This window comes from Musca vetustissima, unplaced genomic scaffold, assembly GCF_032173495.1.
Source record: "Musca vetustissima isolate MV318-11 ecotype Yass unplaced genomic scaffold, APGP_CSIRO_Mvet_v1 utg18749, whole genome shotgun sequence".
Lineage (NCBI taxonomy): Eukaryota > Metazoa > Arthropoda > Insecta > Diptera > Muscidae > Musca > Musca vetustissima.
In genome coordinates, this window is record NW_026882420.1 from 200,258 (window position 1) to 344,436 (window position 144,179).

The 144,179-nt window shown below is 33.4% G+C and overlaps 2 protein-coding genes across 2 annotated transcripts; one reads left to right on the top strand and one right to left on the bottom strand.

The window, feature by feature from the left end:
• The first annotated feature begins 63,500 nt into the window (after positions 1 to 63,500).
• LOC133328780 (uncharacterized) lies at positions 63,501 to 97,687 on the top strand. The gene is made up of 5 exons (XM_061537325.1): positions 63,501 to 63,535; positions 80,007 to 80,303; positions 80,462 to 80,837; positions 89,358 to 89,537; positions 96,819 to 97,687. The coding sequence occupies exons 1-5, from the start codon at positions 63,530 to 63,532 to the stop codon at positions 97,685 to 97,687; spliced, it is 1,728 nt and encodes a 575-aa protein (XP_061393309.1). The 5' UTR covers positions 63,501 to 63,529.
• A 7,731-nt stretch (positions 97,688 to 105,418) lies between these two features.
• Positions 105,419 to 109,455, bottom strand: LOC133328781 (tyrosine-protein phosphatase non-receptor type 23). Its single transcript, XM_061537326.1, has 4 exons — positions 109,346 to 109,455; positions 106,463 to 106,645; positions 106,112 to 106,388; positions 105,419 to 106,047 (listed from the first exon to the last, which is right to left on the bottom strand). The coding sequence occupies exons 1-4, from the start codon at positions 109,453 to 109,455 to the stop codon at positions 105,424 to 105,426; spliced, it is 1,194 nt and encodes a 397-aa protein (XP_061393310.1). The 3' UTR covers positions 105,419 to 105,423.
• Positions 109,456 to 144,179: the final 34,724 nt, after the last annotated feature.

Consider the following 144,179-nt stretch of genomic DNA (forward strand, 5'->3'; position numbering starts at 1 on the left):
TATTTTAAGAGTAGGGAGACTGGGGCACCTTCGGCAATCGCGTTTTCGATATGAAGCTCTCGCCGTACATCACTAGTTTCGATACATAGGTATCGAATATCGAAATAAATAACTGACACAAAGTTTGAAATTTCTAGCTAATAACCTTATTTAGTCCTGATTTATATTACGGGAAATTTACTTGCGGCAATTTTTATCGTTCTCTTTTGAACTTGCTTCATTCGTCTATACAAGGCAATTCGATTTCAAAAATATTTTTTTGACAATGTTATGGATTGGAATTTTAAATTACTGATACTTCAAACAAAATTCACAAAACGAATTGCCAGAAAATTGCCGGTACGAGCAATTTTTTTCAATTTCTATTCCCCTTGCCCCTCTCTCCGTCAAACAAAAACTTGCCGCAATTAAACTCGCCTAATATAAATTGGGACTTAGATACATGGGTTTTTTGTATTTTTATAGATGTTTCTGTAATATTTCAATTCCACTTCGTAAGTATTTCGTGTATACAACTTTTTAAATTTTTAAGACAATATTATTCAATAGTTGTTAACTACGATGTGTATTATTATAGAAATATTTAAATATATTATGGTTTTACAAAACTGCTCGAAAAAATGAAAAAAAACTATAAAAAGTACAATCGGGGTACATTCGGCATTTTAAAGTGGGCACATTCGGCCATATACAGATTGTGCAATATTATTTCCTTAAAATGTTTTTGAGTTTGTCTTTAAAACTAATCCTTTGATATGGTTCGAAATTGCATATATAAGATCAAACGAGCTTGTATTGACGAAAATGCCATAGAAAACCTCTATTTCTGATGGAGTGTGCGACCTTGAGATGTAAACTCGCCTAATATAAATTGGGACTTAGATACATGGGTTTTTTGTATTTTTATAGATGTTTCTGTAATATTTCAATTCCACTTCGTAAGTATTTCGTGTATACAACTTTTTAAATTTTTAAGACAATATTATTCAATAGTTGTTAACTACGATGTGTATTATTATAGAAATATTTAAATATATTATGGTTTTACAAAACTGCTCGAAAAAATGAAAAAAAACTATAAAAAGTACAATCGGGGTACATTCGGCATTTTAAAGTGGGCACATTCGGCCATATACAGATTGTGCAATATTATTTCCTTAAAATGTTTTTGAGTTTGTCTTTAAAACTAATCCTTTGATATGGTTCGAAATTGCATATATAAGATCAAACGAGCTTGTATTGACGAAAATGCCATAGAAAACCTCTATTTCTGATGGAGTGTGCGACCTTGAGATGTAAACGTCCGCCGCTAGAAAACAAAGTCCTATAATTCAAACATTGTGTGGCGTATTAAAACAAAATAGAGCCTTTAGAGGATCAGAATTTCAACTAGACTGATAGCGATGACAATTACCCGGCTATGACTATGGTGCCGAATGTGCCCCATCAAATGCCGAAGCTACCCCGGGTTGGGGCACATTCGGCGAATTTGACTTTTTTACAAAACTGTAAATTTTCTTTTTGGTATTATTTTTTATAATTAAGTGTCAGAGGACAATAATCAGCCATAAAGTTGTTATATATGTTGAATAAGTAGTGAAATATAGAGCTCTAAAAAAAGTGCTGGGGCACCTTGCCCCAGTCTCCCCTACTATCAATGGTAAATTTCAAAAAAGTTAATAGCCTTCAGTTTTTCTGTTTTGAGATATAAGCGACTTCCAATGTGCATTACTTTAGGCATCATTGCTAAAATTGCTCTATTATAATTTTTTGGAATATCTCGATAATTATCAAAAAAAAAATTTAATTTGTTGCACAGTGTTATTTTTCAATAATATAATGTAATATTTGTTGTAATACCTAAATATTCTTTTCTATATTAAAATGTTCAATTATTTTAATTATGTGAATCAGTCCTAAAGAAGATAATAAATATATATATATATATATCTTTTATTCTACTCTATGTTTTTTTATTTATTTTAATTCCAATTTTAATTTCAATTTTAATAGCTGTCAACTGTTAACCGCAACATGTCTCTTGAGTTTGTTTTTTATTTCAGTATTTCGTGCATTCCCTCGTTTGCTTTGACCAATTTTAAACGCCACTCGAATGTAAAATTAGCCACAGAAGTACGCACCAAATAAGGAATCATTAAAATATTATTTTAAAATTGTATAGGCAACAAAAGCTAAGTTGAAGGTTCAGTCAGTTCAGTGCCGTTGCCGGCTTATTTGGTTTACATAAATTCCAAAAGCCGGTAGATGTTTGTTTATATTTAATTTTGGTTAATAATAAATGGTGAAGTAATGCACAATCATCCACGCTCTACAGACAACCGGATAATGATTTTATTGTAATTGCTTATAATTTTATATAATCAAAGTCAAGAAAGATTATATGATTGCAATCGCTATATGATTGCAGATTTATATGAAAAATGTGTGGGCTATTTTGTGGTTATAACTTACAAGGCATGTACTGTTACCTCATTGCCAAAAGATATCCTTGATATTTCTGTATTGTTCCAAGTAATGTCGAAATTTGGGTTTTATATTCAGTGTAATAATTACAAGAAAATACATTTTATAAATTATTTGTTGGTTCCATAGCATATCAAATCATAAGGCTAAATATATAAACACGAATTCTCAACAGCAATTAAATTTTCTTCTCAGAAACTTATTTTATGCACATTTTTTTCCTTACATTTGTACAAAAATCCCCTAAGCAAGCAGGGTGTATGTGTGTATTTTCGAGACGATTATTTGTTCATCTACTTGATTTTGCATATTTAATTGGATATTTAGTAAGTCACGTTTTCAAAATCCATTTAATTCAATTTACATTTTTCTTTATTAACCCTTTGAGCCCCGAATTTTTTTCCGTAATCATAGAACAATTTTCTGTTCACAGATTTAATGCAACTATCCTAGATAGGATATGGACAAAATTTTACATCGCTACATCCTTGCATTCGAGAGATACAGTACATTCTTTCTGAAAAATAAAAGCCCAATATCAAGAAACCCAAATGAAAAATCGACGAAAAAATCCTTTTAAATTATTCTCTATATTACGTTTTACAAGAATCAAAAATAATTCTGAAGGCAGAATTCGTACATTTCGAATACGAAGCGATTTAAATAATTTGGACTGTATACACAAATTAGTACTGTACACATTTTTGCCCTCTTCTCTATATTGAGAAGCTCATAACTTTAACAAAAATTTGAATTTTTTAGATTTTTCTTTTGCTATGTGTCGTCCATAATTAGGTCTTGACGTATGAAATCCAAAGAAAGTATATCTACTAGCTACATATTTAATATAAGCTCTAAAACATTTTGTTGCCTGTGGGCAACATTGGGCCACAAAGGGTTAAATTGTTATTAAAAATGAATTGTTGTTCGTTAGTCTCGCTAAAACTCGAGAACGGCTGAACGGATTCTTCTTATCTTAGTCTTGAAATGTTCGTGGAGCTTCGGGGAAGGTTTAAAAGGTGAGAAAAAATCATAAAACCGCGAAAAATTTGCAAAAAAATATTATGAACCATATTTGCATTTCCACGAATTTAGTATCAAGCTATTATGATTGGACCACTTCGTTTTTGTTTATTGGAGATATTTTGGGCGAAATTGGTAGCGTATCTATCTTTTAAGCTATTTTTGGTCAATTTTTGGAAATTTTCAAAATAGTTATGTACAGTGAGTGTAATAAGTATTTTGCCTCAATATTAATTTGACAAAATTCTAATATATACGCCTAAAACCAGCATACTAAAGATGTAAAATGAATTATGTATGATGGGATATGTTTGTGGACATATTTAGATCTTATTTCTGCAAGAATCACTGCGAAAAACCTATTGGACTCGAAGATATCGACCAAAATCTATACAAACCCAAAAATGATTATCACAAAAAAGTATTTTGCTTTTTATTATTATTTTTGAAAAAAATCATTATATAACACACGCTTTGTCTTTTTATAGTTATCATTGCGGGTAACCACATACTAATATCTTAGAATCTGACCTCCTTATTGCTATTTTCATCGCATATATAGTTTCCTAGATCAATATTAATGGACCATAAAGTTTTCAAAGTCTGAAAAATGGGGTTTCGCGATATTTTTTTGAATAATTTGTTTGTCGGATTTTGGTTTTAATGGTTTTTGGGCCCTGTCCTCGCGATATATTTTGCAAAACCTCCTTTTTATTATTCTAAACTTATTTGGGATGTTTTGAAGCCGTGACGACCATATCTAACACTCTCATTTTGAGATTAGGACTAGAAATTGCCATATCTTAAATGAAAAATTGCTGGAGATTGTATTGAACGTAAATATAAGAAAATATTCGCGAAAAAATGCCGTGGTTTATTGGAATCGTCGCCAAATCGCTTTTAGTATGTTGTTACCCGCAATGGTAACTATAAAAAGACAAAGCGTGTGTCATATAATGATTTTTTTTTTCAAATATAATAAAAAGCAAAATACTTTTTTGTGATAATCATTTTTGGGTTGGTATAGATTTTGGCCGATATCTTTGAGACCAATAGGTTTTTCGCATTGATTCTTGCATAAATAAGATCTAAATATGTCCACAAACATATCCCATCATACATAATTTATTTTACATCTTTAGTATGCTAGTTTTAGGCGTATATATTAGAATTTTGTCAAATTTGTATTGAGGCAAAATACTTATTACACTCACGTATGTATGTATTTATTTTTTTTTTTCATTTGGATTGACATTGGATTGAAAATATTTGATATGAGAATACAAAAATAATAAAGAATTCACGCATTTTTTGGGACAAATGCAAGAATGGAAAATCAGAAGACATCCGGAATCGAGGTTGTGTCCATTCAGATTGTTTTGTTTGAAAATGACAATAATTTCGGGAAGAAGTTTTTTTATTACAGGAATCCTTTATACCAAATTATAGACAACTTTATGAGATAATTCAGTCAACGTCTTTTTAATATCGAAAATGGAATGGGACCAAAATGTAGGAGCTATATCAAAGCATGGACCTAACATCCCGTAATGACATATTGCAGCTACTACAATGGGAAATTTTGGTAGGAGGATTTGACACCACATGAGAAAATGCCGAACAAAGGGGAATACCATATATGGGAGCTAACTGGAAACTTGGACCAATATTGATAATTTTTGCTAAGGAGATTTACACCCGATTTGATTGAAATATGCGACTAAATTCCGCAAAATATCGAATATTGCGGGCATGTGGTCTTTATGCCTTTCTGGAACCTATGCTAAATTCGTACAAACTTTGGGTCTTTAGAGCACAATTGACATGAAATCGGAAGAAAATGTATATAGGAGTTATATATAAATCTGAACCGATGTTCACGAAACTTAGCACATAGCATTCTAGACTCAGTTCAGTATGCTATGACAAATTTCATACAAATCGAAAGATATATAGGGGGTTTGGTGCATCATTTACATAAAATCGGACGAAACTATATATGACAGGTATGTCTAAATCTCGAAACTTAGTGCATCATTATTCTAGACTCAATTCAGTACGCTATGACGTTATTTAAATATATTTTCCATGAATTCAATTATTACAAAATTGATATTGTAGAAGGGAAAACAACGTTCGCCAGTTCTACAATCACAGCACATATAACTAAAGACAAAAATCTAAAATATTCGCGCACATTTTCCAATTATAAATGAATTTATATTCTATAAAACCATAAACATAAAATAGTAGATACTCAGTACTGTAATGTTACTTATGTGAATGTCATACAAACTATGTGTTTTAGACCTAACCCAACTGAAACATGAAATTCTATATTGCATTGAACTGAAATGTGTGGTATAGCTTCCAATTTAACGATCAAAATCGGTATATGGCGAAATATATTAAATGTTTGTCTATTCCCACAATTTTCATGGACATCTCTTACCCAGAAAAATTGTTTATGCAAGTATGAATAAAAAACAAGTGAAAAAGCGTTAAGTTCGGCCGGGCCGAACTTTGGATACCCTCCACCATAAATGTACTGGCAGGTACTTGAAATGACCCTTATATGGGAGCTACCAGAAAAAATGGACTTATATTTATAATTTTTAGTGGAGATATTTGGTACCCAATAAGAACCCAATGTACTAAATGTCAGCGAATTCGGTTGAAAACGCGCTCAAGAACCGCAAAAATACCGAATTCGGTTGAAAAACGCGCTCAATAACCCCAAAATACCGGGAACCCCAAAATTGGGGGTACCCTTATATGGGGGGCTACCAGAGAAATGGACCTATATTCATAATTTTTTGTGGAGTGATTTGGAACCTATTTAGAACTCAAAGTACTAAATTACAGCGAATTCGGCGGAAAAATACGATCAAAGTCCCCAAAATACTGACAATTAGGAGGTACCGTTATATGGGGGCTACCAGAAAAAGTGGACCTATATTTATAATTTTTTTGTGGCGACATCCAGTAACCAATAATAACCCAGCGAATTCGGTTGAAAAACGCGCTCAAGAACCCCAAAATACCGAAAATTTTGGGGTACCCTTATATGGGAGCTATGCCTAAACGTGGACCTACATATTCCATCTTCGAACTTGACCTGCCTGCAGAAAAAAGACAACCCTATGCAAAAATTCAGCACCCTATCTAAATTCCTTCCGAAGATAGCGTGATTACAACAGACGGACAGACAGACGGACGGACAGACGGACGGACATGGCTAGATCGTCTTAGAATTTTACCCTGATCAAGAATATATATATACTTTATAGGGTCGGAAATTAATATTTCGGTGATTTACAAACGGAATGACAAATTTAATATACCGTCCATACTATGGTGGAGGGTATAACAAAAGGAAAAACAAATCTCAAATACTGAAAATTATTTCTTAACAAGTTAAACAGCGTTAAGTTCGGCCGGACCGAACTTTGGATACCCTCCACCATAGATATACTGACAGGTAATGGAAATGAACATATAGGGAACATACCAAAAAGTGGACCTATACTGACATTTCTAAAAACGGATTATGTAATCCATAATGTAAACCATAATACAAATTTCAGAATTTTTTAATGGATAATTATACCCTCAGCCTTATGGCGAACGAGAGTGTATACACTTTAACATGGTGAAAATGTGCCTCATCGAAATATTGCTTCTAGACCCCATGTTTCTTTGGACCATATCCGTTTAGAAAAATTTAATTTCATACCATCTCAAAATGCAGAAATTTGGGGGTACCCTTATATGGGAGCTACCAGAAAAATTGACTCAAATTTATAATTTTTAGTGGAGATATTTGGTACCCAATAAGAACCCAATTTACCAAATTTCAGCGAATTCGGTTGAAAAACGCGCTCAAGAACCCCAAAATACCGAAAATTGGGGGTACTCTTATATGGGGGGCTACCTGAAAAAATTGACCTATATTCATAATTTTTAGGGGAGTGATTTGGAACCTATTTAGAACTCAAAGTACTAAATTACAGCTAATTCGGTGGAAAAATACGACCAAAACCCCGAAAATACTGAAAATTAGGAGGTACCGTTATATGGGGGCTACCAGAAAAAGTGGACCTATATTTATAATTTTTTGTGGCGACATCTAGTATCCAATAATAACCCAATGTACCAAATTTCAGCGAGTTCGGTTGAAAAACGCGCTCACGAACCCCAAAATACCGAAAAGTTGGGGGTACTCTTATATGGGAGCTATGCCTAAACGTGGACCGATATACCGATATATATTCGAACTTGACGTGCCTGCAGACAAAAGACAACCCTATGTAAAATTTCAACACCCTATCTAAATTCCTTCGAAAGATAGATACCGTCTGTCCGTCTGTTGTAATCAGACGGACAGACGGACGGACATGGCTAGATCGTCTTAGAATTTTATCCTGATCAAGAATATATATACTTTATAGGGTCGAAAATGAATATTTCGGTGAGTTACAAACGGAATGACAAAAAAATTAATATACCCTCCATACCATGGTGGAGGGTATAACAATATTGTTAAGGCAAGACAATGTTTGCCGGGCCCGCTAGTTATCATTATAAAATAATGTTATTCAAACTATTATTTTGTTTGATGAGTCTGTATTTATAGAAAAAATGTTAAACTTTTGGATAAGGTCGTGAAATAATTATACCCTTCCTCATAAGATGAAGTGCATATTAAATTTGTCATTTCGTACATGAATAAATAATAAAAACATAAAGTTATAAAATTACATCCCTTCAATATCCCGAAATACTACGCTTTGTACTGAAAAGTGAATCACTTTTCTGAGAGTACCAAAATGTCAACGCTTAAATACAATTCATATTACAATTAGAAAACCTGCAAGGGAAGTTCAAAAGTCGGACGGGACCGACTATATGATACCAGAGATGGCCGGTCAGAAACAGTGACGTAAATGACATACATTTCCGACGTATAATACATACGTCAGAAACGTCGGAAACCTACCCAAATCTATTTGGTTTTTGACAAAATAGCTATTTCCATTAATCAATTTAGAAATTACGCATGCTTTACTCAAATTAATATAAAATTTCAAAATTTTCTTCTCAAAAAAATTTAAAAATTTACATCAGTCTAAATTAAACTATCTAAATTAAACTATTCTCAAATCGATAAAATATTATAACGACAAAATAAACAATATTTTAATTCTATAACAGTTTTTAACAAAAATTCTTATAAATGTTGTTAATAAACAACACCAAAAAATTCAAAGTTAACTTATCGACAAATATTCTTCAATATTGAACATGCCTTGTTTGGTTCAAAATTTGTATGTATGTTGTTTTCAAAATGTTCCAAATTAAAAGCTTTTTGAAAGTTTATCGACAGTTTGTCTACATTTTTACAGAATAACATGTTCGTTACAGCAAACGATTTTATGTGTAGACAAAGTTGTCGATTGTCGGATCGTTATAAGTTACTGAATCGACCTACAGTTCTAGTAAGGAATAGTAAGATATATGTAAAAATAATATATATTCTTGAAAATAACTGTATATACTGATAATATTAAAATAAATGACGTTTACTACATTTATTACATTTTATACAGGTATATGACGTTTTCGACGTTTACACCTTTTTGACAGTCGAAAACCTAAAAATTCGTCAAACGGACCATCCCTGTATGATACCCTTCACCACTTTAAGTACATACAAGAGATGTTCATAGTATCTTTTGTGAGGATCATTGAATTGAACTAAACCAACGCATACACATACCATTCTAGAACCTATGAAAAATGGCATGTAAATCGGGCAGACTTGAGTTCTTTGGTGTACCGTTTGTATAAAATCGAGTAATATTATGTATGGGATATATATGTAAATCTAGACGTATTTGAGCAACTATTTGATATGCTGCAGTACTGTGCGCTGTCCAACATTTATCTCGATCTGAGAAATGCTAATTATTTGGTCCACAATTTGCATAAACTCAGACGAAAAACCAATACATGTCATTCTTTCATTTCTATAGCTTTCGTCCATAGGTCAACTTGTACCAAATTTCATCCAATTCGAAACATAAATGCGACCTGTACTTTTCTCACAAAAATACATGGACGGACGGACATGCATAAATCGACTCAGAAATTGATTCTATGCATATTCTCAAAAGGAACAATGGATCTATCTCGATTCCTTTTGCCTGTTGTGACCATATGCACAACGACATAATACCCTTTACTATTCAAATAATTTTCATTCAATTTGGATTTCAGAATCTTATTGAAATTAGTTCAAATCTCTACGTAGTGCTAGATCTACCTCCCTTATTGCCGTTACATTGTCAATAATACAAAGGAAATAAAATATAAAGTACATTTTGCATATACATAAGTTCCGTTCCAGAACCTAAAAGAATCTACTAATTTTACAAGTTTTACAACATTTTACTCGAAACCCGTTCCTGAACCCACAAAACTGGGAAAACATTGAATCATATTTAAGATAGCAGAAAACAAAATGGCTTTCTCTTTGTAAACTTTTTACTCGAAAAATTTGGGCGAGTAAAAATGGTAACCAAAAATGCTAACTTCTGATTGGCTGTTGTTTTGATTTTGAAGTAAAGACATCTAATTTTGAAATATTTACTAGATTTCCGTTACCGAACTTTTCGATTTTTTTTTGTACTCTGAGAGAGATTTTGACATTATTCACTTTTACTAGATTTACTATTAAAAAAGAACTAAAACAGACCAATAGTTTCCATATAAGCAATTAAAATATGAATATCTCTACGGATTATAAATTCATTATTATCGTAAAGAAAACTCCAAACACGTATTATATTCAGTACACAAATTAAACAAAGTGGTGTAATACCAGCTTTCAATACTCTTAGCGATTCTCAGGTAATACTACTACTAAAACTACAACAACAAAAACATTGTAATTCCCCGCTACAAAGCTGAATGCATGCTTATCGCATTGTTATCAACATCTCGCTTCTTATTAACATCTTCGACAATAATAAATTCCGTTTCGTATAAAAAATATAAGTAAACAATTTGATAATTATGAGAATTTATATTTTAATTTTTCCTTCCTTCCACCCAAATCATGATAAGAAAATTTCAAATGTTTTCCATACAATATTCTGGAAATTGTAATTCCTGGTTGTTTTAGATATTATCGTGGTACGACGATTGCGGATATTTGTAGTTAATTGTTTGGCTTAATTAAACAAAGACATTAACCACTGGGGTTTAAAAATGTGAGGTTAAAATAAACATTTATACATTGACAAGGATTAACAAACATAAACGAATCATTTTAAATGGACAAATCATGCATATTAATTTGGTATTTTTATTTCAACATTATTTGAATTGTTTAAAGAAATTAATATTTCATTAAAAATAAGCCAATTCAAAGTACCATTAGTTCAATAGAAGTTAATAAGATTTGTTATTCCCACGTGCTGTGGGTCAATATCGAGTATAAAAATTGAGCATTTCGATTGGCCATTAAACATTTGTACGATAAAAAATAAAAGAAAACTAATTCTAATCAAAGTTTGAATTTTTACCGGCAAGGAAACTGAGGCGTTTCTGACTGTATGTTAATCTAAGTCACTTTAAAAATGTGAAATAGGTAAATACTACATACTCATGCACCGTTTCAGATATCTTTTATATAGGTTGGTAATGTCAGCCATTTTGAATGGTCAGTTCGTTTTTAAGGTTAGCCATGTTTTAGTGCGGACTTCCAATTAATTCGGCAAAAGCTGTCAAAAAAATTCTATTAAATAGTTGTGTGTAAAAATGTGGGGTTTGCCAAGTTTGCTCCGAGTAGGGGAGACGGGGCACCTTCGGCATTTTTTGTTTAGAGCTCTATATCTCAGTACTTATTCAACAGATATAAAAACTTTATGGCTGATTATTGTCGTCTGATACTTAATTATTAAATCTAGTACCAAAAACATATAATAAATTAGTATTAGTTAAACATGTTTACAGTTTTGTTAAAAAAAGCCATAGTCATAACCTGGTTATTATCACCGCTATCAGTCTGGTTGGTTTCATCAATAAAATAACGATTGTTTTTAGAATGTAATGTAAGACAAACGCTAAAACATTTTAGGGAAATAATATTGCACTATCTGTATATGGCCGAATGTGCCCCACTTCAAAATGCCGAATCTACCCCGAAGCTACTTTTTATAGTCTTTCTCGTTTTGTCTACTAATCTTCTAAAAACATGATATTTTTAATTATTTTTATAAGAATTCACCTTGTAATTAACGTCTTTTTAATAATACTGCCTTAAAATATGAAAACTGTTATACATGAATTAATTACGAAATGAAATGGAAATATTACATAAACATCTGGAAAATACTAAAAACCGTGCATCTAAATAAGTTTATTAGCTAGAGATTTCAAACTTTGCGACAGTTATTTATTTTGATATTCGATGCTTATGTACCGAAACTAGTGATGAACAGTGAGAGCTTCATATCGAAGGTGCCCCAGTCTCCCCCACTTCGTATTGTAGAAAATTTAATCAGGGATCATGATAACGTACCAGCTCACACATCGGTACTTGAGTTGTTTATTTTGAAAGTGTCATCAGTCCATTTTGTCTTATATTAAGATATTTTTAGGTTTGGGTTTGAATTTTCTCAAAAATATTAAGTGGTATTAATATTTTTGTGGCTTTGTGGCCTTAAACTTGGTAGAATATATTACGTAATATGTTTTGTAAAATTTTCGAGAAAACTAAAATTTGTATCAAATCCTAACATGCACTTAAATCACTTTCAAAATAAACGACTCACTTGTTCGTGAGATTTTGACCTCTTCTTCTTCCCAAAACTGCTGACAGCTGTGAAGGAAAGCGATTTGCTACAATTGAGAAGATAAAAGAAGAATCGAAAATACCCTAGAATAAGTGTATTATATCGGTGTGTGATATTATTATCAATTCTTAGAAGAACACACTATTAATAGTTGTAACCCACATTCTCTTAAGGAATCTGAACAAGGCGTAGATATGTGTTTTCACCAGGAAGATGACGATAGGACCGTATTAGGAGCTCATCTTCCAAAATAAATTTATAATGACTATCAAGTCGTCGTAGGCAGGAAACTGAAATAGAAAGACCATATGGCGCAACGGCTCGACAGATGGCACAAATTCTGGTTTTCTGTATAAGAGCTCTAAATGGGATTCCAATCACACTCGATCTATAAAATCGATATTAGACCAATTTCAATACGCGTCGGTAGTATGGTGGAAAGCAATGGACAAAAATGCAGGGGAGACGGGGCAGCTTCGTCACTTTTTGTTAAGAGCTCTATATCTCAGAACTTATTCCACATATATAAAAATTTTATGGGTGGTTATTGTCCCTTGATATCTATAAAATTAGTACCAAAAATATATGATAAATTAGTATTAGTTTAATGTTTTTACAGGTGTGTAAAAAAGTCAAATTCGCCTAAGGTGTCTCTTTAAAATGCCGAATCTACCCAAAGGTGATTTCTATAGTTTTTATTTTTTTTTTTATCAATCTTCTGAAAACATTTAATTTTTAATTATTTTTGTAAGAATATATATTGTAATTAACGAGAACTATAATTAATGCACAAGTATTACATGCTATGAATAACAAAGCGGCCGCCGCAGCTTTAAGGCTTAAAGCAATGAAAGAGTGGATGAATATCGGACGCAATATACCGCACAAATACTGAACACCTGAAACAAGAGTAGTCACATCATATGAAATACTGATACCTTCCTCTTGTGACTGCTGTTGCATGTACTTGTATGGACCCTGGCTAGCAAAAAGGGCAACACTGGAAGTTTTCATTGAAGAACCGGCAACTAAAATATCGCTTTCACTCATGTCAAAATATTATTAATATCATGACAGATAATAAACAAGCTATAAAATCGAAAATAGTAAAATACAAACTGTGCTGAAATATATAAAATCCATAACCAATTTCTCGCGACACGGCATTGTATGAATGGTATGGGTAACTAGTAGGGTTGCCAGATTCCGACCCACAAAAGGCTGGGCATTTCAGGAAATTAAGATGGAAATTAAGACATACCCTCCATTCAAAATACGAAAGTAAAATCAATCGGGACTTTTGTTTGTGGGTTATGTCATGATAAATATTTGGTAGGAAGATTTGACCCAAAACAAAAACTACAGTACCAAATATTGCCAAATCGATTGAAATTTTGGGAGGTGGCTTAAGTTATGATGGTTTTTCTACAAATTGAACCGATATATATTATTTTCAGTACCAAATTTAAACTACTTCAAATATAAACGCCTCAAATTATTTCAGTGACCTATAAATAACAATTTAGGTGGACAAATTTAATTTTAGCTTTTAATTTAATTTTAATTAACTGGACAAGCACCAAAACAGGTGGACAATTCAGCCAGGATGGTAAACCTAATGCCGAGTTACACAGGAATAATATAATTAATAGGTAATTTTATGTCAAATCTGTTCCTTAGAATTGACAAGGGGACTGGAAAGAATTTTATGACGAGCCCCAAATGAAGAAAAAGCTAATTTTAAAGCATAACAAAAAGGAAATCAGGCCCTCTCACAGGAATTTCAACCTGAAGTCACAATAGGTGTAGAGCGTTTGGGAACATTTCTTTTCCCGCTGTTTAGCTTTTGCAAGCCTTTGGCAAAGAATACACAATTTCTATAAGCTTGGGGAGTACAGTATAAGTCCAGCTCATGCATTCCACTCTAATATACACATACAAATATTAAATAATATTTGATTGTACTTGGCAATGAGATGATAATTATATATTTTTATTTCTAATAATATCAGCAGACAAAAAGTTATTAATTTTTTTTTTTTTTTTTGCAATAAAGATGTGATTAAATATTTTGCTTTGTTGTCGTTGCGGAAAAACCAGATGTGCTATAATTTGTAAAACGGTAATGAATGAATAGTTGTAAGAGGAGGAGAGTATGCACTCTGACTCATAACATTTAATAAACGATTTCGTCAAATGCAAATACAAAAAAAAAATATATTATAAAAAATCATATTATCATATGAAGTACTGCACTCAATGCAATACTACTATTGGGACATATTAACGTTAAAATAATCTCAAGAATATGAGGTTTGTTCAAAAAGTTGCGAGAATTTTTAATGTTTGGATTTGGATTTTGAATTGTTGTGATGGGGTTTTGTTAGAGAACAACACATCAAAATTTTGCCAATTAGAACCAAATATACCAAATTACATCCAATTCTGTTGGAAAACATATCATTACTCTCCAAAATACCGACATTTTGGAATGATAACAATAAATATTGCAATCAGTATTGTGATTTCACCAGAGAGACATAGAATTTTATTCTGATCATGAATATATAGAATTTATGGGGTCTCCAGTGAATATTTCGAGGCGTTGAAATTGGAACTATTTAGTTAAGATACAATTTGGCACGCCTCACTAAATTATCGATATGTCAGTTGTTTCAAATCGCCACATCGCCGTTGGTGCAAATTCATTAAAAAACCACAGAAGGTTCTCTATTTCGATTCTTTATTCAATTCCCCCGTTTTGATAAGGTGGCAAATAATTTATTCGAACCTCTTTGACTCGTGTTAGCTGAATATTTTTATTTCCAATTCATGTAGTTCGGATGAATGAAATAAGGTGGACAGGAATATCAATCTGCCCACAAATTATTCATAGAATTATTTATAAAAAAAGCAAATGAATTAATTTTCGATCCCAATAAATGTACTTTCATCATTGCCAATATGAAGGTGTATTGTAAATAGGCAAAACTATCCAATGCCTTCGTTGGGTAGGTGTTGATTTACCCTTCAGACGAATGTCTATATACCGGACGAAGGTCATTCGCGGTTATATTGCTACATGGTTTTGTTATTAGGAATTTTATTTTTTATGTTGTTAGTCTAGTTTCAAAATTGCCTCGCGTATTTCTGTTGGTTTTGTCCACATTTTCTAACTATATTGGATGTAATCGGTATATAGGCACTTCCGCAGTCACTTACACGACTTTCAGAGACAAAATCAAACTTTAAATGTTAAATAAATCAAAAACAATTACACTTTTTACAAATCTTCTTTAATACTTTCTTGTAGAATTTTAGGATTACTATCAGTGGTAAAAAATTTTAAAGCCTCCGGTTTTTAACTTCTGAGATAATAGCCATAAAAGAGCGGTCACTCACAGAGTAAAATTAACTGAAATGAAATAGATGATGAGCTTGGACGACATACGCTTTTCGGAGACCAATTGCCTATTCCATTGGTAAAATCCGAAAAATATGGACAGACCACCTCAAAATCAAGTTAGTTTTTATGACGTCATCATTTTTATTTCCTCCACCATAAAGTTCTGTGTAAGTTGAGTTGTCATTCTGTTTGCAACGCTGGGTGAACGTGAAAAGGCAATAAGTACTCATAGAGATTTCAATACCGACATGTCCAATAAGTAAAAATACATTAATTTGATAAAAAATCTACAATTAGATTATTTCATTTGTTTTTATTGTTTTGTAGTGATGAGTAAAGGCGCTAAGTCTATTTATCACATGTCTCTCCTGTAAAATTGTAAAATAGGGACTTATTGTGTATTCTGGGTTTTGTCAATTATTTATATCGGACCCCCTTAGTATATTCGTCATATAATAGTATTTCAGTATTTTGAGCATTTAAGACTTTTTTGTTCCAAGCCTCAAGCATTTTTTTCGTCACGTGCTTAGTTTCGATCTTTACTATTTTGATTCTATAAATGCGCATTTCATTCAAATGACGTGATTCTCACGTGACTGTGCTATTCTACAATTCGATTTGATGCTTCTAGAAAGTGACAATTCTATTTTAAAAACATTTCACATTTCATTCTTTTATTAAATGAAAACAAATAACAAAAATACCTAAATAGGCATAATGTCAAAGAGGCTAGCTGCAAATGACAATGTATTTTGTAAATTATAATTCAATTGGCTATTCCACATAAAGTTTTCATTGGGACTTAGTCTGGTTTGAATTTCATTCATATATATTATAGAAAAACACAAAACTAAATAAATCAAGAAATTCATTCTCATTTTCATATTTATGAATGAACGACGTGATGTTAATTGAGTTAGTCGATAATGCGTGAACTACAAACGACAGAACCTGATGTTGTTGTTGTTGAAATAGCTGGGTAATGGAAGGTACGTGATTGATCGGTAAAAGAGGGAAAATTACAATAACGCTTAAAGATTTTACAATAGCACTGGTCAGTTTTTGTTATTCGTGATGTTGTACATACATGTAAATATTTAGGAACATATGTACCTATTTACAATAGTTTTTATACGTCATAATAATAGCTGTGTGACACTATTTATCGTGGGAATTTTATGAATTGAAGTCCGGTATAAATGGGAACTATTGGGAAAGAATAGTTCCCATTTATACTATCCGGTATAAATGCGAACTATTCTTTTGGCAACTATCATACATACAATTCTGGATGGATTGTGTAATTCCTTATATATGGTTTAATATAAAAATATGGGCAATATAAAATTAAATATTCGCGGGGAGCAGAAAAAATCTAAACTTCCTGACTAGAAAATTGTTAAAAAATGCCTAACATCCGACTTAAAAATAAAATATCGAAAAATGAGAAATATAGACAAGAATATCGTAAAATGTGTCATTCAGGCATCAAAATGATTCTAAGCAATTTTTACCTAATTTGTATTTTTCATTAAATATGTGTTTTAATATAGACTTAAAACCCAATAGGCCTTGGACCAATTTGGAGTCATATATGCGAAATGAGGTAGTCTGCGGGGAAGAAGAATGAACATTTACACATAATTCATAACTTAACAAATGTTAGAAATTAATACTATTTTTTATATAATGATCATATATGTTATGACTTGAATAGTCCGTAAATATAATGCTACAATTTATCTATATGACAAATTGTAGTTCTATATCGAGTAATTTCAAAGATTTGGAGCAAACTAAAACATATTTCCGGACTTCTGCCTCATTAACTGTAAATTGTAACTTACTTTATGTTATATTACCTAATGCGGTGAAGGGTGTATCATATTCAATATAGGAGTTGGATCTGAATATATGGGGTCGATCTGAAATGTTTACCTTGAAATCCTGAAATTTCAGAACCTATATGTCAGGAAGTAAGAACTTCCAGAAGAGCCATCATTGAACGGGAAATATTGGTCTTTTTGGCGGAAATATGTGACAAAGTCATCATCATCAAATTAGGTCTATACACTCACAGAGAAACGTCCCAAAATTTGGAATCGATTCGATTATTAGGTTTTAATTTATCGTGCCCGCCAATCGCAAAAACGCTGTTTGGAGAAAAATCCGTTTAAAGATTGAAAAGCCCTCTTGCCGTCACGTGACGCTAACACAATAAATCGGCTATATTTTCAAAAATTGTTAAGATTTTCACTTGATATTTTATAGGAACATTCTTAATTTAATATTACTTCGAATTAAATCAAAATACAAAATTAAATTTTTTGAAACCGGGAAGGGGGGGTGCGCTTAAGTACAAAATAAAGAGTAGTGGAGGAACGCCAGAATGTCATAAATGTTCCTATAATATCATTGAAAACTACACTTTGTGTGCGATTTTTCATATCCAAGACGAAAGTAACGTTTGTGGTTTACATATTATCCAATTTAAATAAAAAAGTTTGTGTGCCGCAGTGTCAAATGCTTTACTAAAATCAGTGTAAAATACGTCTGTTGCTTTCTGGAAAAACCATGCATGACATGTTAATTCCATTAGATTAGTCAAAGTAGAAATTATTCGCGAAACAAAATGAATAATCCTACGTGATACTAAGAATTCTAAAAAAATTGAGATGACACTAATTTTGCTATTCCCCCTGCTGCTGGATTTATGTAAGGGTGTAATAAAAGTTTTGAAGACACTAATTTAAAAATAGCAGCCAGCCGGATTATATGATATTAAAATTTTACTATTTGGTACACCCATCAGGTCCTGGAGAACAATGATATTCAAATTTTACTTTTGGTCAATTTTGGTGCAAATGGATATGCAGTTTTATGTGAAAACAAAATAAAATATTTATTTTGTTGACCAGGTGAAATTCTAAGACGATATAGCCATGTCCGCGTCCACGTCCGTCTGTTGTAATCACCCTATATAGTCAAAAGTAGTAATTTATTAATAAAACATCAAGATTTTAAAATTAAACTTACGATTTTGTAGAAAAAAATCTCTTACTTTGCTATTACCCCTAGGATGTTTGGTATTGAGGTTTTATGAGGGCTGACATACATCTGCGCAGAAAATGATCGCTGTAAGTACATGTTTTGACATATCCCCCATATAAAGGTCCCCCGCACAATTTTCTTGGCAAAAAAAAAACTTCTCCCGAAAAATATGAATCAATGTCTGTAAATACATACAGAGGTGCTGCTTTATTTTTTATCATGTTAAAGTTTCTGGAGCCTTTTAAAGAAATTTTGAATATACACGACATGGTGTAGGATATTATAGTTTCCGTCTGTTATATAACATAGCACTCCTATTTCCGTCTGTTGCATAGCATAGCACTCTTTGGGTTCCGCATAACCATGCAAAATATCGGTACACCTCCCATTATTTTAGTCCGGGCATAGATTATACAGCGCGAAAAACGACAAAAAAAGTATCAGTATTAAATGCAAGTAATATTGTAACCTTTCCAAAGGTATGTAGATGTGACACATCATTGAATGTGCATTTTAGTTTGAATATTATATTGACTATAGTCAGCCAACACTGTATATATATATATATATATATATATATATTTTTTTTTGTGGGTTCGTATCCAAAGAGCATGCATGTAAACACTAAACTGAAAAAAACTGCCCAAAATCGCCAATATGTTAATTGAGTTGTGTAATCATCAACAAAGAAGTAAAAGAAACATGCCAATAAACTGTAAACAAACTGAAAAAAGGCAAAAAAAATCGACTCTGCGCGACAATACTTACCGGATTGAAAATAAACAATAACGACAAAAGAACTGGCAAATGTGCGGAGAATTGCGCCATGGTTTCGAGTGATAGCAGCCAAAGTAGTTGATGGGGTCGATCGGTCGGTCGGCCAGTCAGCTGTAGTGAAGATATTAATTATGTATGAAGCCGTTTGTTTAATGCTGCTAACTAGAAACACAAACACACATGCACACTAACCCAAAACAGTTACTGGATGCAATTCGTCCGGTAATAGCGATTCTCTCGTCGATGATGATCTCTACCTTTGCCGGTTTATGGCAATTTTGTTTTTGTAATTTTTCAATTGGCACTTGATTACTTTCGTTCTTGTTGTTCTTTGTTTGTTATTCCTATTTATTAAATTTATACTTGCTTACTAACTCTGGCCAAAAACTGGACAGAGGTGTCTGGGTAGTTATTATTTTTTATGCTTTTTTCTCTTGAAATTCTTGTTAATTAAAAATGTCTCGAGTGACGTTCGGGTTGTTAAAGTTTTAATAACTTGATTTAGCTCGGAATGTTTTTTAATGTTTTTCAATAGCACAAACAATATTTGCTTTTTTATTGTTTAAACATTTGTTGTTCACTTCGGTTAGTGGCGGTGGCAGCTGTCGCTTTCTGTCAGCGGCAAAACCCGCTTCTCATCTGTTTGACAATTAATCGACTGGCGTTTGGTTTCGTTTAGTCTCGTTTTATATTTTCGAATTCTTTCTTGGTTTGATTCCTGCGATGATTCGATGTCTGCGACGATAACAACACCAACTACAAGTTCGGCTCGTCGACAACAAAAACAAAACAACGACAGGTCACAACAATAGCAATGCAAAAGTGCGATTATCGACCGAAAGAGGTATCAAGTCCGTATCGTCAAATATTCAATTCTCGAAAAACAGAAGCAACAGCAACGACGACAACAACAACACATAATCCAAATTAAGAAATTGCACTTTGCTACTTAAATTGAGTTAAAGTTTTCACGAAAATCAAACACCGCAACGGATTCGAATCAATGTATTTAATAATTTTAATTTGATTTGTTTGTCATTTAATTTTTATTTGGTGATATTTGGCGGTTGTTTTTTGTCGCTTTTTTTAATTAACAGACCGGACACCAACACCAAGCAAGCACCACACACTGCCCGTTACAAATAATAAGACGAATCGTCGCCGACAGTCGGTGTCTTGTGAGCATGGCTTTTGAGCTCAAATATCAAAGTGAGGTTTAGGAGAAACGCTTTTGTTTGTTTTTGTTTAAAAACAAAATAACAACAACAACGACAAAACATTACTCGCGGTGCTTTTTAGTATGGAAGGGGGGTCTGGTTTAAAGAGAACGGAGAGTCATTTAGTCACTCTTTAATTATAATGCATTGTATGCCAGTGTTGCCAGTATTTGTGGTTTCTACCGAAAACCTGGTATGTTAGTGGAGGGTTCATCAAAGTTTAATTTTTCTGGAAATGAGATTGGATGAACAGTTGCGGGGAATGGACTGCTCGACCGAAACATGATTAATGTTTTTATCGTATACATCATATCAGGTTAATCTTCCACTCTAAAAGTGATAAAAAGTGAAATGGGATTTTAAGTTTTTATACCCTCAGCCGTATGGCTAATGAGGTGAAAATCTGCTTCATAGAAATATTGGTTTAAGACACCATGTTTCTTTGGACAAATTCCGTTTCAGAAAATTTGGAGTCGATTTAAAAATGTTCGTCCGATAACTCTCGAAGGGAATAATCGATTTGATCCACAATTTTCACATCTTAATATTTCTTCCAAACTTAGTTAAAGTTTGAAGATGGGGAATATCGGTCCAATCCTTCTGGTACCTCCCGCAAAAAATGGTCAAAATTGTTGCAAAAAATTGATTTTATAATATCATGCAAACGGAATATCCAATTTGAACCAAACTTTGTACAACCTATTATCTTAACCAAGCCTAGATCAAGTAGGAAACTGGGACCCATTGGCCCACTCTGGTACCTCCCCCACAAAGGGTCAACATTTTCAATACAGTTGATATCGCATATAAGAAGCTCAAAAACAGCTGAAGATTTCGTTCTTATATGCGTTTTTATCTTTTATGGAATTATCGGTTATAAGAAAGTTGTTTCTTATAAGCGTACATACGCATATAAGAAATCTTTCTTATATGAATATATTCTCTTAATGTAAAATGTTTAAATGAAAAATTAGAAAAGCATGTTAAAACAAGTAAGGAAAGTCGGACTGGGACGACTATATGATACCCTTCACCACTTTGGGGATATTCTACATACTTATTTTTACAGAAGGAACATTGACATGAAATTGAACGAACTTAAAAATGCGATCTTTATCTATAGGTAAACCGACTAACATCAATCCTTACACATGCCATTCTGCAATATATTCCATACTTTATAAATAGATTTTAAGCAAACTTTATGCACGCTATTTGGTACGCTTCACGGTTTAAAATGTAATATCAATCAGGCATCCATTGATTATTTGGTTTACAATCAACATGAATAGGTCGAAATTATATATAGAAACTATGCTATATCAAAATCTGAACCGATTTCAAGGAAACGTGCCCGAGATTAATTTATATTAATTTCAGTAATTTTTTCCAATCGGCCTAACCATGGGTCTTTAGTATACCATTTACTTAAAATCGGACGAAAGTATATAGAGGAGCTATATATATCTGAAGCAATTTGAAGAAAACTTGACACACGAAAGGTTATAGTAACTTCAGTACATTGTACAAAACTGTGTGCCGGTCGGCCAAAATGTGGGTCTTTAGTACACAGTTTACTTTAAATCCGACGAAAATATATGTGGGAGCTATATCTAAATCTGAACCGATTCTTACGAAACCTAGCACACACCTAGCACCTAATTCAGTATCTAAATCTGAACCGATTTTCTCGAAACTTGGCACACATCATTCTGAACCTTATTCAGTACTCTGTGCCAAATTTCGTGCAAATCGGAAGATATAGAGGGACTTTTGTGCCCCATTTACCTTAAATCGGACGAAACTATATATGGGAGCTATATCTAAATCTGAACCGATTTTCATCGAAACTTGGCACACATCATTCTGGACCTTATTCAGTACTCTGTGCCAAATTTCGTGCAAATCGGAAGATATAGAGGGACTTTGGTGCCCCATTTACCTTAAATCGGACGAAACTATACATGGGAAATTACAAAATTCTTTTAAAATTCCATTAAAAAATTTTTGAAAATTTTTTTTGCGAGCACATTTATGATTTTTGGTACATAGGTTAAGAAAAATATGCTGATTCGAAATCTGTTCGCGTTCACAAATTCGGATGCTGCGCACAAAAGTTATAGCGGTTTTAAATCTTGTATTTCAAATATATATTAAATGGATTCCTATTCGTTGTAATTCGCGAATTTCTTCACAAATGCTTAAACACCATTGTTTTCTTTGCATACTAGTCAAATCACACTGAAATACGGTTTAATAGTCGCGACAAACAAATAGAAACATGAAGATATCGGAAAATAAAATAAATTAATTTTTGAATTAAAACAAATTTTTTTGGAATTTTCGATTTTTTTACTATGGTTAAGAGGATACGGGTTTGCCTTAATCTTCTAAAATATACGACGCTTTCTTCTGCAAATTCTTTTAGATGATTGTTAAATATCGGCAGATTCATCTGATAAGAGTTTCGACGTCATTAATGGCTAAATATATTGCATTTACAATACATAAAAATGATCAATATTGAAAAGCTTGCAATTCGCGAATTAATTGAAATCAGTTGATGCGCATGCGATTTTCGTATAAACCGAATCAATGTCTTTCAATAATTATTAATTTTTCAATGTTTAATTTAGCGGTCAAAGTGTGCCACTCGATGCACTTTACTATGCAAAAACCCTAAAAATGGCTAAAAATCACGCAACGTGCATACGATTTTTATGCGCATCCGATTTTATATCTCCTATGAAAATACGCAAAAGGACACCTATTTTAAAAGGATCGGTTAAGAACCGCGGATGTGCCTCCACAATCAATTTTGGATAAAATACGCATATTATTCGCGTATCGATGTATTTTTGACCTATTTCCACGCAGATTCGCGAATTTGACAATACAAGCATAAATGCATGTAAAATTAATTCGAAGAAAACCGCGATTATTTACGCGAATTTGTCAAAATAAGTTTTTGCAGTTTTTCCCACATTCAAGGTACCTAAATCCGCCGTTTTATGGGCGGAATTGAACATGGATGGGCTCATTAGATCCGGCACGTAAAAAAACTAAAATCACGCGGGGTTCCACGGAATTTGAATGGACTTTCTTAATTTTAGACTAAAAAAATATGTTTTTTATAAAAATTTACGCACTAAATTTTCGTCTTTGGAACCCAATTGCAAAGAAGCTACAGTGAGCACATTCATGAGATATACACTAAACGAAGCAGAATCACGAGTTCTACGATCCTATAATTAGTTTATTCTATTGTCTGGATGCGCATCATAATTATAAGAAAAATTCAAAAAACACCGAAAATCCGGCTTCAAAATGTCAGCATCCATTTTGGGTGGATGCAGTGATTATATCGAAAAATCATACATTAGAACCATATTGTCCATGGGGTATTCTGCAACTTAGTCACTGATCACATGTGTGTGCGTTGTGTAGTTTAGCCACAAATCGGGAACGAACACAAAAAAACTCGTTGGCTTCAACACATTTTCACCCATTTTTTTACATTACCACCATCACAGCTTCCACGCAACTTATTATTTATTACCAATATTTCAAGATTTTGACAAGAACACTTCATTTTATAGAATTGAATTTAAATTATATGCAATATGTTCATATTTCGCGAGTTATAACCTTGCAAACCTCAACTTCAAGGAATTTAAAAGATTTTTGTAATTTCCCATATAGGAGCTATATCTAATTCTGAACCGATATTTCCCAATTTCAATAGGGTTCGTCCTTGGGCCAAATAAGTGAGCTGTGCCAAATTTCATCCAAATCGGATCTTAAATGCGACCTGTACTTTGTTCAAAAAAATACATGGACGGACAGACGGACGGACAGATGGACTCAGAAAGTGATTCTATGCATATTCTCAAAAGGAACCATGTGTCTATCTCGTTTCCTTTTGCCTGTTACAAACACAATGACATAATACCCTGTACCACAGTGTGGGCTGGTAAATCAATACCAATGCTTGTTAAGGTTCGTAACTTTACACATATATAATTCAAGATTTAATATAGAAGAAAAAAAATTTACAAAAAATTTTTGTTATTGTTTTTTGTAATTAAAGAAAAGTCCTTATTTTTGATGGCGGGCATGATAACTCCTCACTGGAACATCGGAATCCGAAAATTTCAACGGTGTTAGAAAGAGTACATGTCTGGCTCTCGTATGAACTAGGATTATTGACTTCTCTCTATAATTAACAAAATAGCGGACATTTGAAAAAATATTTTTGGAAAATCGCCGATTTTTTACCAAAACCCAAGTTAAAAAATGAGGAAGATTTTCACGGATTGGCTTTATCCTAGTTCACTGAGAAACGTGTAAAAATTTGGAATCGATTGGGTTATTAGTTTTTGAGTTATCGTGACCGCCATTCGCAAAAAAATGTTTAGAGAAAAACGCGTTTAAAGTTTGAGAAGCCCTTCAGCCGTCACTTGATGCTGACACAATAAATCATTATTGTGCATTATCTTCAAGAGTTCTTGAAATTTTCATTTGAAATTTTGTAGAGACATTCTTTAATTAGTGTAGATTCGAATTATATCAACAAAATTTTTAACCCCGAGAATGGGGGGGTCCCCTTAAATGAATTTCTATTTATTGTAATTCGGGAATTTCTTCACAAATGGTTAAACACATTTTTTTCTTTGCATACTTGACAAATCACATTGAAATACGGTTTAATAGTCGCGAAAAACAAATAGAAGAACGAAGATATCTGAAAATAAAATAATATTTTAATTATAACAAAATGTTTTTTGGATTTTCGATTTTTAGTATAGTTAAGGGTAATCTTCTATAGGGTTTTGCCGTAATCTTCTAAAATATGCGACGCTTTCTTCGTCAAATTCTTTTAGATGATTGTTAAATATCGGTATATTCATCTGATAACAGTTTCGACTTAAAAAATTACCAAATATATTGCAATTACTGTATATGAAAATGATCAATATTAAAATGCATACAGTTCGCGTATTCATTGAAATCAGATGATGCGCATGCGGATTTCGTATAAATCGAATCAATCTCTTCCAATAATTATAGATTTTTCGATGTTTCATTTAGCTGCCGCTTTATGCGCATCAGATTTCAGAAATCTCCAATGAATAATTGGTTAAGAACCTCGGATGTGCCACCACAATCATTTTTGGATAAAATAGGTATATTATTCGCCTATCGATATATTTTTGACCTATTTTCAAACAGGTTCGCGAATATGATAATACAAGCATGAATGTAGGTAAAATCTATTCGAAGAGAAATGCGATTATATACGCGAATTAGTCGAAATAAGCAGTTTTTCCTACATTTAAGTTACCTATATCCGCAGTTTTATTGGACGGTATTGAACATGGCTGTGCTCATTAGATTCGACACGTAAAAAAACTAAAATCACTCGGGTTTCAACGGCATTAGAGCGGACCTTCTTAAATTTAGACTCAAAAAATAGGGTTTTTTTTATAAAAATTTACGCACCAAATTTTCGTCTTTGGAATCCAATTCAAAGAAGCTACGGCGAGCACATTCATGCGATATACACTAAACGAAGCAAAATCACGAGTTCTACAATTCTATAAACAGTTTAGCCCATTATCTGGTTGCGCGTCCTGATTATAGGAAAATTTTAAAAAAACACCGAAAATTTGGCTTCAAAATGTCAGCTTCCGTTTTGGATGGATGTAATGATTATATCGAAAAATCATACATTAGAACCATATTGTCCATGTGGTATTCTGCAACATAGCCACTGATCACATATGCGTGCACAAAAAAACACGTTGGCTTCAACCCTTTTTACCCATTTGTCTACATTACCACCATCACAGCTTCCACCCAACTTATTATTTATTACCAATATTTTAACATTGTGACAAGAACACTTCATTTTTTAGATATAACTTTAAATTATATGCAATATATTCATATTTCGCGAGTTATAAGCATGCAAACATCAGTTTCAAAGGTTTTTTAAAGATTTTTGTAATTTCCCACATGTTTCCATACATATAAATAATATTCTTTCAAATGTTAATAAAGTAATTTCCGAATTGAACCAAACTTTGCACAATCAATTATGGTTAAAGGAGCCTACATCAAGTTCTCCCCCAGAAAGTGTCAGTATTTTCTAAACTTGTAGATTTTATTTAATTGAAGCAAATTCAATAACCGAAGACCTCCGTAAACCATAGGCTGAAGGCACCACCGACTGGAACTTCTTTAATTGTCATAATTAAAGATTATCAGAATTGGTCCACGTTATTACATATCGCATATTCCATTTAAAAATTAATATCGCTGGCTTAACTAGCACAGGCAATAAGACCCTTTTTACCATTTTTTTGGGAGAGACAAAAAACAATCAAACTTTTTTTAATAAAAATGTTTTTAATAAATCTGTGAATGCAATTGGTTTTTGTAGTGTATTTGAATGTTATTTGCCTAAAGCAAATTGAAAAATATGTATTTGCGGAGATACACGCCTTGTTGGGACTTAGAGCCTTTTCCGTTTCTAGGACTTAGGTATTCTTCTTACAACGTGTCACTTACTATATTTCTTAATTACTGCAATAAATGTGCACTTTTGTTAATTTTTTTCATGCTAATTTTATTTAAAAGAGTAACGGAATTATAATTTATTCAAACATATGAATAAAAACATGTAAAAACGTCGGTAAACTTGGCTGGGCCGAACTTTTTATACTCCCCGCCATGAGGTGCACAGTCAAATACGGACTTTTATATTGGTGTTACGCCATGGTACCTCCAACAGAAAATGAAATATCAAACTACAGCCTATTGGACATTTGAGCTAGGACCTTGTACATACCGAAATCCTCAAATTGTCAAAAACTGACAGTACAGTTATATGGGGGATATACTAAATCGCGGACAGATATCGATTATGTTTTGTAGGAAGATTCGACACCCAATGAGAACCCGGAATTTCAAATTAGAACCAATTCGATTGAAAAAGTACCCTAAATACCAAATTAGAGTCAATTCGGCTGAAAATTGTGCCCAAAATCCTCAAAATAAATAGTGAACTTAGAGCTTTTACATAATTTTAATCCAGCAAAGTGTGTTGAATTGGGCTTAGCGCTTTTACTCGTCAATACAAAAAAAAAAAAAAACAAAATGAGATAACTGTATTTTTATCGATGTATTTTGCCTTATTATACATAACTGTATTAAAATCTCAATTTCTAGAAAAATTGACATGTTGCCTTTACAATTTAAGCCAGCGATATGTACATGATTTAAACATCCCGACGACTTAATTAAAATGTGGATACCCACTTGTTCGACCAGCTTCCAGTACTCATTATGTATCCACTAGTATAATAGGGTATACCTAAGTAAATACGCTGTGTTGAGGTACCCGGTTCGTCGATTGTGCCGACTGCGCCTTACCATGTGATACTTAACCCTACGATAAACAACCGGGTACATTTGTACATTTTTGGATTAAAAATAATGTAAAAATTCCAATAATGGAAATATTGGGATCAAATTTTGGGGCATTATTCTTTAGGTGTTTCTTACCTATAATTGATAAAAAATTATATATATTTCTCATAAATATAATATTTATAAACTAATACTAATTTATTATATGCTCTTGGTACTAGTTTTTATAATTATCAGAGAACAAGAATCAGGCATAATTTGTTTACATCTGTTGAATAATTATTGAGATATAGAGCTCTAAACAAAAAGTGCCGAATCTGCATTCATGATTTTTAATTTTTTTTTTTTTTTTTTTTTTTTTGAGAATCCAAAATATTTTGTTTAGAAAATATATATTTTTTAAACAAGAAATTTCCGTGTAGTACAACAACACTTGCTGTTACCTTATTTTATTATACCATAAGAAATATTATAGCAATGTGCATTATTTTAAAAACGAAATTTGAGTAATAAAAATATATTAATTGAATAATAATTTTTAGTCATTCCACAAATTGTACCATTAAAATTCCCTCGAAATTAGATGAATATTCTGGCAACCCTTGTTTACATGCAATCTCACATTTCTTTATGAGTATTTTTTTTTCTTTTTGGTGAGTAATAAAGTTCAGCTTTGTACGAAAACATTTTAAACTTGCATTGAAAAGAGAGTATTGAAAGCTCTTTTAATATCATTTATTGTTTAGTTATCATTTGTTGACTTATATTTGTTGATATTAACTCTTCTGTCAGTGACGTCGATAAGAGAAAAGGGGGGCTTGAGCGGGTTTCTATCCACTGTGACCCATAAAAAATAACGAGGGGTCAAGATCACTCATTCTCGGCTGAATTTTAGAAATTTTAACAATTTTGGGTAGAAAAGTGAAATACATATACCCTATTTTTTGAAAATAAACACTATTGTATCGAGTACCTCAACACAGCGTATATGTCTGTAATTTGTACGAATTATAAGAAAATTTTAAATATTGTATGTTTATCGGGCATAAATAAATAACAAGCATAAGAAATGACATGTAGGGGAGACTGGGGCACCTTCGGCATTTGGGGCATCTTCGGCAATCGCGTTTTCGATATGAAGCTCTCACCGTACATCACTAGTTTCGATACATAGGTATCGAATATCGAAATAAATAACTGACACAAAGTTTGAAATTTCTAGCTAATAAGCTTATTTAGATACATGGGTTTTTGTATTTTTATAGATGTTTCTGTAATATTTCAATTCCATTTCATAAGTATTTCGTGTATAAAACTTTTTAAATTTTTAAGACAATATTATTAAAAAGTGATTAACTACGATGTGTATTATTATAGAAATATTTAAAAATATAATGGTTTTACAAAACTGATCGAAAAAAATGAAAAAAACTATAAAAAGTACATTCGGGGTACATTCGGCATTTTAAAGTGGGGCACATTCGGCCATATACAGATAGTGCAATATTATTTTCTTAAAATGTTTTTGAGTTTGTTTTTAAAAATAATCCTTTAATATGGTTTGAAATTGCATATATAAGATCAAACGTGATTGTATTGACAAAAATGCGATAGAAAACCCCTATTTCTGATGGTATGTGCGACCTAGAGATGTAAACGTCCGCCGCTAGAAAATAAAGCCCTATAATTCAAACATTGTGTGGCGTATTAAAACCAAATAGAGTCTTTAGAGAATCAGAATTTCAACCAGACTGATAGCGATGACAATTACCCGGCTATGACTATGGTGCCGAATGTGCCCCATCAAATGCCGAAGCTACCCCGGGTTGGAGCACATTCGGCGAATTTGACTTTTTTTACAAAACTGTAAAATTTTTTAACTAATACTATTTTTTAATATTTTTTTTTTGTACTATTTTTTATAACTAATTGTCAGAGGACAATAATCAGCCATAAAGTTGTTATATATGTTGAATAAGTACTGAGATATAGAGCACTAAAAAAAAGTGCCGAAGGTGCCGCAGTCACCCCTAAAAGCAATATGGCTTCTAAAACAACATGTAAACCCGTTGATAAGTTTAGCGAACCGAAATTTGTATACATACGCAAATCACATTCAAAGTGTAAAGAAGAGCATAGGTTGAGGATAAAATAGTAAAAGTCGCTCAATACTCGTATTTAGATTTTCTCTTATACGTGCCAAAGTTTTCGTATTGTGTTGTTTTTCATTTTAATTATACCCAGCCCGTCCCCCGGGTCAATTGTATCGCATATTCAGATTTAGCAAAAAGTACTTTTTGTAAGTGCTTATTTTCAAATATGGGAGGGTGCGGAAAGGGCAACCACCAAGTCCTAAAAGTATTTCTGTCGCACCCACTTACAAATTGGAAAGATCCTATTGAATTCTTCGCCACAAATATGTGATGATGACTTTATATCGAGAATGAAAGATACTTCAAAATAAAACATGTTAAGAGCAAACAAGCTTCAGATATATTCAAAGAACAAACGTATACAGTTAATGTGACCATTGAGACAATTTTATTGTGTGAAAGGGAAGACATTGCCTTGAGGGGAAGTAAAGCCCACTGAATACTGTCGCTAGACCTAAACTTAGAAAATGTTCGGAGAGTACACCAAAAATGCAACATACCTGAGACCCAGAATACAGAACGAGTTAATATAACCAATTGGAGAATACATCCAGAAGTCTATTGTTGAAGAAGTTAAAAAAGTGTTGTATTCTTTTCGGTTTTAGCGGATCAAACTATATATGTAAAATTTTTTGACAAGGTATCTAAAAAATTCAAAGAATGTTTCCTTTGCTACGTTGATTTAGAAAGATTGACAGGAGAAGAAATTTCGACCGTCATAATAAACTCAGTAATCAGGTTGGCTTTGGATCCAAAATTTTTATATGTTCATGGACACGACAAAAACTAATTTGTTATAAACATAGTGATAGTTGCATGAAGAATAGGTACAATGTTATTGTTTTTGGTACCGGAGAGAATAGTTTGTTATAACCGGTATGCGTTATAAATGCGTTCGATATATATGTATATATAGTATAGCCTAATTTAAAATATGTTTCTTAGGCCATTATACAATTCTACACCAATTTGGGATTTCCTTTTATTCTCATACTGAGGAATTTGCACTTTGCAGTTTTATTTATTCATTTAAAGAAAACATATAAAGAAATTGTAGCTATTTTTGAAGTGACCATGATAACAACAATGTTTGCATTCAACGTCGTATAATGAAGCATGGTGATGCAACGGTATCGATGCCATTAATAAATCTCACATTTATGTCTAGCCGAAGAAAATTTTCAATGTGATTAAATGTGAAAGTGAGAAAAAATTATTCATAAACAAGTAGAACAGATTTAGATTTGAGCGAACTTTCGATACCCTTCCCTTGTGGAAACTTAAGACGTTTAAAATACGTAAGTCATATCAAGTGATACCTTATTGACTTTTGATCCAACTTTGGATTTACAGTGGCGAGCAAAAGTGTACGTATATTGGAAAATTCCTCCCTTCAATTGCTAAAAAGTATTTAATGAATGGGATCGCAATATAAATGTCTCACGGTTGGTTACTTATTTTGAAATATTAAATTTTTAATACAAAAAAATTAAAATATTATATGCATACCGACATATATTGACTTTCGCACGCCACTGTATCTATTCAAACTAAACCTTAATTTGAAAAGTCCAACGCCACTATTAGAAATTGCTGGCTTTAGTCTTCAGAAGAATCTTGTGCCCATTTGTTATTTATCGGAACGTTTGTTTTGGGTGAAGAACTTTTCGTAAACGTTTGCTGTTACAAACATGTCAACTTGTTGTACAATTTGTTGCTACTATCTTAGCTATAAACCGTTAAAATAATTACTAGCTTTCAAATGTAAAGCATATCTTAAGGCGTTTACACATTTAGTGAACGTTGTTTTGTGTAATATAGATATGTAACTTCATTAAAAAAAACTCCGCCATAAGATCGAATTATTCACCAGAGATCTCAAAATTTGACAGCTATTTTGTCTGTCAATATTTAATTCAGAACTGAAGGCTGTCTCTCGTAAGGAGTTATGGAGTTAATCCAAACTTTGCACATTGTAATATTTCAAACCTTAAAATTGTGTAATATTATATGGGGAATGGCAAACAAGAATGTGTGGCGCGATTTCTGATCTTGTGTCATTACAGTAGCGGATAGTGTCATCTATAAAATGTTAATAAATTAATTTATCTGATAAATTAAAAAAAAATGATCTGTACCACATACATATCCTAAGATAATTGGAAATTTAGGATGCAACCGATAAGTTCAAGAGTTCCCAAGATAAAACTTTTTTTTTAATGGAATGTTTGGGAGATCCGCAACATCATCCACTTTTGGCTATAAAAATAGCTTACCATCTATTCTCAGACTTACAGAACCTGACCAGTAAGGAAAGTAGTAAAGTCGGACGGGGCCGACTATATGATACCCTTCACCACTTTGGGTATATTCAACGGATGAATCCTAACAGACCTCGCATTTTTGAAGGACCATTAACATGAAAATGGTCAGATATAGAGTTGCTTCCTACAATGTCCGATTGGATAAACATGAGTAGTTTGGTGCACCACTTATTAAAAATCGGGCGAATATATATATATATATATATATATCTAAACCGATTTCATCAAAACTTGTCACAGGTTCAGTTATACTAATTTCAGTATGTTTTGTGCATATTGCCACATTTTGAGGTATTGCTACATTATGTACTTAAAATCGGGAGAAAATATATATATATGGGAGCTCTATGCAAATCTGAACCGATTTCAAAACTTTCCACACACTAGGTTATATTAAAATTTTTACGATATGCAAAATTATGTTATGTTATAGTAACTTCAGTACGTTGTGCAAAATTTTGTGCCCACTTTGGTGATGCATTCGGACGCACCTTGGTGATGCATTTATATTCAGCTTCTAGTTTATACCAACGTTGTGCAATAGGACAATATATATATGTAGAAGCTATATCAAAATCTGAACCGATTTCAACAAGAGATGCCATAGATTAACTTATACAAACTACAGCTGATTGTAAAAAATTGTGTGGCAATCGGACAAACATTGGAGCTTTAGTGTACAATTTACATTAAATCGGAAGAACAAATATATATATATAGCTCCTATCTAAATCTGAACTGATTTTCACGAAACTTAGCACACACCATTCTAAACCTAATTCATTACACTGTGCCGAATTTCGTGCAAATCGAAAAATATATAGAGTCTTTAATGCACCATTTACCTTAAATCGGAAGAAAATATATGGGAGCTGTATCTAAATCTGAACCGATTGTCTCGAAACTTAACACACATTATTCTACACCTAATTCATTACACTGTGCCAAATTTCGTTAAAAACCGATTTTCAGAAAACTTAACACATATCATTCTAGACCTCATTCATTACGTTGTGCCAAATTTCGTGTAAATGGAACGATATATAGGGACTTTGGTGCATCATTTACATGAAATCGGACGAAATTATATATGGGAGCTACATCTAAATCTGAACCGATTTGTCCCAATTTCAATAGGGTTCGTCCCTGGGCCAAATAAGTGACCTGTTTAGCTCAGAGGGTCTCCGCCAATGGGAGTCAGTACGCCTAATGCGTCGAGCAGTGGACCGTAGGAAGGCGGTGTACGTTAGCTGTGTGCCGGAAAGTAAAACAAATAAAAGAAAAACACAACAGTTTTTGAAATAATATTCAATAGTTTATAGATACGTTGGTTGTATGGTGTAACAATATTACCTTTTAGCAACGATATGCCTGTGCGCAACAATATGCGTGCTGTCTGTCCGAATGACAGTGTGGTACTCCTTGATGCTTAAAGGAGGCGCAAAACAATTGATGTAATTACTCGTTAAAATGTCAAAGGCGCTAACTCAAGGTTGTAATAAACCGTAGCGTATACATTTTAACGAACAATTAAATACCAAACGTGGGGATTTTTATACAATTCTGGGGGGTAGTTTTTATACAATTCTTAATTAAGCAGACCTATGCCAAATTTCATCCAATTCGTCCATGCTGAACATGTGTTCCTTTTGCCTATTACAAACATATGCACAAAGACATAATACCCTGTACCACAGTGTGGTGAAGGGTATAAATACAAAATTTCATCAAGATCGGTCAATCCGATTCCGAAGAGTATTTTTTACAAACACTGTGACAAATGAATTTTATAATTATTATTTATAGGTATATTTACGAAAATAACTAAAAACCAGTGAGCGGAGCAGTATAGTCGGACGGGGCCGACCATACGATACCCTACACAACTACCACGAACTCTAACTTTCTGAGGATGTTTATTCCGAGTCTGAGTAATATTTCGTGATATTTGCCCCCGCTTGTCCGATTAGAGGTTAACAACACCTCTTCCTTACTTTTTTCGAATATTCACTACAGTCCTTCTAATTACTTGTCCAGATTACCTTCACGGTGGGTGTGTTGTGATTTTCGGATTATACTCTACTCGAAAACACACAAAATTATGTTTTCGGTCCATTTCATCCCAAAATTTTAATCTGATCATCACCGGAAATTGTAGGCGTTGTTCTTGACCATAACTGGAACTTCATGAACAATTTCAAAGCCATCAGCGCGATATTTCTCCCTCTAATGTGGTAATGGGTTACTAAATAATATCTGAATACATAAGCACCTGTAAATATTTGACTGTAACTCCCACATCTGAGTAGATACATCACTATATATGGTATCAATTTAAAGGCCAACCACTCCTCTTGGATATGCTATCAACTTATCGGGTCTATGTCCTCCAGGAGTAAATATATATGCCATAGAATACAAATTTTGTAATTTTTCACACAAAAGTCAGGGTCCATTTGACCCGCTAAATATTGATCGATCTTTATCAAAACATGCATGCTTTTCTGGCCCGATCCCCTTCTCCATGCAAAAATTCGCGGTGTTTGGGCCATAATTGCGGCCTCTGGAGCGACCAGAAAAACCGACAAAAAATTAGTATTTGGTCCATTTCATCCTAAATATTAACCGATCTTTTCCCAAAACAATAGGGGTCTTCATTGGCCAGAACCCATCCTTCATGCAAAATTTCGTGAAGATTGGTCCATAACTGCGGCCTGTATCGTGTTTACAAATTATAATGGACAGACCCTACACGGACACACATTGTCTAGATCGACTCAGCTAGTCGAGATATGACGATCGGTATACTTAAAGGTGGGCCTAGGACCAATATTTCGCGGCGTTACAAACATTTGGGGCTGCACAAAGCTATAATACCCTGACAACATAGTTGTGTAGGGTATAAAAATGTGTGCTACAATCTTATTATACTCTACACAACTATATTGTAAGTTCATTATAGCTTTGTGTTGCCTCAAGAGACAGCAACGCAGCCAAATATTGGTCCTACACCCACATTTTAGTATACGAGTTTTAATATCTTGATCTGGACATGTGTATCCGTCCGTCGGTCCATTATAACTTGGCCACATTTATGCCGGTTCTGATCAAAGAAGACTCCTATTGTTAATGATCGGTTGATATTTACGCGATGAAACATTATTTTTTGTTTCGGTCAATGTGTGAAAAATTACAAAATTTTTATTCTATAGCGTATATTTACTTATTACACCTATAGACCCGAGATGTTGATATTATGTCCAAAAGGAGTGGCTGACTTTTAAATTTATACCAATTTTGTTGATTTATATACTCGGATTTGGGTGTTATATGTAAATATTTACCCAAACTTTTTTGTGTAAAAATGACAATATTTGAATCTTATGAAGTCATTTTTTACTCCGGAAAAACATGATTCGAAAAAGATTCCTCTGCGGAATCTCTGATAGGTCTGGAAGTGAAAATATAGCGAAATATTACCCGGATTAATTGTGTAGGGTATCATATGATAGACCCGTCCGACTATAGTGCTCCGCTCATTGGTTTAATTTTCTTTTGTTCCATGATTAAAATAAAATAGGACATAAAGCTAACATCAGGTCGGAATGCTAACTAACTATGGGCATGTGATGCAAACCAGCCAGGATGGAGTCAAGTGCTGAAATTATGCTATGATTCGGATGGGGTAGCTCGGTCTGAAGATGTTACAACAAATGACGAAATATTAAGATCAGTGTCGAAGCTGAGAATATTTGGATTGGTGTTATACTTACAGTGGGTAAACTTGAAACTGGTTGTTAATAATTTTAACTAAGCATTTGTTGATTTTTATTTGTTAACATTTATTTTCCTTCAATAATTTTTATATAATTTTAAAAACTATAATCTTCCCTACCTTACCGGGTATTGTCATACATTCCCCATTAATAAATAGTTGTTTTTATAAAAACAACAAACTGGGATTCAGCTTGACTCTTTTGCAAAAACAAATTTATTTTAAATATTATTCATTGCAACTTGATGAATAGCACAGAAGGATCTAGGATTGTATTTTCAATTTGTAATCTGTAATTCCATTTCAGTAAATAAACCTCACTAATATTCGGATATTTATGAAGGTCTCTTTTTTACGCTAACAACAGGGCATATCTTGTTTCAATTTGCAAATGCAATAACATAATACCCTATTCCACATTGAGATAGAGGTTATACATATCTCCATGAATTCCTTTGCATCAATCAACCGAGATAAATTAAATTATTATTTAACACAATCTTATTTACTATATTCAAATTTTCTAATATTGGATTTTCCTTTAATATTAAATGCTAATACTCATACAAAAATATCTTAAATATGTACGAGTATTTTGACTTGCAGCCATTTTATTTTAATTTATTTACACTTCAGTTACAGTTTACATCTGCATTGGAGTAAGTCACTTAATCCTCTGCTCTAAAAATGCCTGTAAAAAAGTTTATTGATTTACTATTTCTTGTTGTTCAACTTGTCAGCTCATCGAATACTTCAAGTTAATTGAGGTGTAGAGAGTAGGAAACTTGACATTTTTAACTTGTTCTTTTTTTCGTGAATACTCTTCAAAGTTACTTGAGTGGAAAGCAATACTGTTGACAATATCAGAAATCCAAAATGACAGAGGAGATTCGATAAATGGAGATTCAACTTTTTTACGAGCATTAGAACGAAGAAGTTTAAAGTTCTACATAATTAAATTTAGGTACATATTGCAGAGCATTTCAATATACAGGGTTATCCATTTCGTGGTTTCAAAAAAAAAATAAATAAACGTAAATTAATAAAATTAACACATATAAAATATGTTAAACGTTGATATGAAACACTACATAATTTCTATTACCTTCACGACAACAATTTTTAACAAATATTAGATCATAACTTGACGAATTTTGGTTTATTGGTATAAACAACCACACGGTCTTTCGCGTAGATTCATAAAAAGGACAAATGGCGTCAAATCACATGGTCATGCTGGCCCAATGATATCACAACAACGAAAAAACATATTCGCTCAAGTTGTGTGACATATAGTACCGTCTTTTTGAAACACATATTCTCCATGTCATATTCTTCAATAGCAGGCAAAAATAGTCATATGCTGATCATAACGCTTACGTCCCGGGTACTCCCAATTTTTGTGACTCCGATATTCGCGGGATTTCCCTGTATTATTTCGCGGGATATCCCGCATTTCTAAATACATATACACTTGTTACCAAAATTAGGTGTAGTTGTTATATGTTAAATATAAATACAAAATTAAAAATTTCAATGATAAAGGCATAAGCAGAAAGGATCCGTCATCTAGTTGAATGTGAGAGAATATTTTCAATTCCTGAAATTTTTTGCAACAAAATAAGAAACAGAGTCAAGAATCAAGGGATCTGTTGAATACACTGCTAGTTTTAAGGCACTCTCCCATTTTTGGATTCAAAAAATTTAATTTAGTTTATTTTTTTATTTAATTTGAAATTCAAGAATGCCTCTATAAAATTTCAAGTGAAAATCTCAACAAATTTTGTAGATATAGCCGATTTATTGTAGTAGAATCAAATGACGGTAAAAGTAATTCTCAAACTTTAAACGTGTTTTTCTAGAAGCAAAAAATTGGCTATTTTCCAAAAAAAATTAAAGGGTCGCCATTTTATTAATTTTTCAGCGAAGTCTATAATCCAAGTTCATACAAGGTTTCCCATATTCGACGGATCCATGTTTTTTTTTTAATCAAAGAAAAAAATAAAAATTAGGCGGTTGGCAATGTTAATCATTTAATTTGTTTCAAGTAGATTTGTTTACATCAATTTTTGAATATGATATCTCTCAAATGGCCGACTCTGGCGTTGATGACGTATTGTGCCCTTTTTGCTGCATTTTCCATCGTTTTTGCCAACATTTCGGCCGGAATAGCGGCTATTTCTTCACGAATGCTGTCCTTGAGCTCTTCTACGATCCTTGGCTTGTTAACGTAAACCTTTGACTTCAAATATCCCCCACAAGAAGAAGTCAGGCGGCGTCAAATCGGGCGAACGCGGTGGCTAGTCCAAATCACCACTTTTCGACATCAAACGGCCCGGAAACAAATTCTTCAGAAAATCAATTGTTATGCGACTTGTGTGCGGTGGAGCGCCGTCTTGTTGAAACCAGAACTGCCTCATACGCTTTCGACGAATAATTGGCATCACAAAATTGGTCATCATGTCGCGATAACGCTCCTGATTGATGGTAACAGCATGGCCATTTTCATTTTGGAAAAAAACGGCCCAATGATCGTTTTCGCACTAACGCCGCACCAAACTGACTTTTTCGTCATGAAGAGGCTTGAATCTCCTGAGGATTTTCAGTGGCGTAAAAACGGCAATTTTGCTTATTTACGGTCCCATTCAATGTGAAATGGGCTTCATCGGACATGATAATTTTTTTTTCCAAAATTGCTCGTCATCTTCGGCCATTTCGATGACTCTTTGGGCCCATTCCAATCGACGACGCTTGTCCGCAGGCAACATTCTTTGCGTCAATTGAACTTAGTACGGGAACAAATGCAAATCAATGCGAATAATCCGTTGTAAAGTGGGCCGAGCCCTGCCCAACTGCTGAGAACGGCGTTTTTGGGATGTTCTTGGGGACCTCTCAACACTGGCTCGTACGGCAGCGATATTCTCAGCCGATCGCCTTGGTCGACTTTTATATGGCCTCTTCGGATTATAAAGAGCCTTACCAGTCGAACTTTTTTCGTATAAACCCTTAATGGTGTTCATAGAAGGCACACTTCTCACATTTTTTAATGTTTTAAAAGCACGTTGAGTTTTCACAATTGACTTCTTCTGTTGAATGTAAATTTCAACTATTTCAGACGCTCGCGTGGCGCCTCAAACGCGGTATGTCATTAAGCGATGTGACATCTCTGTCAAAAGTTATGGCGTTGCCAGATGGGTCCGTCGAATATGGGCAACCCTGTACAATAGCCAGACATGTACTCTTTTCAGATTCCGATGTTCCAGAGAGGAGTTATCATGCCCCCCATCAAAAATAAGGACTTTTCATTAATCGCAAAAAAGAAAAACAACATTTCCGGACTGGAAAAGCTTAGGCTATGGTATGCCGGATCACCTGCCGTTAGATCAAGAGCCTATCAACCTGGGAAAGATCACCTCTCATGCACAAGACTCTACCACATCCGAAAAAAGAAATTTCGCCATTTTAAGGATATAGTCTATATGACGGATAAAATCGAACCTCTCCTGGAAAAGTACCCCCAAGTATTTCAGCTTATCAGAGACCAAAGCCTGATCCAAACCTATCTTCAGAATCGGTTGAATCCTTCCAATATTAGGATAAACAACGCCTGACCTAACAAGAAAGACCACAGCGCTACATTTCCCAATATTTAACTTAAAACGCCATCTATCAAAGTACCGATGGTGTACATCGATGTACTCGATAGCGCGGCTATTAATCGCCATAGCTAGTTGACCAGAAAATGCCAGGGCGAGGTGCCGGAATTTCGAATGAAAAAATATTGTATAACATCGGATCGAGCAAAGAACCCTGAGGTACACCAGCGAAAATCGAGCGTTGGCTAGAGAACCGATTACCCACCCTCAATCTAAAAACACACCTTCTAAGGAAATTAGCAATCATTATACAAGTTTGACTGTCATTTTATATGACTGTTATAATTTATATAACATTTCATTACGCCAGTATGAATGGAAAGCCTGAAAATATCTAACGATACAGCTATAGTACCGTATTTCCTATCGTCGTATAGGCATAGACCGTAGAAATACCCGGCCTAAAACCGAACTGACAGTCTCGCAGAATTTTCTATCCCTAACAGTTCTTCTAAAATTGGCTAGAATAAAGGATTCAAATAAAAAGGGAAATAGGCCTGTTGCTACCACTCTTTGAGGGATCGCTTCGGTATGTGAAGGCCTAGGTATGTATCCTCAATTCCGACAGTGATAAAAAAGAGCAAATTCAACAGACCTGGTATCGACAAATCCACCCTCCTCCCAGGACGGACGGCCACAAAAACAGACATGTATATATACCTTATGGGCTCTCCGTCGAAAGGTGCTGCAAAGCGAAATTGGAAGTAAAAAAGTATTCCAACTTGTTTTGTTGCTGTTGATTTTAATTAAAGAATATTTTTACTACGAAAATCGTCCGAACATTTCGCAAATCGTTCAGAAGCAACGTCGTTGACTATAAAGTTTTTACGTCGCACAGTGGGAAAAAATGCAGATCTAGCGCGCAGAAAATCAAAGTAGATGTTTTACTGTATGTTTATCGATATTTTGGATAAGAATAGATTTAGATGGACAATTTTAAGTATTTTATGAAAAAATTTGGCAATTTTTTTTTATTAACCCTCTAAGCGCCGATTTTTTTTAGAAAAAGCTTAAATTTTTAGGTGAAAATTACTATTTTGAGGCAATTGAAATATTTTATAATAAGCAATATTTTTCGTTATAACTAATAGTACTCCTAGAATGGAAGCTTCTTTTAAAAATTGAAACATTTGGAGGGTAAAAAGTGGGTTAAGGCCAAACACTATTGTTATTATATATATCTTTATTATTGTAAATATTACATATCTAAAACATTAAACTATATATATTTTACAAAATTTAGGCGTTACTTATTAGATACTAATCACATTCAGAATCCGAGTTTTGATCTGAATTAGTTGGTAGCATTGGATCCTCCAGTAGTTTAAGGACTTCTTCAGATAGTGGCTCACTATATGATGGCTAAGAGATGTACTACGAGACAAACATGATATTTTTGGATCAGAAGAAAATAGCAACCTATTAAAAAGATCCCTCATTGTTTCCTCACGACTAATTTTTCTGGTGTACAGTTCCCTGTAGTTCCGAAAGTCCTTATTTCTGGATTCCATGGCTTCTTCAGACAACATTCCTATGGGCAAAGCTGCACATTTGATTATATCAGCTCCATGCACTAATATTTTGTGTATGCTTGAAGGCATATAGAACCAAGAATATAATTCCACGAAAAGAATAAATATTTCCTCAGTAAGTCTATTTAATATATATTCTTTTACATCAGAACCATGTTTAGATTTTATCCAAACTTCAAAGAGCTCTCTGTACAAAATTGACATTTTTCCACTTCACTTGTTTAAGATCTAAAATAAATCGCTATTCACTTGTTTAATGAATGAACATTTGTTAAATGCGGATTTTTCATTCATAGGTAGAAAAATCTATAAATAATATGTATTTTTGCATTCATTCGTAACTGATACCTGTATCCGACCCTAACGAAATTCGCATGACAAAGTCATAAAGTCATCCGAAGTCATGTCAGTCATTGGAAACCCCATAACAGGTATAATAAAAGTCCATAAACTCCACCTCCACGAAAATCATAAATATAGGTAAAACAGTGTATATATGAATGTTACACCAATGATATTTTTCCATGGTTCATAAAGTGGACCCTTTACCTGCGGTATTTTAAAAGACTCTTACAACCGATTTCGTTGTAATTTTAATTTTCATTTAGAAAGACATTTGGAATAAATGTATATTCAGTGCATGAGTTTAAAATCAACGTTTGGAGCAGCTTACTTAAATCCCTCATTTTCATACTCACACCCAGTACTCTTGAACCTTAGGATGGACATTTTGAACTTGTTTTTTTTCTTATCTGCTATGCTGTGATCTATTCCAAGTCATATTTGATGAATTATATCAAAAAAATTCACAAATTTTTAATTTTATTTGAACAAAACCTTAAAAAAGCTTCCTACACAAAATTGGCATTTTTTCAAAAAATTGTCATAAATCCGAGAATCGCAGGAAGTCGCAGAAAAAAATTTAGAATGATGTTCTAGACAGACACACAAGAAAAATAAAACAAAAATCAAAGCTGAACTCGACTGCACTCCATACTAAACCCCTATTTTAATTGAAGGAATTAAAAAAAACGGGCCTTACATATATTTAGCCCGAAACACCTAAATTAAAATAACTTATGGGTTATATAACTATACCATTTAATTAAATACCAATACTATATATCAAAAATGGACAAAATTTTATAATAATATATTCACAGAATGCACACGACCATCGCAATTTTATAGCAAAAAAATGCCATTTTTAACATTGGAAAAATTTTCTGTTTTAAATGTACCGTTATTCCGTTCTAGCTTATTAATTCGGATTATTTTATACGGACTTAAGTACTCTCAACACTCTACTTTAAAACTGCATTAATGTTTTAAAGTTTCCTTCAACTTCATTTTTTGATTTTCTGCGCGCTAGATCGGTATTTTTTCCCACTGTGCGTCGGTCCCATTTTTGTGTCTTAGTGAATTTGAAGAATGTAAAATATTCTCGAAAAAGTGTTCCAGTTGTATCTATTTATAAGCATATTTTAATGCAACATTAGTATCTCCTCTAACTGTTAATTCGTTTATCTATTTGTTACTCTTCCTATATTGCCACTCTTTAACCCAAAACCTAATTACAAAACCATATAAGTCATTAAGTTAGTTGTGGTATTTCTATATAAAACTTCACTTCAAAAAAATAAATAAAATGAAAATAAAAAAAGAAATTATTTTGTATTTCAATGGAAGTAAATAGGAAATCCTAGTTGCCATAATGTTCATGAATTATGAAACAGCCACCACCATTTGCACTGTGACATAATAAACTGTTTTTTGTTTTTTTTTCGTTTTCAGGATTTAGATAAAATAAAATGTATACAACAAAGATTTTGACAGACTAAAACTAACAAACACACACACTCACACACACTCACACACATAGAGACGAACAGCGGATATTTGTTCCTCGTTTCGAGCGCTTTGGAAGTTGTTCGTCGATAACAACATCAAACAACTCCACTTTAGAGTCAGACGTTCGATGCATGCAAAGGATTGACTGTGAACGTAAACTGGTTGCCGCAATGACTTCCGACAAAAAATTTATTTATCGTTTGCTTCCGATTTTGGGCGACATCTCAAAATAATCGGCATTGCAGCAGATGCAGGCTTTGAAAGGAGCAAGTCAAGAGGTTTCCGTTACAACTGGAACGGACAATGGGACGCCTATGTTGTTATGGTTTGGTATTATGGCCGAAAGACCGAAAATTTCGGAAAAAAGTTTCAAATTTAAAAAACTAGTTAACAAACGATGCTTTATTTTAATTAGAGGCAGTGTGCCTCTCTGTGTGTGGACGCCACACATAGTTAACCGATTTCCAGATACAATGCGAATTGGAAATTGGGAAAACCATTGCCAAGCGGGCAAGCAATTGGCAGTTTCTTACGCTAAGTTTGGCAAATTTGTTGCTTGCATGCCGTCACTGGTGGCTTTCTTTCTTCTTTCTTTTACCCACAAACTTTCAAATATTTATTTTTTACTAGCTTAATATTTGATCCGGTCAAAAGTGCAGCAGGTTTTCGCAACAGCCAATGAAGTTTAAGTTCAACAGTGACTGTTGTGCCGCCTGTTGCATAATAACCGCCAGTGAAGCCCCCACATCCCCCTCCTTTCTCCGGCAGCATTGAAAAGGTGTCTAAATTTTATAGATTGTATTGTAAAGTGGTTTTCCTTCATCTCCGAGTTGTGTGGTGGCTAAGAAAGATTGTAGATGTGTGAATTATTTGAGCTGATCTTAATAAGGAAGACTTTTCTGTTGTTGTGCTCGTTCGGAAGTTTGTCTTTGAAAACAGAAACAATTTTTTATCGTTATGTTGTTATAAAGTTTAGTTGTAAAAATTAGGTGTATACATACATACGTTCATATGTATGTATGTACGGACAATAAATTGTATGTGCTCCATAAATTAGAAACAAGAAACACACACACACACACTCTGGGGTATAGTTATGTCATTGCCATGAGTTCAACTTGGTCATTGTAATGCAATGCCCGCGCAAGTCACACTCCAGATATTTTATTGTTATATATCAACAAAATTTCAAAAAGCTTTTTATTTTTTACAATTTATATATATTATATTAATATGCCTTGATATACCCTTAAGCTGGCGGTATATAACAAATTAACAAAATTTGTCGAAAAATACACAAAACAATTAAAAACCAGTAAGAAAATCAGAAAAGTTGGACGGGACCATTGACATGGAATAGGACGAAATTAAATATGTTATATGTACCTGTAAATGAAACTTAGCACACGTCATTTGGCATGCATCGGCACAATTCATCACCATTGCATCTCAATCGGACACCCGATTTTTATTTAGTGCACAATTCGCATGGATCATTTGCACATTTATATTAGCATTGCAGACATTTCATTTATTTTGGAACGAAAATTTATTAATTTGAAATTCGTTAGCATAATGGTATTTCCGTTTTCAGATTCTCAATTAAACACAAATATATTCAGATATTGTGTGTCAAATAAGTTCGAATTAATTATTTGTTGCCTGGTAAGAACGAACATGTGTATATGAAGTCCCATTGATTTCTTGGGGAATTAGAAACAAATTATTTATATGGGATATTACAAAAATGTTTAAAATTCCTTGAAGCTGAGGTTTGCAAGCTTACAACTTGCGAAATATGAACATATAATTTAAGGGGACCCCCCCCCCATTCTCGGGTTAATTTTTTTATTTAATTCGAATCTACACTAATTCAAGAATGTCCCTACAAAATTTCAAGTGAAAATCTCAAAAACTCTTGAAAATATAGCCGATTTATTGTGTCAGCATCAAGTGACGGCTAAAGGGCTCCTCCAACTTTAAACGCGTTTTTCTCTTTTGCGAATGGCGGGCACGATAACTCAAAAAATAATAACCCAATCGATTCTAAATTTTTACACGTTTCTCTGTGAGTGTATAGCTATTGTATGAACTAGGATAAAGCCAATCGGTAAAGATCTTCCTTATTTTTTAACTTGGTTTTTGGTCAAAAATCGGCGATTTTCCAAAATTTTAGAGCGAAGTCAATAAGCCTAGTTCATACGAGAGCCAGACATGTACTCTTTCTAACACCGTTGGAATTTTTGGATTCCGATGTTCCAGTTATTATGCCCGCCATCAAAAATAAGGACTTTTCTTTTATCACAAAAAACAACAACAAACATTTTTTGTAAATTATTTTTCTTCCTTTTTAAATCTTCAAATATATATGTGCAAAGTTACAAACCTTAACAAGCATTGGCATTGATTCATCAGCCCATTGAAAATCTTGAAAAATTAAAGTCGAGAATGGGTGGGGTCCCCTAAATCCATTTCTATTAAATGAAGTGTTCTTGTCAAAATCTGAAATATTGGTAAGAAATAAAAAGTTGCGTGGAAGCTGTAATGGTGGTAATGTACAAAAATGGGTTAAAATGTGTTGAAGCCAACATGTTTTTTTTTGTGTACTTTCCCGATTTGTGGCTAAACTACACAACGTACGCACATGTGACACGTGACTAAGTTGAAGAATACCTCATGAACAATCTATTTATAATGTATGATTTTCGATATTATCACTGCATCCTCCGAAAACGTAGGCTGAAATTTTGAAGCCGAATATTCAATGCTTTTTTTTTTTTTTTTTGAAAAATTTTTCTTATAATTAGGACCCGCCACCAGATAATGGACTAAATTGATCATAGCATTGTAGAACTCATTTTTTTGCTTCGTTTAGTGTATATTCCTGAATGTGCTCACCGTAGCTTCTTTGCAATTGGATTTTTTATAAAAAAAACTTATCTTTTGACTCTAAATTTGAAAATTTTCACCCAAATGCCGTAGAACCCCGCGTTTTTTAGTTTTTTTACGTGCCTGGTCATGTTCAATTCCGCCTAATAAAACGGCGGATATAGGTACCTTGAATGTATGAAAAACTGCAAAAACTTCTTTTAGCAAATTCGCGTATATAATCGCGTTTTTCTTCGGATTGATTTTACATACATTCAAGTTTGTATTATCATACTCGTAAATTTTATCCAAAATTGATTGCGGCAACACATCCGCGGTTCTTAGCCAATTCTTTTAAATCGGAAATTAAATCGGTTGGGCATAAAATTCTTATGCACGTTGCGTCATTTTTAGCCATTTTTAGGGTTTTTACATAGTAAAGTGCACCGAGCGGCACACTTTGGCCGCTAAATGAAACATCGAAAAATTCATAATTATTGGAAGAGATAGATTCGGCCGCATGCGCAACAACTGATTTCAACGAATACGCGAATTGCATGTTTTTTAATGTTGATCATTTTTTGTAAGTGCAATATATTTAGTCATTTTTAAAGTCGTATGAATCTACCGACATTTAACAATCATCTAAAAGAGTTTGTAGAATAAAGCGACGTTTTAGAAGATTACGACAAAATCGCATTCCCTTACGTTTTGTTTTAATTAAAAAATTAGTTTATTTTTAGATATCGTCATGCTTCTTTTTGCATTTCCCGACTATTAAACCGTATTTCAATGTGATTTGACAAGTATGCAAAGAAAACAAATGTGTTAAACCATTTATGAAGAAATTCGCGAATGACAACAAATATGAATTAATTTATATTTGAAAAACAATATTTAAAACCGCTATAACTTTTGTGTGCAGCATCCGAATTTTTGATTGCGAACATATTTCGAATCAGCAAATTTTCCTTAACCCTTTATGGTCCAATGTTGCCCACAGGCAACAAAATGTTTATGAGCTTGTATTTAATATGTAGCTTCATACGTAGATTTCATACGTCAAGACCTGATTATGGACGGCACATATCAAAAGAAAAATCTAAAAAAATCAAATTTGTTGTAAAGTTATGAGCTTTTTAATATATAGAAGAGGGCAAAATGTGTACAGTACTAATTTGCGTATACAGTCCAAATTATTTAAATCGCTTCGTATTCGAATTGTACGAATTCTGTCATCAGAATTATTTATGATTCTTGTAACAATGAATAAAGAGAATAATTTAAAGCAATTTTTCCGTCGATTTTGCATTTGGTCATCTTGATATTGGACTTTTATTTTTTAGAAAGTTTGTACTGTATCTCCCGAATACAAGGATGTAGCGATGTCAAAATTTGTCCATATCCTATCTAGGATAGTTGCATTAAATCTATGAACAGAAAATTCTTCTATGTCAACGGAAAAAAATTCGGGCCACAAAGGGTTAAACTATGCACCAAAAATCATGAATGTGCTCGCAAAAATTTTTTTTTCAATTTTTTTATGGAATCTTAAAAGAATTTTGCAATTTCCCATATATGATTCAAAACAGAATTATATTTCATAATATTTACCAAATATGTAGAGGATTTAAATATGGTTAGGGACTTACTTAGCCCCCATATCATGGTTCCACCCCCATTTTAGATCATTTAGGAGCCCTAGGCGCATTTTCCAATCAAAATAGATTTTTTCCAATCCGGTTTCTTGATGGGATAAAAAAGTATTCGCAGAACATTTTAATTATATGTCCACATTTTGACATTGTCTCCAAATAATGGTCACATTTTATGCATTTTCATGGCTTTAGGTCGATGTTTTGGCATAGTCCCGACCCATTTCTGTATATTGAATGGCTTAGCCAAATAGTCCCACCTATCAGGATGTAATTTCCTATTTTTTCCTCAGAGGAAAAAGCTTATTCAACAGATATAAAAACTTTATGGCTGGTTATTGTACTCTGATACTTAATTGTAAGAGCTAGTACCAAAAACATATAAAAAATTAGTATAAATGCGATTTATGCATGTCCATCCGTCTGTCCATGTTAACTTGTAAACGAAGTATTGATCGCATTTATGATCCGATTTGAATAAAATTTGGCACAGGTCACAGGGCATTTGGTCCAAGGACGAACGCTGTTGAAAATCGGTTCAGATTTGGATATAGCTCCCATATATTTTTTCGTCCGATTTTATCTAAATAGTGCACCAAACTCTTAATATTTGTTCGATTGAGACACAATTTGGCAGATGGTATTAAATTTCGTTGTGAATGATGTGTATTAAAGTTGCAAAAACCAAATGGTGTGTGCAACGCTTGCTCAATTAGGTCCATATTTACATACAGCTCCCATAAATAATTTTGCCAAATTTCATACAAACACCAAAGAATCCAAGTGTGCCCGTTCGACATGCAATTTTTCATTGATTTCAGAATGGTATGTTTATGGGTTTTTAATTGGTTCAAATATCTGTGTAGATCACACATTTAATTTCTCCCGAATCCATCTCAATGGTCCTCCAAAAGTTGGTATGTATGTTCTATCTACAGGATATTGTATATATTAGGTTGGGGAAAAAGAAATCCGTTAGGCCGGTCGTCCAAAATGTCGATAAAATTGGAAAAATGATTGGCATGTTAGCAGTCGTAACATCGCCCAGGAGCTAAAAATCGACCACAAATTTATTTTAAACCATTTACATAAAGCTGGATTCAAAAAGAAAAAAATGTAATGGATCGATTTTCCATCTGCGAAGTCTTGGCCAAACGGAATGAAATAGACCCATTACTTAAACGGATGGTGACTGGATATGAGAAATGGATCATATACGATAACCCTGTGGGAAAACGATCGTGGTCAAAGAGCGGTGAAGCACCTCAAACGGTAGCGAAACCAGGACTAACGGCCAGGAACATTCTGCAATGCATTTGGTGGGAAATGGAAAGGATTATTTATAATGAGTTGCCTCCATATGGCCAAACGCTAAATTCTGATCTCTACTGTTAACAACTGGACCGTTTGAAGATAGCAATTGACCAGAAACGGCCAGGATTGGCCACCAGGACAACGCTAGGCCACACAAATCAACAGTCACTCGCCAGAAACTTCGGGAGTTTGGTTGGGAAGTTTTAATGCATCCGTCATACAGTCTGGACTTGGCACCAAGAGACTATCATATTTTTTTTTTTTTTTTTTTTTTTGTATAAAAAAAATGATAGTCTATATTTCTTTAGTGATAAAAATTGGTATCTAGGGAGGATTGTGAAAATTGTTTGTCAACTAGAGTTTTTTACAAATTCTCTTTTGCATGATTTCTATGAGAGAGGCATACAACAAAACTGTGTATATTTAAATCGGACATTCCGAAGCATGTTAAATAAAGTCCTATAGTTCAAATAAAAATAATGGATTTCAGTTGGAGTGTAGGATTCTGATAAAGATGTAGGTTTGGAAATTTGTTCTTATTTGTGACAAAATTCATACTTATAAGTAACAAATGGTTCTAATATTGCTACTATTTTATTTTGGTTGAACGAAAAGAGGGGGAATCATAAAATTTAGAATTATGATTAATGTTGGAGTATATGATTCATGTAGTTCTGGAAATTTGTATTTTTGAGTACGAAAACTACTAAATGGCATAACATTTGGTACACTCTGGTGAATGAATAGAACTAAAATTCAGAAATTTGAAATAAAAATTACTGTTGAAGTTTGGATTAAAGTAGCCATGGAAATTCGTACTTATGGGTATGGGAAGTTTTAAATTTTACTATTTTTGGTACAATTTGTGTTTTTGAAATTCGTAATTATTTTTAAGTATGAAAAGTACCAAATAGCACAAAATGTGGTACACTTTGGATTTGATTAAATGGATAGATCTGGAATCCTGATATTTGGTATTAAGATTCAAAGATGCTGAATAAAATTAAATGTGGAACCTGTAGGTATTGGCTAAAATATATGATTGGAATTCTGATCACTTTTGAATATGTGTAATATAATGGAAATAAGTAACAGAAACCGTAAAGAACTTGATATTAGAAGTAGGAATAGGGGGGGAATTCGAAATTATAGTACAACAAATTATACAGTATTCACGATCTCCATATAAAATATTATTAATTTGTTCTGTATTCCAATTCTGCATACAAAGTAGCGGGCACCAATTCTCTAATAAACATATTTGAATTTAACATGTGTACAAATGATCTATATTAAAATAAAACGTTGTTTTATAACTATGTTTGAAAAATCTCTTCAATATTTGATTACCATTTACTATTATTATTCATTTATTTTGATTCTCGGGCCTGCGTGTTCGAAACAAAATTTTCCAAAAGTGTAAGAACGTGCATGTCAGTGTATTTAGTATAGATGATATAAGCATAATTAAATATACATATTAACATTTTATAAACCAAATATCGATATCAATATTAGGTCTTTTGAAATGGACAAATGACTTATTATAATAAAATGCCTTAATAAAATCTATAAAATTTAAATGTAAATCAATGCATAATAATCTCAAAACTCCACATAAAATTATATACTGCACTATTGTTTGTACAGATAAACATGTTAAGCATTTGCATTGCCCGCTATAAATGTGTTCAATATTTAATCATAAATTTTGTTTATACATATTTATGCATGTGTGCATGTATGTTCATGTCATTTTATAAATTCCACCACACTTCAGTTATTTATGAAGTTGTACCAATTCAAACATATAATTATTACATTATTTGGTTCAAATGCCATAGAAATTGGGTTCAATGTGGGTTGATTGATGGTTAGTAGTTGGGTCACCACCATGGACGTAGCAAAAAATACAATTTGTCGATGCGTTTAATTTTAAAATTTCCATGACAGCATAGCTACGTCTCTGTTTGCAATGCTTTTATTGTCATTATTTTTTAATTATTGAATTTATCATTAAAAGTACAATTTGTATATTTTATTGGGAATACTTACTTACATATTTTGTAAAGTACATAAATTACTTACACACATATGTACAATCGATGGATATACAGAAACAGAAATAAATTATGAAATGTCAAACGCCTACAGACATATTTGAGTTGAACTGATTCTCTGGAATTGACTTAATAAAGGTCAAACGCAATTAAATGTCAAGTACGTTGACCACATTCAATATATTTGTAACAAACAAAGCGACATAAATGAAATAAAGGTTTCTTTTGAAAATATATTTTAGTTTATTATAACAATAAAAGTAAGTAATATACGTTTGGGGAATAAAAAACCCTTGATGAGTATTTTACGATTCCCTTGTCTGCGTCTAATATATTCATTATTGGTTTTAGAACGACATTAATTATTTTTAATACCAAAACTACTGGAAGTGGAAGAAAAAACAAAGTTGTTTGTACGTTATTACAAGATGATTTCTTGTCACTCTATTATATTCTGTTTAAATCTGGCTTAGTCAGAAAGCCGCTTTTTACGTCCTTTTCCACGCAATTTAATCATAAAAAGTACACGGGAGTGGGGGTTTGTCTGATGTTGGTTTAAACCGAACTAATTTGTGCATTTAATGTAAATTACGATATATTAGGTTGGGGAAACATAAATCCATTATGTTTATATAAACTATAGGACTTTATTTAACATGCTTCGGAATGTCCAATTTGGGCCAAAGCGTTTTGTTGTATGATTTGTTGCCATTTTAAAGATAACTTCATATTGTTTCTCTCATAGAATCCTCCCTAGATACCAATTTTGTATCATTAAAGAAATTTTGCAACGCAAGAAAAATATGATAATCGCTTGGTCCTGGTGGAACACGATCAATTACTATCTTCAAATGGTCCAGTTGTTGACAGTAGAAATGAGAATTTAGCGTTTGGCCATATGGAAGCAACTCATAATAAATAATCCCCTTCCTGGTACAGTTTTAATTTGGAAGTAAGGATGAAGTTGGAATCCTGAAATTTGGAGTTTACAAAATTTGGAAATAAAAATAGGATTGGTACGTGTGTGTACCAAAAGTTCAATATTTGGTGTTAGGATCACAGTTGGGGCAGAATTTGAGGTTTTAGAAATTCCTACTAATGTCTACTAAATTTTGTACAATTTTAATTTTGGTGCACCGATGTAGGAAGTTTTGGAAATTCATACTAATGTGTACTAAATGATTTCAAATATGGGTTTGTTTGAACCGAGAGAGCTGCAATCTAGAAATTTGAAGTTAGGGTTACTGTTTATGGTTTAGGATTGGGCCTTGTAGGAAATTTTGGAATTTCGTACCAATGTGTACTAAATGGTACCAATTTTGGATTAGGGTGAACCTATATAGCTGGAATCTCGACATTTGGAGTTAGGATCACTGTACCAAATTTGGATTTGGGTGGACCGATAGAGCTGGAACACTAAAATTTGGAAAAAAATATTACTGCTAGAGTGTAGGACTGGGGTATTGACTAAATGGTACCAAATATGGTACAATTTGAATTTTGGTTGAACTGATAGCACTGGGTTTTCGAAAGTTGGAAAACTAAGATTTGGAAGGGCCTATAGAGCACGAATCATGAAATTTTCAACTAGTTTTGGAAATAAGTACTACAAGAGTACAAAAGGTAATAAATGCTACCAAAATTATTATAGAGCTAGATTTGTGTTGCGGTCGGATTTGGTGTGTAGTGTTGAGATATGAAGGTAGTTTTGGAAATACGTAATATAACATAACAAAGGAACTAAATGGTACTAACATTTTAATTATGGTCAATATTGGTGTGTGTGTGGACTTCTAAAGTTATCAGTGAAAACAAAGTAAAATATTTATACATGTTGAAATAATTCTAAGCTAATGAAGTAGCGATCATATGCTATTTTTGAATATATATCGACGCCTCATAGTATGCTAAGTCTGAAAAGTGAGTTTTTCAGTAGAAGCTTTCAAAGTATGGAAGTTTCTTTAATAGTACGTGACATGCTAAGTACATTTTTGCTTATAACTTTGGTTTGGATTGACAGATGATTACCAAAATTTCAGTGAATTTAAATTAAGGACCGTAGTATCTAAAAACGTAAAGAACTTAAAAACATGCTAAGTCGACTTAGCATACTATGGTTCGGAGGCGTCGATATGTAGTGACAAAAATAAATGTCGCACTCCAATTTAGCTTTTTCGATGATCCAAAACTCTTAAATTTAGCATTATGTGTCGTTGATACGAAAAAAAGCTTTCCCAGAAAATGTTAAAAATATGCCCATCTTTTGGTGCTACCTTATACAAAAGTATTGTATAATAAACACATCAATTTGATAGTATATTTGAGTAAATATTATAGCAGCTTCTGAACGCTTTCCCTTAGATGACATTTTTTAATAATCTTAATTTTTCAACATTCCTCTGACTATACTTCCAATTTCCGACAAAACAAATATAAAGTTCATAATTCTTTTAATAACCAAAATGTATGTAAAATTATAAGGTTTAAATGGTTTCACATGAAATTTACATTTTTCAGAAAACCTTCAACTTAGGCCTACAACATTTTGACATATTTGAAATTGTTTACCACCTTTTCATTCAAATTAAACAGAATTGTTATCATTTAAACACACATGTACGTACGTAGCTCTTGACCTGGCCAGGGAAAGTTCATTACCACCGTGTCAACAGGGCAGAGTACAAAGTATCTAATAAACACCGCCACCAAGAAAAAAACAAAACAAAATGTGTTTACCAACAGCCTATAAAGTGTTGTTGCGAATTATTGCCGCCGTACGAACATATTCCAATTCCAAAATTGTGTTTGATGGGGTTTTTGGGGTTCATTTTTGGATAGTTAGTTTTCTAATAACGCAGCCATGGGTCATATACTCACATACAAACCCACACGCACTCAGACAAACATCCATGCCCATGGCCTGATGGTGTTTCGATGGCGTTTGTCATTTTATTGCAAAACACTGATTCAAGGATATTGTATAATATTTTTAGCAATAAAATTAACCATTTTCTGCCATACTTGTAGTCTGTGTGTGTGATTTTTAATTTGCGGCAATAAAGCATAGACGTTAAATAGCTGCACGTGCCACAAGCTGCATAGCATCATTATTTAAAATTAGAGAGAACCAAATTTTTATTTAATGGCGTGCAACAACATAGAGCGTGGCTAATAGGTGGGAGGAAAGAGTTATGCAAATAATTACAATGATTTATTGGTCATATTTTACAACATGTAATTAAATTTACACTATGTGCAAATATTGCCGCAAATCAAAAGTGGAATGATAATATGGTACTTTAAAAGAACAGCCAGTATGAAATTTCATTTTTGGTGACAATTTTTCTGTGATATCGTTCGACTAAAGGTCCAATAACGTTTTATAGAATAAAACAGCAGATACCATAATTTTTCCATCCAACGGTTTAAATGCTTTGGTGGGAGTTCACCGTGTGCAGAAATTATGAAACCCTGTTTCTAGCATAATGACAATCGGTGGGATTATTAGACCTATTCCTCTTAAAATGTTATAGGATTTAAACTAAGATAAACAAGCGTCATTCATTATCAATATGCGATATGTTAAGAAAGTTAATTTTATTATGTTCAACAATGAAGCTCATATTTGGCTTAATGTGTATGATAATAAGGAGAATTTGTATTTTAGATTGAAAATCAGGCATGAGATTGCAAATGCCGTATGTAGAAAAAGTTCTAGTTTGGAGCATGGTGGCTTCGTTGGACCGTACATCTTCAGTGAACATTTTATTTCAAGTTTGGGACGGACCGGACGTAGATCATGCGATATAAGGCCTTTGACTACTTTTGTGGGGCTATGTTAAAGTTCTTGTCAGTACAGACAAGTCCGCTTCAATTGATGCATGGGAAGATGATTTTGAAAAAGAGTATGAAAAAAATATTATATGGACTCAACGATTTCTGTTTTTTTTTTTTTAAATCTTTCATATAGTTTCTCAAAGTGGTGTAGGATATCATATAGTCGGTCCCCTTCGACTCTTGCATCCTTGGCCAATAATAAAATTTTTTTTTTATTTTATTTTTTTTTTTTTTTGTATCTTTTACTCATTTATAATCCAAAGTGGAAAATTACTGTCCATTTGGTCCCAATTCATGGCAAAACTCTTTAAAATACCAATGTTAGTCCACTTTTTAGAGTTTTCCCTAAAATATTGATATACTATTGATAATTTTAGCAGTCCGACGACGTTATATATATATATATCTAAATTTTTCTGTGGTTCGTGATTGCGCATTAAAAGTAAAATTTCAAAAAACTCACAAAATTGTCAAAATCATTTAAAGGTAGATGAAAAACACATATACATAAGGGACTTTTACTTTAGCACGAAGGCCGCAAAATGGGTGGTTTAGTCACAAATCGAGAAAAAACAAAAAAAGCCTGGGTTGCCTCACCCTGGTTTTACCCTTTTTCTTATTAAAGTAGGCTCAGCATCAATGTAAATAAACTTCGCAGGTTAATATCATGAAAAGTTTGCAAGTCGATTTTTTGGTACACATATGAAGAAAAAAATCCTCACTCCGAATCTATTCACGATCAAATTTTTGGTTAATGCGCTCAAAATTTATCGAGTTTATTATATTGACCAAAAACGTTGATATATGACTTCCTTCGTAAATTATGAATATGCAGATATTATAACAACTGCGAAAAAGTTGCACATTTTCGAGATATATGAGAAAAATAATAAACAATTAGGAGATTTCCTCATTATTTTCTTTATATTCATGACATGCACCCACCTAAAATTAATTTAAAAATATCTACATAATCTAAACACCACCATAAATCAAATGATATAAAAATCACACAAGTCTGTATAGGGGTTTGTTAATTAAAGCGACAACAAAACAAGATATTGACGAAAATTATTTGTTTTTGGTTCGAAGAAATAATGTCATCATATTTATTTTTTAATTTTATACAAGAAATTTCAAAAAAACAAAAAAAATGTTTGTGTTATTCTTCTATTTTACCCGAATTTCACCGAAAAATTGACATATATAAAAATAATTTCTTCTAGTGTATAAGTATGTACCTTGCGGATTATAGCAAGACCCATCCGATAAATCTTTGGGTTCTATAAATAGGAATAAATCTTAAAATAAAATAATATTATGAAATATACATTTTAAATTGTCTCTAAATAGCGTAATTCTCAAAATCATTTGATGCGCATGCAGTTTCCAGGAAGTACTGAAGTTTATCTTCCAATCCATATATATTTTGCGAAATTTTACTTGACGGCTAAGATGTACTACATGTTGCATTGAAGTACTCAAAAACTCGTAAAACGCGAATAATTTCCCAAAAGTCCATATGCCTTTATCGCGCATTCGATTTCGGTGTGCAACCCGAAAAACTACATCGATTTATACCAATATCTTTCAATTGACAGATCTAAAAATTTGTGTCCGAAAAATAGGATTTGTAGAAATTTGATGGCACAAAATGTTCACCTTTGGATGAGTTTTACTCTGAAGCTGTGTATACTACATACACAGATTCGCGACTACAATAATCATATAATCGATTTTCAGAAATTCGTGAAGTAAAATTCAAGAAACGCTCAAAATCGAGCTTCAAAATGTCAGCATCATTAATGATGGATGCAGATAATGTTTTGAAAAATGATACATAAGAGACATAGTCCTCGTAGGCTCCTAGTTTTACACATTTTTTTCAAATTAAAGTAGACACAGCTTCCACGCATATAATATCATGAAAAGTTTGCAGCGACAGATCAAAAAACACTGTGGTACAGGGTATTATGTCTTTGTGCATATGTTTGTAACAGGCAAAAGGAAACGAGATAGACACATGGTTCCTTTTGAGAATATGCATAGAATCACTTTTTAAGTCGTATGTCCGTCTGTTTGTTCATGTTAAATTGTAAACAAAGTACAGGTCGCATTTTTGATTGGATTTGGATGAAATTTGACGCAGCTCATTTATTTGGCCCAAGGACGAACCATATTGAAATTAAAAAAAATCGGTTCAGAATTAGATATAGCTACCATATATATTTTCGTCCGATTTAAAATAAATAGTGCACCAAAGTACCTATATATCTTTGGATTTGCACGAAATTTGGTATAGCGTACTAAATCAAGTCTAGAATGGTGTATTAAGTTTCGTGAAAATCGATTGAGATTTAGATATAGCTCTCATATATATTTTCGTCCCATTTTAGGGAAATAGTGCACCAATGACCCTATGTATTGTTCGATTTGGACGAAATTTGTCATAGTGTACTAAATAATGTCAATAATGATGTGTGCTCAGTTTCGTGAAAATCGGTTCAGATTTCGATATAGCTCCCATATATATTTTCGTTCGATTTTATGAAAATATTGAACCAAAGTCCCTATATATTCTTAGATTTGGACGAAATTTGGCATAGCGTACTGAATTAAGTCTAGAACGATGAGCGTTAAGTTTCGTGAAAATCGATTCAGATTTAGATATAGCTCCCATATATATTTTCGTCCGATTTTATGTAAATGGTGCATCAAAGTCCCTATATATCTTTAAATTTGCAAGAAATTTGCAAAGCGTACCAAACTAAGTCTAGAATAGTGTGTGCAAAGTTTCGTGAAAATCGGTTCAGATTTAGATATAGCTCCCATATTTTCGTCCGATTTTAGGAAAATAGTTCACCAAATCTCTTAATATCGTTCGATTTGTATGAAATTTGGCATATCTTACTGAATTAAGTCTAGAATGATGAGTAGTAAGTTTCGGGAAAATCCGTTTAGATTTCGATATAGCTCGCATATATATTTTCGTCCCATTTTAATTAAATGGTGCTCCAAACTCCTCATTTTTGTCATATTGACGAGAAATTTTGCACAACTTACAAAATTAAGTATAGAGTGACGTAATTTCTTTTTGTAGAAATGCTGACATAGCCCATATTGACCGACTTGATGTTTATTGGGTTTCAAATTATTAACGAGTGTCCGATAGAGATTTAAGCTTTAATCGATTTACATAATTTTGTTTCATTCTCTATCTTCCAAATGAACAGTTTAGTATGTATAGGTTACAAAATGACATGTTTATGGATTGATCTTAGTCGGTTCATATTTATTATGTTATGTTAGAATGCATCTGTTGAATATACCCAAAGTGGTGAAGGGTATCATATAGTCCGACTTTACTACTTTCCTTACTGGTTTTTCATATACGCAAGAAATTCCCGAGTTATAAAGGGGTGAACCTCGGCTTCAGCTATGTTAAAAAATTGGCAATAGTGCCCATATATATTTACGCTTGTTCTTAAAATTACGAATTTCGAATATATTACTTCTAAGACATTTGGAATTGAAAATGAGATATATCGGTCCATCGTTTAGGTATAGCACCCGTATAAGGGTATCCGATATTTTGGGTATTTTATGGTATTATGAAATGTAATTTGTTATTTGTTTATATTTGATATTAAATGATTAATGTATAATATAGTACGATAGCGGTGATGGTTAAACACGTCTTCACTTTGTTTTCTATTGGTTAGTCATTTTTATGATTATCTCTTACTTACGCTCTCACACACTGACTCTCAATTTAGTTCGGTTAAACACTGGACTAGGGGCATGTTTTTTTAGCCGAATTGGCTCTAATTTGATATAAAGGATTCTCATTGGGGTAGAAAGTCTCTATTCCTAAAATTATCAATATTTGTAGTCCAAATAGAGTGGTACTCCCTATTATTCGAATTGTGGGACTTTGGCACGTTTTTCAACCAAATTTGGAGGCTGACATATACATTTGCAGGAAGTTATGAAATTGGCATTCTGGCTTTTTGTAGTGTGAAACACATTTTTTACAGTTTTTCCAGGATCCAGTTCTCAGCCTGAGTGTCTATAATCTATTTTTTTTAACCAACTATATTTACAACCAACTCGCAGATAACTTACAATGATATAGTCACCATATAAAGTTTCCGATATTTTTTTAAGAGTTTAAGAGAATAGTTTGTTTTTGATATTTCCAACATTTCAATATTAAGTTAAGACTCACAGGAAACGTTTTCAGAGTATAACAAATGTTTTTTTTCTACTTCTATTACCATTGAAATACAATAAATATTTCCAAAGGAATAAGATTATTTACCACTTGAACTTTCATTTGTTTTCTTCCTGGCTTCAAATTGGAAAATTTTGCAATTGGTATGTTGCAATATTTGATGAAAAGTAGATCTATAAGTTTATACAACAAAGTGTTGAATAGCGGCCTGATTAATGCTTATGTGTGTGTAATTAAAATCCCGAATTTCACAAAAATAACCCAAACTCACTCCCCTAACAAACCCCAAAATTTCAATGATGCAACAAACTGCCATGGAATGGAAATTTTTGGATAAATGGATGCGGTTTTCCTTGTTGACGAATGAATGCTATGAAGGCATGAAAAGAAAGAAATCAGGTTTGTGTCTTAAGTCTTTTGTTCATTTGTATTTATTTCATCGTCATCGTCGTTGTCGCGAATATGAAACCAAAAGTGGTTGAACAAATGATAAATTTTTGGTGCATTTTTTGACAAATTTGCACAAAATAAAATCATCTAACCGTTGAACGACTGACTGACTGTGCATGAGCATGCAATTGTGCTATATCGAATCCATTGATGTACTAGTTGCCGGGTGGCTATAGATGTATGTGAAGTTTTAATGTATTGTGGCTTCGTTTAGTTGTGTGTAGATGTATGTTTGCATTACAACACTTGTAAACCTCTTAACATAAAACATGACACATGCTAAAGCAAGCATACAAACACACACGCACCCAATGCATTTTGACGCACGCGTCTACAAATTGTATTCAAGGAAATTGTCTAAGCATATTTTGGGAATAAAGATACAGAAAAACAAACAACAAGAAAAACATATAAATGTATATACAAAATGAAAACAAAATTAAATAATATAATATAAAAATATTTTATTAAGAGCACACAGAGATGAGGTTGTAAACAACACTCAACCACAGCAACAACAACAACTTAGCAAAAGTCATAAAGATCAACGTTTAGTCGATGGCGGTATAATAATGGGAATTATTGTAGTACATTAGAACAAACTACGGTATTTATGTTTCGTAATATCTCAAAATACTCGTCGGAGACTCCGACTGTTGGGATTGCGACAACCTAAAAATTTTTGGGATAGACATTTTAGGAGACATGGTTTATTCTATAATGACATTTAATATTTGGGTTTCGATTTTATGTTAACAAATGTTCAAAATTTTGACATTTTGATGGAGAGGTGGTGGACCGACTGGTCCTATCTTCAAACTTGATCAATCCAAGATGAACATAATACGTTATGCAATGTTTCGGTGGAATTTTATATTCCGTTCGCTTCACATAAAATTACAAGTTATTTCAAAGTTATCGCATTTTGACAGGGAGTTTCTAGAAGGAGTGGGCTGATAAGTCCCATCTTCAAACTTGACTTTAGTAAAAAAAATAATACGGTGTGCACATTTTTTAACAAATCGGACACTCTATTCGCTTGATATTGCCTCATGGTATAATAATAGAAGGTGTTGTTGTACAGCAAACGATACAACAACCACATGGAAATTTGTTGTTGTAAGTTCTACTAGTGTCAACGTCATTTGCCTAAAAAATGTAGTGTAAACAAGCAAACAAATTATCAACAAATTTATTTTGAAAATGTAATATTTTCGAATCCTCAAAATAAAATTGAAAAACATGAATAAAAATCTATCAAATTTATATTTCTATCGCTTCCACATCATTCCTATAATTGAGTCATTGACACTTATATGTGTAACACATATGAAAATGCTGGAAATTTCCATGAAGAAATATATGCTTCCTCAAACTTTCCCAGCAAGCATATTGAGTAAATTGAATACGGGAGGACATTTAATAAAGAGCAATTTTAAATTGTATGCGTTCCCAATTTTCTGTTGAGTGATTTTTATAAACATAATTTGTCATATTCTTATTGACACTAGTATTACGTTGGAAACAAATCAACTGGGATTTGCTGTTACCTTTTATAATTGTACCATGCCTTACCAAATTTTTAAAAATGTTGACACTTTGGTCCCATTTTCGGACTAGGTTTGGTAAATATGATAGGTTGGGCAAAGTTTTGTTCAAATATACTAACAAGGATGACCTCGAACTAATATTCGTTTTTTCATACCTTCAACCAGAAGGTTGCAAACACCTCAAAATATTCACCTGAGACTCCATAAGTTATATATTCTTATATATTCCATGACCCTCCGTAAAATTTTGCAAATACATTGGTACTACTCCAAGGATATTTCGTATTGAAAATGACATATATCGATCTACCTTTTTCGTTGCTCCATAAGCAGTATTTCTGAATAATCAAATTTTGAAGTCTTTCTGCATGTTTTCAAGCTCATTGGGTAAATAATCATCATACTAAAAATTGTCAATATTTGCATCACCAATTTCGGTATTTTGGGGAGTTTGGGCACGTGTTTCAACCAAATTACAAACTTTTTCGGTTCACATTCAGTAGAAAAACTCTGAACCAAAATTATCGATATTGGCTAAAGTTTCCGGGTAGCTCCAATATAAAGGAGCGGGGTTTTTTGGACATGTTTTTCAACTGAATTTACTCAAATTCGATTTTTGGTTCTCATAGGGTGTCAAATCTTTCAAACAAAAAATAATAGATTTACGTTTCAGTATAGCTCTAAAGCACGGTACCGAACCACTTTCGATGCTTTAGCCGCATTTGCCATCGATGTGTCTGTAATTTGGCATAAGGTGGGTTTGAAGGTTGACATACATATATACACAAAACTCTCAACATAGGTCAATGTAAAGTCCCTATATAATGGTAACGACCCATTGTCAGTCTTTAGGCGCATTTTCACATTGTAGTGGCTGTATTTTAAGATATTGGAAGGTAAAATACGTATTTGCGGAAAGTTGTCCATATATGTATGTATTACTAAGTTTATAACTGAATTTTACCATCGAAGTGGCTATAATTTGATACATTGGATTCCTAGTGAATAAAAGTATTTCCAGAAATTATGCAAAGTTCACAATAACCCGTTTAAATTTTGGTAGTTCCTGCCCAAGTCTTCCAATCTGAGTGTCTGTAATTTTGAACAATATTTCTTCAGATAATGAAAAACCTACATACTATAATTTTATATTCAAAATCCTTGGTAGGTAGAAATCTTCTTCACATAAAATGTTCAATGGCCCATTTATTTAGTACTGCCTCTGAGTAAAAGTACATTATATCTAGCCTCTATAATAAAACTTCTAGGTAGTAAACATATCGAGTATATCGTAGAGTTTAATGTATACAAGGGCTATTCTCAAATATGTGTAGCATGGGCTTTTAAGTAATGTAGACATCTAGGTAATCACATTATTTCCCATAATTACTAAACTGTCCACCGTGTGTGGCGGCGCCACACATAAAATTTATACGCGTGCCATAGTTATGTATGTGTGTTCGTAAAACTATTCGCCCCTGTGGCTGTGTGTGAGCGTACATTTTCAAACATTGTGTGCCTGTGCCATGATAAACAGATTTTCTTTAAAAGACGCTGATTTTTGTGGAAAATCGTTCAAATGCTTTTTAGACATTAAACGAATAACAACATCTTTAAAACGACTCAATAGCAGTCAACGAAGAGTCATTTAACTCAATATTTAAAAGAAACCACTCAATGTCAAAGAGTTTTTGAGTGTTGAGTAGTTCGCTTCATACCGCGAGTGTTGTAAAGAAAGTGAAAAGAAAACGCACACACAAAAAGCTACTCACTCGTAAAAAGCTTGGGATAGGTTAAACAAAGTGGAATACAAACAAAACTTATTAAAGCCCATGCGATCATATGCCGCCGGTTTGAAACGGTAAAAGTCTTAACGATAACCTCAAACGTAACGGACGTCTTGGTAGCGCGTAGACGTCGAACAAAAGAAACGAATAATTGTCGGAACGGAAATTCCAAAATATTGTAAAAAAAATATTAAAAACTAAAACCAAAAACCGCACACAAAGCAAACACAATGAAGGTGAGTATTCGGAGAAGGATTCATATTGGATGTGAAATGGACAAAGAGCGATAAAAATAAAATAATTACTAAACACCAAGGAAATATTAAAGTGTAAAATAAACTGTAAAGAGATTCCTGCACCCGCTTTAAGATTATCGTGGATACCAAGAAAAAGAGTGAAAGTGTGATCGTGATAATGATGTTCAAGACAAACACCACGACAATGACATTGTGCGTATATCACGAGTATTTGGATTTACCTTTTAACCAAAATAAACTAAACTGTCAATACTGCAACGAAAAGTGACAAGAAATTAAATTTGTGCAAAGAAAATAAATAAACAAAACAAAAAAAAAAACTATATGGAAGAAAGACAACAAAAACTGTTTTGATATTGACTTTAGTGAAAATTGAAAATAATCATTGATTTGATGTTTCCACCGTTCAACATTTTACCAACGACCAACAATAATTTCATGGCTCAAAAACAAGTTCAAGTGCATTATTATGTTGTTGCGGTTTTCCATTTCCTTTTGCCTCTTTCTCTTCTTCCTCTATTGCGGCAAAAACAAAAAAAAACAGAAAACAACAAGAAATTGCAACTCTATTAAATATGGATTTTATAATGGACGGGTTTTTGGTCAGGTACATCAACCCGTTTTTTTTCTTGCATTCATCATCGCCATCGTCGTCATTGTCCGAAAGTGAACGCAATGGTTTTTTTTTTTTTTGTCTTCTTCTTTGTTGTTTGCCACTTTCCGTTTCAAACGGCCAGTCAACGACAGCAACAACAAAAACAATGTGAATGAGTGTGTATGTAATCCGAATGGACGTGTGTGGTTTAGAAATTATGTAATGCTACCAATTTAAGCTCAGCTGTTAGCGGATAGAGAGAAAGAGACACCCCTCCTCATAAGCCAATGTAATCGAATGTCATGACTAAAATTTATGGAAAATCAAATCGAAAATAAAAACAATTCCCGAAATAAATATAACAAAAATTGAGGATGAACAAATAGTGTGCAAATAAAAGACAGACCGACATCATCATCACCATCGGTGATGATTAACAATAATATTTAAATAAACACCGGTTTTTATGTTGCAATATTGAATGAAACGCCGAAAAAGCGATTCAAAATCTGCTGATTATGAACAATGGACTTAGGTTATTTCCATTGATGGGGTGTCATCACATGTGTTAGGTGTTTGGTTGTATTTATATTTATATTTTCCCGCCAGAAATTAATATATATTAATATCAGCAGATATTCATTCACAAAAAATGCTTTGTTAATAAAAAATATTTTGCCGGCAATAGTGGATTATTTTGCAATTCTTGTATTTTCTGAAATTTTCCCATAATTGTTATTATAAATTTAAAACATAAACTTAGAACTAAAATTGTGAATTGCATATTTTTGGATATTTCGGCTAAGCGTATTCATAATGTTACTAAAATGGGGGTAAATAAATCAGGATCAGACAAAGTTCCTATTATTACGTTCTTTTTCACACAAATTACTCTCAAAGAGAGGACGCGTGGTTTGCCTAATGCGGAAATAAATACACCCCATGCATATAACAATAAATAATTATGTTATCTGGCTTTAGCAATTTTATTGGTGTAAAATATTGGGAATTTTAGATTTCCACATTCATGGCTAATACTCCAATGATATTTGGTATTGAAAATGTTCCATATTATAACATTTTTTAGGGTAGCACCCACATAACGGCACATTTTCAGCTTATTGAGTAGAAAATATTGGCCCAAGTATCCGGGTAGCCCCCATCACTTAATATTCGGTATTTGACTGTAATTATTTTGGATGATCATTGAGTAGAAAATGCTCCTTATAATATTCGCCCAAGTTTCCGGATATCCCCCAAAAATGGTATAAATGTGTGGAATATTTAAATGGGGGATATTAAACATAAGTGAATCTATGCTCCCATTATTTTCCAATGATACCATGGAAATTACTGGAGGCCAGAAATAATAAATTGAATCCAAGTTTGCTGGTAACTTTTCCAAAAATGTCCACCATAGAGTGTTGTCATGAATAAGGACCGGGTAATAATATTGGGAATATACCAAAAAATTGGACCTATATAGACGATTTATTTAAATAAATGTTGTGAACCACAAAGCACACCAAACTCTTAATGGGGATTTTTCCCAACACATGTTAAGATGGAACGTATGTCTAAACTAAAATCGTGCAATTTAGAGAGCAAAGTAATATGAGGATATACCTATCAGAAACAAATTACACAGAAACACTACTCACGCCCACAGATCATATAAATCAAGTTTGGTCAAAATCAGTGCAGTGGTTTTTGAGTTTAGCCACCACGAATGTAAACTTAATTTTTATATATAGAGATTTCGCAAAATATCGAAAATAAAAAAGACAGTAGACTTGGTTATCACAGAATAAATTAGTAATGGCCCAGAACAAATTTCATGTAAATTAAGATTTGAAAATGGAAGTCGCATATAGAAATCCCAATTCGAACATCATTTTGCTTTCCATTAGCTGAAATTGTTATACCCTACTTCGATCTTTTATACAGGCCAATTTCACGGTTCTTCGACAGTGGATTCTGCGATAATTTTGTTAACATAGCTGAAGCCGAGGTTCATCCATTTATAACTCAAGAATTATTAAAGTATATTCATCTATCTTTAAATGATGCTCACATTTTGAAGGTCGATTTCGAGTGTTTTTTAATTGTTCTTCAATCCCATATATATTTGTAATTTGATTTATAAAAAATCGTACTTATAGCGGGTATCCTTAAGCTTTTTTAGGTTTCGTATAAAATCTTCAAAATCCATCAACTAGAACGGCGGAAACTGGCCTGTCAAAAACAAGAAATTTGGCAAAAAAATGTTTTTGAATATATCGCGGATATAAATGCATCTATTCCCTGGATAATTTCCGTTCCAATAAATAAACCGAACGAATTTTTATCTTTTTAGACAACAAAACATTAAAACTTCAGCTAAAAGAGAGATGTAATCAATTTATCTCAAAAATAGAGGAAGTTACTACATCCATGGTTCTTGATGGCCGCATTGAAATAGGTATAGATCAATGTATTATTGTAGACTGTACACCGAAAAGCGTGTGGACTTTTTGGAAATTATTCGCGTTGTACGAATCTTTAGCCACTTAAATGCAACGTGTACTACATCTTAGACGTCAAATGAAGTTTCGGAAAATATACATTGATTGGAAGATAATCTTCAGTACATCCTGGAAACCGTATGCGCATCAAATGATTTTGAAGATTACGCATTTACACGCAATTTTACATTATTTTTTTGAAGCAAAAACAAATATTTTTTCTGAATATCTTGTTTTGTTGTTGCTGTAATTTGAATATTAATCTTTGCGCGACATATTTTTTGCGTGCACCAACTAAAAACTTCATCGCGAACGGATTTGGAGTCTGGGAGTTTTTCCCTTTATATGTACCAAAAACCACTAATGTAGTACGAACATAAAAAAACGATTTTTTGAAAATGGAATATTAAAAAATTGGAATATGGTCCATATACTGTGCACCAAGGACTCAACGTTAGCCCGATCAATACGAAAATTAGCATATGCTCGATTCCTGTGCAATTTGCTGCAAAATATCCTTTACATAACTATACTGATTCATTGTATATTCTATAAAGGTAAATTTTCCTTTAGCTGGCATGCACCTCCATACCGAAACTCCACCTCCTCGGTGTTTAACCGTTGAAACAAAATTTTCTTTATTTAGCACATTCCTTACTTCTTTTTATGTAATTATTAGCGGAATTCATTCTTTTCTGCCAATTGATGCATTAGAGGTACGGCTTTTTACGAGTTACCCGCAATAAAATTATTTTTTTTTTCACACGGTGTATTCATGAATGTGTTTGCTGAAGGATTCTCCTTAAGTTTCACTGATTATAGATGCCGTAATTCTGTAATTTTCTTTTATTGAAGCGAAAATAGTTTTTACATAAAAATACAAAATATAATATTATGGCCAATATGATATTGAGTTGTGGTCATGATCTTTAAAATTTGTTGTATTTAAGAATTACAAATGGAATATACTTTTTTTGTACATATATAGATACCAATATGTGAACCCAAAAAGATATATCCACTATTAGATATTGTGACCTTAAAGAAATAATTGTGTCAAATTTTGAATCTTCTTAATTAGAAATTATGCCGAAATGTTTTCAGCACATGGTAAGAATTTTTTCTTACACTTCGTCTCCAAATTCCCAACCAATTATGTTTGTAATAATGTAACTATGATGCTAGTTAAAGAATTGTACAATAATGTTATGACTACTAATAAGCTTGCCGACTAACTTAATTATCATACTCACAATTATATTAATTTCTATGTACACACACCACTTCCATATGGACAATCAATTTAACTCAAACATTAAGTAATTATTTCGCTCGGCGGATATAAAAAATTGCATAGTAGGAAATCTTAAACAAAATTGTTCGCTTTCAAACATGCGAACAAGGAGAAAACACAATTCCCTCCATCCGCATATGCGAGAGCGTTAAGATAAAGTGCAAACAACCATAGCGTATCCATATGACAAAATAATAAACAAAATATTTATGTATATAAACAACAAGCCAACCAGGTACACCACCACACCCTTAACAAGAGAAAGCGTTCATAAAAACAAAACAAAAACAATGAACGGAAGATACAAGAAACCCAAATCGATTAAATTAACAGATGATGTCTTTATTCACACATTCCGCTAGAAAAAGTTAAGCACCACTTGCTTTAAAAGGCAACACCTACCCATCAAGTGGCTGGCAATGTTCGTATTTGCTCATTAAAATGAACGCTTCTAGCCATCGGCCAATTCTCACGATGTCAAAATAATATTGTCTTAGGTTAGTTACTTAAATTGGAACATAAAACATTTCCGTCTCTGAATGGGTACAATGGATAATACCAGTGTGACTGACCAACAACCGAACAACAAGTTTCGGTTGGTTAATTTAAATTTCTATTAAAGTTGTAGAAGATTGATAACGAAAGGGAGAGGAAAAGAAATACTCATATGTGACACAAAAAAACCCAAACACAGTTCAAGCATTCAACCGGGTTACTTATTAGTCATAACACTACTATTTAGAGTCTCCTTGTCATTTACCAAATTCCGAAATAAAGTCAAGTTGACATAATCGCGTGTCATAATAAATGAATGAAACGGAATGACCAAATGGTTTGAGACAAGAAAATGTCATCCAACATTTCGTATTTAATATTTTAGGTTGTAATAGTTATACACGACGTGGCATATAGTTTATTGCAATAAAATTCAATAATTTAATAAAGAATTTAATATAGTGCATATATACTTCTGGACTCACAAGATTCGTAACCAGATTAAAGTGGTATTGAATCAGTCCATTTTCTCAGTCTTAATCAAATTAGTTCAAAATTCATAGATTTTCGGGTGACTAAAGATTAGCTAATTTTTTATAATACTTTTTAAAAAGTATTTATTCATCAATAACTAGTGCTTTGCCAAAATCCCACGCCCTCATAGATGTGTTAGTTGTTGCGTTATCATGGTCCGAACAAAAGGTGCATAACATTAAGGTAGTATTCCTGTGACAAGAATTCATTACAGTTGAAAGAAAAAGTTTGGGTCCATTTGATCCTGTTTAAATTTGGCAAAGTTCAGTTCATAATTGTGGCTTCCAGAAAAAAAAACAGACAAAAATAAAATTTTTGGTCCATTTCATCCTATAAATATTAACCGATCATTACCAAAAAACAAAAGGGGTCTTTTTTGGCAGAACCTGTCCTACATGCAAAATTTCGTTCCCTGTATCGTATTTATAAATTATAATTGACAGACGGACGTACAGACACTTATGGGTAGATCGACTCAGGTATGGCTAATGAAAATATATGGCACATAGGTTAAAGAAAAATATGCTATTTTGAAATCTTGACCATGCCCAGATGAAGTCCAAAGATGGGACACATTAGTCCACTTCTTCTGTGGGGTAGGTACCAGAAGAAGTGGGGAATGTACCAGAAGAAGCGAATGGAATGTCCGATTTGAAACGAAAGGAATTTCCTCTCTTTCTGGTATTCCCCCATAAAGGGTCAATATTTTTTCAGCTTGTAAATTTAATTTGAAGCGATTTGAAATAACTGATTTGATCAACATTAAAGCAAATAATAAAATCTGTGTGTAATTCCGAAGACCGCCGCAAGCCATAGGCTGAGGGTCAGCAATACCGACTGGCACTTATTTACTTGTTGGTATATCCATTAGCTCCGGCTTGAAATTTCATTGCAGTTGATGAAAACAGGAAGCAAAATCTCAACTATGGACCGAACTTGTGGTGTTTTTTCGGTATCAGGTCTTCTGGGCCGATATGCCAATATCATCAGGAGCCCTTATTTGATTTTTCGATGATAACCCCGTTTTTGTACAGGGTTTAATTAATCGAATTAACTTATGCCACATGAGCTAATAACGTGAAGCAACTGTCAGCATGACAGTTACGTGGATCCGATGTTAGAACAATAGTGCATGCAGACAATTTATTTCATGTGATTAGGGATCTGTCGTCCGCAAATTGGCCTTAGTTAGGTAAACATTTCCGATAGTTCTTCATTATCTGCAATTTATGCGAAATTCATTTAGATATATAGTTTTTTCAGAAAAGATCGCGTAAAGGTGGAAGAGGGCGATGAAACATACGAATATCGATTTCTTGACCCTATCTGAAATCTATGAAATATTTGAAGTATTTAGTTAACAGTTCAGAAAATAAGGACGAAAAGACGCACAAGAATTGTTTCCTTCTGGATTTTCAATATTCTCATAATGAAGTTTCCACCCACAAAAATTTGTTACATAGTGTAATCGGATGCCTTTAATACCCCACCTATTCTCAGTTCCAAAAAAATAATTTTGGTTTTTGATTTTATTCGAACCTACACTAATTCAAGTGTACAAGTGAAAATCTCAACTGATCTTGATATAGCCGATTTATTTTGTCAGCATTAAGCTACAGCTGAAGTGCTTCTCCAACTTTAAAGTGTTTCGAACGGTATTTTTACGAATGGCGGGCACGATAATTCAAAAACTAATAACCCAATCGGTTCCAAATTTTGACACGATTCTCTGTGAGTGTATAGTGTATTCACCAATTGGATTTTCATAGTTCATACGATAACTATGAAAATCCAATTGGTGAATATCTTCCTTGTTTTTAACTTAGTTTGTGATCAAAAATAGGTGATTTTCCAAAACAAAAAAAGTTCAAACTTCCGACATTTAGTATATATTTTTTTAATCCTGACATGTACTCTTTATAGAACCGATTTTTCGGATTGTTCCAGTGAAGAGTTATCATCATAAAAAACAATAACAAACTAATTTTGAAATTTATCTTTCTTTTCTTTTAAATCTTCACATATATATGCGCATTTATTCATAACAATCATATAGCAACATCAATTGGCATTGTCTTTGTTGAAATAAATGATTGGGTGCCAAATCAGGGCGGACCTATCTATTCCATATTTTGCCTATCTCAAATATCATTTAGATACACTCCATATATATCTGATAAATTACTGATTTCTTACAAGTCAACGTGATAATTTAATTATAAATAAATAATAGATGAATTCATATGTTTTGAGCTTTCATATACATTCTTTGACGTAAAGTGGCGTGGAGCACCATTAAATATTTATTACATAAATAAAAGATGACCACTTTTAGCTTCGAATGACTTGATTTTGACACAGTAATTATAATGTAAATAGGAAATTTCCATTTCCACAATGGCATATCGAACGAAACACCCACTCATGGGAGGGAAGCCTGAAAATGTTTTGAATTTTCGAGGGTATTACCCTACTAGCTGTCGTTTTTGTTTTCAATTGAAAGGAAAATCTACCTTTATTTGCATACGTTATTACTCAGCTGCAGAGATTTCCACACAAACACACACGAATGTACACATTGAAAATATGTGAATGTAAAGATAACAACAATGAACAACAATTTGATTTCAATAAATTTAACTGCGATAAATGTTCAATTAAATGCATCACTTGAACTATGGAACCAGCGAACCGTAAATGGTTTTTTATGAATTCATTCATTTATTTATGCGTTGTTATGAAATCAAAGCATAACTCTATGGAGACCATGTATGAATTCACAGATACTACATATGTTTGTTTGTGATCAGAAAATAAGGTTGCTTGTAAAACATACATAATCTTGTCACAACAAATGAGTAGTAATAATAGCTCTGAGAAATCACAAACATAAATAAATGTTCAGTTTAATATTAATTTGTTTATTTATTTTATTGAACTATAGAATAGCAAATAAATCGACAATATCATCGGACAATAGTTTATTTATAGCATTTTTCAAACATTTTTATTTAACTAATTTTTAAATAATATATGTTAAGCTCTAACACTTTTGCTGTCCATCTCTTTGTTCTATTTAAGTTTACGAACAATCAATTTAAGATTTACCTGTGAAATTGTGCACACACATTGCTACTATTCCTTAGATGTTTGGTATGGCAAATGGGATTTATCGGTTCACGTTTTGGAATAGATATTTTGAAGTTTCAGACCACATTCCACCAAAACCGCAGTTCATTTATATTTTGGAGGGTGAATCAATTTTTTACAGGAAAGTTTAGATTTGTTCTCATGTTTTGACAATATTATCCAATTGGTTTTAAATTTGTTCGAAACTGGTGAGAACCGGTTCAGTTTTCGATATATATCCCATATATATTTTCGTCCGGTTTCACGTAAAATGAGTCTAGAATGAATGGCGTCAAGTTTTCTTTAAATCGGTTCTGATTTAGTTATAGCTCTCATATGTATTTGTTTAACATTCATAAATCGAGTGTATATTAGCACTCCGTTAGCAACACATTGAAACCCCATTACTAAATACATATATTCTTGGCAAGAACAATAGTCTATTAGTAAATCTAGGATTTTTTTCGTCATAATTAGAGCAGGGTTTATTAAATAAATAAATATCACATATTCGGGGACGCTGTTGATGAGCCAGCAAGAAAAAAGTGAACACTTCAATAGGGAGGATCGAAAATGGATGTCAAAGTTTTAAAAAATTAAATAATTCTGATTATATTTGAATACGTTTTACAGAGATCTATGGTTCAAATTCGAAGATCGGAAATATTGGTCCACTTCTTCTGGGACCTCCCCTTACAAAGTGCTCAAAATTGTACTAAATATTAATTTTATAATGTTATGCGAACTGATTATCCGCACTTAAACCACACTTTGCCAATCTTTTATAATTAGGAAACATAGATCAAGTCGGAAGGACCCGTCGGAGGTTATACATATGTCGGCAACACTGACTTATTTTATTAAAAATTTAAATGCAATTTCAACGACTATGTCTATATTATCGGCAATTACTCTTAAGTTTATGAACGGTTACAAAATTGTGGACAGAGAACATATCAAGGCGTCGATTGGTGCTATAACCATCAAAATATCCTCAGGCACTGTTTGCACTAGGTTCTGAAACTCATTTTAAATTATGATGGGAAATATGTCTGAATCTGAACCGATTTCGACAAAACTTTTTACACGTCATTCTGGCTTCATGTCTGCCTCGATCGGATAAACATTGGGACTATGGACCAGAAATCCTTTTTTTTGTCATAATTAGATCCGTGGGTTTATGAAGGGGCTCTGAAGATTCTGCAAGAAAAAGGGTGGTGCATATGAAGGGAGTAACCGATATCATCCAAACTTTGTGCATTGTAATATTTTTGACAAACTTAAATCGTGTTCGATAATAGGTCCACTATTTCTGGTACCTCCCACACAAAATGCTCAACATTTTGCTGAAAATTAATTTTATAATACCTTACGATCTATCCGATTTTAACTAAAATACTTCAAAATAATTTCAATTTTTGAGAATTTGAATTTGTTGCATAGATCAAATACAAAGATGGGACCCCTCAGTCAACTCCTTGTGGTTCCTCCTCCTTAATTCAATATCAAGCAAACTTAGTTAAAAACCAGTATGGAAAGTAGTAAAGTCGGACTCAAACCCTTCCCCACATATGTAGCATGTCAATGTTCCCTCGAAGGAACATACTCATGTCATTCTACAACCTATGATAAATGTAATTTTATTCGGACAGATTTAGAGTCGTCTGCGTACCATGAGACAAATTTATGGAAAACGATGTATAGTAAAATTGATACATGATATTCGGTACGTCGCACTGTTAAAATTTAAATCTCATTGGAAGCTATATCTAAATCTGAACCGATTTTCACGAATCTTAACACTCATCTTTCTAGACTTAACTCAGTACGTTATGGCAAATTTCGTGCAAATCGAAGGATATATGGGGACTTTGGTCCACTATTTACTTAAAATCGAACGAAAATATATATGGGAGCTATATATAAATCTGAAACGATTTTCGTGAAACTTAACACACATCACTCTAGACTTAATTTAGTGTTTGTAACAGGCAAAAGGAAACGAGATAGACACATGGTTCCTTTCACTTTCTGAGTTATGCATGTATGTCCGTCCGTCTGTAGATGTTAAATTGTAAACAAAGTACAGGTCGCATTTATGATCCGATTTGGATGAAATTTGGCACAAGTCACTTATTTTGCCCAAGGACGAACCCTATTGAAATTGGGAAAAATCGGTTTAGATTTATATATAGCTCTCATATATATTTTCGTCCGATTTAAGGTAAATGGGGCACCAAAGTCCCTCTATATCTTTCGATTTGCTCGAGATTTGGTACAGAGTACTGAATTAGTTCCAGAATGGTATGTGCCAAGTTTCGAGAAAATCTCTCATATATAGTTTCGCCCGATTTTAGGTACGAATTTTGGCATAACGTACTGAATTAAGTCTAGAATGATGTCTGCTAAGCTTCGTGAAAATCGGTTTAGATTTAGATATAGCTCCTATATATAGTTTCAACCGATTTAGTGTAAATGGTGCATCAAAGTCCCTTCAAGTCTTTCGATTTGCACGAATTTTGGTATAGCGTATTGATTTAAGTTGTCTGTTGAGTTTCGTGAATATGGGTTCAGATTTGGATATAGCTCCCATATATTTATTTTCCACGGTTATGGTCCACCAAAGTCCCTGCAAATCATTTGATTTGTACATAGCGTACTGAATTAAGTCTAGAATGATGTCTACGAAGTTGCGTGGAAATCAGTTCAGGTTTAGATATAGCTCCCACACATATTTTAAGCAATACATCATACCAAATAGCGTGTGTCAAGTTTACTTTAAATTCATTTAAAAAATTTAACATAGGTTTACATATATCATATATTAAAGATCATATATTCATGTCAATGTTTCTTCAAAAAGGCGACGTCTGTTAGGATCAGTGTTGCCAATTTAGCACTTTTAGTGCTAGATTTAGCACTTTTTAAACTCGTTTAGCACCAACAAAATTGATCTAGCACCTAGCACTTTTTTTAGCATTTTTTTGTTCTAGGATTTTTTCAAAATTTTTAGTATCACTCCAAAAAATTATCGTTTTTCGATTTTACATTGACACATTGAAGTTTCCCATATTGGATTTGATTTTCCAATGTATTTTTCTAGCGAGTGGAGCAGTATAGTCGGGCGGGGCTATCCATACATTTTCTGCGAAACTAATTGCCGTGTGGTAAAAGTTCTGCGAGATATCCACTTTCTGGTGTTATATATAATAATACTACAATATTAGAATATAATAACTAAAAAACGATGTTAAGTTCGGCTCGGTCGAACTTTTGATAACCTCCACCATGAGGATGACAACCTAAATATCTAAAATAATGGGACCCTGAAAAAAAGAAAAAAAACAAATACGTTAGAAAAATATAACGGGGGTACCGTTATATGGTGGGATAACCTGAAACTTGGGTCAATATTACTAATTTTTGGCACGGATATGTGTCATTCAATGAGAATCAAAATACAAAATTAGAGCCAGTTGATTGGAAGTGTGTCAAAAATGCCCAAAACACCGAATATTGGGGGTAGCGTTATATGGGTACCCCCTAGGAGTACTAACAATGTATGCGCAACGCACGACGGACTGACGGATTTGCGTAAATCGACATAACATTTATATACTTTGTGGTGTCTCCGGGGAATATTTCGAGGTTTTGCAAACGAAATGACATTTTTTCATCTTAGTGTATACAAATCAATATAATTTAAATAAATTTAAAGGGCAGCTTTACCTCTCTTGACAGTAAAAAATGTCATGGAATAATTTTTTTAAATGTCTTGCTAGTCTTGGTTCATTCAATTAAAAAATATTGACAGATTATTATCAATGCAGCCACGCTTTTTCGTTGACTAGATGTCCCGTATTTATTGGTTTATTGGTGTTCGGGTTGTATAAGTGGCATCTAGACAAAAATCACACTTTTTTGTGCATTTCATCTTATAAAAATCATCGGTTCAAAACTATAGATTGTCGCACTTCACCATAACCGGAACTTTATGCCAAATTGGATAGCTATCATCTAGAGTAGTAATGGTAACACTAAACACTATTAGAATATGTAGAACCCCATGTCAAATTTTGGGATCTCTAGAGAGGCCAGAAAAACATATAAAATGCTCTTGGTTGACTTCAACAGCCAAATATTTACCGATTTTACTAAACACAATAAGTGTCTTAACTGGCTAGAACCCGATATTCAAAATATAGTGACAACTGTTTCACAGCTGTGACCGTTACTTTAATTTTCTAGGAAATATAAACTATAATCAAAATTCTTCATATTCATTTTTAGCACTTTTTTCTGGCACATTTCTAAAATTTTTAGCACTTTTTAGCATCTTTTTCAACAAAATCTAGCATTTTTTCTCAATGAAGTTTTGGCAACACTGGTTAGGATACATATGTTGAATATACCCAAAGTGGCGAAGGGTATCATATAGTCGGCCCAGTCCGACTTTACTTCTTTCCTTACTGGTTTTTAATATGAAAGTCTACCTGAAATGGAATTTTTGCCGAAAAATGGATTCCTGTCCATAGAGAATCGTTAATAAAGTAGTAAATATATATAAATCAATATAAATCTGGATTGATTTCAGCAATCCTGAATTCATGTGAGTTTTGTGCATCATTTAAATCAATTCGGACAGAGTCATATATGGGAGCTATGTCTAAATCTGAACATATTTCGACATAGCTTTATACACGTCATTCTAGGTTCATTTTGGTATGCAGTACAATTTTCTGCTTCAATGGGAAAAACATTAGGACTGTGGTGCACTATTGTAAAATCGGGCGAGGTTTATCTGATCGAATTTTTACCAATTTCAATAGGCCAAATACTTGAGCTGAATCACATATCATGCAATTCGGGTCATATGATTCTATGCATATTCTACAAAGTTATTATGGGTCCATCTTGTTTTCTTTTGTATATTAAAAACATATGCACATATGTACCACAGTGCAGTATGCTTTAAAATTAATAATTATTTGGTGATGTGTTACTGTTCTACATTTTTAAAACTGTTAAGGTATTTTCAAATTACTGACATAAAAATACCAATGGTGAAAAGTGTTGCAAAGTAATTTACTTACTATTTTGTGTTCTTTTTTTAATCATTAATTGTAGTGAGAAATAAAATAAAAAAACACTTAACACAATAGAATATAGAGAATACCAAACAAATATTCATATTACCAAGTGTGTTTTTAATTGTTAATAACATTATATTTTCTTTAAATCTGTATTATAAATTACAACAATTTTATTCAATTCTTAGAAATATCTTAAATCAATAAAGTTTCCACTATGTCCATATCATATTCGTTTGTGTCCTTGTCCCAATATATTGAGTTAGTTAAATTCAATTGACATTCTTACATCTTAAAGACTTTAAAGTCAAGATAATTTTCTTCAGTCATTTCTTGATAATTTACCAAAATTTTCCGAAAACCATTCTTACTACATTTAATATCAACTAGTTCAGACAATAATGACGCATTTAATTGTGAACGAATGGAAAACAACCGCCAATCATTCAGCAGACAAATAAACCGAAAATAAATATTTTTTTGAAGAAAGGCGAATGGTGATGTACAATTTATGAAGTCTTTGCATGAACATTTTCAATTGTGTAACAAAACGCTCGTTAATATCATTCAAACGAAACACTTGTCATAATTTTAATGACACTCATACAAATGCGGTTAGCGTGCACACACACATACACGCGCTTACATACAAATTATTATCTGCATCGCAGAGTCTTTTTTGTTATTTTTCCAAACAAGAAGTATACCCAATACAAAATTACATTTGCATGAGTTAATAATTAAATCAGATTCGTATATGTACATATAATGTTGGCTAAGAATATGATTGCAATTTATGTTGTGTGTCGTGCAACCGTGTTGTATGCATACAAAATCACATGACTTTTTGTGAATGACAGCTAATAATGAAGACATGAGAGAATTATTACATTTGGTTGGAATATGGAGGAAACGCAGTTAACGGATATTGGTTTTCTTAAAGAAGTATTTTTCAAATCAGAAAAGCACAAATAAATAATTGGAATTCGTTATGAGCGTTTAAGCAACATCCTCGCTTCTCTTGCTACCTTAATTGTATTGAACACATCGTTTGCGTGCACTTTATTATGGTCAAAAAAGATCGACATTTTCTAAGAATTTTGTACTTAATTACAAACATATAAAAACGCTTTACTTAGTCCGGTCCGAACTTTTTTATAGGCTTTATTGTGAGTTACAAAATCAAAATAACTAAAATCTGTCAGAACTTTAATATGTCATGTAAAATGATGCAGGGGAAATCGAAATATCAAACTACGAACTCTCAGTTTGGAAAATTGCGCTAGGACCTTGGACGTACTGAAATAGTCAAAATAATAAAAATTGGGGGAACTGTTATATGAGGGCCAGAACGAGGACAGATATTGATCATTTTTGTATGTAGATGAGATCATATTATATTATTATTTTAAATTCAGTTGAAATACGAAATTATTTCGCTATATTTGACCGATTCCCAGGTCATTTCCCATGTCGTTTATAGAGCGATTTGAAAAACACAAGTTTTCGGTACATTTCATCCTTTAAATAACATCCGATCTTTTCCGAAAATTTATAAGCGTCGTCCTTGACCATAAACAATTTTCTAGCCATCAGCGCGACATCTCGTCCTATTTAAGTATAACTACCACATCCGAGTACATACAACAACATAGTTGCTATCAATTAAAGGCCATCAACTCCTCCTGAATATACTATCATCTTATCGGGTATATGCCCTTCAGGAGTAAATATAAACGCCCCAGAATACAATATTGACCGATATTCATAAAACAGTCGAGCTTATTCTATGGAGAGACCCCTTTCTCTGTACAAAATTTCTTGACGTTCGGTCATAATTGTGTCCTCTAGAGCGACCAGAAAAACGGACAAAAAATAACGTTTTTGGTCCATTTCACCCCCTAATATTATCAAAAACAAGAGGATTCCACTTTGGACAGAACCCATCCTACATGCATAATTTCGTGACGATTGTCCATAACTGTGGCTGTATCGTGACACACATGTCTAGATCGATTCAGCTAGTCAAGATCGGTATACTTAAAGGGTGGTAGGACCAATATTTAGCGGCTTACAAACTCTTGGGGCTTCACAAAGCTGTAATACCCTGACAGCATATTTGTATAGGGTATAATTATCCAACTCGAAACTAGCCAGTGACCTCCGCAAACCAAAATAACAAATTATTATATTGATTTCAATTAGTCTTTGGTATTTTCTACCCTCATTCAGTGAGTAGAAAATTTCACTGAAAGAATCCGTCTGAATAATGGTAGTTATTAAGTTAAGTCGCTGAATAAATATAAGGGCGCCATTCTCGTAATTTTTATATAAAAACATATTTAAAAAATCTACAAATCCAAACCTAAAAAACTTTTTTTTTATAATATCACCAAACACTCGCATACATTTTTTCGTCATAAATTTTGAAATAAGAAAACAATTTTCACTCCAACACTTGGCATCCATCCCAGGTTTAACGCACCACAGACAACAATTAACGAATAGCTAACCGTTGAAAGGCTTTCTCAATGGATTTCAACAGAAATTCGCTCATAATGTTCTCTACGTGACTGAAACAGTAAAAAAGCACCATGTCGTCCCAACAAGTCCCCTCTTTACACCCATACGTACGTACATCCATCCATACATCTGTCCGCGTCTGTGCAGTGACAGAAATTTAATGACATAACGACACAAACGGAGACACTTTAATTTCTTGATAAAATTCACTATTACAAAAGTAACAACTTTTTGTTTTAAGTTGCAAAATCTGATTTGTTGTTGTTTTTTTCTCGTTTTTTTACAGTATTTACAGCTGTTGCTGACGCTGACACTAACGTTGCCATTGCTAACACACACATATCCTGCTGCCGAGGAAAAATCTCTACCCCTGGACGACGTTGGGGTTGTGGATAACGACGAAGCTGCCAGTGCCAAAGATTCACAATTGCAAAAGCGTTCGGGCAGCACTGATTATGCGTTACATTTGAAATCCGGTTTACTGTCCGGTCTGGGGCATGCCTCTGCCTCGATAGCATCCAGCAGTTCGGGTGGTAGCAGTGGCGGTGGTTATGCTTATAAACCCCATGGAGATGGACATCATGTAAGTGTTTCATTTCTCGATTTTTGTTTTTTTTTCGTTCATTTGCAAATGTGGTGTTACCCAATGAAATGTATCATCGAACGAACGAGCGACTGGCATGTTAATTCATTTTGTTTCACTATTTCCCTTTGGTTTCTTTCTTTCTACCACTTCCACAGATACATGGCCACGTTGAATTCGATCCATGGTCTTTGAAAAAGTCTGTCTTGAACACCATATTCCAGGCGGTGAAGGCGATTACCGGCGGTGTGACAGCCCTCAAGGGTCAACTGATTAAGGGCAGTGGTTATGCTCTCAGTGCCAGTGGCAATTTGGTTGCTGCATCCGGTGACAAGGTTACCGACGTTGGCAAGTACATTATTAATTCGGCACAATCGAAACTGCATCCCATACCCAGCGGCCATGGCGGCAGCAGCCACGGCGGTGGTGGTGGTGTCTTTGCTAAATTCGCCTCCCTCTCCGGTGCTTCGTCAGGTGGCAGCAGTAGTAGCGGCGGCAAGCCATCAGGAGGCGGTCATGTCGTGCACACTGAGAGTAAGTAGAAAGAAAGAAAGAAGTTTTGCATAATTTATAAATGAAGGTAATTAGAAATCAATTTAACGCTAATTAGAAATGAACGGCGTTTAACATTTTCATTCAAAGAATTTGGTAAATAGTTGGGCATTTGTTAGGTTAATTGGAAAATTGTTAGTGATGACTTTATTGAAAAGCAAATGGAAAATTTTGAAAATGAAAATGTGACGAGTTACTGAATGTGTAACACACATATACGGTAAAATTTTATTTATTTGAATTTTGTCTGTAAGAGCGATGATCAATTACATGATTTTTAAGTAAGTGTTTCTCTTTCGAGTCGAGCTTAATAATCGAAGTTTTGCAATGAAAAGGAAAGCCGCAATAACACTGTTCTACAAAACAACAACAACAAAAATTATTCAGCGGATCTAATGTACCAATTCAGTTTAGTTGGAGTCCCTGGAACACGAAAATACCTTTGGTTTCGCCTTGACCAGCATTCGAACTTTTTATACCTACCACAATAAGGTGTAGCGTATATTAAATTTGTCATTCCGTTTGCAACACCTCGACATATTGACCCGAGACCCCATAAAGTATATATATTTTGATCAGGATAAAATTCTATATCTTGTTATGCGTTTCCGCCTGTTTAAATCAAGATAAGGATCGCAATGTTTAAAATAGAGCTCAGAAATTTTGCACAGACATGGGATATATCCGTCAACGTTTTGGTGTAACTCTCCCACATAACGATACCCCGCAATATTGGGTATTTTGGGGATTTGGAACACGTTTTCCAACCGAATTAGTTCTAATATCGCATTTTGTGTTCTCATTATAAGGCACATATAAACATAAAAAAAATGATTCAAGTTTCCACTTCAGTCGAAGTTGCTGTAATTTTGGGGTTCTCATTACATAGCATGTTTCATGTTTTTAAATTAAATTAGCTGTAATTTGGTATTTGGGTACTAAAATTATTAATATTCAACCAAGTTTGAGTGTAGCTATCATATAACGGTACCCCCACATCTCTATACTAAAAATGGTTTCACTGCCCGAAATGATCAACATTGATCTTCGTATTGGTAAAGCCGCATAACGCCAGTTCCCCTATTGTGTAATCATCTTTTTCTCATGTCTTTTTCGGCATATTCAAGTTCCTATCAATAATTTTATATATTTTGAATTTCATCCTCATGGTGGAGGGTATAAAAAGTTCGGCCAAGCCAAACTTAACGTCGTTTTAACTTGTTTATTTTAGAATACACCGTCCAAGGAAGCTACCCCTAAATGTTCAACTGCTGTTTTTCCTACAATTGCAATTTAACTAAAACCATAATTAAAAATGTTAAAAAAAACAAGTTTAAAAATGCGTAAAGTTCGATCGGATCGAACTTTGGATACCCTCCACCATAGGAATACAAAATTCCGCAATTTCAATGTGGGGCTTCCCTAAAATCTCAAAACCCCAAAATGTTGACCTATATTATTAAATCATGGTAGTGTAAAACATGTATACCCCAAAATATCGAATGCGGGGTATCGTTATATGGGGCTACCAGAAACAGTTGACCTATATTTATAATTTTTAGTGGAGCGAATTCCGTTGAAAAACGCACTCAAGAACCGCAAAATACCAAAAAATTGTGGGGGTGGTAATCATATGTGGGAGCTATGCCTAAACGTGGACCGATATAGCCCAGCTTCGAACTTGACCTGCTTGCAAACAAATGACGACTAAATGCTAAATTTTGGCGATCTCTCTCAATTCGTTTAGACGCAAGAGTGATTACAACTTAAATTTGACGCTGATTATAGAGTCGGAAATAATTATTTCTACTAACGGAAAAACAAAATTAATATACCCACCATACTAGCGACGTAGCCAGAGGGGGCTTCTGCTCAGATGTGTAATTGTGAAAGAATTGTTTTGAGGGAACACCTTGCTTTTTTATGAGAATTGCATATATTAATTTAAAATTCTATTAACTTCTATTTATGCCGGCAGAAATAGAATCGGAATGTACAATTCAACCATGCTAGCGAGACCATCAAACACATATTTCAGGCTTCAGGAACTAAGTAGATAACAATCGACTTATTGAGCAGTTAACCTACTTGCTAACAGAACATTTTATATAAGGATTTCATTCGAGCCTGTACTAACGTTTTCTAGATAAGCTATCAGTTAAACTAACTGACACTGCATTTCAGATTTGTCTACATTGCAACACATCAGAAATATTTTCTGCGGACATATTTTTTGACCTCCAGAATAAAATTATTCAGAGCCATCAGAAATTTTGGGATATATATCGACAGAAATACATTTGACCGAAATCTTTATATAGGTCATGCATCACTGAAGTCTCGCTAAAATGACCACATATATAATTTCGTTCGAATTCATAGATGCTACATCTGTCTGATCGACACGATATTTTTCACATACAATTTAAGTTAGTATAGAAGATGTAATATAGCCTTTTCGGATATATTTTGAATAGGCGACGAAATTGAATCCAGATTTATTTGAGTCAAGTCTGGCTAAGATATAGATTTAGCTCGACATTGAGCTCGAAATTTTGCACAAAAGATTGAGAGGGTAAAAACTTATGTCAAGTTAGATTGAAATATATTCAAGGGTTGAGATATTTCCCATATCTATATATATTAGGTTGGGGAAAAATCCATTATTTTTTTATATGAAGTATAGGACCTTATTTAACATGCTTCGAAATGTCCGATTTGGGCCAAATATGCACCGTTTTGTTGTATAATAATTTCAAAATGCCTCTCTCATAGAAGTCCTGCTTTCTATTTGAAAAACCCTAGTAGTCGATTTTCACAATCACAATCCTCCTGGGCGATGATACGACTGTTAACATGCCATTCAATTTCGATCTTTTATCGACATTTTCGACGACCGGACTACCTATGCGAGGTGCATCTTTAACATCAAAAATTCCTGAACGGAATCTACGAAACCACATAATTGGCTGTTACAGTATCGGAACCATAAACACCTTTGCCAAAGAAAAAGTGTAAAATTTCCGAATTTTCTCTTTTTTCACTTCCATTTTTAACACCCTGTTACTCACAACTTTATGCACCAAACAAAAAAAAAAAAAAATAGCAAAATATTTTTTTACTGCTAAATGTCACCAAAGCGATATAGGGCGTATAAATCCGATGGTGGGTCCCGCCCGACTTTATTACTTTCCTACATTTACATTTATTTGTTTGTCGATAATGATTTCGTTGAGTATTGTATGTTGAAGTAATATTTATGGCTACATGATTCAGCTTTCTTCGATAATTATCGGAGTAAATCTCTATTACACGACCACGACAGGTCTTCATCAAATACATAATTATTTTTTTCATGTAATGTCATCTGCTTTGGTGAAATGCCCATTCTTACTACACTAACGTGGAACAGAAAAAATCCCCTTCATTCTCCTACGCATTGACTTGACATTTTCCTACATCCTTTGAAATTACGTTTCCACCATGACGCCCAATGTGGATTAATTTCAAATATGGCAAAAACATTGAACTGTAGAACCAATGAAATCTTGGAACCACCTTCATTTAATATTGCTGGCGTATTTAATTTTTTTTTTTTTTGGTTTCATTAAATTTCATACTTCATGACTATGTGCCATTTAAATTCTACGAATTAAAAACAACAATTATATAACGACTTGCTCGTAATTATTTTAAATCTAAACGGCTATTTTATAAGCTTGTTTTAACACTCATAGTGTTATGAGTGGATTATGGTTATCACCAAACACTATAATATTTTGCAAGAATAGTAGATTCTGTCTCATAACTATGCCGACAAAAAGAAAAACACAAATTTTTGGAAAAATATGACGTCATTGACAAATTATTTTTTTGTTATGACAACAAAATTATTTCATCATTCGCAGTAAAATAATTTGTTTTCTGCGAAGCCCGTTTAATGGCCCATGTTAGGAATACAATTTTATTTATTTACCACTTAAGATGTTGCGTTCCGTCCGCCAAGCATTGCTTGTGTGTAAACTATGTGTTTTTATGGATTTCTTCTACTGCAACAGCTTTGGCTGAATTGCTGGCTGGCTCAAAGTCTTACCAAACATGCAGTGTTCGTAGCACACTTGTTTCCTTACTTGTCGAGAGAATGTTAAGCTGCACGCTGTTGGTCGTAATGTCTGCTCCGCTGTTCGCTGTGCTTATTTAGTGATGTACATTGACCTAAACAAAACCGCATTTAATGATGTGCTGAGTACGGGTGGAACTATACTGGTGCTGAAGCCACCATCATCGCCACTTTGACAGATGTTAGCTGTCGTTAGATTTCAATGACAACTTTCCAATCGATGACAGCAGTTTGTATTGAAACACGCACACACATTTGAATTTCTAGTTTGGAACATGCTGCAATAGTTTGTTGGTTCAATGTGTGTCTGTGTGTGTTTCTTTTTCATTATTTGCAATACGTAATAGGGTCCAAATATGGCTCATGACGCCAATACTTCTTAACCACAAATACAACTTTGAATTTTGGCTATTCTGGTGTTTCTTTCCAATGTAATCTAGATGAATGATATATTTGTCTTTGACGTCAATCGTATTTTTTTTGCAAAAAAAAGTATTTCCAAAATGTAAGTTAGATTAGTTTGCATTTCATTTGAAATGTGTAATGAGTTCAGCTTAAAACCCGCCCTTTTAATACAGTTCCCCATGGAAAAGTAACGAAGTAGATTAAAAGATATCATTTGAAATGTGAGTTGGAAAATTGAATTTGTTTCGAACAGTAGCTATTGCAAAATTTGGGATTGCAAAGAAAAATATGATTTAGGGAGAATATGTAATGCTCTTTTTCTCCTGATTTTCTTAAATGGAAAGTTGTTTTAATATGTAGTGATAATACGCTAATGGATTCATCAATGCTTCAAAAAACAATCAAACAATGTTATTGTCGCTAGAATACAGGAACATGTTGTGATGTGTATATATAATAGAATTTATTGTGATGCAAAAATGTTAGGTTCGAAATTAACCTATATCAGTCGTCAATTAGGCATAGCACCTCATATAATAACAACTCCCAATTTTCGGTAACACGTTGTGATGTGCATAGAATTAACATACGAGAGCTGCTATACATATTTTGAAATAAAACGTTTTGACCACAAAAGTTGGACATGGAAGATGCACTTCAACGCAAAACGGTATATTTTGAGATATACAAGATATTTCTTTTTGTCAGAAATATTCTTGCAAATTCGAAAAAGAACAAAAGAATCATAATTGTCATGGTGCGAATTGGTGAAATTGATGGGTCATCCACCGTACAACTCTGAGACCCAATAACTTCTTTTGTTCACACACGTATAATTATTTCCACGGTATATGGGTCTTTAATTTGGATTTTCTTATTGATGGAATAAAACTAGTACTTGGAAATAATTATCGGTATAGGCCTTCATTTTGGTGTAGGTCATTGCAATGACGGCAAAAATCTAATGTTTCTACATATACCATCGATACCACTAACTTAGAAGTTTTTATTATGTAGAATTGTTTTAAAATATTCGACCCCATAAAGTGTATATATGTAAAGTGTATGTCCGACTGTCTGTTGTAAACACTCTAGCTTCTAAACGATATGAGATCGCCAAAATTTTGCATAGAGTTATATTTTGGCTGCAGGAAATCAAAAGGGAAGGTGGGCTTTATCGGTCCACGTTTAGACATAGCCCCCATATAAGGGTACCCCGCCAGTCGGTATTTTGATGTTTTTGAGCACCAAATTCGCTGAAATTTGGTACAGTGGGTTCTTATGGGGTACCCAATTTTTTCCACTAAAAATTAGAAATATAGGTCCACTTTTTCTGGTAGCCCCCATTTAACGGTACTAATTTTCGGTATTTTGAGGTTCTTGTAGTCATATATGGAAACAAATCTCCCTACAAAACATTATTAATATTCGCCCTTTTTAGGGGTAGTCCCCATATAACCCTATTTATACCCTACACAACTATGTTGTCAGGGTATTATAGCTTTGTGCAGCCCTAAGAGTTTGTAACGTCGCGAAATATTGGTCCTAGACCCACCTTTAAGTATACCGATCGTTATATCTCGACTAGCTGAGTCGATCTAGACATGTGTGTCCGTCCGTCTGTCCATTATAATTTATAAACACGATACAGGCCACATTTGTGGACCAATCTTCACCAAATTTTGCATGATGGATAGGTTCGGCCCAATGAAGACCCCTATTGTTTTTGGTAAAGATCGGTTAATATTTATAGTAAATAGTTATTTTTTTCGGTTTATCTGGTCGCTCCAGAGGCCGCAGTTATGGTCCTCCTGAAGGACATATACCCGAGAAGTTGGTAGGATATCCAAGAGGAGTTGTTGACCTTCACATTGATACCAAACTTATGGCTGCATGTACTCTGATGTGGAAGTTATACGTAATTAGGTAAAGGTGACTATGTGCATAGTATTACTATTACTCCATTAGAGGACGGAAATGTCGCGCTGATAGCTTTGAAATTGTACATGAACTTCCGATTATGATCAAGGATGACGCCTATAGTTTTCGGTGAAGTTGAGATTTCCTTCAGGGGTTGCAATGAACCGAAAACTTTAATGTTGTCAGATTTTCTAGTCGCTCTAGAGGCAATTATTATATGCAGAACATCACATATTTTACAAGGTGAAAGGGATCTGACCAAATACTTAGAGCGGCTGTTTAGATGATGATCGGTCAATATTTCGAGGGTCAAATCAACCAACACCTAAAGTGACAATTTTTTTTATTTTACGGAGTAAAAATTCACTTCAAGAAAATAATTGGAAAATATGCCAGGGTTAGAAAGTGAAGTTGTTGATCTAAAATCGGTAAAAAGGGTGCAAATATCTCGAAATATTGTCCAGGCTCAGAATGTAGAACCGCAGAAAGTTTGATTTTCGTGGTGGTTGTGTATGGTCGGCCCGTCCTACTATACTGCTCCGCTGACTAGTTTTTATATTAAAATAGTTATCCGATCTGTTTCGCGTTTTGGGATTGGTTTGAAGACTTTAAATAATTGAAGAAGATTAATAATTGTAATCTCGAACGTATAGTTCGAGAATAAACTATAGCGGCCCGCATTTAGGCCTACCCCCATACAATGATACCTACCCATTTTCGATATTTTTAATATTTAGCGTATAGGAATTTATTGTGATGCAAAAATGTTAGGTTCGAAATTAACCTATATCAGTCGTCAATTAGGCAAAGCATAATGACAACTCTCAATTTTCGGGAATTCTTACGCGATTTAATTAATATTGATCCCGATTTAGGTAGCCTCCAGAAACCTATACATACAAACTTTTTTTCTGCAATGACACTTTTCATATTGATCCAGCAGTGTCCACCCAACCTTCCGAAATAATTGCAGGATTTTATACACATGTTCCACGTTATCATAAGTCGCTAATATCCGTCAACTTTTTGGGATTTTTAGGAAAAATCTCCATTGAATATTGAAATTTGTATTTGGTTTAAATATATCGGTTTGTAGAATTGTATAGTATAGGTACAATTTTGTATGTTCCATATATTTTGATTTCAAGCACTTATCAGTATACCTACGGTGGAGGGTATCCAATGTTCGGCCAGGCCGAACTTAAAGGTTTTTTTTTTGTTTATATATAATTTTTTATGTCAAAAATTCGTTGATTTATTGCTCTCTTGTAATCATTTCGATGAGTCAACATCGGTAATTTTTACAACTAATTGGGATATCGCCTTTGATAGGTAATTGACACCTAACATATAAGCAAATAATGGAGTTGTATATTATTCCAAATAAACATTTGTATATTTTATTAGAGAATGCTGCTGGTTATTAACAACCATAACCAAACAAAAGTAAAGCATCCATGTTATATCATGAACACTAATTGAGTTCCATTTAAAGATATCCTTAAATACCATTGTAACACCTGTCACAAAATTCATAATGTCACAAACGAACTGAAATCGATTCATATTACTTTCATGTGAACGAAAGCAACCAAAACCGTATTTTCAATGGTGTTAAAAGTTTCCTTATTTGAATCGATTATTATGGCAGCATAAATGCAACCGACACAAGTTAATAGACCCCCAGAGTGTCGCCTCTCGGCTAACCGCAATTAATTGATTTGCCATAAAGCACTCCATTGTAGCAGATTGTGAAACATGGACACATCCAATTTAATAATGAAAAAATCCCACCAGTTTATTGAAAACTATAAAAAAATTGTCGGTAATTTATTTTTGTTGCTACTGCCGATTGTTTGTTAACAACTTAAAATTATATGTATATGTACTTGCGTTTATATATTAGCAAGAAAAGACTGCATAACTGATACTATGAAATCAATACATACTTGCAATGGAATTACTTTAAGCTTAATATGACTCTCAAATGTTTCGAGTTTATTTTTTTTATATGTTTACATTTTTTTACATTTCTTTGTCTTTAATTTTGTTCACAGGCATAACCTCATACGAGATTCCAAGTGGCCACACCAGTTATGGTCCACCATCAAAACCACCAACTTACAGCAGTGCCACACATCAATATCTGCCACCATCGGGCGGCGGTTATGGCGGTGGTCATGTCGCATTCGAAGAGCCATCCAGTAATTACTTGCCAACAGCCTATGGACCAGATGGTATGTACAAGAAAATATGAATGCAATAATGCATATTTAATTTTTCCATTTTTGGTTTTGTGGTAAAGGGTTTTTGGTGATTGGTGGGTCATTGTACTCCAACAGATGTTGGGGCATGTAAGTTTTGTATAGCATTTGTTGAACAATACTTCCAGCGTATTGTTCAATAGACGCCCAGCGTATTGTTAATAGACGTCCAGCGTATTGTTAGTAGACGTTTTAATATTATTATTTATAAGTATGTATTCGAAAAATTGTTTGAACAAAAATTTTGTATATATGAATGTTGTAGCAATAGGGGTATTCATGATATGAAAGATGAGTTAATATTAAAAAAAATATATAATGATATTTTCCTTATAAAACAAAAGTTGTGGAACGCAATTGAAGTTAATTTGGAGCCTTGGATCTCCATAGTCTCCATTATCAATATCATTATAGTTTCGAATTTGGTATCCTTGACCAACAACTTTAGTCTTCTAATCATCCGGTCATAGTATGTACACCATAAATAAATATGTATAAAATTTGTTTCCTTTTCTTTTTACTTGTCTTTCAATCCTACATGAATACCCTTTATGTCAAATATACATAGCTATGTTAATATGTGTTCTGTAAATATTTCATGTTTTGCGATTACCATTAAAGTATCATGTCATACTCAATGAAAATTTATTGCAAATATGTATCTGTAAATATTATATCTACTATGTAATTTTCCCATACTTAATATTTACCCATCATCTCTTTTCCTTGTATCACCACCATCCAATAATGATAATGATCATTACTATTATAATCATTTCAAATCATCTTTCATCTGAATAAAAGAGTTTTGCATTTTTTCCTCTATTTCGTCATCGAAACTGTCATCTACAGTTTCAGACACGAAATGTCGTTCATTTTGAAACTACAACTACCAATACTTTGCAGTGCGGTCCAAATTTATATTTAGAGTATCCGGCATGGGATGTAATGAACTTCCGCTGCAGTCACAAGCATGCAATCTTGTCATAACTGTCACCTGTATGATGTCTTTGTGAAAAGAAAATCATTTGCCAGACATGTGGATAGAAGTTGAAGCGAACCTACATAGAAGGCCTTTTTATAACCTTCCACCAGCCTGTGATGTATGTTTATTAGCAAACATGTAAATAGATGTTTAAAGGGACCTCCAGAAAAGAAATTTCTATATCCTGCACTGTTCATACCGTGTACGATCTGTTTACAGACTACCGTGAAAATTTCAATCCCGAATCACATTGTATTTTCTTAAAAATTGAGAAAAGGGGAACAATTTTGATCCTTAAGTTTAACGTCGCCTAGGTTCTCGTAAATTTGAGAGAATTTTTCCCAGCGATTGTCGATTGTCGTTTTGGGCCTTTCAGATTTTAGGTTTCTGATAATAGTATTTCTTCTATTATCAGAAACCTAAAATCTGAAAGACCCAAAACGTGGGCCGATAATGCACAAAAGAAATGTACCTCGCTTAGAATACAAGTAAAAATTCATTTTATTAATATAAAAACTATTTTCATACTTTTCTCTTTGTACCACATCTTTCGCTCATTCCCCCCCCCCTTTCTCTCTCTCTTTGGACAAAAACAAATGTATTTCTCCCATAAAAGCCATTCATTGTTCGGCTGTGTTATGTTTTGGTATCGTCTTTTTTGCAACCATTTATTTGTCATCCTTTTCTATTGTTTACAGCCACTCACTCGATTGTGGCTAGTGTGACCGACCTCCTTATTGGTGTCATAAGATTCGCATACGTACTTTCAAAATCATTTCGATATAAATGGTAGGGAGATTTGTTACCAAATAAGAACCTATAATACCAATGTAAAGACAAATACTTTTGGAAAAACGTTTTAAAAGTTCCCATATTATTGAAATTTTGGCAGAAAGATGTGATACCCAATTAGAACCTAACATACAAAATGACAGGCAATTCGATAAAACACCAGGCTTCCGCCCCCCAAATACATAAAATTATGGATTTTGTAAACTTTTCTAGAATACCAAGATTTGTATCAGAACCTAAAATGGACTTAAGCTACTTTCAAAATAAACGACTGACCCAAAACGTGGACTGATATATCCTATCTTATAACCTGGCGGAAGACATAAGACAACTGCATGCATAATTTCAGCATCCCAAATTCCTTCTGAAGTGTGAATACAACAGGCAGACAGGACAATACCTTCCCAAAATGTTACCCTTTATAGGGTAGGAAATTAATATTTTGATGAGTTACAAACAGAATGACAAAATTAATATACCTCCATAATATGGCGGAGGGTATAAATATAAGAAGAGAGCCAGGGATAGGAAATTCGGGTTATAATTTATTTTGTTTATCAAAAATTCGAGAGCCAGCAACATAACAAGGGCAGATCTTCCGCAGTTTTTTCCGAGTTTCATAACTATAATTTTAAATTCCATCAGAATTATTTTACGATCAAAATAAATTTATAAGTTGTGGGGGAAATACCAGAAGGAGTATGGGAATGGGTCTACCTTCGAACTTGATCTAGGCTTGGTAAAGATACTAGGTTGTCCAAAGTTTGGTTCGAATCGGACATTCCATTCGTCTGATATTGTGTTTGTAAATATTTAAAATCTTGACCATTTGTGTGAGAGGTACCAGAAGGAGTGGACCAATGGGTCCCATTTTTAGACTTGATTTAAGCTTCGTAAAGATAATAGTTTGCACATAGTTTGGTTCAAATCGGTAAGTCCGTTCGCATTATATTATAAAATTATTTATTTCACAATTTTGACCATTTTGTGGGGGAGGTACCAGAAGGAGTGGACCGATATTCCCCATCTTCGATGTCCAATGTTTAGTTGAAATCAGTCACACCGTTCGAGAGTTATCGCACTAGCCAGCCAGACGGACAGACATTTGTACATCGAATACAAATTGTCTGAAAAGGAAACATGGGGTCCAATATTACGATGAGGCACATTTTTGAGCCATAAGGCTGAGGGTATACAAATTAACCGCTTATTTATTAATCAATAACCATTTTGTCTCCCTTCACTCCCTCGCACTCCGATCTTCAGTCGGTCAGGTATTTTTTACATTCAAAAATTAGTTTTCATTAGAATATTTCAAATTAACACACAACTCGTACTCGTATATTAACCGTGTTTTTAATCACAAATGTTCCATTCCCAATATTTAATTTTACTACCGTCTTTACCGTCTTTAAAAAAGGCCTCTCTCCTTCTCTTTTGAGCTTTACTGAGAATGTACAACCGAACTACACTCAAATTATTGTATGTTCGTCATCTGTATGAAAGTGAAAGCATTCGAACGTAATAGAAGACATCGAACGAAGTCTACAATGGAGTCTACCGGCTTTTGGGTAGTCACTCCACAAATGACATACCGTTTTGGCGCTCTCTGAGTACTTTACGCTCTGGCAGATAATTGAAGAATTCGACTTAAATACTCAATGCTTTAACTTCGTCTGCTGTTAACAATGTTTAGTTCAGTGACGTATGACACCTTTCGTGTAAGCATTTGAGCGTATACTATGGCTTAGTGCATGAAGAGTGGTTTCAGACGAATTTCTGTTGTGGAGCAGATTTTAACGTTTGTCTGTTAATTCATTTTGTTTTTGGTTAGTTGGCTGTGTGCTTGTTTGTGTCATTGGGTGTGTATCACCACGTTAACTGTTAACTTTTATACGAAAAATAAACGATTTATAGATTGTATTAGCCATATGTGGTGGTTTAGCCTCATTGAATTTCGGCTAACAGTATTTTTCGGTTTTTTTGTAATTCATTCATTGTTGGTAAATCTTATGTCCGCCAACCGTCTGTTTGTTTGTCTGATCGAATATTATGCAATTTTTTTATTTGTGATTTCTGTTGGAGTTTTGATTTTAGCCAGGCATTTCCTAGTCAATTTTTGTGTTTCGTTTTTTATTTATCGTGCTTTACCTTTTTTGTTAGAGGGGTTCAGTGCGTTATGAGACATGTCTAAAACGTTACATCATAATCGAATATATGCGGACACATGCAAATCGTTAAAGACCTTGAAATAATATTTGAACAGAATTATAATATATTCATAACTTGCAAATCGAACTGTTGAGAGTGTGAAGATATTCAAAAAATTGGGTGTTTGGAATAGGTTTGTTTTAATTCTTGAACAATATACACATAAGTAAGTATTCAAGGAGTATATCGACTGTCATATTTTACGGTAGAAAATATCTGGATTTTGTAACTTTAATGAAATATCCAATGTATCCCTATAATGGTTTATTATTTAATTTTTATCTAATATATGTTGATGTTTACTAAAAATGTTTGATGTTTTTTTTAACTTTTTAAAAAAAATTGGAAAACTTTAACTTACCCTTGTTTTAGGCAATAAAATATGACCTTCAGTCACTGTAGGTTTTTTATGGCAAGCCGATTCGATGTTGGATAATATCGGCGCACGTTGACGATTTTGAACGTGTTTTCTATCCGAACTAGCAGTCATTTTACATTATGGGTTCTAGTTATCAATACTTTTGAGGAAGCCCCTCCTCCTAATAAAAATTACCTCCCTAAAAAATTACCAATATTGGTTCACTTTTTTGGAATTTTAAAGGTTATTTCAAAGTGAAAAACATATTTCTATAATATTATCGATATAGGTATATGTTTATTTGAAGGTTTGAAGATTTTAGCCGCATTTTCCAACCAACATAGCCCTATTAAACAAGTCGGTGTGACTGAAATTTGACATTCTGTGTTTTTCTGATTAAAACCCTTCTTCATAGAAAGTTTTAATCTTTCAAATTCTCAATATGGAAGCATCTTTTCCCATAGCCTTCATAGAACGGTGTCGAACCATTTTTATACCCTCCACCAAGTATGAAGGGTATTTTAAGTTTGTTTTTCCGTTTGTAAAATTTTACGACGATTTAAATATGTAATGTGTCCGTCAGTCTGTTGTGTTCACTCTAGCCTCTAAAAAAGTTTATATAGATTACCAATATTTTTTTGTCTGCAGACAGGTGAAGTTCGAAGATGGGCTAGATCGGTCCACATTTAGGGATAGCCCCCATATAAGGGTACCCATTAATTTTCGATATTTTGGGGTTGTAGAGCGTGTTTTCAATGGAATTCTTATCGGATAACACTTTCTCCACCAAAAACTATAAATATAGGTCACTCTTTCTGGTAGCCCCGATATAAAAGTATCCACCAATTTTCAGTATTTTGGTGGTTTTCAGCGCGTTTTTGAATGAAATTCGTATTGAATATCAATTTTCTCCACCAAAAACTATAAATAGAGGTCCACTCTTTCTTGTAGCCACAATATAACAGTAACCACCAATTATTTAACCAGTATTTTGGGGGTATTGAGCGCGTTTTTCAACCGAATTCGCTGTATTTTGGTACTTTGCCTTCTTACCAAATCTCTCCACTAAAAATTATTAATATAGGTCCATTTTTCAGATGTCCCCCATATAACGGTACCACAAATTTTTCGTAATTTTTGGTTTTTAGCGCGTTTTTCAACGTGTTAACGCGAAGGTATTGTTATACAAAATGTAAATGTTAGGTTGACCTATATCGGACCTTAACTCCAAATAATTGTTTATTCCTAAACGAAGTAATCAATATTGGTCACTCTTTAGGTATAGCCCCACATATAACTTTAACCTCTAAATTGCAGTATTTTAAGGATTTTATACACATGTTCCACCCTGCCATGCGTCATCAATATCGTGTGCATTATGGGTTAAACAGTCGCTTGGCACAATTGTCGGTGTAGGTCCACTTTTTGGTATGTTTCATATATATATTATATTATTCCTTACATCTATAATAAATGTCAATACTCGATATGCCCTATATATATATATATATATATATATATATAAATCGATGATTTTGCCTATCCTATATAATTTCGGGTTCTTAGAGGATAAAAAACATATTTGCAAATTTTTTTGACTTAGCCTCCAATGAAGGCCTCGTCTAATTTTAATCATTTTTATGGTTTTAGATCATTTTTCAATAGAAGAGACTAACATTTGGAAGTGTGGGTTATTGGTGGGCAGAAAACTTTATCTTGGTAGACAATTTGCATTCTAGATCTATGTTTAGACCCAGTCTCCATGTAAAGGTCCAAAAATATTCGGCCTGGCCAAGAAGATTCTAATTTAAAAAATGTGTTCTTCAAATACTCTAGAATGTCTGTAAGGGCGATGGTCATTAAATGATTTTAAGACAGTCCAGCTTAATGATCGAAATTTTGCAATGACTTCGGTCATTAAACTCTAAAGAGAAAAAACTGACTTCAAATTGGCTTTCTTTTTCATTGCAAAACTTCGATCATTAATCTTGACATGAACGAGAGAAAGAACTGACTTAGAATGTAAAGTTATTTTGGTAAAGTTATTCGTTTCATTCCTTTCGAGACAACTTCATTTTCTAATAATTTGGAAAACATTTTAAATATATACATCAAATTATTTATAAATAAACTTATAAAACTGTTATAAATCTTTTTGGCAATAATATTTGATGTACATAGATATTTAAATTTTTATGAACCTGTATAAGCATAATCCTACGAAGACTATTTGAGAAAATTATAAAATTTCTTTTAAATTGTAAGTAAATAACCAACTGTACAAACATGAGAAAGCATCCAAACTTCTTAAGGAATTGATACACAACAAACTAACATATTCATAAAAACGCTAAAACATAGTTTTTGAAATACTTTTTTAGCAACAACACGTTCTTAATTCACATCAGAAAACAACATCTTTCAATATTAAAACAAAACATTTATTAGATATTCAACCGGAATTCAGTCGAAAGGTATAATTTAATAGCTATAAATATTTAGCCCGGTTTTCTATCGGTTAAGAATTAATCCGAGATATTCTTTGTGAAATATTATTACTCCCTTCGAATTTATATATATTTTTGTAAACTTAATTAAATTCAACCATAATTATGCAATGAACTACTGATTTCCACAAATAAAAGCCACTCTTACACACATTTAACACCTGTACATACATTCTATATATGAAACTAACAAAACTAAACACTAACACCATAACACATAATTGAAACAATTTTCTATAATGTCATCAAATTAAATGATGTACCTGAGATTTCTTCTTTTTCATACTCTTTCTATGCATATGCAACAACTACAACAACAACCATATATAACACCATGCCACACGATTACACAACACACATTCTCTTACACTCGACACTTCCTATTTGAAACCAACGAGCAGCAACACATCATCACAACCATTATGTGGCAGCACCACCTACCGGTCAGGAATTCAATATTTATGGTCGTCATCAGAAGCTGAGCGATGAAGAGGCACGCAAAGCTGCTGTGCAATTGCAAGAGATTTTGAATATGTTGCCCGATGGGAAAACAGAATACACCGCCTCAAAGACGGTAGCTTTGGATACATCGAATTTTAATACCGGCTATGGAAGTTATGGTCAAACCGGTTCTGGAGATCAAGTTGATTTAAATTCTCTTGGCTTGCCAACTAATTTGGGTCAATTGGAATCTCTTTCTCATACCGAGTCCATAACGGCTGCATATGCTGCTGATATTTATCATCAAATGCAAAAACAAAAAAATCTCAGTCCCGAGGAAAAGTATTTACAAAAGCACCCTCAAGAGGGATATGACTACAAACCAGCAAGTAGTCAAAATTCAGGTGGTTACACCTACAATGCTCCGAATGGGGGAAATTCTCCAAAAGATGCTTTGCAAGATTTAACGCCCATTATTGCAGCCTTAGAAGTGGCTAAACGTCAAAATCCTGCCCAATCGACCGTTTCCTATGCTGTGGAAAAGAATGTTCACAAAATTCCACCACCACCAAATAAGGGATCGCCCTTCATTCCCCCGGCTGTTAAGAAAACCAAATACATTTACTACCCACCTACACCATCCAGATATCAGGAATTCCACACCAACGAATACAATAAGCCTGCCTACAATGGTCCCTATAAAGTTCGACGACATATTCCAGATGCACAGATGATGACACGTCGCAAACGCAAGGCACCATTGTTCAGGGCTCATGATTATGGAAATGAGGAACATTTGATGTACAATCCCATAATGGGAGAATTTTAAAGTGCATTTCCATGACGAGAGAGAGAGAGAGAGAGAGAGAGAGAGAGAGGAACCCACTTGTATTGTAGTACCTAGTCTAAGTCATTAGATTCCTGTTTTGTTTATTTGCATTTACATACATACGTATTTATTCAATTTGTTTATTTATACCTTCAAACATATTACACACATATTTATCGATCATTTATAATTCATACATTTTATTTATTTAAACAAAACTTATTTATTAATTAAGCATTTACACAATACCAACTCGAAATGAAATACATATACACAAACAAACATTTTGTCAATGGAATATTTTATTTATGCAATTTTGTTTTTTTATTTGCTTTTCGCACCAAAAAAACATTTATTTATTTACACCTTTTTGCTAAATGTTAATCTTGCACAATTTTCATATTTATATTAGATATGAATTTTTACTTTCTCCCAGTTGCACCATTAGCTTTGGTTTGTATTTAAATTTTAAAACTCAACATCTTTATTCTAGTAAGTGATCTCAATTTTGAAATAATTTCAAACTAATTTATATTTTTTCTATAATATGAAAATTATTAGATTGGACTGGAACTAATCCGCAAATATTGGAAAAGTTAATAGAAGCGCAATAGATTCATTGATATTTAGCTGAGGATACGACTGACTCACATTTGAAATTTGTTCACCGATGTTACTTATATGTTTTGTTTTTTAATCTGCATAAAATAAAAATGGATTTTTTTTAAATGAATCGAAATGGGTCGAATTTTTTTACATTTGTCCGATTTTCATATTTCATTAATATTTCGTTGTGGGTGGAAGACAACATCTCTATAGGTCAAAATATTGAGTTAACATAATCATAACATAACATAATCATAGTTTTATATTATGTATGAATTTCTATGCCCATTTGAGTGGTATAGGTAATACATTCCATAAACATCAGAACAGTTCGAAGCCAATTTAAAACTACAGCATTAATTCATTTACATTGAATGAATATGGGGCAAAAAATTGCAAATTTATCAGCTAAGAGATTACAACACAATATCTGAATAGTTCAAGAATCTTAGCAGCTACCACGAAAACTTCCACGAGTCGCCCTGATGGTCTAGGTCTACAAAAATTTCCAGTTGGGTTGAGGAAAACCTAAATAATATCCCTACAAAAAATAATTTATAAAGCTTAACACACTCGAAGGCTATAACGAAATTACTATGATTTTTTACATAGATTATCATTTAAAAATGATAATCCCATTTTTAAATGAATAACAGTGCTATATATATATATATATATATATCGTCAGCTAAAATGCAAAAAGGCGTAACTAACAAAATATTGAAAATTGACTTTTTGAATGAATATTGTGAATGTCAATAAACTACATGTGTTGACAAAGTTTTACACGTCTGCGGTCAAAGAAGGAGCTTCTATTAACAAAAAACAAAAAGACGTAACTACAAGTGGGTTTATTTGATAAATGCAAAAAGGCGTAACTAACAAAAAAATCAAATTTTTACTTAATTGTTATGACTGCCATAAAACTAAATAACTAAATTTGTTAAAATATTATAGTCTATTATTCGTCATATACAATATCATCCTGCCGGGCATACTTTTTCATTTCACATGACATGTTTATACTTTTCATTCAAAACTGTTCTTGCTTCTCCTACACAATTATGCTTTTGTTAGTTACGCCTTTTTGCATTTTAGCTGACGATATGTAAGTCAATTTAGAATTGTAATAAATCTGTTCAATTCGATTATAGAAAAGGTTACATGCCGAAATAATTTGAAAATAACGGACAAAAACCATTGTTTTAATCCCTGTACACCAAACGAAAACTTCCACTGACTTCCACGAGTCGCCCTGATGGTCTAGGTCTACAAAAATTTCCAGTTGGGTTGAGAAACACCTAAATAATATCCCTACAAAAAATAATTTATAAAGCTTAACACACTCGAAAGCTATAACGAAATTACTATGATTTTTTAGATAGATTATCATTTAAACATGATAATCCCATTTTAAAATGAATAACAGTGCTATATATATATAAAAAAATTATAGTCTCTTATTCGTCATATGCAATATCACCCTGCCGGGCATACTTTTTTATTTCACATGACATGTTTATAGTTTTCATTCAAATCCGTTTTTGCTTCTCCTACACAAATATGCTTTTGTTAGTTACGCCTTTTTGCATTTTAGCTGACGATATGTAAGTCAATTTAGAATTGTAATAAATCTGTTCAATTCGATTATAGAAAAGGTTACATGCCGAAATAATTTGAAAATAACGGACAAAAATCATTGTTTTAATCCCTGTACACCAAACGAAAACTTCCACTGACGTCCACGAGTCGCCCTGATGGTCTAGGTCGACAGTTGGGTTGAGAAACACCTAAATAATATCCCTACAAAAAAAAGAGCTGGAGGTATTCTTCTTCGTATAGGAGAGCTGGATGTATTCTTCCTCCTATATCAGAGCTGCAGGGTTTCTTCATTCTTTCCTATAGGGGAGCTGCGTGTAATTTTCTTCCTTTTGGAAAGCTGGGGGTATTTTTCTTCTTATAGGAGAGCTGTAGGTATTCTCCTTCATATAGGAGAACTGGAGGTATTCTTCGTCCTATAGCAAAGCTGCATGTATTCTTCTTCCTGTAGAAGAGCTGCAGGTATTCTTCTTCCTGTGGAAGAGCTGCAGGAGTCTTCTTCCTGTAAAAGAGCTGCAGGTATTCTTCTTCCTATGGAAGACCTGGAGGTATTCTTCTTCCTATAGGAGAGCTTAATTTAATTCCTTCCTACAGGAAAGCTGTGGAAGTGCTCAAGATATTATTCTTCCTGTGGAAGACCTGCAGGTATTCTTCTTCCTATGGAAGTGCTGCAGGTATTCTTCTTCCTTTGAAAGAGCAGGAGGTATTCTTCTTTCAATAGGAGAGCTCTAATTCCTTCCTATAGAAAAGCTCTGGAAGATCTGCAGGTATTCTTCTTTCTGTGGAAGAGCTGCAGGTATTATTCATTCTAGAGGAGAACTGTAGGTATTCTTCTTCGTTTGGAAGAGCGGAGGTATTATACATATGGAAAATTTTTAAATTTTTTTCTTGAATTATGGGTAAAAATACCTCAAGAATGATTCCTGAAGATTTGATCCAAATATTGGGATATACAGCATTTTTATTCAAAAAAGATACAAGTGTACCCGGTTATTGATCGTAGGTATAATCCTTAAGGATATAGCCCAGAAAAGATGACAGTGTACCCAAGGGGAGTGGTTGACATTTAAATTAAATGTTGTATGTCCCTGGTTGTAGGGGTTATACGCAAATATTGAAGGTGCCTTTTGTTAAGATATGGTTTTAGTATTGTTATTTAGGGTGGAAATAACAATACTAAAAAATGGCGGAAATGTCGCTTCAAAATTGTACACAAAATTCCGACCAAGGACGACACCTATAATTTTTGGTTATGACTTTTAGAGGATGAAATGGACCAAAAATTTATTTTTGTCTTATCATGGATATCACAAACGTTACAATAGAATGATAGATCGATAATTATCAAGGTCAACATTTATCTGGTCGAATGAACCACGATTTGTGTGTGTTGACCCCTAATCGGTCGAAAGGGTGCACATATCGCAAAATACTGCCAGGGCTCAGAATAAGTAGACGAGCGCAAAAATTGACTTTTAGATTTTTTAATATATCCTCTGAACAAAAATTCTATTTTAAGACTTTTTGATTTTGTAAAACCAGTTCAAAATCGATTTTCTGCTTTTACCGAGTAATCCAAAAATCGACTAAAAATTCGATATTTATACGAATTGTTGTCAACAGATAATATAAAGTTATGGAATGTGTAATTTTTAAGCAAATTGGGTTTTGTGATAATAAACCAAGTATTTACGAAGAAAGTCTAAAGTCGATCTTGAAAAATCGACTTTGCGATTTCTTCAAAGATCAAAAGTCGATTCATCGAGTAGTCGATTTACTTATCCCTAGTCAGTGGTAGTTGTGAAGGACGGCCCCGTCCGACTACATTGCTCCGCTCACTGGTTTTTATCTTGATGTTAATAATGGAATTCTTTCAACATTATAATGGAATTCTTATAACATTATTATTAAAACAAATCAAACCAAACATTTAAATATCTTAATACATAAAAGAAAAATGGAATTGAACCACTTTAAAATTAAGCGACTCCTATGTAGATTATTTATTCGAATTTTGTATTAGTTTTTGAGATTTTTTAGCTAACAGCTTACGACAAACAGCAAACTAAAACTAATATATATATATATATATATATAGAAAAATCGGTTTATTGAAACTTTTAATTTTACTTCGCTTAAAAGAAAAACTGGTTAATTGTTTCAAAAACATATATTAAACGAGCACCCTTTAAGAGAAAAAATATAATTTTTGTAATGGCGACGAACTTCATTAAAATTTGTATGTGCAACCCTAAACTTTTCTTGCACATATTTTCAACCTTCCAATCAAATGTCTACGAAAAAAAGAAGATCTTACTCAATTCATTTTACAATATGATTTATAAATTTCACGATTTTTTAGATATTGTTTGAAAACTTCGTTTAAGCGCAACGAGTTTCGCTTATCCGAAGTTCTTTTAATTGAAAATCCTGCTTAAGAGAAAAAAATTTTATGAAATTAGGTGTTTTCGCTTAACCGAATTCGACTGTATGCCAAGTTTCTCACCACGCGAAATTGAGACAACAAAACGAAAAAAATGTAGTTATCTTGCAAAATTAAACTTAAAATCTATTTTTCGATTTTGCAAAGAATATTTTCATTATAATTACATATCTTCCTTTACAAATTGATTTTCTCGTCAAAGAGTGCAAACAAGATCATTTTTAGCATCTTGTGCACACTTTTTTCATTAGTGGCGCCATATTTAGTAATATTTGTTTTCCCGGGTTATTGAATTCCTTGGCGACATTTTTAGTCGGGCTGAACGTAACAATATTGCGAAATTGTGAAAAGTTCAGTAATCCTAAAAGTATGCTGTGTATTATTGATGTTGAAGGTAGTTGTTAAACTAAGTTCGAATATATTAAAATTTTCCACGGTTCAAACACCAACGCATAATTTTTGGCATTGCCAATAATTACTTCAAGTACAGTAATTCATCGATTTCATATGTTTCATTATTATTATTTTTATAGTCCAACATTGTTTATTGTACGTAGCTCTTATGGACTGAACATTGAGTTGTGAAAGACCTATACATAAAACATACATTGTTATAAATAACTCAAAATGAAAATTCAAATTTGATTCGCATGAACTTTGAAACTAACTTTGATTTCATCATTATTGACAAATTTTTTGAATTTGTTATACTTTTGTGTTAGGGATAAGGCCTCAATTGCCCTGAATTGTCTAAATTTATGTTAACGTGGAGGCTACGAAGCATGATACTTTAATTTATATGAATATATTTGAAATATTTACTTGTCTCCAACCTTGCAAAAATAAGATTAAATAATTTATTTATATGTATTAGTAAAATTTCATCTAAGTATGTAATCAAATCTTATTTAATATATATGTACAACAACTATTTGCAACATTAAAAACCAATTAAAGTAATCAATAAACATAATATTCTTTATGTTTTCTATTTCAGCTTATTTCTATCAATAAATAACAATTCCCTGCACTCCAGTTCCAGAAGTCTGCTGTTCCCAATCCCCTTATTTTTTTCGAACACATCTACAATACAATTTATCTAATCATAAAATTATAAATAAATTTAGCATGGTTTGTGGATCCGATTAGTGCGATCAACGATAACATCGACATTTTAGTGTTAAGCCTAAAAGTATGCAACATGTTTATGCCATGAGATAACTACGTTTAGCTGTTTGGCGATTTTAGTATTAAAGCAAACTATATAAGGAATGGTAAAATCATATTTAAGTGCTACATATCGACTCGACACCTATTACCTATCCAGTCTCAAGTCCTGTTCCAGTTCGTGCGTTACGAGTTAAGTATTTATTGCATCCAGTTTCCTATTGCAATCATCCTTATATATTATTGTTACATAATAATAATAATTACTTTTTGTATTATCCTTTGTAAAAACAATAAAAACAATTTATTTTATAATTATGTGCGAGTTTTATTTGACTTACAATTTATTCCAATCCAATAAAGACATTTGCGGAGGTCTACGTAATTATTGTCTAGTGCCGTGGTGGAGTATTTATACCCTATAAAGCTATGTTTTAAGTTTATGTTTAGGTCGCCCCAAGAGTTCGTAACGCCGCGAAATACTTTAAGTATACCGATCGTCATATCTCGATTAGGTGAGCCGATCTAGACATCTGTGTTCATATATATTATTTAGTAATTCATGATCGCTTTGAAATTTTGCATGAGGTTCCAGTGGAGTTCAAGGACAAGGCCTATAATTTTCGGTGATGATCAGATAATAATTTTGGGATGAAGTGGAACGAAAAAATATTTTTTGTGTCTTTTTTCCACTCGATATATCGGCCACAATTATCAGCCGAACATCACAACCCACGGTGAAGGGAATATGGACAAGTAATTAGAAGAGCTGAACTGAATATTAGTAATATTCGAAAAATAGTTCAGTGTAAGAAAGAGGTGCTATTGACTTCTATTCGGGCAAGAGGGTGCCAATATCACGAAATATTGCCCAGACTCGGAATAAACATCCGCAGAAAGTTAGAGTTCCGTGGTATTTGTGTAGGGTATCGTATGGTCGGCCCCGTCCAACTATTATGCTCCGCTAATGGTTTAGTATTAATATTTTACATTTTTTTAGTATTTTCTACATTTAGGTGTGGAATAAACCAAAAACTTTATTTTCTAGAGGCTATTATAATATGCATAACATCACATATTTTACACGGTGAAGGGTATCTGACCAAATACTTATAACGGCTGTTTTGACGATGTCGGTCAATATTCCGGAGGTAAAAGCAACCAGCTGTTGACCTATAGTTGGTCAAGAGGGTTCAAATACCGCGAAATATTTCCAGGCTCAGAATATAGAACGGCAGAAAGTTAGATTTTCGTGGTAGTTGTGTAGGATATCATATGGTCAGCCCGTCCGACTATACTGCTGCGCTCACTTATTTACAGGATTTACAACATTATACAGGGTAGGTGAAAACCTTAGGTTATGTAAAGTTTGGTTCAAATCGGATATTCCGTTCGCATGATATTACAAAATTAAAATTAACCAGAAGGAATGGACCGATGTTCTCATTCTTCGAGCTTGATTTAAGTTGGGAAGAAATATTATGATGGGTAACGTTCGTAAGAAAACTGCTTTCTCTTCGAATGACACACAGACGGACGAACATTCGCCAAGAGGTCATAATGTACAACGCAACATAATCGAAGAAAACGTTAAGCATGGTATGAATCCATTGAGCCTAGTTATGACCGATATGATGACCTCTAGACCGCATGGTGAAAATAATTATACACATTTTCTATTTTAATTTCACCACAAAAATGGCAAAGTCCACACAAAATACTTTATTGAATAAACAATGGATTTTGTTTTGAATGAATTGTTGTTTTGTCTCGTACACAAAAAGTATTGATGATCAACTTACATTAAAAAAAAACATATATTATTTAACTCAATAACTGTAAACACAACATAAAATCTCTTTGATGACTCTACAAGACCGACGGATCAGCGTCAACCACCCACAACGGAGTCCTCCCGCGTCTAATAATAACCAAATGAGATGTCGTGCAATGGCTGAGATGTTCCCTCGGGAAGGGCATAATCACGCGCTAACTGATCTAGCAGACTACCACCACCTCCGCTACTGCGACTTTGTGGTTGAGGCTGAGGATAGCGGGGTTGTTGCACGGGAACGGCTTGTGGTACTGGTCGCGGTGCTGGAGAGGGTCCAAATTGGAATGGTTCCAAAAGTGGCCGGCCACCAGATGCTGGTCCCAGAAAACCTTGAGCACGAGCACTGGATGGAGATGGAGTCTCTGGTGCTGGAGCATAGACGGGACGCGAAATGCGAAGATTTGATGCGCCACCATCACCAAATGATGTGCTCTGTGAATAATCGGGTTCGGGACGTGCTATCTTTGGGACTGGTGAATAAACAACATCTGTGGTACGTTGTGCTCCGGGGATTTGAAGTCTTGGAGGAGCAGGTCCTACAGATTTGGGAGCTGGGATGTTTTGTGGGACGTACTGGGGTCTGCGTGGTGGCTCTGGTTCTGATTCTTCATCCTCATATTGAACATATTGTGGTTGGGGACGAGGTTGTGGTTGAGGTGGTGGCGGTGGTGGAGGAGCTGGTCTATACTGGGGTTGAGGACGGTTAATGCGCTGTAAAGACGGACATATATTTAATAAAATAAATAAACCCTTAATCGTCATTGTTTCATCTCACCTGTGGTCTCTGTGGCCTATTAACGGGTTCCTCTTCATAGTCTGGTTCGGGTTCACGCCTAGTTTCATCCACTAATGTGGGTGGTGCCACAGTTATACCCTCACCGGATGGCTGGAAACCATATTTGTTGGCGCCGTATTCAACGACACGCACTTTACCCGTCTCATCTACATAACCGTATTTACCCTTTACCTCGCCAGTGGCCAATTTCGTTTCTATTTTGAAAGAACCATCAGCACCTTCATAACCATATGTATAGGAACCGTCCTCATTGTGCCTGAAATGTAAAAAATGAAACGGAATTTGTCAATAGCATAAGATTGGATTTGAATAAAATTTTCGTCTGCTTACTTATTAATTTGTTTTAGAATAGGTACCGGTGTCGGTCTTGGCACTTCCTGTGCCGTATTCGGTCGCAGTCTTATGGGTGCAGGTCTTGGTGTGTTTTCTTGATAGTCTTGATAATCTTGCGCACAGACTGTGGTGGCACACAATAGCGATAATATCAGCAAACGTTTAAGCTGAAATGCAAAAAAGTTTTGAAATTAATATAAAAACTCGGTGTTTGGCTTAAGTATTAATAAATTATTTTTGCTGTAATATTTTTAACGAAATGAATACTCATATCAAATTGAAGTAAAAAACAAACGTTTGAGAATATTGCATTAGAGGAATGCCGTAGCATTAGGGATCCTCTATTGAAGGATTTAATACTGAAAATCGGATAAAACTCTAATATATATAAAAACTCTACTATATATATATATATATAATTACCCAATACGTTTCTAACTCACTAAGAACCAGATAAGACACACCAAATAGAGTTAATTTGACACTACAGATATGTGGAGGCTACATAACTGTATTGTAAGAGTATTACAGCTTAGTGTGTCCCAAGAGTTTGTAACGCTGCAAAATATTCTCTAATATCTGAGTAGATGATCTAGACATGTGTCCATCCGCCTGTCTATGAAATTGTCTCTCTGGTCGCTCCACAGAGTAAAATTATGACCCGAACACCACGAAATTTTGCACGAGGAAGGGAGCCTGGAACAATATGAATGACTATTTTCATGATGATTGGTCAATATTTAGCGAGCCCCGACATTTTTGTGAAAAATTACAAAATATTTAGCGAGCCCAGACATTTTTGTGAAAAATTACAAAATTTTCATTCTAAGGCGTATATATATGAAATGGCTCGAAAATGTTAGTTTTGTCAGGTTTTCTAGTCTGTATAGAGGGCTTAATTATAAACAGAATATCACAATTTTTTTCAAGGTTAAAGGGTTCTGGTCTACTATTGAGAATGGCTGTTTTGATAATGTCCGGTCATTATTTAGGGTTAGACTTCAGTGGTAGTTGCGTACTGTATCATATATTCGGCACTGTCCAACTATACTGCTCAGCTCACTGGTTTGCAACGCCGTTTCTTAAATAATTCAATTTATTTAGGTACCAAATTATTTTCACTTCCGTACAACAGAAATTTCAAATTGCCTCTACTTTCCTTATGTATTGTACAGGAAGAATTTATCCTTTTCTTAATCTACGAAAAATCATAAATCTTAAATTATTTTAAGCAATATATTTAATAAACATACTTCGAGTATGGAGATGACCTGGCCGATTTTTCTGGTACCCTCTCAGTATCAGACTTTGATTTGGTCCAAAGATTGCTCATAGTAGACTACTGATTCACTTTTTCTGGTACTTCTAGGATGGGGAAAAAGAAATCCACAAGGCCGGTCGTCGAAAATGTCGATATAATCGGAGAAATGATCGAAGTAGACTGGCATGTTAGCAGTCGTAACATCGCCAAGGAGCTAAAAATCGACCATAAAACTGTTTTAAACAATTTTCACAAAGCTGTATTAAATCAGAAACTCGATGTTTGGGTGCCACGCCAATTACAGAAAAAATAGGATGTATTGAATTTCAATCCAATTCAAGCCTTGGCGAAAGGGAATGAGATGGTGACTGGAGATGAGAAATGGATCACATGCGATAAACCTGTGTGAAAACGATCGTGTTCAAAAGGCACTTAAAACGGCGGCCAAAACCAGGACTAACGGCCTGCTATGCATTTGATGGGACTGGAAAGGGATTACTTCTTATGAGTTGCTTCCATATGGGCAAACGCTAAATTCTGATCTCTACTATCAACAACTGGACCGTTTGAAAATAGCAATTGACCAGAAACTGCCAGAATTGTCAAACAGGAGAGGTGTCGTGTTCCACCAGGACAACGCTAGCTACAGCGACTCGCCAAAAACTTCGGAAGCTTCCGCCATACAGTCCAGATTTGGCACCAAGCGATTATCATATTTTTCTTGCATTGCAAAATTTCTTTAATGATAAAAAATTGGTATCTAGGGCCTAAATCGAACATTCCGAAGCATGTTAAATCATAGTTGGACAAATTTGATGATTATGCATCCCAGGCGTTGAGCTATGATACAATTTAACTAAGCCTACCTTGTGAAACCCAGTGAATATCATTTTATTTATTTTCTATTTTTGAAAACAGTATTTTCAAGTGCCTTACAATTTTATACAAATCCATCCAAAAAAGAAATCCAATTGAAATACAGTCGACTCCGCATTACTGAAACGGAAAAAATCTGGATGTTTGTTTCAGTTATCCGATGTTTTCACTTAAGCGGAGTTCGGTTAACTGAAAATAATTTCAGTTATCCGAACATCTTATAAGAGAAACATTTTCAAGATATAATTCATGTTCATATCGAATTCGTAGGTCTCTAATTTTATGAAAATAGACGATAGAAATTGAAACTGGTTGACATGTTCACTGCTCAAAGGATTTTTATTATGAACAGTATTTTTATGCGTAAGGTTTCATACTAGCCGATTTAAGTCTTTTTAATAGCTGACTTGCCTGTAATATGGGGTTGTAAATGAGTAACATTCTTCCTTGCAAAATTTTTAATTATAGAGTCATATGTTTACATTGTTCCTATTTAAAATTCGGTTATCATCTTGAAGGCCTTAATAATAACATAGTGTAGTTAAAAGTGGAGGACCTCCTCAAAATTTTGTTAATTTTGTCGTTTTCGCATTTCCCCTATGAACGGTATATTATGTAACATATTTTGGTACATCTTTGTTACTTGTAATAAAATATAGAAATGCGGAACGGAGATTTTTTGAATTTTCCAAATTGTTTGGCCGAACGAACTTAACGTTCTTCGACGTCAAATTTATATATACCTGATACGTTCCATACGTTGAAAAATCATTAATTGCAGCAAAATATCTGTTAGGGTGGGCTTTGAAGATGTGTATTCCTCAATACAAAATATTTTGTAATTATCCTTCATTCTCACAATTTTCAGTAATATGGAGTGATTTGAAAGGAAATTGGAGTATTTGACTCCAAAAGCTATTTCAGTTATCCGATATTTTCAGTTATGCGAAGTTTCACTTATGCGGAGTAAATTGTGGGCGATTAACCTAAAATTTAATGATGCAGGAAATCAATTCCACTTATCCGACATTTTTCAGTTATGCGACTTACAGTAAAGCGGAGTCGACTGTAATTACTATACCACTATATTGTATATTACATATACATGTGCGTTCACTACTGCATTACTTACAATGTGGCATATGTAATATATATGCAACGATTGAGGTAATGAGACGTTGACTTGACAGTGAATTGATATGTCCCCTTTACATCTAATTTTTTGTTATGATCGTGGTTAATGGTATTGAATACTGAGTATGGATGGTATTAAATTACTATTGGCATCAATTTTACAATAGTAATAACAACTTTGTCTGGCGGAAAGATTTGTCTTCCGCTAAGTCTATGTATGAGCGAAGCAAACAGAAGAAAAAATATTACTCGAATTATATACTAGTCCTACAGTCGGAATCATTTATAACCATGCTGTTCAAATGACATTATTTAATAGTCGATATCAATAAAATATATTTGGGATATGATATTCTCATAAGCTATATTATTAAACGCTGCAAATAATTTCTTACACTTTTGGAAGTTATACCATAGACAGACGACAGCCTTAATTTGCATTAAAAAATTCTTAATTTGAATTAATATTTACCCCTGACAGATGATAGTTTCTGCATTTACAAAACAATTTTTTTGATTCAAAACAATTGTTTGTCTGTATGTAGATGTTCAAGATGTTGGCATTCGTTTCCAATATTTTTCGGGATTGGATCTTTAAGAATATATACATGGCATAAAGGAAGAATAGCAGCTAGGATGTTGCAAAACAGCTCCTAATTTGAAAGAATGTTGAGATTTGCCTTTATTTATAATTTTTATTTTTGTAAACGTAAACAAATTTGACAACAATTAATTGATTTTCGACAGCATTGCCATATTGAAATTGGTTAATTCAGTATAAATTCAGTTTGATTTTGTGCATTAAAAATGAGGATAATGTACAAGTTAATTTGAATTAAGGCTGTTAATTCAAATTAAGGCAGTCGTCTGTCTAGGCTATTATATTAAACAAATATATTTTGTATGTATGTTTAATTTTGTTGTTAACCCATGTTAACATACATAATATATTTTTTTATTTTATCTGCTTCTTTTTGACATTAGCGGTTGGCATTTTTTTTATATTTAACATACAATGGCTTTATGCAAATAAATAGTAGAGTTCGAAACTTTAACCATTTATTAAAAGTAGTTTAAAACCGTAACATTGCTACTTCCTCCATCAGTTAGTTACATATGCTGCATATGTACATACGAGTATGTTTTATACAGTACCGTATTACCATTTTATTGTCTTTTTAACATGTGGGTGCATAGAAAACTTTAAAACAGATTTGAATTTAAATCATAGAGATATTCGAACGAGGGTCGTACCATAATTATAGGGGGATTTGTTTTAAAATATACAGCCAAGACATTTTAGTTCGATATAGATTCACACTAAGTGTACCATTTGTATGATATCGAGCAAAATTATGTACACCGGTGGCCAAAACTATAACAACTGAAATTGCAAACTGAATAAATTACCTTTAAAAATAAACTTATAGTGAAGATTTTTTAGAAATAATATTAAATTTATTCGCTTTTGACAAATAAAATATATATGTATATGCAAAATTAATTAAAAAAAAAATTCTATGAAAAACTACTAAATAGACTCAATTTTCCTTGGTCAAAACTAAAGCAACTTTGTGATTTCTTCTTTTAAATAAATAAATTTAGGTAGTAATCGACAGTTGATTATGGCAGCACACCTACGAGGCATTGAACGAGGTTGATTTAGTTTCAGCCACCAATGTATGTGAGCTATAAGTAATTCAGGATCGATTTGAAAAATTGATATGTGCCAATTGGTATGCTCCAGTACAGCGTCTTTCAATTATAAAGTCGTAAAAAATATTTATGGGCAATAAAGCCAATTTTTATACCCTTCACACACTGTGTCTTTGTGCATAAAAAAAAAAAAAAAAATCGAGATAGACCCATGGTTCCTTTTGAGAATATGCATAGAATCACTTTCTGAGTTGATTAAGGCATGTCCGTCCGTCTGTCTGTCCATGTTAAATAGTAAACAAAGTACAGGTCGCATTTATGATTCGAATTGGATGAAATTTGGCACAGCTCATTTGTTTGGCCCAAGGACGAAACCTATTGAAATTGGAAAAAAATCGGTTCAGATTTAGATATAGCTCCCATATATATTTTCGTCCGATTTGAGGTAAATTGTGTACCAAAGTCCCTATATATATTTCGATTTGCACGAAATTTGGCACAGAGTACTGAATTAAGTCTAGAATGATGTTTGCAAAGTTTCGTAAAAATCGCTTCAGATTTAGATATAGCTATATAGTTTCGCCCGATTTTAGGTAAATAGAAATCTTTTCATTGGCACGAATTTTGACATAGCGTACTGTCTAGAATGTTTCCCTGAAATCGGTTCAGATATAGATATATAACAAAGACGCGACGTCTGTTAGGATATATATGTAGAATATACCCAAAGTGGTTAAAGGCATCATATAGTCGGCCCAGTCCGACTTTATTACTTTCCTTACTGGTTTAACATAGCTGAAAGCTTTATAACTCCGGAATTATTAAAGTATATGAGAAAAATTTAATTGCTTTAGATTTATTGATTTGTCGTTGCAAACTTTTCATGATATTGACCTCCATAGTTTATTTATGCATATGCTGAGTCTACGTTAATGTAAAACCAGTAAGGAAAGTAGTAAAATCGGACGGGGCCGACTATATGATACCATTCACCACTTTGTGTATAAGAAGCAGATGTGTCCTAACATACATCAATCTTGACCTAATTTAGTACGCTGTACACAATTTTGTGTCAATTCAAAAGGAACCATGTGTCTATCTCGTTTCCTTTTACGCGTTACAAACACCCGCAAATACATAATACCCTGTACAACAGTGTGGTGAGGGGTATAATGCTATGACATAAACGTGGATCTATATTATATATTTTTATATATGTGTCAAACGTAAAAAATCCGGAGGTTCCGTTATATGGATGAGATTCATAAATGTGGGTTGATATATCTTCAACTTTGAAAATAAAAAGTCTGCAATAAAAGCACCCCTCTGTTCAAAATTAAGGCTATCTATCTCAATATTTAAGACACTAAAATATAAATTGGATTTTCTTTAAATATTATATTTTGTCAGTGCCAATATAATAATATAATATATTGGCACTGAATATAATAATTATTTACTGAACTAAACCCATCTGGTCCTCGTAAAATCTAATGCTTCTACATCTGTTTCTGTTTGATTTTTTTCTTTCTTTTTATCTCCACTAACGGGTAGCATAGTGTTAATGCATTGCTGGCTGGTTGGCTGGCTAGATGGCCAGCTAGCACATTGAAGTTGTTTGTTCGGATTTTTTATGTAATTAAATATTCATTGTAATGAATAATTTTCTTCCTGAATGACATTGATCACGATATGCGGCGTTGGTGTTGATTGCAGTTTCAATTTTTCTCTTGTTGTCGAGCAAAAAAAAAGAGGTGTTTTTGTTGTTGTGTCTTTCTCTGATTTCCATTTCTATTTCAAGTCATTGGCCAACCAACAGCAGCAGCTAGAAAAAGTGAAAGGGCGGGTAATTAAAACGCACATTTCACAGAGACTGTGTACAGCTTGGCAATATGTACTTAGCTGGGTGTGCATTTTTACTATTTCTATTTCTGGTTTTACGTTTTCCCCCCATTGAAGGCAATTGCAATCGTTTAACAAAGAAATACTGAATGTCTGCAAATAAATAACAACAACTAAAAAAAAGTAAAACAAACTCAAACATTCTCTTCTACAATGAGGTCAACTAATGAACGTCCTTGTAGAACAGTTAATAAATTATATAGCAGAACACTTTATACACTAATCAGTCAGTGGAATTCGTTAACATTTAACAAATCTAGACATTCACATTTTTATTAGCGTTTTTTTTTTTCTTGTGTGGTCAATCGGTTGCATTTATGGTATTTTAGAATACGAAAATAGATTCAACTATAAATGGACTGGATTGGTATATAAATTAAATTGAATGATCACATCAGATTAGACGAATGTGTTTAAATACATTTTGTGTGACACCACATTTATAACTGTGTATAATCTTTGCCTTGGCATCTTTGCCATTGCATAATGAGCTACATGAAGAATATTGAAAATGATGTTTGGTAAATCAATTATTATTTTTACGAAGTTAAAGTTCCTGATTTAAAATTTGTTTACAAAGTAATTTTGGTTGTTGTTGTAAGGCTTTATATTTCTCATTGAATCCTTGTAATTTATATAGAATTAAACAGCATAGCTATCAATTTGACCGGACAAAAAGTAGGATAATATGTATGAGGCTATATCTAAATCTGAACGGATTTGAGTAAAACACAGGGACTGTTATTATACCCTACACAACTATGTTGTAAGGGTAGTCGCGAAATATTGGTCCTAGACCCAACTTTTAGTATACCAATCATCATATCTCGACCAGTTGTGTTGATCTAGATATGTGTGACCGTACGTCTGTCAACTATAATTTGTAAACACGATGCAGGCCACAATTAATCGTCTAATCGTCATGGACTGTTGCCAAAGAAGGCCCCTATTATTTTTACTAAAGATCGCTTAATATTTAGGGGATGAAATTGACCAATAACTTTGTTTGTCTGTTTTTTTTTAGAATTGGGCAATCTAGTTCACGTAGCGGATCGATCTTTCTCGTTCCTTTTTGAAAAAGGAATTAATTCCTTAATATAGTTCCGACTCCTAGATATTTCCTTTTAATCTCTCTCTTTCATCTTTTTTGTTTTGTGTTTTCGCTCACATAGTTCCGCGTTGATTCATTGAATTGAAAATTGCAAAAAATGAAAAATTTGATTTTAAATAATTTCTATTTAGTTTAATAAGCACAAACTATTTTTTTAAATAAATAAAGGCTACAATTATCTCCGGAACCACACGAGAATTATACATAGCAAGGGGGATCTAACCAAGAAACATTATGTCTCTTTTCCTTATAACACTGTGCAGCACGAAAATCTTGAACCAATCGAGACCACCAAAATCTTGAAGCTTGTGATGGTGGAAGAAAATCCCTAGCTGGGTTTTGCATTATTAGCTAAGGTTTTCTTTTAAATTAATTTTTAACATATTCGACTAGGGGTGGATTTTAGCACAATTTTCGAATAATACGTAAAACAACACCATCATAATTAAAATAGCACAACTGCAAAAAAATTTAAATTTCGACATACTTTTTCCATGTTTTTTCACACTTTTTTCAGAAACTGCTACTGACTGTGCATATATCGCTGCGACATGTCTGTGAAAAAAACCAAAGAGCCCAAACATTTTAATTTTTACTTCAATTTTGTACCTATTTATTGAAAAAAGCATGTCAATTTTTATTTCTATAAACAAACAATTGGGAGTGAATTTCTTTGGTTCATTTTGATGAATTTGTGAGGCTATAACTATCTGAAGGAGTCAACCAATGAAATCGGGGTTTTAAGAAGAGTTGTTTGATTTGCTATTGGCTATCTTCTTGTCATATATTGCTTGGTAGAGTCAGTAGCAGTTTCTGAAAAAAGTGTGAAAAAACATGGAAAAAGTATGTCGAAATTTTATTTTTTTGCAGTTGTGCTATTTTTAGTATGATGGTGATGTTTTATTGCTTTTATCTCAAGAGAAAATTTTTAGATCTAATTAAGTGGAATATTTTAAAAATTAATTTAAAAGAAAACCTTAGCTAATAATGCAAAACCCAGCTAGGGATTTTCTTCCACCATCACAAGCTTCAAGATTTTGGGGGTCTCAATTGGTTCAAGATTTTAAAGTTGAAAAATGTGTCACTGTGTAATCGATCAATATTTAGCGGGTAAAATCGTGTCTTTTGTGTGAAAAATGGGAAAATTTGCATTCTATTGCGTTTATATTTACTTCTGTAGGACAACGACCGGAGAAGTTGACAGTATACCCAAGAGGAGCTGTTGACCTTTCAATTTATACCAATTGTATTGCTGTATATACTCGTATGTAGGAGTTAAACTAAGAAAATTACAGGAGTCTAGGTATTCTGATTTATTTAGTATTACAATTACTACACGAGAGATATCGTGCTACACTTACAAATTTCGGTGATGATCAGATCAATTTAGAGGATGAAATGAAGATCGCCACTTTTACACGGAGAAGGGGATAGGGCCAACTAATTAGAATGACTGTTTTGACAACGATCATTTAATATGAAGAGGGTAAATGAACATTTACGCCACAAAATTTGTAAATTTTCACTCTAGGAACATATGATTAGGAATCATAAAAGGGTAGGAAAAAGTTCGGAGGGTGAATATATCGCGAAATATATATCAATGTATATCACTTTAAATGGGAGCTGTATCTAAGTTTGCGCAAAAAAAACAGGACCAATTTTGTACAAAATTTCACCATTTGCATAAAATTGAACAAAATTATGAAATCTATATCGAAATCTCAACCGATTTCAATAAAACTTAACAAATTATATTCTATACCCATCGTGTCAATCGGACACACGGATGGCATCTAGTACACTATCGTGTTCCAGATGCCAAATATTGTTTAACTTGGATAAAGGCAAAATAAGTAGTGTCCGTTTGGCTATTGAAATCACGCCAACTTCCGAAGAAATAAAAATATGATGCTATACCTATGTAAAATCGCGTTTTTTGTTTTCAGGCTGATCAAAATAAAAGGTCGACTACCTCGATGCATTATTTGAGATAACCATACCTCCACATTTAAGGATTTTGAACACGTTTTTCAACCTTTTCATATTTAACGTATAATGAGTTTAGGGTTATAATAATTAAATATTGACATGATTCGACAAGTGTGAAGGGTTCTGAATACAGTTTTCGTTGATTGGAGGCACGTCGTGTAGTTTCGTGCTTTTATTACTGTTTAAAATGGGACACGAAGTGATATATTTATATATATAAGAAATGTATATGTATATATTTTTATACCCTTCACCACACTGTGGTACAGGGTATTATGTCTTTGTGCATATGTTTGTAACAGGCAAAAATAATCGAGATAGACCCATGGTTCCTTTTGAGAATATGCATAGAATCACATTCTGAGTCGATTTACGCATGTCCGTCTGTCCGTCTGTCCGTCCATGTATTTTTGTGAACAAAGTACAGGTCGCATTTATGATCCGATTTGGATGAAATTTGGCACAGATTACTTAATTGGCCCAAGGACGAACCCTATTGAAATTGGAGAAAATCGGTCGACGTATAGGCATAGCTCCCATAAAAGGGTACCACCAAATTTTCGGTATTTTGAGGTTCTTGAGCGCGTTTTTTAATTGAATTCGCTGAAATTTGGTACTTTGGGTTCTTATTGGGTAGCAAATCTCCCTACCAAAAATTATAAATATAGGTCCATTTTTTCGGATAGCTCCCATAAGGGGTACCCCCAAATTTTCGGTATTTTGAGGTTCTTGAGCGCGTTTTTTAATTGAATTCGCCGAAATTTGGTACTTTGAGTTCTTATTGGGTAGCAAATCTCCCTATCAAAAATTATAAATAAAGGTCCATTTTTTCGGAGAGCCCCCATATAAGGGTACCCCCAATTTTCGGTACTTTCGGGTTCTTGGGCACGTTTTATAACGGAATTCTCTGAAATTTTGTACATTGGGTTCTTATTGGGTACCAAATTACTCCACTAAACATTATAAAAATAGGTCCAGTTTTTATGGTAGTCCCCATATAACGGTACCCCCAAATTTTTGGTATTTTGGGGGTTCTGATCGTATTTTTCGACCGAATTGACTGTAATTTAGTTAGTCGAGTTCTTATTAGGTAGCAAATCTCTCCACTATAAATTATAAATATTGGTCAATTTTTTCTGGTATCCCATATATAAGGGTACCCCTCAATTTTCGTATTTTGAGGTTCTTGAACCAAATTTTTTTTATACCCTTCACCACACTGTGGTACAGGGTATTATGTCTTATGCATATGTTTGTAACAGGCAAAAGGAAATGACATACACTCTTTTGAGAATATGCATATGCGATTTAAGCGCGAAATTTGGCACAGCGTAACAAATTAGGCATAGAATGATGTGTGTTAAGTTTCCTGAAAATTGGTTCAGATTTATATATAGCTCCCATATATATTTTCGTCCGATTAAATGTAAATTGTGCACCAAAGTCCCTATATATCTTTCGATTTGCACGAAATTTGGCACAGCGTAATGAATTATCTCTAGAATGATGTGTGTTAAGTTTCCTGAAAATCGGTTCAGATTTAGTTATATATCTTATATATATTTTCGTCCGATTTAAGGTAAAGTGTGCACAAAAGTCCCTATATATCTCTCGATTTGCACTAAATTTGGCTCAGCGTAATGAATTGGGTCTAGATGTGTGCTAAGTTTCCTGAAATCGGTTCTGATTTAGATATAGCTTTTATATCTGACCAAATGAACAATTTAGTATCGGTTGCAGAATGACGTGTTTATGGTTCCAAATTCATTTTACTGATCCGTTAAAAATGCGACGTCTGTTAGGATTCATCTGTTGAATATACTCAAAGTGGTGAAGGGTATCATAAAGTCGGCCCCGTCCGACTTTACTACTTTTTTTCTAACGTATTTGTTTTTTTTTCTTTTTTTCAGGGTCCCATTATTTTAGATATTTAGGTTGTCATCCTCATGGTGGAGGTTATCAAAAGTTCGACCGAGCCGAACTTAACATCGTTTTTTAGTTATTATATTCTAATATTGTAGTATTATTATATATAACACCAGAAAGTGGATATCTCGCAGAACTTTTACCACACGGCAATTAGTTTCGCAGAAAATGTATGGATAGCCCCGCCCGACTATACTGCTCCACTCGCTAGAAAAATGTCAATGTAAAATCGAAAAACGATAATTTTTTGGAGTGATACTAAAAATTTTGAAAAAATCCTAGAACAAAAAAATGCTAAAAAAAGTGCTAGGTGCTAGATCAATTTTGTTGGTGCTAAACGAGTTTAAAGAGTGCTAAATCTAGCACTAAAAGTGCTAAATTGGCAACACTGATCCTAACAGACGTCGCCTTTTTGAAGAAACATTGACATGAATATATGATCTTTAATATATGATATATGTAAACCTATGTTAAATTTTTAAATGAATTTAAAGCAAACTTGACACACGCTATTTGGTATGATGTATTGCTTAAAATATGTGTGGGAGCTATATATAAATCTGAACTGATTTCCACGAAACTTCGTAGACATCATTCTAGACTTAATTCAGTACGCTATGTACAAATCAAATGATTTGCAGGGACTTTGGTGGACCATAACCGTGGAAAATAAATATATGGGAGCTATATCCAAATCTGAACCCATATTCACGAAACTCAACAGACATCACTTTAAACTTAAATCAATACGCTATACCAAAATTCGTGCAAATCGAAAGACTCGGAGGGACTTTGATGCACCATTTACACTAAATCGGTTGAAACTATATATAGGAGCTATATCTAAATCTAAACCGATTTTCACGAAGCTTAGCAGACATCATTCTAGACTTAATTCAGTACGTTATGCCAAAATTCGTACCTAAAATCGGGCGAAACTATATATGAGAGATTTTCCCGAAACTTGGCACACATCATGCTGGACCTAATTCAATACTCTGTTCCAAATTTCGTACAAATCGAAAGATATAGAGGGAGTTTGTTGCCCCATTTACCTTAAATCGGACAACAATATATATAGGAGCTATATCTAAATCTGAACCGATTTTCTCGAAACTTGGCACACATCATTCTGGACCTAATTCAATACTCTGTTCCAAATTTCGTGCAAATCGAAAGATATAGAGGGACTTTGGTGCCCCATTTACCTTAAATCGGACGAAAATATATATGGGAGCTATATATAAATCTGAAGCGATTTTCTCGAAACATAGCACACATCATTCTGCACCTAATTCAGTACTCTATGCCAAATTTCATGCAAATCGAATGATATATAGGGACTTTGGTGCCCCATTTACCTTAAATCGGACGAAAATATATATGGGAGCTATATCTAAATCTGAACCGATTTTTCCCAATTTCAATAGGGTTCGTCCTTGGGCCAAATAAGTGACTTGTGCCAAATTTCATCCAAATCGGATCATAAATGCGACCTGTACTTTGTTTACAGTTTAACATCTACAGACGGACGGACGGACATGCATAACTCAGAAAGTGATTCTATGCATATTCTCAAAAGGAACCATGTGTCTATCTCGTTTCCTTTTTCCTGTTACAAACACTAAATTAAGTCTAGAGTGATGTGTGTTAAGTTTCGCGAAAATCGTTTCAGATTTAGGTATAGCTCCCACATATATTTTCGTTGGATTTTAAGTAAATAGTGGACCAAAGTCCCCATATTTCCTTCGATTTGCACGAAATTTGCCATAACATACTAAGTTAAGTCTAGAAAGATGAGTGTTAAGATTCGTGAAAATCGGTTCAGATTTAGATATGGCTCCCAACGACGTATACAGAGGGGGCCCTGGAATGGCGTTATTGCGTTTTGGTGCAGATTTAGCCTTAACTTCCATATGTATTTCGAACGGTTGTTTGATTGAGATTAAATTTTTAACAGTGCGACGTACCGAATATCGTGTATCAATTTTACTATACATCGTTTTCCATAAATTTGTCTCATGATACGCAGACGACTCTAAATCTGTCCGAATAAAATTAAATTTATAATAGGTTGTAGAAAGACATGAGTATGTTCCTTCGAGGGAACATTAACATGCTATTGTATGAATACATATTTACAATATACCCAAAGTGGTGAAGGGTATCATATAGTCGGCCCAGTCCGACTTTAATACTTTTCATACTGGTTTATTTCTACCTTCATATCGTTAGCTAAAATGCAAAAAGGCGTAACCAACAAAAAAAACTATAAACATGTCTTGTGAAATGAAAAAGTATGCCCGGCAGGGTGATATTGCATATGACGAATAATAGACTAAAAACGTGAATGTTTTGTTAGTTACGCCTTTTTGCATTTATCAAATAAACCCACTTGTAGTTACGTCTTTTTGTTTTTTGTTAATAGAAGCTCCTTTTTTGACCGCAGACGTGTAAAACTTTGTCAACACATGTAGTTTATTGACATTCACAATATTCATTCAAAAAGTCAATTTTCAATTTTATGTTAGTTACGCCTTTTTCCATTTTAGCTGACGATATATGTTTATATTAATAATAAAATATTAGTTGCAGTTTTTGTATGTATTACATTGATCAATAGATTTTCGATTATACTCTAATCGAATTTTGTAATTTTAACGAACATCTTCACAAAATATGCTGCTATTAAAAACATGTTGGCATTGTTTCAACAATTCATATGCAGCTGGGTATATCATTAAAATAATGCAAATTCTTGTTAAATCTGTGTTTATCGCTTTATCCCATCGAAAAACAAAACTGCAACATGGTCTCTCAACAATCGTTGGTTTGTATGTGTCGATTGAACAATTAGCTAAATATTTATTTTTTCGTTAGTCATCAATTGAATTGAATCGACGAAATCATCATCACGCCGCCAAAAGCGTCCAACCATAAATCTTTGCCTTCGGTTAAATATTCTCTGATGAAGTCACAACGTGGTACTGACACTGTTACAGCTACTGTTGGACAAGCTAAGAGATATCTTTGTTTTGTTGTAGTTTTTTTTTTTTGCGACTGGCCACTAAACTCCGGCACGAAATACATGGGAAAATTTTTTTCTGTGCACTTAGCTGCACCAATAGTCATTGGGAATTGAAATAACATCTAAACAAAATCTGAAAAATTCACATCAATGGACCTTTCACTTCAATGAAACGCTAACAGCTTGAGCTACAAATCCCCTGGTCTAACAGCAAGCCCGCGGACAAGGGTTAGCCTTACTGGGGGACCAAGAGTTTAAACGTCTAGGCCAATCACTGCTTGGTCAAACGTACGCTACGTTGTATCCATTGGATGGATGGACCTTTCGATAGTTAACTGTTTGGCTATTATACACGCAAACGTCTTTCTGTTCCACATGACAATGTGTGTGTTTTCCAAATAATTTTACCTCGCTTCATGGTAAATTCTTTGCAGTTAACAAAAAACAAAAACAAAAAACTTTGCTTTTGACATGTTTACCAAACAAGATTTAGTTTTTTTCTACTTTTTTGTTGACGTAAAAGTTTTTGTTGGTGTTACCAAATGTTGGCTTTTGATATTTGGAGCACATTTTATTTTTCGCTACAACAACATTATGCAAAATTTATTAATTTGTAATACATATTTTCGTAAAAGTTTACTGGAGTAATTGTTAATAGCCGGTTATTGAAATCAATTTGGTTGAAATATTTGTCTGTCCGTTAGTTGAAAAAACTTGCAGTAATGCAGGCAATCTCTACCTACCCAGTTGGAGTACATAGGTACTCTGTTCAATGGAGCAAGAACAAGTTGTGTAAAATACCACAACGGCAATAACAAAAAAAAAACATCAGCTAATAACTCTATTTAAATAATTCACACACAATTATCGTGGTTTTACACTCGAAGGGAAATCATTATACAAATGTATAAAACGTATACATGTGCTCTTTTTTAAGCTTATGGAACGGCTTATGGAACAAGCCAGCTAAGGAAGGAAGGATACATGTGCTCCAAACAAAATAGGTGTTAATGGAGGTGAAACAGGCATAGATTTACACTGTTTGAGGAGAAAAGTAAAGTTTATGGCACTGATGCCATATTGATTATGGGTTTCTAATTGAAGATAATTAAATCAACGGAGATATGTATTTGAAAGTGTTATTCTATATAAAAAGGTGTATTTACGGCTTATATATAAAGAGGCTCATTACACACGTTTCAGATTACATTTTTGAACCGACTAACAATGTGCATGTATAAATAAAATTGCCTTTTATTGTGCCAATATATGTACTTCATATTATTTTATCCGCCACCAAGAACGCGAAATGATATATTTCATCCGTCTGTTGAAATCACTATAAAGACCTTAATATTTTAGAAATTTTGCACAGACATTTCTTGTACTCCTACGATCTTTGGTAACATTCGACACATTTTTCAACCGAATTGGCTGTAATTTGGTATTTTGGATTCTCTCTACACCAAAAATAATATGATATCTTTTTATAGCCTCAGTCTTATGGCTAATGAGGGCTTATACACCGCAAAAATGTGCGTCGTGGATATACTGGTTTTAGACCCCATGTTAAAATCCGATTCAGGCAATTTGGAGTGGATTTACAAATGTCAGTTCGCCCGCCTGTCTAATTGTGCGCGATAACTCGAAGGGAGTAAGCAAGTTCATTGAAAATTTCCATATTTTAATGTTTCTTCCAAACTTAGTTCAAGTTCGAAGATGGGGAATATTGGTCTATTACCTCCCCCACAATGTGGTCAAAATTTTGCTGAAAATTAATTTTATAGTATCACATGTCCGGACTATCCGATTTGAACTAAACCTAATATTTTGTACCACAAAATTTTATAACCATCAATGTATAATGGTATCGGCCCACTCCTTCTAGATATATATTTTTCCCGTATTTATATTCTGTGCGAAGATGGGACCTGTCCACCTGGTACTACCCACCCAGTGTCAACATTTCTTTAGCGAACTGAATGTCCGATTTGATTCAAACTTTGCAAATTGTAATATTTTACAAAACCTATATCAATTCCGAAGATGAGAACCATCGTTCCCTCTCTATTTGTACCTCCCAACAAAAATGATAAAACCTGTGAACAAATCCGTAAGGATATAGTTCATTCTGCAATACCGACTGACAATTTTTTACTTGTTTATTATAATAATTTAGTTTAAGGTAGGACAAGCTTGTAGATTGGCTCACGTTTAGCCATATCCGGAAAATATAACGATACTCCCTATTGTAGACACGTGTTCAATCACTCCAGTAATTAACTATATAGGTTATCATATGGGTTCTTTTGAGAATATGCATAGAATTAATTTATGAATGACCGTCTGTCCATGTAAAGTTTTGAACAAGTGCATTTATTATCCGAATGAAATAAAATTTAGCACATGTCATTTTATTGGCATACGGACGAACCCTATAGGAATTGTGAAAAATCGATTCAGATTTAGATATAGCTCCCATATATATTTTCGTCCATTATTCAAAGACACGATTGCAAAACATACTGATATTAATATAAGCTCATATAGCCTCAGTCGTAGTTATATCTACACCACATATATAATTCGTTAAATTTTAGGTAAATGCTGCACGAAACTAGTCATGTTTGTCAGATTAACACGAAATTTTGCACAATGTATAAAATTAAGCCTAGAACGACGTTATTGCATTTTGATGGCTATCTCCCACATATATATTTTCGACCGACTTCATGCTAATTGTGCACCAAATAATCAACAGGTGTCCGATTGGGGTTTACACAGTGCGCTGTGCTACAGCATTCAGAATAGCGTATATCAAGCTTGCTTGAAATCGGTTTAAATAATTTGGTCCCATTGTAAACAAATGACTCTAAGTCTGTCCCAATGAAATAATACTTCGCATTTTTGAAGTACCATTTCATGTAAATGGTACTTCAAAAATGCGACGTGTGTTGAATATCGGTCAGTCCGACATAACCCAACATGCAATGCCAGGCGGCTTGCTACATGGTGGAATATGTAAAATGCCAATTCCTTGTCAGCCAGGAATCTACAGTGCTACCTACAATGAATCTACTTGTTTGAAGAAATAGTTAACAAACACGTTTTATTTGAAGAAGTGGAGAATTTTAACAAACACATGCATTATGCCATGTTACTCAAGAATGAAACTAGAGAAATTAGGTTGACTACGCTTAAATTGAAAGATGAGAAAGCTCAAACAATCGCAGAAGGTCGCCAGAATGTGTTCATTGAGTTCAAACTATTGCGACCAAATGGTAATTTTTGTCGATACACCAAGCGTGAATGCCGGCAAAAATACAGACGTATACTTTGTATTCAGCAATGGTAAAACTGTGATAAGGAAAGTTGAAATGAAGATTATCTTCCACCACTTCACTGAAGGGAGTAAGTTCCCTTTGGTAGAGTTCAACGCTGGAACACTTGTGACATACTAGTGTTTCTTGCCTTTATTCTGATGCCTGAAACCCGGAACAGTTTCCGTAAAATCTGGTTTTGCTCATGGGAGTATCATTGATTCAGTAGTCAGTTGTTCAGCGTTGAAGATTCCGAAGAACTATCTGCGGATCTGAACGGCAGTAAACTGTATTTGAATACCTACTATAAAAAAGAATCATGAATGAGACAATCCGTCCAACAACAACAACAGCTCCTTCCGTAAAATGGAGAACCTACCACTGAGACTCTCTAATGACAACGTGAATATTTAACACCCTTTTGTGTTTGGTTATATCATTTATCTGCTAATAGTGGTTCCAAAAATGTTTAATTATCGAATAACCTTAAGATTTCATCGAAATATGATACAGGGATATTAGGTTATAAACAAGTCATATCCCTAATGTACAATAGCTACTATTCTTTGTAATCACAAATATACTGCAGTTTTTTTCTGGGTGTATTACAGCATAACCGATCAACTAGAAAATCAACTTTATGCCAGTTCATTGGAGTATTGTTAACTGAAATTGGCCAAATAAGTGTAACACGCCGTTCCATTAGAGACACAAGTGATCGCAGTGGCATAGTAACCAAATACAGTTAACTAAATAAGCCGTTATAGAAGTGTCTCAGTGTATGTTCTTTTAGTTGTTGTTGCTGTCGCTGTTATGTAGTCGAACATGAATGCAAAGTCACTTTTCAATACAAAACAAAAAGTGGTACGAGTATATAAAAAACTCAAATCAATGTAATATTCTCATAGATGCTGTAATAAAATCCATTGGCATAAAAAAACTAAACAAAATTGAGAGTTTAATGGCATCAAAGCTCTTTTCGTTGTGATTTTCAATTTTCCAAAACGACAGTTGTTAACTTTGACCTTTTTTTGGTGTCGTTAAAATCACCATGTGCACTCTCTCAAACTTGATGATTAATGAAAACGATATTAATTCAAAATTACACAATTTTTCTTTATAGAAAAGTAGGAAAATGTTTTTTAATTTTAAATTCTTGTTCACGTTTCATTGCAATTTTGTTTGTCTAGTTTTTTAGTGTTTCTATTTTTGAAACCAACATACCCCGGGCATTATTAACACTCAAATAGTTTTTCTTATATTTCTTTTTTTTTGGTATTAATTAATTAATTTTTTTTGTTATTGTTGTATTCCATTAAACTGCGAAGCAAAACTCCTTTAATACACTCCGTTTTTGGTTCGCGTATCCACAACCACCTCCACTTGAATTTTCTTGTTTGAACTTTGAACGGAACTGCTGAACTTCTATTGGAGTGGAGTCACTTTTTTGGTTTGCGGCTGTATTTGAATGGCTTGAGTTTTTTCTTTCGTTCGTTGTTGTTGTTGGTGTTATGCACCCGATAGTTTGGGTCGGTTCTCAATGACTTTGTAAAACTCCGCGTTTGGACTGAACGGCTGCAAAAATAACTTGGCCTTTTTATAGTTTGTACTTGATTTGTGTGGCTAAGAAAATAAGAAGGAAAAGAAACGCTCGAGAGTTGTTGGTGGTGCTGCTGCGGCTGCTGTTGTTGGCTGTGTGGCGTGCTGACTAGATTGCTGTTAGTGGTGTTGTTGTTGTTGGTTATGCTTGGTATTGTCAAAGAAAAATATATTTTCTCGTTACCAGTTGTCAATCGAATAGAAAAATAAATAGTAATAACGGTCATAAGATTATGAATTTGATTTAAATTAATTTTAATATTGGAAAATTACTCACTTTTAACTTGGCTAATAAATTTTTAATAACTTCAATACTGATATTTTTGGTCGCATCAGTACTTTTTTATTCACCACAATTTTCAAATTATTCAAAAGCTTTGTTTGGCAAACTGCAGTACTCTCTTTGAAAAGCTTTTTTCCACGTTTATATTAACATACGAAGGTGGTTTGAAAAATAAACTAACATCATAGAGTTAATGGCATTTATATGCAATTGGGTTTCTAATCCCAGAAAGGCGTAAGAGGAGAAAACATATGGACATATGATAAAATATAAAAAATTGCAAGTTCCCAGGAACTCAACAAATTGGCCTATGGTAAATTTTGATTCTTGATACCTAAGATGGCGGGTAGTGGGGAAGGTGGACGATCATGCTAATCTAATACAGTATTTTTCGGTTAATTGCACATCTAAATTTGCACAAATTTTCGTTCAATTAACCGAGGAACCAATTATCCGAACCCGCTAGATAGTTTGTTCAATTACAGTAATCACGTATAGTTGGAACTACTAATGATTTAAAAAAATCCAATGTCAAATACAAATTACGCTTTCTCGAAGTTTTTCCATAGCAATAAATAGTATTTTTCACAAATTATGTCAAATATGTATGTAAAAAAATGGCAGATTATTTTTTCAATTATTATTGTGCAATTAACCGGTGAAAAGTAAAAGGAAATTTATTTTTGATGACATGAATTTTGAACCAATTATGCGGGAAAATCAATTAACAGGATTTAATTATCCGAGAAAATCTACATGTATTTTCCTATGAAATATTTTTTGGTTCAATTAAGCGTGGAAACCAATTAACCGTAGGGTCAATTAACCGAAAAATACTGTACAAACAGTTAAATCCAATACGCTATGCAATATTTACATGTAAAGCGAACAGGCTCCTCCATTTGCACCATTTGCATAAAATCGGACAAAAGTATATATGTGAGCTATATCTAAATTTGAACCAATTTCAACCAAAAAGCACGGATGTCAACCTGTAGTAACTTCAATACGGTCTGCAAAATTGTATCTGAATCGGACAAACATTGACAGTATGATGCATCATTTACATAAAATCGAAGGAAACTATATATGGCAGCTGTACCTAAATTTGAACCGATTCCAACAAAACTTCGCATACATAAATTTGGACCTAATTAGGTACGCTGTGCAAAAGTTTGTGCCAATCGGCCTAATTTTGACTCTTTGGAGTTCCATTTACATAAAATCGAGAGCTATATCTAAATCTGAACCAAGATATGGCGGAGAAATAACGATACGGTCCAATTTTCCGATTTTTGGCTGTCTTATGCACCTTTTCCAACTGAAACGCTGGCATAACGTTTTTTTGAAGGCTGACATGCCATCCCAATTTAGCCGTATTTTCCAACCGAAAAGGCTCTAATTTGGCACTGGATTTTAGAGGCTGGCATATATCTGCGCTTATTTTCCATATATCCAGAACATAGGTAAATTATTGTAAATGCATACAGAAGGCCCGTTTAATTTTCGAATATTTTATACTTTGGGTATATAAAGATGCATTCTAACAGTTATCACACGATTTACATGAAATTGACGAAATTAACATGCGATCTGTATCTATACGTGAAACGACTTCAGCCAATCCGCACACATATCACTCGGCATCATATGCTATGCGAACATATGCACAAATACATACTAGTATGTACACAGTGTGATGAAGGGTTTAAATATCGGGAGAAAATATATATTGTGGTTACATATATCTAAATCTGAACCGATTTTTACGACACGTCATTAAAGACTCATTGAGGTATTGTATTCCAAATTTCATCTTAATCGGACAAACTTTTGGAGTTTAGTGCCCCATTGGCATAAAACCGGACGAACATACATATAGTTGCTATATCTAAATCTGAACCGATTTCAACAAAACTTAACACACGTCTTGTTAGACTCAATACAGAACGGCATTCCATATTTCGTCTGAATCGTATAAATCTTGGATGTTTGGTACACCATCGCCTCAGAGAGTGATTCGTTGCATATTCTCAAAAGGAACCATGTGTCAATCTCGTTTCCTTTTTTCTGTTACAAACAAATGCATAAAGACATAATACTATGTACCACAGTGTGGTGAAGGGTATAAATACCAAATTACAGCTAATTTGGTGGAATGTGAGACAATATGTTCCAATTTTGTAATGTTTATGTTAGTAAAAGTAAATTTAGTTACTTTTTTATTAAATTAAAGCAATTTTAACGAATATTTTTATATTATTGGCAAACACGGGTATACCGCTATCTATAGGACTGTCCTATTCACATAAAATGTTGTCACTTCATATATAGATAAAGGTTACACATTCAATTTCGTGTGCAGTTACTCGTTCAGGGTCCCCCCAATAATGCTAGATCCGCCCAATCGACAAATGGTTTTGAAGTTAATTCTAATCCCAGTCATTGCGTTGTTATCGATGCCATTTGGCTTTTTGTCTCAATAGCATCCCAAGTAAACTACGTATACCCCAAGTGGAGAAGGTTGCATAAACAATACATATTTTAATTTAAACTTCTCAACAACAAATTGTGTTAATTTGTAATAAAATCACAACCATTCATGCTTGATATTAAACTACAATATTATTGTTTGCTTATGCACAGTTCAATTAAATACAAGCAAATGTATTTACTTTAATAATACATATTTGTATAATTGCACCAATTAAAACAAATCAATTATGCTAATTGTAAATTACAACTATTAAAGTTCATCCTCTTTTTTCGGGGTTATGTCTAACAAAGGTCAACCATTTCGTTCATTATTCTGTTAAATTTTAAATGCTGTCGGCTATTTGTTTGGTTGTGTTTAGCTAATTGCGTAAAATAGCGCAACAATGAACAATAAACAAATTTTGGGAAATGTGTGGTTGTGTGTGTGTGTAAAGTGGTAGGCGTAATAAAAACCTCAACATTGTGGTTATCATAATCATGGCCAACACATGAAAAATTACACCCAATTGTCTCAAACCATAAACAGAAACCAAATACAAAAATATTTCCAATATCCTGATTCGAAATTAAACACAAGCACGCACTCAATTAATTATTTGCAGAATATAACAGCGCTTACCTGTTACGATGTTAATTTTGTACATCGATCTGTTTGCAACTGGCCATAGTAATAATAGCTGACTATATATGTACATACGTGTGTGTAGATTTATTGTGTGGATACCGCATTGCCTGTTTACGGAGAATCGAAATAATCCGTATTATACAATACTGATGCAAAACATTGATTTCAATTTGCATAATTTCCCATTTAATTTAAAATTAATAATAATTCTTTCTGTTTTCGTTGCAACTATTTTCCCAGTATCAGTAATTAACACTTTTGTTTTTCAATTGGTTTGGCATCAAGTTTATTTTTTGAATAAATTCATATTATCGAATGATTTTTATTTGTAATTGAAAATAGAAATTGAAATAACTATAGCTATTCGCATAGGAATGTCAATGCAATTCGTTGAAATCCAATTCAAAGGAACCGAAACGTAAAATTGTTATGGAAATAAGCAGAAATTAAGACTTTTTTATATAGTCGGACTAACCGATTTTTTTTAGGGTAGTACGACTACAACTCGCTAATACTCTCGTCAATTAAAAATTCTGAGTTGAAAGTTATTACAGTTGTGTTCATAAAAATTGTAGTGCAGTTGATCAATTTACAAATGCCATTCAAACAACCAAATACGCATACACATTTTGAAGAATGGAATCTAAAAATTAAGAAAGCGTATAAAGTCCCGAGAGTTCTGCTGTCACTTTCTTGAATTTCTGTTCATTAAAATAGTAGTGAATGCTAATAAATAAAACAAATAAAAAACAAAAGTAAGTGTTTCATAAACAAGCACTATATTGTCGTTTGATATTTTAATTAATTTCCATTAATTTACTTAATGGTATTAATTTTTGATGGGAAGAGAGGAGGAAAACCTAGCACAGCTGCGACAAGGGTATTGATAATAAAGCTGAGAAATGAAGAAAACAGTACAGAGAAATTTTAAATATCATTGGATAGAGCGCTACAAGGGTATTTTATGCAATAACAAATAAGAAGAAATATGAACAACATGACCGTTGATGTAGCACCACTAACCCTTCTGCGACCTCTAAAATGATAAAAACTAAATTTAAATTTACAAATCAGTGATGTGGAGATTAATCGAAAATAATATATTTACCAGAATTCCTAGAAAGGTCCCCTTTTTGAGAAGGAAGCATGCCAAGGCTAACTTGAGTTTTGCAAAATCTCATGTAGGCTGGCCACTTGTAAAGTGGGGTAAAATATTATGGAGAGATGAAGCAAAATTTGTCTTACATGTCGGAACAGGCTCCAGTCAATATGTTCGAATTCTTCCAAACACAGAATACCAACCCCAAAACACAGCCAAAACTGTAAAGCATGCAGGATTGAGTATAATGGGTTGGGCCTGTTTTTCATATTATGGCGTAGGGCTAATATATATGATTAATGGTATAATGGATAGAACAGTGTATGTTAATATCCTAAAAAATGGTATGCTACTATATGTCAGTTAGGAAATGTTCTTTAAAGGGAGATTTCAACAGGATAATGAACCTAAACACACCAGCAAACTCGCAAAGGAGTGATTTGAATTCGAATGGATTGACATAATGCCAATGTCATAATGCAAAACCAGCAATAAAAGCCTATCGATGGGATGTAGTTCAAGAAACATGGGATCAAGTACCAGAACAGCGAGTCTGTAATTGAAACTCGGTGTGAAATTCATAAAGGGTGATTTTTCAAAGTTTGCGTCTTATTTTCAATAGAGGAGGGTGCGGAAAGGGCAAACTTTGGAAGGATGCTATTAATGTTTTACCACTCAAGAAAAAAAGGAATATCACAAAGACGCGATGATGATGAAATGAGTGAATGAAAAATGTTTCAAAACTAATAGAACATATCATGGCCAAACAAGCTTCCGATTCAGCTTCAGGAAGGAGCATATATAAATATATTTCAGATTTTCCGACAAGGAAACAGGCAACGAATGTTACCTTTGCTCCGTAGAAGTAGAAATTTGCACATTCTTTCGATAATCTCCAAATACGTATGATACTTTATGTTGAATATTTCGAGAAACAAATAAATCTTTCAAACACCGACATTCATATTGTGAAAAGCGATGGGTTGAGCGGCATGATTGCGTACAAATATTTAACGAATCTATAGAGAAGATAATAAAGCCATTGGAAGAAATAAAGGAAAATGTTAAGATTTAATGTGGATTTATTTCTAATAAATACGTAATGGATGCTAAATCAAACCATTCTTATTACATACAACACTTATTACACATATTAGTTTCAAAAATTATATTATCATGTGAAATTATACTTCTGGGTCGTACCTAATTTATTGCGCTCCGTACAAAAATACTCACCTTCTCACCTTTATAGGGTTTATTAGACGTCCGTATTACCCAAATACGCAAAGACTTTATTTGCATCTGTGCCAATTGAAAACGGCGAAAATGGATGAAAACAGTTTTTTCAATTGATCGAAAAATGTTTACTTTTACAGAGACACACATTTTCAATGACTGGAATTCTATTTTCAAAAAACAAAAAATTTAAAATACGCATTGTCAATGCGTATTTGGGTAACATTCATTGAAATACATGTATTTAACATTTGAGGTGAATAAATTCGTACGCATGCGCATGAATTTAGGTACGACCCTCTGTTTTAAGGTTGTTGTGATCAAGGTAGACATATATGAGGTAGCCGCATCGGCGAATTGGTAACATGATATGTCAAAAGTTGTTAACAAAGCGAATACACATTAATTCGCAGTGACATATAACATTTAAAGCGAATTCCTTCCACCAATCAGAACACAGAATTTTTGAAGTATTAAAAATATTTGTTTACTTTTTTCGAATTCAATATTTTTTTTTTCAAATCTAATATTTATGTATTAAAATAGCGTAAAGGATGAAATCTTTTAAAAATATATTAAACTCGCTTGTAGTGGAAACGTTTTTGGGGTGCAATGAAGTGGACCCATTATTAATGGTTCCGGAAGTTTTTTAAAGCATCTGAGTGGTCAAAACTTAACAAAATAGTGCAAGAAATTCAAAATTGTGAAACTACAACCGAAATTATAGCGTATCACTACAAGGAAACTAGAGCAAATGCAGATTTTTTTTTTAAATTCCGAAGTCCAAATTAAAGAAAAATTCTTAAATACTGCCTGACTGATGGCCAATAATAGACCTTCAAATAGAGTTGTTGGTTCCATTGTTTAAATGGTTGTATCATCTTTATCAATAAGATATGTGGATGTTTTAAATTGTCGTTTCGGATCGGAATATACCCTCACCGCCAAATAAATGAAGGATATAATTTTAATTGAAGTGTACCAAAATGTATCTGGATAAAAGATTATAATGTATATTTAAAATAAACCCAAATATATATAGAATACCATAATATCTCTTCCTGAAATCAAAACGCTTGAGAGTTCAAAGGCCAAATTCTTTTTATGGAGTACCGAAAGTTCTTCATAATACTACATAACTATAATAATACTACATACTATTATTAACTATACAACATAATCGCAAATGTGGTTCTTGTAGCAGATTAAACAATGAAAGGACTTCCATTGTAGAACGCAATACGGTCGTACTTTCGAAGACTTTATGATTTGTATTCATTTCACGCATTGTCTTTTTCATTTCCAATGTCTCTAATTTTTGTGTATTGAAATTGTTTTTATTATTACGGCGAATTCAGACATCAACAAATTGTTGTGACATATAATGTTACCATCACCTGGCCTGATACGGTTACCTGGTTAATATACCTTGGTTGTGATGTATGGTTTGTTCCCGTACTGCAAGAATCTACTATATTTTACTATTTTCTTCGATAACATACAGGAAAATTCGTTATCGTAGTAAAAAGTAGTAGATTCTTGCAGTACGGGAACAGACCAGTAGTATATTTTCATCACAGAACTGTAAAATTTGATTTTTTATTAGGTGTAGCAGTAAAATCTCGCATACTTGAGTAGGGAAGACTGGGGAAGCGTGACGCCCTGGTTGTACATCACAGGTTTTGATACAAAGTCATCGATTATCAAAATAAATAACTGTCACAAAGTTTGCCATCTCCAGCTGATAAGCTTTTTTAGCTGCACGTGTGTTAATATTTTACCAGGTGTGTTATCACAAAATTATTACTTAAACCAGTAAGGAAAGTAGTAAAGTCGGACGGGGCCGACTTTATGATACCCTTCACCACTTTGAGTATATTCAACAGATGAATCCTAACAGACGTCGCATTTTTAACGGATCAGTAAAATGAATTTGGAACCATAAACACGTCATTCTGCAACCGATACTAAATTGTTCATTTGGTCAGATATAAAAGCTATATCTAAATCAGAACCGATTTCAGGAAACTTAGCACACATCTAGACCCAATTCATTACGCTGAGCCAAATTTAGTGCAAATCGAGAGATATATAGGGACTTTTGTGCACACTTTACCTTAAATCGGACGAAAATATATATAAGATATATAACTAAATCTGAACCGATTTTCAGGAAACTTAACACACATCATTCTAGAGATAATTCATTACGCTGTGCCAAATTTCGTGCAAATCGAAAGATATATAGGGACTTTGGTGCACAATTTACATTTAATCGGACGAAAATATATATGGGAGCTATATATAAATCTGAACCAATTTTCAGGAAACTTAACACACATCATTCTATGCCTAATTTGTTACGCTGTGCCAAATTTCGTGCTTAAATCGCATATGCATATTCTCAAAAGTGTGTATGTCATTTCCTTTTGCCTGTTACAAACATATGCATAAGACATAATACCCTGTACCACAGTGTGGTGAAGGGTATAAAAAAAATTTGGTTCAAGAACCTCAAAATACGAAAATTGAGGGGTACCCTTATATATGGGATACCAGAAAAAATTGACCAATATTTATAATTTATAGTGGAGAGATTTGCTACCTAATAAGAACTCGACTAACTAAATTACAGTCAATTCGGTCGAAAAATACGATCAGAACCCCCAAAATACCAAAAATTTGGGGGTACCGTTATATGGGGACTACCATAAAAACTGGACCTATTTTTATAATGTTTAGTGGAGTAATTTGGTACCCAATAAGAACCCAATGTACAAAATTTCAGAGAATTCCGTTATAAAACGTGCCCAAGAACCCGAAAATACCGAAAATTGGGGGTACCCTTATATGGGGGCTCTCCGAAAAAATGGACCTTTATTTATAATTTTTGATAGGGAGATTTGCTACCCAATAAGAACTCAAAGTACCAAATTTCAGCGAATTCAATTAAAAAACGCGCTCAAGAACCTCAAAATACCGAAAATTTGGGGGTACCCCTTATGGGAGCTATCCGAAAAAATGGACCTATATTTATAATTTTTGGTAGGGAGATTTGCTACCCAATAAGAACCCAAAGTACCAAATTTCAGCGAATTCAATTAAAAAACGCGCTCAAGAACCTCAAAATACCGAAAATTTGGGGGTACCCTTTTATGGGAGCTATGCCTATACGTCGACCGATTTTCTCCAATTTCAATAGGGTTCGTCCTTGGGCCAATTAAGTAATCCAAATCGGATCATAAATGCGACCTGTACTTTGTTCACAAAAATACATGGACGGACAGACGGACGGACAGACGGACATGCGTAAATCGACTCAGAATGTGATTCTATGCATATTCTCAAAAGGAACCATGGGTCTATCTCGATTATTTTTGCCTGTTACAAACATATGCACAAAGACATAATACCCTGTACCACAGTGTGGTGAAGGGTATAAAAAGTAAAAATAAGTAATACAATAATGTTATTTTGGATATAATAGAAAAAAGTGATATCGGGGTACAGCGTTTTAAATTGGGGCACATTCGGTCATATGCAGAATGTACCCCATATTGTGATATATTAAATTTTTAGAATTATTTTTAGCTTTGTCTCTAAAAATCATTTTAAATGATTCGAAATAATAAGCGTAAGACTAAGCGTGGTGCTCTTCACGAAAATGCGATTGAAAAAGCTGTTTGCGATGTTTTGTGTGGCCTTGAGACACCAACGTCCGCTGCTAGAAAATATAACCTTAAAACGCATCGCACCGCCGTCAACCACTTGCTTTTGCAGTTTACAGCCCATTCAAAAAGTATCTTCAAACTTCGTTAAATGACTTCATTACAAATAACACAGAACGCACACAAAGAATAACGATTTACGAAATTGCCGAGTTGTCCAATTTGCCTTTACAGCGTTTTCGCCAGAAAAAGTATTTAACCGGAATATATCCTCTAAATTCTCAAAACTTTCACGAAGCGGAATTTGCACCAGAAAAACAATCTGAAGCCGTTGCAATAGAACCCGAAAACTCTTGCTCAGTTCCTCCTTCTTTATGTTTCAGTCTCATAGAAGAACAAGCGATATTTAACGCAATTGATCCAGATATAAATTCATGTGTACCTACAACTGTTCAGTCAGTTGGATTATTTGTCGATGATGATAATTCCCTGGAATGCAATGAAGCTACTCAAAACATTGAATAAATGTTTTAATTTTTATTAATTTTCTTTATTTTTCTATAAATACTAATTACTTTATAATAATATTAGGAAATATGGACGACGAATGTGCCCCATGAAATGACGAAGGCTTTAGGACACATTCGGCGAGTATGTCTTATTTTACAAACTGTTAAAACTATGTAAGTACTACTAATATCTTTTTGGTACGAATTTTTACAATTAAGTATCAGAGGAAAATAATCAGCTATAAAGTTTTTAAATCTATTGAATAAGTACTGAGATATAGAGCTCTAAAAACAGTGCCGAAAGTGACAGTCTCCCCTACACCCTAAACTTGTCCCAGTTTCTTCAGGCTATTAATGTGGATATTGTTAAAGCATATATTTAGTAGTTTATAAGTTAAATGCTATACAACAAAATAATGATGAGGAGTTCCACAAAATATACATGGAAATCAAAATTATTGCCGACATATTTGGGGTAGAAGTTTCAGTGTCAAGATTGGTTGGTACGCATAATTAAAGGTCAAATGTAATGAGTTCGAACTCCAAATCTTTTTATAGAAGTACATTTTTTGTCCCATATTTGGACGAGCTAACTGTAAATTTGATAATCAAATTTCTGGAAAATGAAAAAATAGTTAAACCCAAGGTGTAAGTAACAATCATATGGTTCTAAACTTTTTTCTTTATTAAATCTTTGTTTTTTGTTGGGCTTTTTTTGGTCAGATAATTGTTATGAAAGTAAAACGATTTTTATTTCATATTTTGCTCGACGTTTCGTTGGCTTTTTTCCAACATTTTCATTTATTGATCTATTTACAAAATACAAATTAAGATATAATTTCTTTCATTACATTTTAAATATTGCACTTATTTTTAACTTACTTTAATTATTTGTCATTTTTCTACTATTTAATTATATTAAAAAACGGGACTCCACCAACATTTATATATTAAAAATAAATAATAAATAAATCACAGTTAAAAATTATATATATCACAACTCTGGTGTTAGCTAATTACAATAGAATACTGAAGCTTGGTATTGTCTTTGTCTTCTTTTGTGTTTATTGATCTGGCAATTCTTTGTTGTATTCGCAGACTTTCTAATGTGCATCGTTTGTTTTTCTTTATTGTTTTTTGTTCTTTGTGAAATAAATTGTCAAAACAAATTTCTTCGACGCTTCATTTAAATTATGCTCAACAACAAGTCTCAAATGACGAAAAAATATATTGTACATTGGGTTCCTGATTATAGACCTCTGAAATATAAACCTTTAAAATTTTCAAGGAGCCTATTGGTATCTGTCCATTGGTGTTTGTCGCACATTCTGAAATATGGGCCTCTATAATGTCTCTAGTGCTTTCTCACGAAAATATCACAATTTGCATGAGGATTATATTGAGTAGCTCGTGTTTAAATAAGCCCATACGTGAAGGGTATAAATCATCAACCACCCTCAAAACCAAGGAAATTGTATATTGGAATCTCCCATTGGTATTTGCAAAATCTTCGACGGATGTCCAGCCTAACTCATAGTTAGGCACAAAATCTTTGCAATTAAGAATATATTCTGTAGTGGATCTCTATATGCTAATTTAAATTGAAAAGCATTTGTGGATAGCCGTACTTCGTCCCGAGAATTTGACATACGCTTTTGACAATATTGGTATGCTGGCTACGTAACACAATCTTCATTATTTTATGGTCTTTGAGCGGCGATTTGTGGCACACACTGAGAAGGCCTTCTCCACTTAGAAGGGCTGATTTGGAAGCCATAATTAAATAAATATATATAGGAGCCACGGGCAAAAAGTGGTAAAATTCCCAAAAAACAAAAGATTTCAATTCCTCGTAGATTATTTGTTGACAAAAAAATAAATATTTGTTTTTGTTTATTTTTGACAAAAACTAATTGTCAACACGACAATTTAATTTCTATAACAACAATCAAGGTAAATTTAATAAGGTGTAAGTGACAATCATATGGTTTCAAACTTTTTTCTTTATTGTTTGTAAAGTAAATTGTCAAAAACATTTTCAATATTACATTTCGATTTCAAAAATGGTATTTTTTAATAATAAAAATTTAAGAAAACTACATTCATAGAAGCGGGCGGAAAGGAAACCTATGCTTAAATCGGTTATAACCCCGTTCGCCGATTGGTCCACATATTTTATGTTATGCGTGGAAATCTGACCATAAATCCAGCTACTTATGAAATCCAGGAGATTATGTTAGCCTATATTGGAATCGTCCCCTTGGTGCTTGTCACAATCCTCGGCGTAGGTTAAATTCGCCTATAGAAAGATTTTATACGGTTAACACAATTTCCATGATTTATTCTTTGGCCGGCGATTGAAATTGAAGGACATACAATTTTCTTTAAGAAGGCAAGATTGAAGCCACTCCATAGAAAAAATAGATTGTAATTCACAATATAAACAACATCACAAGGAGCCATGGGCTGCATCTGGGAAACTTAAAATTAATAACGAGCAGGTCTTAAACTTTTTTTTTTCATTTACCTAAAAACGCCAATAACCCAAGAATACACAAAATCATTAATTATTCCTCAAAGAATAGTTCTTGACAAAAATAAATTAATATTTTTTTTTTGTTTATTTTTGTCAAAAACTTATTGTCAGCATGACAATTTAATTTCTATAACAACAATGTTGTTTTTGTAAAATATTTGTTGTTGTATCTGATGCATACACCTTATTAAATACACCTTGACAACAATGTTGTTTTTGTAAAATATTTGTTGATGCATACACCTTGGTTAAACCATTATCAAATGTAGTGCCATTAAGAATTATAAAATTGTCATATAAAGATTTGACAATTTTTTATTGACCCACGTTCTAGTAAATGTGATCTAATTTAAGATAACATTTACTAGAACTTAAAAAAACAAATCTAAAATATTGAAAATTATCATAGCTATCTTATAAATCGGTGCAAATCTTCCTTTTCACGGATTTCAGTCTGCCGTGGTACAGATTTAGATATATCTTCCATATAGAGTTTCGTCCAATTTATTGTATATAGTGCACCTAACTCCCAATGTATGTCCGATGGAGACGATATTTTAAAGCAACTATCTAAAGTTGTGTATGGTATCATATAATGGCTCTTGTCCGAATTGTGTATTTATCCTTTGACTTGGTTTGTGGCTAAAAAATTCGATTTCCCCAAAAAAATTAATCATATATGTGTCCTTTTGTTAATTTAAGCAAATTACGCTGTCTGGTGTGCGCAGATGATCGCATATAAATATATAATTCGTTTCTGCTTTGTTTATATAACATGGTATGTTATTGAAAAACAGTCATTTTTTATTTAATGGAATTAAATGCCAACTTTTATGTCTGTTATCCATTCTAGGGTTTATTCTCAAAAGTAAAAGTTCTGCAGATATCTAAGGTCACCAAACCTGATACAAATTGCAATATTCAATTCCTCTCAACTATTGTTATTCGTTTTTAGCCAATTTTTATGTAATGAATCACACTAATCCTGCTGGTGATTGTAAACACATTTAACGTGTGCTTCGACAAAGTGGGTGTGTTGGTTTTTCGAGTTTTACTAGTTTCGGGTAATGTTAATCTAACTGGTCGCTAATATCACGTCATTGAGTGAACGAGTTTCAATATAAAATTAAGAACAATATTTTTGTTGTTTTTTGTAAAGTTTATAACGGGTTTCAAATCGACATGACATTACTACAATTAAAATGAAATCAAAATGTGGTGAAAAGACAGACAAATCTAAAAAATATTATCCTGAACTATTGGAGTTTTTAATAAGTGGTACTTTAATTCTTTAGAAGAATATATTTTAAATTCAATATTTTTATACAGATTCCTCACAGTTTAAATTTATTGTGGCCTTTATTGTGGCTTTGTGCATATGTTGGTAACATGCAGTGGAAACGGAATAGAGAATATACATATAATCACTTTCTGAGTCCTATGTCCATTGAGTCATGTGAACAAAGCACAGGTCACATTTATAATTCGTATTGGTACAGCTCATTTATTTGTCCTATTGACAGATCCTATTAGAAAATAGTTCAGATTTAGACATAGTCCGATTGTCCAAAATTTAGTCCAATTGTCCAAATCAAGATTCCATGTCAATGATCCTCCAAAAATGGTATGAATGTTCTATCGACATAGTGGAGTGTACGTAAGAGCATCTTTTGTATATACACAAGTGAAGGGTATCATATAGTCGGCCCGGTCCGACTTTTGGATTTTCTTTACTGGTTAACACTGAAATCGATGGTGCAGGGAATTATTGATCTTCACTCATAGTAGGGTGAACAGTATATGACCTATAAAACCAATGTTTTGTTTTAAATTAAAAACATTAATTTTTCCGTGGAATGAAGCTGTTAACTCTAACTCCTAACATTGACAAGTGTTGCAGTTGTTTGTATATGGTTACTAAGTATGAATGGTATGAGTGTGTAACAAAAATACTCCGAATTTTAACTCCACTTTAAACCCCTTAACTAATTTATCGGAAATTCTACCCATTCTAATACGAAACCATAAACACATACAGACATACATACGTCTCCAGAATTGACTAATAACAAAAAAACAATTTCAAAACTAATATTCTCTGCGGTTTTCTTCCAGCTATCTGTATCACATCACTCTTCAACGTAAATGCTATGACCAACGACAGTGCCCTCCGCATGGTAAGTCCCAGATACCATTCGATTGGCTGAAATGAAGAACGTAAGCTGGTTAACAAGAATTAGTAAATTGTTAAGTGAAACTTGTTTTCATTTTCTTCGATTATTTTGTTGTTGTTGCTGCTACTGCTGGTGTCTTTCGTCTTTTGTTCAACTTTAAACTACTTACGAGTTCGGTGTACAACCAACAACCATAATTGTCTCCGGGCAATTTGTTTGGGTGTGTGTTGTTTATTCTATTCCATGGAAACAATATTTCACAGTGTCCGTCTGGTGTGATCTGGTACCATGCACTGACGTGACATTCGACTGACGACTATTCGACCGATAGATTAAGCAGCAGTTTATTCATACGCAACAACGTTGACGCTTGTGTAGTCGTATTTTAATTACGCATTCTTGGCTATAAATAGACTCAGAGACCAGGGACGGACAGACAGATCGGCATACAGTCAGATAGACATACCGACACACAGACGAACATACCATGAGAATTTGCAACATTTTTTGTTACTGCCATTCAATGTTCTCCGTCCAAGGTTATTCTATTGTTTCGGTGTAAATGTCGTAAATTGCGAGCAAATGTTTCCTTGTTGGTAGTCGGAGATAAAGACATTTTTCAAAATAACAAATTCCTGAATAACTGGTCACACTATTGAGGAAACATTGAATTGAATATTTCATATCGAAAACACGCAGGTGTTTGAATTATTTTTTTGGCATTCAATACGACAAAAATGTTGTTAAGCTTTAATGTCCATAATTATTCAGCAATGGAAAGTGGTATATTTGGAATTGAATTTAACATTGCTATGTTTAGAATTGTGAAGAAAAATCTAACATATAAATTAAACAAATATCGAATTTCATAGTTATTAGGACATTGTCGCCCTCTCTATGGTAATGGTAATTCTAAATAAAATAAGAATACGAAGAACCCTATAAATTTGTATGCGTAGATCCCACACCGAGTACATATTTCAATATATGATATATAGTATCAATTTACAGGTGAACCACTCCTATCGGTAACACTGTCAACTTCTCCTATCTATTTCCCTATGCATTAAAATACGTCCATTTGAATCGTTAAATATTCTTAATCTTTGGTCATAAGGTCGCCCTAGAGGCCACCTTCTGGATAACATATAAATATAAAGGTTTTTGAACGATTCCAACATCTAACCGATCTTTACCGAAGTAGGTATCTTATTTGGCCAGAAGCGGAGTTGAGTGCAAATGTCGTGGCAGAGGCCTGTAGGTACTTTGTTTACAAGTTATAATGAACATACGCATAAAATCTGCTAACCGAGATATGAACGGCAAGCAAACTCTTGGAAACATCCTAATCCAATTTGAATCAAGACAAGTAATTTCCAAAATTACTAGCTGCAATAAATGTATTCAAAAGTGACAGGGTGAGTAGAAAAAACAGTATATCTTACATACCTCCATACTATGGTGGAAACTATGGTTTAAACGTTTATAAAGTCATAACTCAATAACTTGACATAAGTTGAATTGTCAATTCTGGGTTCTTAATATAGCAAATCAGAATAGCAATTAGTCGACTGTTAAACATCCTGCTGGAAAAAGTCATACGAGATGCAAATGTGAACAGAACCGGCAGAAAATGGAGAGAAGACCAAGCTGATGGTATCAACGCGAAAGACGTCCAGTAGACTCAGACCAACTGTGGAACTTGAAGACTACAGTAGTCAACGATTTATATATCTCGGAACCGCCATAAATAAAACTAATGACATCAAATTTCAAATTTGGAAAATGATAGCTTTGGCCAATAGATGCTACTATGGTCTGAGTAAGCAATACATAAATAAGACCACCTCTCGTCAGACCAAACTCAAACTCTACAAAAATCAGATAATACCTGTGCTGGTGTATGTATCTGAAGCATGGGTAATTGCGCACGCAGCATAATCGAGAAAAAACCTATGGACCGATCTGCGTTGACGGTGAATATAGCGGTCGAATGAACTATGAGTTGTACCATCTATTCAGGGACATTGACATAATCAGATGTATCGACCTGCTCATGACCTAGCCAATGTTGTCGCTGGTCATGTTGTGAGAATGAATGAAGATGTCCCAGCACAAACGCCATATATAAGCGAGCCAACTGATGATTCACGCAGAATGGTAAGGCCGTGAATTCGATAGAAAGATCAAGTGGAAGACCGACGCGCCTGGAAATCTTTTTTAAGCTCGGCTTATTGAAATATATTATTTATATGAAGAATTCGTCTTCTCCAAACGATTAAAATGTATATGTTTTAAAATGCTGCCTTCATTTTTCATTCTATATTTACAAACTTTAAATGACTTATTCAACTTGATATACAAAAATAATAATTTAATTTAAACATATTTACTTCAAAGACATGTGGAATCAATGAAAACTATTCAGTTAAAAACAAAAGAACTGCAACTTAAAAAAAAAACTAACCAAATATTTGATATGCTCTCACTTTTGCCAATACCAACTGATGCACGTTAAGTTAAACTGGATTTTTTTCCTGATCGGACTTATGCAATGTTGGCCAAAACAAACGATAAAAATAAAAAAAATATATGTCAGTCAAAACCAAACCGCTAGCTACTAAACACGCCAAAACAAAATCGCAAAACACCACAAACCATTCTACTAACCAAAACACACACACACACAAACACATATACGAAATAGTTAGAGCAATAGTCAACTGTTGACTGACCAAAGCATTTAAAACTAAGACCACCCTATTGCGGGCGAATAAATTCAATGAAGCTGTGGTGGTGGCGGCTGGAATTAGAGTGTTCTTGCAACTTGCCACAACCGCTAACTATCTTGGGCGAAGTGTTGGGAAGGTTTTTTTCGTTGCTCTCTCAAAATCATACTTTGCAATAATAACAATAAGTGGTCCGTATTTGGACTCTGTCTCTATTGTTATTGCTCTACTAACCAAATTTTTGTTGTTATTTTGTTTTTTATATGAACAACAAAATAAATAAATTTAAATGCTATGGAAATACTTAAATGGTAGTGAAGCGAAACAATGGTGTTTATTTGAAAGCCAATGATTTATGATTAAGAAGTTTGTGCCTTCTTAGGTTTGTGTGAGTGTTTTTATGCTGTTGATAACATCTTTCATTCGAAATTTTTAATACATTCGAAATATTCAAAATTGTACTGTATCCCATTAGTTCTGCCAAAAACAGAGCATTTTGTTTTGTGAGTATGAATATTTAATAGCAGGGTTTAACGGACTATGATCAGTGCGTA

Excerpts from the sequence above, each read along its gene's own strand:
- LOC133328781 (XM_061537326.1), bottom strand. The coding sequence starts at position 109,455 with ATGAAGGATAATTACAAAATATTTTGTATTGAGGAATACACATCTTCA. Across the intron at positions 106,646-109,345 it reads CAACGTATGGAACGTATCAG|TTTTGCATTTCAGCTTAAAC; the intron begins GTATATATAAAT and ends ATTTCAAAACTT. Across the intron at positions 106,389-106,462 it reads ATTCTAAAACAAATTAATAA|GCACAATGAGGACGGTTCCT; the intron begins GTAAGCAGACGA and ends TTTACATTTCAG.
- LOC133328780 (XM_061537325.1), top strand. Across the intron at positions 80,304-80,461 it reads CCCATGGAGATGGACATCAT|ATACATGGCCACGTTGAATT; the intron begins GTAAGTGTTTCA and ends CCACTTCCACAG. Across the intron at positions 89,538-96,818 it reads AACAGCCTATGGACCAGATG|CAACACATCATCACAACCAT; the intron begins GTATGTACAAGA and ends ACCAACGAGCAG.